This window comes from Myotis myotis, unplaced genomic scaffold (assembly GCF_014108235.1).
Source record: "Myotis myotis isolate mMyoMyo1 unplaced genomic scaffold, mMyoMyo1.p scaffold_m19_p_2, whole genome shotgun sequence".
Lineage (NCBI taxonomy): Eukaryota > Metazoa > Chordata > Mammalia > Chiroptera > Vespertilionidae > Myotis > Myotis myotis.
The window spans coordinates 4,224,880-4,343,436 of NW_023416324.1; the positions used below are offsets into that span (position 1 = coordinate 4,224,880).

Genomic DNA, 118,557 nt, shown 5'->3' on the forward strand with positions numbered 1-118,557 from the left:
AGCAGCTTCAGAGACTTTGATTCTGTCTGGGTCTCTGACGCTTTGGTTCCAAAGCGCACTGATCAAAGGTCTTTCCACGAAATCGCTACCAGATGTTGGCTCTTCACACAACCAGGTGGAAAGGCTCGTCCTTGGCAAAGGAAGACCTTCTAGAACAGTGGTTCTCAACCTCGGCTGCACATTAGAATCACCTGGGAATCTTTTTAAAATCCTGATTCCTGGGCCTCATTCTCCGGAAATTCTATTTCTTTGTTATGGGGCGGGGCCACAACATTAGTAACAAAGAAACAGAAGTTCTGGAGGATGAGGCCCAGAAATCAGCATTTTAAAAAGATTCCCAGGTGATTCTAATGTGCAGCCAAGGTTGAGAACCACTGCTCTAGAAGGCATCTCTGTTAGCTACATGCTCTGGATGCACTTAAAGGGGAAAAAAAGGAAGAAAAAGAGGATGGGGAGGAGGAAGAGAAACAGCATTTTGATGTGCTTATAATAAAAGTGTAGTTTATTGGAATATGACTCGTTAGTGTATTTTTCTTAATGTTAACAGGTTTGTTGAATTACAATTTGTGTGCCGTAAAGTCCACCCATTATAAGTGTACAGTTCCATGTTTTTCGGTAAAGGTATGCAGTTGCGCAACCCTCCCCACAAATCAGTTTCAGAGCGCATCCATCGCTCCAGAAAGTTCCCTTGAGCCCATTTGCCGACTATTATTTCATAACGTCTTTGGAATTTCAGACAGTGAACTCAGTGAATGTACTTACAATGAATAATTATTATTTTTGCTCTCATTCTTGCCCAGGGCAAGAATCTCTACTTTATTTCCCAAGATCTTTTTTGTTGTTGTTGCTGTTAATCCTCACTCAAGGATATTTTTCCATTGATTTTTAGAGAGAGTGTGAGGGAGGGGAGAGACACAGAGAGAGAAACATTGATGTGAAAGAGACCCATCCATTGGTTGCCTCCCACAGGTGCCCCGATCAGGGCCAGGAGTGGAGCCTGTAACCAAGGTACATGCCCGAATCCGGAATCCAACCCAGGACCCTTCAGTCCAAGGGCCAGTGCTCTATCCACTGGGCCAGTCCGGCGAGGGCTCCCAAGATCTTCTGTAGGAAACTATTTCCCCTAATTTTCTTGCTCTCCCTTCATTTGAAAGGTCTTCAGTCCTGCACAGATGACAGATTTGCGTTTGATATTTACTCCGAGTTCTCATTAGCATCTAATTATATCTTCTGGGTACAATATTTTAGGCCCTTTGAAAAACAGTCTTTTAATCAGTGACAATAACAAGCTTTTGGTTTAGGTTGAAAATAACAGTACATTCCCAGTCCTGTTCTCTCAGTGAAAATATTTTCTGCAAATATAAAAATCACCGGTCATAAGATTACAGAGTAACTTTTTTTTTAATGAGGAGATGTAGATTTATCTTATCACTTTGAAAAATGCTTATTTTAGTATTAAGAATGACAGACAGGGCAGAGTATGGTGCTGGCAGCCCCTGAAACAATTAGAACGGCCAGAGGGTCAGTCAATAGGCTGAGCCCAGTACTCTTGTTATTCAGGTGGAGTGGACACTGGTTCCCTCCCTGACATCCAGTTAATCCTCTTCCCATTTTTTTCCAGCCAGATGCTTAGAATGGACATACCCAGACTTCTGTGAGTGGGCCCAGATTGGTTTAATTGTGGTTTGAGAGCACTGTTGGCCCAATCAGAGTGAAGGATCTTAATTCGTTGATGGTAGTAAGAAATTTTGTTCTCCCTCTCTGCCCTCCACCTCCCACTTTCTCCGGTCAGGTGCGTCATTAAGGACTTTAGTATCTAAGACAGTTTGAGTTGGATTTTGTTATTTGCATTGTAAGGCGTCCTCATGGACCTGCTTTAGAATAACACTGTGAGGTAAGTGGTATTATCCAAGCTTTATACAATAAAAAACTGAAGATTGGAGAAACTAAACAATTTGCTTAAAATCTACACGATTCTAGCCCCGGCCGACTAGCTAAGTTAGTTAGAGCGTCACTGCGATACGCCACGGTTGAGGGTTTGATCTCCGGTCAGGGCACATACAAGAAACAACCAGTGAGTGCACAAATACGTGGAACAACAAATATGCTTCTTTCTCTCTCTTTCTCTCCCTTCCTCTCTCTCTTTCTAAAATCAATAAATAAAAATGCAAAAATCTACATGATTCTAGAGCCCATGTTACTTGCCATTGTGCTGATGGTTCTCCCATCCTGTGTAAGTGTTCCTATTCCCCTGTGCATTGAAGGATGCTGGATGGCATCGCTAGATTGAAAAACAGAACATATATTCCAGGAAAAAAAATAATAAACAGACAAAACAAAACATATAGTCCAAATATTAAATAGACAACTTGAGCTTTCTATTCAAACACACGAATGTAAGTAAACCAAGCAAAATATTGAAAATTTCCAGGAAAAAAAAAAGCAATAATTCCATTATAAGAAACAGACTATGTTATTTTCAAGTCAAAAGAAAAAAAGAGATGCATATGCTTAGGGATGCCAAGATACAGAAACAAAAATATTCATACCAGCATTGTTTACAACTGCCCAAATCTGGTGGAAAGGTAGATTCATCAAGAATGGAAGGGCTCTTTTCCTCCCTGGCTGCCTAAGAATAGACCACCATGATGAGCAGCACAGCCCCTAGCCGGACCAGGAAGTTCACGACCGAAGGACTACTTCAGCAAGTGGTCATCATGTCCTTCACCCTGGGAAGCAGCAGAACTTAAGACAGAAATACTGGAAAAGCTGGCCAAGATGTACAAGACCAGACCGGTTGTCATGTTCGTATGTATAGTCAGAACCCATTGTGGTGGGTGGCTTTGGCTCAATGATGTACGAGTTCTTGGATTATTCAAATAAAAACGGACCTGACCTTAAATACAAGACATGGCCTGATTAAGGTGACTATGCAGTTTTTTCCTTGAGAGGATTAAAAAACTGGGGGAAAGAAAGAGTAAAATAGATGAATAAATTGTGGTGTGTTCATAACAATGGAACATTTGTATAGTGATGAATATGAATAGACTACTTAGCTAAATACAATAACATGGGTGAATTGTAATGTTGAATCAAAAAGGCAGATACAAAAAAATACTATAGTATCATTGCATTTACATACAATTCAAAGGTAGGCAAAATATAAACATTGTTTTGGGATGCCCACATCAATGGTAAAATTATGAAGAAAAGCAAGGAAACGATCAATGATGGAAGTCAGGATAGTGACCCCGCCAGGGTTAAGGGACAGGGCTGTGCTCAGGAAGGTCTGGGGGGCAGAGCCGAGGTGACTAAGGTCTGCGATTGCCCGATTCCTTGACCAAGGTGGTGAACACACAGGTTTCAGTTACTGAATGACCACTTTTCTGCACCTTTCTATAGGTGGGTTATATTTCACAATGAAACGGTATTTTGAAAGAGAGAAAAAGCTAACCCTGGAGAAATGGATAAGAGTTAAAAATACTCCTTTGATTGTTTGCTCTGCTATTTTACTGTTGGTGCGATTTTTCGGAAAACAAAGGCACAATCCCTGTGATTAAATCCGGGTGCAGAGGCGTGCACTAAGACATCATTTAGAAACTTGTTTCTCAGAATTATGCAGACGACAACTGCTTTCTGGGACCTCATTTTAAATGTATGTCAGCTAGAGATACAATAAAGCAGGAGCTCCATATACCAATGGAAGTAAAATAGCTTTATTTGTAAGTACTTTTATATCTCAATACACAGCTATAACATTGATGGAAGCTGGTGATTTTTATGTGGTTGCATAAAAATAGAAACGTGCCTTGTGTTTTACAGTTTGCATGGTTGACTTACCTCCCTTTCAACAGTTCTATTGCGGCTCCCTTGGTTCTTGCACACACCCCGCTGGCAAGCTGGGGGAGGCGGGAATATGCTTTTTATCGTTCCCTCACGTCAGCCTCATAACCTAAGGCAGTGGTCGGCAAACTGCGGCTCGCGAGCCACATGCGGCTCTTTGGCCCCTTGAGTGTGGCTCTTCCACAAAATACCACGCGCGAGTGTGCACATACAGTGCAATTGAAACTTCGTGGCCCATGCACAGGAGTCGGCATTTTGTGGAAGAGCCACACTCAAGGGGCCAAAGAGCCGCATGTGACTCGCGAGCCGCGGTTTGCCCACCACGGACCTAAGGAAACAAAACAAATTGTGTACTCCAAATGCTTTTCTAAATCCAGTATACTTCTTCCTCCCTCTCTCGGGTCTGCTGTGATGTCGGCCAAGTCTCATTTGAAGATACTGGAAATATTAAGAGAGAAGCAGGAGGGGGCAGGGGCACAATCAGTATTTTGTTTGTTGGTGAGTCTATGTACCTCGCCTTTCTCCCCAAACCCATTGAATCTGATGTGACTGATTTACTGCCCTGTAGGGTGGTTCCTTTCCGCCAGGTCCCCTTCTAGTGGACACATTTATCAATTCTTTTCTAAGAGTAAAGAGAGGGGGAGACAGTGACTTATGATGAAAATAGAGCCAGGAGGTGGAGTCTCCTCCAGATAATAATTTTCTTTTTACTTGAGAAAATATACATATTGAGTTGGTGAGTGATTCACCTAACTAAAAACATATTAAATCTCTTGATTAAAATAAAAACATTCATTAGCTTTTAAAAATTAAAAAAAAACTCTTCCAATGTTAACTTTTTAAAAGTATGAGTGTTTTTTATTTTTTTGATTGATTTTAGAGAGAGGAGAAGGAAGAGGGAGAGGGAGAGAAACATCCATCAGTTGTCTCCTGCATTCACCCCAACCAGGGACTGAAACCACAACCTGAGCATGTGTCCTGACTGGGAATGGAACCCGCAGCCTTTCGGTGCATGGTACAAGACTCAATCAACTGAGCCAGATAGGCCAGAGCAATGTTAAATTTTAAGTATAATATTGATGGAAACTTTTTTAATCAAAAAGATATGGAGTCACTCTATCTGGCTGTAAAATGAAAGCTGGGGCCAAAATGTTCCTGCTTTTCAGGAGATCATAAAAATGAATTATCATGTTTTAAAATGTGTGGGAGCCAGGCTGGTGTGGCTCAGTGGTTGAGCTTCAACCCATGAACCAGGAGATCACAGTTCGATTCCCAGTAAGGGGCGTGCAGGAGGCAGTCTCTGTCATCCATTGATGTTTCTAACTCCCTCTCCCTTCCTCTCTCTGAAATCAATAAAAACATATTAAATAATATAGACATTGTCCTTTTAAAAAAATGTGGGGGAATAATGGCTTAAGTTGAGATCATGGTAAGGCCGTTGATATATTTCCTTCAGAATACCTTTCTGCTTCAGCGAGTCAGAGCTCTGTCCTCCAAACCAGGAGCAATCACCTTTTTCCTCTGGCTCCCTCCAGTACTACTTCCCAAGAGTTTCTGTTACAGCACTTAGCACTTTCTACCCTGTATCGTAGTTCTGTATGTATTCGTCTGTCTCCTTGACTGTAAGTACCTTCTGGGTAGGGCCATAACCTTGTGTCCCGATTCACCAGTCTGTCTTTGTAGCTAGCACAATGCCTTCCCACTATAGACTATCAATGCAAGAATACGTGAGAGACTGAGTCAGCGGCACTGGTTTCCTTCCTGGCGCTGGCAACCACGTCTGCTGAGCACAGCAGACACCGCGGACATGAGGCATGCCTGTGTAGCCCTACGGAAATCAAATCCCACTTCAAGTAGGAGGCATTATTTTTTAATATATTTTTATTGATTTCAGAGAGGAAGAGAGAGAAACATCAATGATGAGAGAGAATCAATGATCAGCTGCCTCCTGCACGCCCCCTATTGGGGATCAAGCCCATCACCTGGGTACATGCCCTTGACCAGAATCGAACCCAGGACCCTTCAGTCCACAGGCCGATGCTCTATCCACTGAGCCAAACCGGGTAGGGCTACACTTTACTTTTTTATTGTTTAAAAATGTTTGATTTTGAGAGAGAGGAAGGGAGAGGGAGAAACATCAATTGGCTGCCTACTGCATACCCCCTACTGGGGATCAAGCCCCTAACCCCGGTACGTGCCCTGACCTGGAATCTAACCCAGTGGGATGATGCTCAACCAACTGAGCCACACTGGCCAGGGCTACCATTGTACACTTAAAAAAAATTATACATTTATTAGATCATCTGGAAACCAGAAGGGCTGAGCTCTAAAATGAATAGCCCAGAGCGGGGGTAGTGGGATATACTGGTATATATCTCCTGCGAAGGTCAGAGTAACTGGTGGGTAGGAGGCTGGGTGCAGGCAGCCCACTGAAAACTGGGTGAGGCGGTTTACTGTAAACTGAAAGCCTTTCATCATGTCTTGAGGAAACCTGTAAGAAGAATAGGAAAACTGCTGGAGGGTGAGAGCCTTAGGCAGGGTATAATGGAGCACAGGGGAAAGGGAGAGAATGTGCCTAACATTCCAGCCTTCCCCCCCCACCCCCACCCCCTTAAAGCTGGGGGTCTAACATTTTCCTCCTGAAGGATTTTGGCACTGAATTCTTTCAGAGAAAAAGGCGCCTTGGGCCTCTTCCATAGCTGCTTCCTGCTGAAAGGGGGTGACATTTTTCTTCACGGCCAAAAGCCCTTGCTCTCTGTCAGAGGGCACAAAAGGAGGTTGCGATGGTGTCTAGGGGTGGTATTTCCTGAGTACAAGTAGGGCTTGTAATCTGGTGGAGACAAACTGTTATAAATTTTAGTATTATTGGGGCAAAAGCTAGAACAACAAGAATTATGACAAATGGTCTGGTGGAAGGAAAGAGACATTAGCCTGAAGAATTGTAGCCACATCTACCCATATGAACATCAGTGTCACCAGGAGTCCAAGTTCTGGCTTACAGAGAATTCCTCTCTCGGACAGCAGACAATTGCAAAGTCAGCAGCCGTCTAATTTCATTCACTAATTCCTTACACATCTAGCTGTCAGGTTACTGTTTTAAGCAAATACCAAAAAAGAACCTCTTTTTATTCTAGAATCCAATCTTTAAGATTGTGGTTTAGTAACCATCCAATACAGTATATTCTTCATCTGTGGCAAAATCAGGAATTACATGATACTGTTGACAATTCAGATTTGTATAAGTTAAATGTACAAACTTCCAGTTGTAAGATACGTCCTGGGATGTGATGTGCAGCATGGGGACTATAGTTAACAAAGCTTTATATCTGAAAGTTGCTAAGAGAATAATTCTTAAAAGCTCTTATCACAAGAAAATATATAAGTACGTGTGGTGATGGATGTTAACTATATTTATTGTGGTAATCATTTCACAACATATACATAGATCAAATCATACTAAAACTAATATGATGTTCTATGTCAATTATGTCCCAATTAAAAAATTGTGTTCTTGTCTAGCTGAGGATGGTTTCTTTGCATTGACTCCAGAGGTCTCCCTTGTATATGTATATTCACTTCAAAGTTTCCTGGGAATCACCTGTTACCGGGAAGACGAGGCAACTAGGACACCTTGGTTCTTGTCTTCTTGAGGCAAAGATTTCAATGAAGAGACAACGTGTAGAAAAGCAAGCAATTTATTGGCCACAGCAGCAACATACCTACGACAATGAACAAGGACCGGTATAGAAGCAACAGGAGAGCCTGGGCTGGGCTGCCTTGGCTCACTGGGAAGTCAGAGAAAAGGGGGCTTATCTTGGGAGGAGCTGCCGCTGCCCATTGCTCCCCTGGTTGCACGTCTATGGGTCCCTTAGAGGTTAGGGATGGGTGCATGAGGGGGAGGGAACAGCACCGGCGTGCTGCCTGGAGGGAGAGCGCCCTGGGACCTTCATTTTCAGGGGTTTTAAAGGTTGGGTGTTTGGGGGAGATCTTAGGGGAGGGTCAGCTGATGTACCAAAATGAGATTTACTCTCTTAATGTGTCTGTCCTTGGGTGTGGTTGGCAAATGCCACCTTGTTGGATTCTGTTATCTGTGCCTCTGAGTAGGGTGATTTAAGCTATTCACCCCCTGGCTGGGGAGAAGCGCAGTGCCCTTGATTCAGGGAAGACAGGATTTACTAGGTGGCTGCAGACGGCTCTTAGTTTCCCTGTTCCGCTGCATCACGCATTTATACTACCGTCACTTTGGAAGACACTTTGCAAGAACCCAAACCAGAAACTCTCTCTACGGTAATACAAACGGAAGTTTTCGTGTCCGAGCCCCCCTCCAAATGGGCTTCCCTTGCAGACCTGGAAGGGCAGAAATGCGTTTTTGATCGAGCGCAGTCCGTGCGGTGGAGAGCGCTCGCCCCACAAAGGGCGCTGCTGCCGTTTCCTTTACCTGCTTTTCGGAGGCACCGTGGGGACCGGAGGCATCTGCGAGCCGCCGAAAGGCAGGCGCCGGGGAACAACGGAGGCGCTGGGAGGCCGGGCCGCGGGCGGGAGTCCCTTTCGGGCCCATCTTCCCCGCGTCGGTGTGGACGCCACGCCTCGTGGCCTCGGCCCCCGCCCGCCCGCGGCCCTCGCGGGAGCCTACCTGCACCCAGCGCGCCGCGCCGGCACCCCCGGCGTCGCCATGGCACCGCGCCGCCCCGCGCCCCGCCCGCCCCCCGCCCCCGCCCCGTCCCCGCCCGCGGTCCTGCGGGGGAGGGGTGTGCAGGGCGGGAGCAGGCGCCGGCGAGAGGAAATCGGCGGCGCGACGCCCGCGCCTCATTGGCTGCCTGGTCGTGGGGCCAGAAGCCCCGCCTCCCTAGCGGGGTCACGTGATCCCTCTCAAAGATGGCCGCCCTGTTGTTTTGATGAATAATACTTGGTGGGGCGAGGGGGTAAGAGCAGGGGTGGAGGGGTAGGGGGATTTCCTCTTTCAGCCGGAGCCTCGCGCGTCCCGGCCTCCTCCCCCGGCCCGGCCCCGGCGTGGAGGCGGGGCGTGGCCGGCCTGCTCGGGGCGGGGAGGGGCTTCCCCGTCACCGCTGGCTCTGCCGGGGCGGCTCTGGGGTCGCCCACCCTCGGGGTGTCCACTCTGCAGTCGCCCAGTTTCCCACCGAGGATCAAGGGGGGGAAGGGCAGCAGGATCCGGAGGAGGCCCCGCGGCCACGCTGCCACCGCCACGAAGACACGCCGGGCTCGGGGCACGCGGCGAGCTGGAGACCGAGCTCCCCGGCAGGGGCCACCCGGGCGGCAGCGGGTAGTCCGTGGCGCCTCCGGGTAACCCGTGGCGCCTCCGGGTAACCCGGTGGCCGCAGCAGTGGCGGCCCGAGCAGGCTGCGCGGGGTTCCAGCCGCTGGAGGAGGCTCCGGGGCGATCGGGGTGACCGGCGCCCAGGCGGTCCAGTGCCTCGTGTGTTCTTATTTGTTCACCTCTGACTATGCAATTCTGAAGCCTCCCCCATTCGGGGGACCCGGCAGCCCGACCGACACCTTCCACCCGCCTCGCGCCCTGGTCTCACAGCACAGAAGGATCGCTCCCTAACGCCTTTCACCATTAAGAGGAAAGCGATGGAGGAGCTGAGCGCTGATGAGGTGAGGAGGTTGGGGGACGCCTGGGGAGAGGAGTTGGCAACTCTTTGGCGCTTTGGAAAGGGGTGATCTTGGGCCAGAGGCGAGGGGACGGAGATGACATTTTCCAAGGAGGAGGCGAGTCCCCCCTGAGAGGGTCCCCGGTTGTACTCTCCCGTACCCCTCGCCTTCTGCCTTCATCCCTGACTCCATTTGCTTCTTTTCGAATCTTCTCTTCGGGCCTGAAGAGAAGAGCCTATCGCGGCGTTTCTTCTTTTCTTCGGGGTATTGAAGCAACAAGGGCTGGATTCACAGCAAGTTCAATGTGTGCGCGCGTGCGCTCGCGCCTCGCTGCTGCAGAGATTCAGAGAATTAATTTTGGGGTGAAGTCGGAATGTGGGTATGCATTCTTAAGGGAAGTATTTGAAAACCCCAGTGTGTATGGCTACTTCATTGTGTAAGTTGATTAAGCACACGTTTGTGTTTGGGGGCGGCCTGCAGACAGATTATTTGATATTAAAAAAAAAACCCCATGTATATTCTCCATAGCTTAGTGAACTCCAGTTAAATTCTAGTGATTTAACAGGCCACTTATGACTCCTGGCCCACTTCTCTTTAATTCAGCCTTTTTTCCCCCTGGTTTTTGTCCCTTTCAAACTTGGTTTTGCTGTAGCAGACAGGGAACGACAAGCAACTGGAAGCGAATGGCTTTGTAAAACTGCCCCTGTTACGATTCTAAAGGGAGTCTTACAGATTCCTTTCTTGATGCTTTAAACTTTAAATAATCCTAGGTTATTTAACACGATTGTCATAAAAACAGTGGCAGTTAGGGTACAAGGAATTTTCATGTGATTCTATTGACTTCTCCCTTTTCACAAATTGGACCCCTCCCAGGACCCCTGCTGGCCTCCCTCTCTTCAGTCTCTACCTCATTTCTTCCGCTGGTTCATACAGAACTTCCCTAGAGTGTTGTGAGAGGAGCCATCCATCACGTTGGTTGTACTATAAAACTTCTATGCTTCAGTTTTAGCTACAGAGTGTCAGTGTGCAGGGTGTGGAGCAAGAGTAGGCTTACAGTTGCTCATATGGAAAATAAGACAATATTTAATAATAACAATACAGAAATAAACTGTGTTTTCTGTACCCAAAACTGTAAACCTTTTGCTCCACCCTGTATTTACTTTGTGACAAAAGTTCTCTAGGGATGGGGCACGCAAGTGGTGGGTTAAGGGTCAGGTCGGAAAGGAAGCAAATAATTTTGTTGATTGTGCTACTTGGCTGTTTGCCCATTCTGGGTTACCGTCTCTGTTGTCTCAACTACATCAGGAGCGGAATCTTACATTAGGAGACTATTGAACAGTTTCTTTTATTCAGGCAGGAACTATGCGTTACCCTTAGGGGCACTTTGTTTTATGTAGTTTTTAAGTGTCCTCCTCCCTTTTTTCTTTACTATTAATTCTAATAGGAGTTTCTCTTAAGACAAAGAATCTGTGTTTTTTAATGGTCCTTTACTTTTTTTTCCCCCTTGACATTCTCTAAATTGTCCCTGGTTTAGAAGTTTTTACATACTTGACTTTTCACCAAGCAATTGTTATCAAACCAATAAAGCATACAGACCAGTTAGAGATTCTGTATATTTGAACTGTGGCTCTTCACTCTGTCTATCCAGTCCTTGAGGAAGGTCTAACTTTTTTTGTGACCATATAAGGACAAATGTAATGGTCGTGGAGGAGATAGAAAAACATCTATCAAGATCAACAGAATATTAAAATCATGCGAGCATCTTAATTCACGAATATAAGATCAATCTAAAATTATGTTCAACAAATTAGTTGGCCTGAACACAAAGGGGTAGTTAAATACCTGGTAATTTTACTCTCAGCAGAACCTAGAACAGTTTTTGGTTTGTTTTTTTTTTTTTTTTAAATCTTAAGGTGTGTTTTTTCCCCCCTCCTTAAATCCATTTCCTTTAATTCTGCGATTAGGTGAGCAGTTGTCAACAGAGATATTTCCAAAGCTTTTGTCTTTGCATTGTTACTCTATTGGTGGGAACTTCTGTCGCCGACAGGGTAGGTGACATTCATTTAGTTAGAAAATAATACACTTACGTTACTAAAAATTCAAACATTCATCTCAGGGTGAAATCAGGCAAGACAGTGAGTAATCTTTCCATCTAAAATAGGGAGTTAGGCCAGGCAGAGTTTCATCTTTTTAACAAAATGAAAATATATGAGGATATCGTCCATGATAAATAGAGGCTGCCGTAACCAGGCTGGTAGCTCTTGAAGATTTTACATTTAGACGCTTTGTGGTCTCTCGTGGATCACCTTGAGTTCTTGTACATTTCTTCTCTTGTGCTTTCAAAGTAGAGTAGTTGGTTAACCTCACTGCTGCTCTTTCTATGTATAGCGCATGGCAGGCAATTCATTGCTCTGCAGAGCAGATCCATGACTCAGTTCATCCTCGTCATGAGCCCACATTCCAAAGGGTCATTATTTACATTATATTCATTCTGCGCCCCGCTCACGTGTTGTTTTTCATATACCAAACTGGTGCTGTGAGTAGGGCAGGTATTTTAAACTGTTTTCAACTGTAGTGATGAGATTGCATTGAAATGACTCGCCTTTTTTTTTTTTTCTTTTGTTAAATCTTTATGACCTGGTTCATCTTCAAGATGGCTGGCTGGGGTTTAGGGTGTGGTCAAGGTTTTAGAAGAGTGGTAAGTCTTCCCTCTCAAATGTAGAATGTGGGACTGTTAATGTAAAAACATTTAAACCTGTAAAGAATTTTTGTGAGTTTATTTGAGCCAAACTGTCTAAAATTGCTGGGAAGCAGAATCTCAACAGATTGGGATAATGCTCCAGAGAATGGCTTTTTTTTTTAAATTTTTATTTTTTACCCAAGTTTATACTTTTCAATCAAAGGAGGAGACATAGGTGGGTTATAGGAAATCTACTGGTGGTACATTAGGGAGGTGGGAGAAAGCGAAGCATGTAAACCTCTGGGATGGATAAAAAGTAAAATGATAGACACATTACTTAGGTGGGTACAGGACAGTTAACAGTCAACAATTAACATGATAACAATAACAAGGAAGGGATTTATGGTTTCTGTCCTGGCACCAAGATCATTTGGTTGTACCCTGAGGGGTCCAGAAAAAAGGAAAATTACAAGTTACCCTGACATTTCAATGATATGTTATTGTAGATGCAAAAAGACAATAAGCTCAGTCAAGGTAAAAATTGACCTTATCAGGGACCATACCCGCCTAGGAGTTGACTACCCACCATAACTGCCCTTAGTTAAAGTTTAATTTCAGACCATCCTTTGTGGTCACCCTAGGTCAGGGGTGGGCAACCTTTTGTGAGTGCATGCCAAAACCAGCAAAATCTCTGACTCAAAATTCTTCTGCGTGCCAGCGCTAATTTTTTGAGAACATGTTACGCCTACTTGATATCTCTTAAGGTGTACATATGTGAAGAACCTTGAAGAAATAATAAAATTCATTCGAGCGACAAAAACACAGTATATGATGATGAAAAATGCATTTATTTTTTAATGTATACATGTACACTGATAGTCCGACAGAAAACTTTATGACTCCGTTTGATATTATCAGTGGGACTTTTGCTGCTGCATCACTGATGACAGATTTTACATCAGGTTTATATTTCGTGACCCTCAGAGATATGCACGAGCTACTACTTTCATCCGTCAGGCTACTCCTATTACGAGACTTAACAAAATTCATCACTGAGAACAAAGATTCACAAGTGTATGTGGATGAAACCAAAACACTGGTCGGATCTAGGGAGGCAGGGAGAGTTAAGGCAGAGGCATAGAAGTTGCTCTTCCCCTCTCGCGTCAATCCATGTGTATGGTCTTTAAGATAACTTGTTATGTAAAATTATTTGTTTATCTAAGATGCACCTACACTAGATTTATCTGAAAAATAAAAAAGTCGATATTAAGAAAAAAATTGTAAATGGAAGATTATAAGAGAGGGTTTTGCGTGCCAGCAAAAGTTAATGGCGTGCCGTGTTTGGCACGCATGCCAGGGGTTGCCCACCCCTGCCCTAGGTCCTTGAGTTTGCAAGACCGCCATGCAGGCCTTCCCTGAGCTGGTCAGGGTAGCATGTGGCCCCTTTCGTCCACAGGACCTTGAACTTTTAGTTGCACTCTCTTAGTGGAAAGGGACTGACATTTAAAAAAACATGTTTTTGTTGATTTCAGAGAGGAAGGGAGAGGGTAGAGAGAGAAACTGATGTGAGAGAATCATTGATCAACTGCCTCTTGCACTCCCCCTGCTAAGGGTGGAGTCCACAACCCAGGCATGTGCCCTTGACTGAAATTGAACCGGGGACCCTTCAGTCCGCAGGTCGACGCTCTATCCACTGAGCCAAACCAGCTAGGACTGATATTTAAAAAATAAAATCTCTATTGTTGAAAGTATTACATTGACCCCCTTCTAGCCTGCCCTAGGCCTTCACCACCCTATTGTTTGTGTCCATGGGTTATGCATATACACATACAAGTTATTTGGTTGATCTCTTCGCATGCCTTCCACTGAGATTCGACAGTCAGGAACCAACATTTATTAACAGCTTAGAAGCCTGGTCTGTGCCAGGCTCCTTGCAACCATTGTCTCATTTGATAAAGACTACAATCAAAGAGGTCCTTCACTTTCCCTTATTTTATAGGTGCGGCAACGGAGGTTTAGATTAAGTAATTTGTCCATAGTGACCTGGCTTAGAAGTGATGGAGTTGGAGTTCAAACTCAGCTTTCCTAATCTGAAAGCTTTTTTTTTATTACACTTTACTGCTTAACAACTGGCAATAAATACATCATAACTTCTATATAAACTAGAGGCCCTGTGCACGAAATTAGTGCACGGGTAGGGTCCCTAGGCCTGGCCAGCGATCAGGTCCTATCTGTGGGGCACCTGGTGGGTCCCCCGCTGGCACCCACCTTGGCTGGCCTGGTGCCACCTGCTCGCTGGTTGCCTCCCTCTGCAAGGCGATGGTTGCCTCCCTCTGGGGGCAGCTCCTGCGTTGAGCGTTTGTCCCCTGGTGGTCAGTGTATGTCATAGCCACCGGTTATTCTGCCGTTTAGTTGATTTGCATATTAGGCTTTTATTATATAGGGTATCCTAACATGCATGATCTGCATAGTTTTTCTATAGAATGCATGATACAATCCAATTTATAGTCTTTCTTGGTACTGACTTTCATCACGCCCCTCCAGAATGTTCATTCAGCAAACATTTTTTAAAAAGATGCTGTGCCCTGGCCAGCATAGCTCAGTAGTTGAACGTCACCCTATGAGCTAGGAGATCATGGTTTGATTCCCGGTCAGGGCACATGCCCAGGTTGTGGGCTTGATCCCCAGTGTAGGCATGCAGGAGGCAGCCGATCAGAGATTCTCTTTTATCATTGATGTTTTTATACAATGATGTTTTATACATTGATGTTTTATCTCTCCCTTCCTCTCTGAAATCAATAAAAATACATTTTTTTTTTTTTTTTTAAAAAAATGATGCTGTGTATTCCCAGCAATGTGTTACGCAGGTAAGGAGAAAGACAGTCCTTCTTCTTCTTCTTCTTCTTCTTCTTTTTTTTAATATATTTTATTGATTTTTTACAGAGAGGAAGGGAGAGGGATAGAGAGTTAGAAACATCGATCAGCTGCCTCCTGCACACCCCCTACTGGGGATGTGCCCGCAACCAAGGTACATGCCCTTGACCAGAATCGAACCTGGGACCCTTCAGTCCCCAGGCCGATGCTCTGTCCACTGAGCCAAACCGATCAGGGCGACAGTCCTTTTTCTTAAATTATAATTTAACAAGTGGATGGGGAAGAGATGGAGATAGATAGATAGATAGGAATCCCACAATAGCAGTATCGGGTGCTTACTATTGTGGTGGTGGTAGGGACAAGACATTAAGGGACCCTGGTGGGGCAGTGTGTTGGTGGAGACTTACAAGAAAAAACTGATATTTATGCTGAGCAGTAGTTGCCGGGGAAGGGCCCTTGGAACTGGCTGTGACACAGGATCAGGAAAGAGCGAGCAGTAGTGGGACTGGAGACGGGATTTTGCCGGGGGAGCCAGATCTTGGAGGGTTTGCAGACATGCCTAGGAGTTTCAACTTTGTCAGTAGGACTGTAGGAAGCCTTTGAGGGATCTTAGACTTGGCAAAGGTGTAGAAGGTGGGTTGTTGGAAGGTGGCTGCAGGGCGGGAGGCTCTGTTGCTCTCGAGGAGTGAGGCGGTGGGGTCCAAAGTCAGGCGCTGGCCGTGGGTAGGAGGGCAGACATCAGAAATATTTAGGATCTAAGTTAACCCACCTCGAATGATCAGTTTGTTATGAAGGGGGTAGGGGTGGAAGGAGTAAAGAGGAATCGAGTCCTTGGTTTCTAGCTTGGAGAAGGGTGGGTGGGCGGGAGGAACCAGGAAATCCAGACAAGGAACAGATTTTGGAGATGCAGGTGGGTTCGTTTAAACCTTTCAAAGATGAGCCAACATGGAGATTCCCTCTCCTGGCCTTTCTTCTCTGACATCTCCATCTTTATTATTATTATTATTATTTAATATGTTTTTACTGATTTTAGAAAGAGGAAGGGAGAGGGATAGAGGATAGAGAGATAGAGACATCTATCAGCCGCCTCCTGCATGCCCCCTACTGGGGATCAAGCCCGCACCTGGGGCATGTGCCTTGACTGGTAATCAAACCCGATGACCTCTTGGTTCATGGGTCAACACTCAACCACTGAGCTACACTGGCCTGGCAAACATCTCCATCTTTTTTTAAAAAATCTTACCTGAGGATATGTTTAGAGAGAGAGAGAAAGAGAGAGAGAGAGAGAGACCAATGTGAGAGAGAAACATCCATCGGTTGCTTCCAGTACGCAACCCAACTGGGGATAGAACCCGAAACCTAGGTATGTGCCCTGATTGGGAATTGAACCAGCAACCTTTTGGTGTGTGGGACGACACTCCAGCTGAGCCACCTGGCCAGAGCAGACATCTCCATCTTTAAGACCTTTTCTTTCTTTGTGACAGACCTCAGAACTTAAGCTCACTTTCCCAGGTAGATGGTTGCTGCCACCACTATACCCAGGATTCCTCTTCAGTCCTGGTAGGAGTGTGGGATGCAGCTTCCCAGGCCCCTTCTCCACCCCTTTTGTTCATTTTAACCAAGAGACGGAGAATGATAATGCTATCAGCCGACATTTATTGAGCTCTTAATATGTGCTAAGCACTTAACTTGCTCAGCAAGGCTGGTGTTATTATCCCCATTTTAAAGATAAGAAAACTGAGGCTAATAAAATTAATAATTCATTGAAAGGCACACAACTAATATGCAGTAGAACCTGGATACTAATCCAAGAGTTCTTAATCCCTTTACTAAACTACCTGCAAAACAGAAATAATTGAGCAAGTTTTCCTGTTTATAGCCATTTGTGTTGTTGCTGTTAATCCTCACACAAGGATATTTTCCCATTGATTTTTAGAGAGAGTGGAAGGGAGGGGTAGAGACAGAGAGCGAGAAACATCGGTGTGAGAAAGACACATCGATTGGTTGCCTCCCGCATACACCCCAACCAGGGCCAGGGATTGAGCTGCAACTTAGGTATGTGCCTAAGTTCACTGGAATCAAACCTGGGACCCCTCATCTGAGGGCTGATGCTGTATCCACTGAGCCAAACCGGCTAGGGAAGCATTTTTATTGTTCCTTTTTAAAAAAAAGATATATATATATTTTTATTGATTTCTTATAGAGAGGAAGGGAGAAGGATAGAGAGCTAGAAACATTGAGAGAGAGAAACATCAATCAGCTGCCTCCTGCACACCCCTGCTGGGGATGTGCCCACAACCTAGGTACATGCCCTTGACCGGAATCGAACCTGGGACCCTTCAGTCCGCAGGCCGACGCTCTACTCACTGAACCAAACCGGTCAGGGCTTAGTGTTCCTTTTGAGATGGGCAGTGGAAGCCCTGGTTATTGCTAAGGGTGGAGCTCATCAAATACCCTCTACTCCTGTGGGGGAAGAAGAGAGAAAGACTCTGACCGGGGCCCGTGGCCTTCAGGTCTTTGCTCTGTAGAGTGTGTTTTCTCTCAAGGTTCTTACAGTGAGTCTAGGTGGAGACGTCTCCCTGCGCATTCCGGGGCATTCACTGCTGACTCGCTGCGTGTCAGACATCACCCGAGCCCTGTACACCGCGCTGTCATTGGCGATAAGTACTGTCAAGAAGGGTAAAGGAGGCTAAAGAGGGGGAGGGCAGCGGGGCGTGGGGAGTGTTTGCAGTTTTGGGAGGTGGCTTTTGAGTAGAAACTTAAAGACGACAGAGAGCCATCCGGGGGGAAGAGTGTTCCCAGGTGCCGGGGACAGCAGCCAGAGGGGTGCATCCTTGATCTGCTCCAAGAACAGCAAGTGTGGTTGGAGCCTACTTAGCAAGGGCACAGGCAGGGGAGGAAGTTATTCATTATTTTGTAGCAGAAATTTACTGAGTTCTCGTAACTGGGCTTCAGGCCTTTCTGAAGCCCTCCCTCCCTTTTTTCACATCCCAGCATCTCTGAAATGGGGATGCTCCTAGGGATGGTGTACTCACCATTGGCCAGGTGGCAGTTGTGACACAGTGTCATTTCCTGTTTATGTGCCACCCTGGTGATACCTGTTCATGTTATTGCCCCTGCAGCTGAGTGCTACCTGTGTTGCATTTAGTTGCCTCTTTAAATGCATTCAAGCAAATTACACTTTGATCAGCAATGAAAGGAAGTGTTACTTTGTATGAGGAAAGGAATGGAAACTAATAGGGAGTCAATCTGATGTTAGCAAAGAACTACTACTGTTTGTTATTGGAGGAATGACTGCAATTTCATATTTTATTGCAAAGCAACAACCAAGTGCATGAGGGAGCTTTAGACAGGCAGAAACCCACAAGTCTGTGAAGCTGTGTCACATTTTGCAACTGAACATACAATTAGAAGGATTGCCTTTCATACCCAGACAATCAGCTGAAGGTCAAAGACACTCCATATTCCTCAGAAAGAAATTTCAGCCCTGGCCGGATTGGCTCAGTGGATCAAGCATCGGCCTGCGGACTAAAAGGTCTCGGGTTCGATTCCAGTCAAGGGCATGTACCTTGGTTGCAGGCTCGATCCCCAGTCAGGGCTAGTGAGTGCTGGAATCAACCAATCAATGTCTCTTCACATTGATGTTTCTCTCTTTCTGTCTCTCCCCTCCCTTCCACTCTCTGTAAAAATCAATGGAAAACATACTCTCCGGTGAGGATTACCAGCAACAAAAAAAATAAAACAAAAAAAGAAAGAAATTTCAGAGCAGTGAGAGGCTGGTGAAATGATTACTGCTCTGTGTGGGTATGTTGTTAGGCATTTTGTGTGGTTTCATGGGCAGTATTTTTTTCTTGGTGGTGCAAAACTAATGGGGCAGCTCACAATCAGTGGCATCTTATATTTGATGAAACACAGTATACGCACAGCATTGTTCAGGACCACATTTCCACATTTCAGCACCTTTGAAATGGGGATGCTTCTTACGATGGTGTAATCACCGCTGGCCAGGTGGCAGTTGTGACACGGGCAGTCCTACTTGTATGTTCAGTTGCAAAATGGGACACAGCTTCACAGACTTGTGGGTTTCTGCCTGCCTGTGAACAGTACAGGCAGAAGTCCCTGCTTTCATGGGGCTTACATTCTGATTTGTGTTTTAAGAGAACCCCTCTGGCGGCTGTGAAGAGAATAAATAAAGGGGAAAGAGTGAAAGCAGAGAGAAGGCTAAGGAGCCATTATAGGACCAGGATCAGTGGTGGAGAAGGGGGGCGGGGAAGGGTCAGATAGCGGATGGCCAGGTATTTTGTGGGGAGAGCAATAGGATTGGGTGATGGGGTGGGTATGGGCTGTGGAGGAGTCGAGAATGGCCACGTGGTGGGCCATTGCAGCAGAGTCATGAAGTGGCAGCTGCCTAAAGGAAATAGACGTTGATTTCTCTCTAAGTAGAAGTCTGGGCAGGAGGCAGGGGCTGCTGTGACAGCTCCGTGCTCAGCAGGGGCCCAGGCGCCTTCGGTCTTGTACCAACTCTTCTAACATATGACTTCCATCTCTTGGGCCATGTCTGTCTGCGTTCTGCCTGGCGGGGAGGGGAAGGAGAAGTCGTGCTCCTTCTCTTTAGTGGCACAGCTTGCAAGTGGCTCCGATCACCTCTGCCCACCTCCCACCGGCCAGAACCTGAGTCACATGGCCACGGCTACTGCCAGGAAGCAGAGAAATGCACTTTTACTGGGTAACCATATGTTCAGCGTTCGGCTAAAAGTTCCCTTATGCTAGAAGGGGACAACAGTCTAGCCCTTTTCTTTCTAAACCCTTCTTCCCAGATGTTGACCACACTCTGCACCTTCCCAAAGGAGACAGCCCTCAGTCACCTTCAGAGCCCAGAATCTCTGGGAGGTACACAGGGGGGGCAAAAATAGGTTTACAGTAATACAAATAAATAATGCAATAATTAATAAAGAATACAGGAATAAACTGTGTTTTGTGTACTTGCAACTGTAAACCTACTTTGTTCTACTCCTTACAGCCTAGGAACCTTTAGATTAAAATACAAGTTATCTGCCTGGCCGGTGTGGCACAGTGGTTGAGCGTCGACCTATGAACCAGGAGGTCACAGTTCAATTCCTGGTTGGGGCATATGCCCGGGTTGCGGGCTCCATCCCCAGTGTGGGGCGTGCAGGAGACAGCAGATCAATGATTCTCTCTCATCATTGATGTTTCTCCCCCCCCCCCCCTTTCCTCTCTGAAATCAATAAAAATACATTAAAAAATAAAATATACGTTATCTGCTGTCCCCCTCCCCAGCATGTAGTGTGGTGGAATAGGTTAGGAGGCTGGAAATAAAAACTCGCAGTTGGAAAAGGAAAGAGTGGGTATGCAGACCCCTAACTGTCCATAGCGTTGTCAGCTTCTGCCAGGCTGCGTGTGGGCTCCCTGCCTGGCAGTGTGGGAGACCCTGACAGCCTGGTCAGCACCCTGTCTGCTCTCTCGCAGGAATTCCCTTGCCCCTGGCGCTCTGGAAGGTCTTCAGGGTCTGTTCTCTGGAGCCAGGTCATTGGAGACTCCCCCCTGCGGGTTCTGCAGCTCGTTTCCTCCTGGACACTGAAGGAGTTGGCCTTTCAACCCTCCTCAGCCCCGAATTACTAGGCTCTGAGTAAACTTAGACTGGAGACCATGGACATGCCTCAGGCACATCTGTGTTTCCTCTTATCCCTGCATGCAAATCAGCAAGCTGTAGCTTGAGTCTGTCTCATTCTTGTGGGACTTCTTGCTTAAGGTGGCAAGAAGCCAGTAAGCACCCAAATTCTAAACTGTTCAACCAGTTTCCCTAGAATTACAGGCGTGTTGGCATGCAGGCTGTTTTCCAGGGTGTCACAGGTTTTACCAAATGTTTTATTATGGCTTAACAAGGCTCACCAGCCTTCCTCCTGCAACATCTGTCCCTGTGCTGATCCCTAAGCCATTGCCACATAAATTCTGTTAAGATTGGGAGCTCCAACATAATAATGGCTTAAACAAGATAGAGGCTTGCTTTTTTTAAAAATATATTTTATTGATTTTTTACAGAGAGGAAGGGAGAGGGATAGAGAGTTATAAACACTGATGAGAGAGAAACATCAATTCACCTGCCTCCTGCACACTCCCTACTGGGGATGTGGCCGTAACCAAGTTACATGCCATTGAGCGGAATTGAACCTGGGACCCTTAAGTCCGGAGGCTGACGCTCTGTCCACTGAGCCAAACCAGTTAGGGCTAGAGGCATACTTTTTAACCCTTTATTTAAATCATTTAAAAAGGATTTTTCAATGACAGTTGACATACAATATTCGTTTCAGTGATGAGACATTATATAATTTACTAAGTGATCATCTCGATAAATCTCACATTCACTGACACCATACATAGTTATTAGAATACTAGAGGCCCGATGCACAAAAATCGTGCATAAGTAGGCCTTCCTTCCCCCAGCTGCCGGCACCGGCTTCCCTCTGGCACCCAGGACTGGGGCTGGCTTTGCTCCGGCCACCTGCAGGCACCCAAGACCTGGGCTTCCCTCCGGCCCCAGCTTCATCTGGAAGGACATCCAGAATGACGTCCAGAAGGATGTCTGGTCTAATTAGCATATTAACCTTTTATAATTATAGATTATTGACTATATTTCTTATACTGTACTTTATATCCCCATGACTATTCTGTAATAACCAATTTGTACTTTTTTAAAAAATCCTCAGGGGCGGGGGTGGGCTGGAGGGGGTCAATGGGGAAAAAGAGGAGACATAACGTAATAATTTTAACAATAAAGAATTATTAAAAAAAAAATCCTTGCCCAAGAATATGTTTAGTGAAAGGGAGGGAGAGAGAGAGAGAAACATTGATGTGGGAGAGAAACATCAATCAGTTGCCTCCCAAATGTGCCCTGATAGGGGTTGGATCTGCAGTCTGATGGTTTACCAGATGACACTCCAGCCAACTGAGCCACCCAGCCAGGGCACAGGTATTCTTTTGAAATTGATTGTAAAAGTATTAGAACCCGTGAGAGAAAACGGAAGATGGTGAAAAACTTCTGATACTGGTGTGTACTTGCTGGCCTGAAAGGTTTTGCAATTATCAGGGTTAGCCAATTGTGTGACCCCAGACTCTCCTAAACATTTTAAGAGTCAGCAGAAGCTGAAGGAGGAGAAGGTGGGAGGAGTAGGAAGAGCAGAAAAGGTGACTGATTAAAATTACTTCTCCTGGTACTAATCACACTGCACTGGGATTGTCTATTTGCTCACATATTTCCTCTTGCAGTATATGTTCCTGACTAGTTTTCACTGTTTCTTTTTAAAACAATATATTTTACTGATTTTTTACAGAGAGGAAGGGAGAGGGATAGAGAGTTAAAACATCGATGAGAGAGAAACATCGATCAGCTGCCTCCTGCACACCTCCTACTGGGAATGTGCCCTCAACCAAGGTACATGCCCTTGACCAGAATCGAACCTGGGACCTTTCAGTCCGCAGGCCGACGCTCTATCCACTGAGCCAAACCGGTTAGGGCTTCAGTGTTTCTTTTTATCCAGCTCTTAGCACAGGGTTTGGCACAGAATGACCCACAAAAGATACTTGTTAAATGGCCTGACTTGAATACAGTGTGTCTTCATGCGACTCTTAATTTTTATGTTGCAATAGTTCTTTTGTTGTTGTTACCGCTACATTTAAGTTGCATTAGTTAAGTTAAAGTAGGCACTTGAAAGAAACATGAAGTCAGAGTTGTAATTCATAGTCAGGTATAGCTGGGTTTTATTCCCACCAACCAGGTGAATGACCCTGGGCAAAATATTTAACCTTCCTGAGCCTCGGTTTCCTTACTTGTAAAATGGGGTTTCGGATACTTGCCTCAGGGCTTTGATCTACAGATTAATTACCGAATGGCAGTGAACCCTAAGACGCCAGAGTGGATTCCCCGGACAGATCAGCTCTTTCCAGAGTAAGAGCGAACTGTTCAGTTAGAATTTCAGTTGGTGCCCATGTAACATTTAAGAAACCCTTTGCAGGTCATCATGCGAAGAGCTTCAAGGCAGTGTCTGCCTGGCTAAGGCCTCAGGGAAGCCCTGGCTTGTGTGGAAGGTGTTGGAATCCTCTCTCTCTCCCCTTGACTTCCTAAAGTCTCTTCTCACCCAGGGGCCACCTTCCGGCGGAAGCCACACTGTCACCTCTTGTCAGGTCTCCCTTTTTCTAAAACCTGAGTGATCAGGGGCTAGAATCTGGGGGTTTGAAGGAAAGGGAATTGGACAGGCGGGACCTGAGGAGCCCCAGGAAAAACAAGCTGCATATCTGAACGAAACTCAAGGTGACTCATCTACTCCAATCCAATCACTTATTTTGCCTTCTAAAGGGATTGTTCTCCTGCAGGGCTGGGACAGGGTGCCTGGTGGGGGGTGGAGACGTTCTGAATTGGATGTCTTGTGTTAATTGCTTCCCAACTGCCATAGCTTTAGCTTCTTGTCCATTTCTTTGAAGACAGTAGTCAGGCAGGGGAAAGAGGGATCTTTGGGGTCCTAGTATTGAGAAGTGCTCAGCCTTGACTTAATTAGCTTCCTAATTAAACATTACGAGATAATTCAGTGCACATTGTTTCTTTGCTTCCTGTCAGTGTTTGGTATAGATTCCAGATGTGTAATAGTGTCGTGGTAATTTAATTGGTTGAATTTTCTGGCAAGATGAGGTAGCACTTTGCTCATGGACCTTTTTGGGAACTGAATTCCTAGGATTTCCAAGCAAGTCATACTGAGCACCTGTCATCTGCCAGGCACTCACCTGGAACCACGTCCGGTCAGGGGCTTTCTCTTTGTCAGACCCTGTGTCTGTACTTGTCATTGGGACCAGCTTCTGGGCATGTGGCCTGGCCTCACAAGTGCCCACACTTGCTGTCATGCTCTGCTGTTGCTGCCTTACAAGTCTGAACACATTTTGAGCAAGAGGCCCTGCATTTTCATTTGGCTCCAGGCCCTGGAAATGCTGTAGCTGGTCCTGCTTGCCACTGACTTTCTCTGTGCAAGTGGATGTGACTGGGTAGAGTTCTACTAGATCCCAAGATTATAGGAAACCACACGAAGCTCACCAGAGAGGGATTCTTCCTGTTTTTATGGAGAAAATATTAGTGTGTGTCTGATTGTAATGCCATGTCATTAATAGAACTTCTTGAAAATTTTAACAGGTTTCTTTGCATATGTGATATCAAATCTTTGGTTAATTTATTTAACTTGATCAAATAGATTCACTTTTTTTAAGATCAGTAGTTTTTGGGTTTTTCCCCCTTTTTTCTTTTTTCTTAAAATCAAGAGTTTTGACATACAGGCATTTACTTCCATATTATCTTTTTCATTTTGTACATCTTATTTCTCCAATCTCAGTAAAATTTCTTTTGTGTTTTATCAAGGATAATATATTTTGGTAATATTCTTACAGTGTAAACACTTGCTTTCATGAAGTATGAATTGTGTTTAAAACTATAGCTCATGTTGGTTTTAGAATTTAAAAATGTTATCCAGCCCTGCCAGTGTGGCTCAGTGGTTGAGCGTTGACCTGTGAACCAGGAAGTCAACGGTCAGGGCACATGCCCGGGTTGCGGGCTTGATCCCCAATAGGGGGCATGCAGGAGGCAGCTGATCAGTGATTCTCTCTCATCATTGATGTTTCTATTCCTCTCACCCTTTTCCTTCCTCTCTGAAATCAATAAAAATATACATATTTTAAAAATGTTATCCAATGACTAGTTTTCTATAGTATTCGTATTTATTTGTAAATACTTATCTGTGATGGCCAGTCAGGAATTATGATTGACCAAAAATAATCCTGTGCCGATTACTAATTTTAAAAAATAATAAAGTACATTTAATCTTAGAGATGGAAACGTTCTGTATATATGGATGTCCTGGTGAGGAAATTTCTGAGAAGGAAATGAAAAGTAATGCAAAATTTTAAAATATCTAGCAACCTTTTTAATCCAGCAGAAGATAAAAAGTTTGGTGTGATTTGATTTATATTATACTCTTCCTAGTGGCCCGGTGTATGGATTCGTGCACATTGAAAGGAAATTAATTAGAAATATTTTAATATTACTGTTTGCCATTTCTCTTTAGTAGAAGTGTCAGATGAAAGAAAATTAGTAAAATGTATATGAAAATAATATATCAATTGATTAATAAACAATAACATGATATAACAATAACAAAGACATGATATGAAAACAACATTGATAAAAGCAATAACTGATAAATTGATTAAACTTATTCTAATATCTCCCTGTACACCACATTAAGAGTAAAACCACTTTCAGAGTGCTTGACTAATTTCCCTTGTGATGAAGTATTTACAACTTTAATGTCATATGCTCTTCGAACTCGAGAGAAAGCAACATATAACTGACCATGTCCGAAAACGGGTTTAGGTAGGAATATTCCTACTCTGTCTAGAGTTTGTCCTTGTGATTTATTAATAATCGTCACAAATGCTGGCATCATGGGAAACTGTCTTCGAATTAATTTAAATGGGAGGCAGACGGGGACAAATCAATTCTTGGAATCAGAACAACCTCTCCTCCTGCAGATCCTGTTAATACTTCAGCTTCGATTATGTTAGGTTGCACTCTTTTGTGCCAATAGTTCGTCTTCAAACATATTCTGTCGATGACTCCGCTTTCTTTTAGCTTCAGAATGTCAAAAACAACCAAATTTACAATCACAATGACAGATCAAAACACATGCGTGCTATTGGCGCCAGCGAGAGCTTTATAGGTATCGCACATGTGGGAATCCACGTTTATTTTTAAATTGCCAGTGCGCGTCATATGTACCGGCAGGTTGGTCAGACGGTCGGTTGGTCACCTAGCCTTTTAAAAAATAGATAATTGTCATGCTTAGGATATTGAGAGATAAGAACATTCAGAACAAAGCAGGCAAATATTTTTTAAGGCAAGATGAAGGAAAAAGTTAAAAATGCTAAAAAGTTGTTTTTCTAAAAAGCTCTTTTCTTACTGTATACAGATCCATTAGAGGAATTGATACTTTGCTTTCAGCAGTAATTTTTAAAAATGTTAACACTTAGGCTGCACAGGGAAACAATGGATAGCCCCTTTGAACTTTGAATGTCAGTTGTGCAGAGCAGAGCAGTAGTGTCACTTCAGGCTTTTTTGTTTTAGGTTTGTGCTTGGTGACCATTAATTGATTCATTAACCTTTTACATAACGAATCTTTTACCTGTGATACAGAACAGGCATCATTTCCCTGGAGTCTCATCAAAACAAGTGCCACTTTTCCCCCTGAAGGACGCCGTGGGGCCCTCAGGTGGTCATCAGTAAGGGCTTTTGTTTGCTCGTTCACTTTTACTTTGTACAGATGGCCTCACACTCAAAAAGTTTGGTGATTTCTGATCTAGGGAATTGTGAATAAAGTAGTCTTTTGCCTTGAGATGTTGTGATTAGAATGACAATTATGTAATTGTTTCATATGCATTAGAAATTATGTGAAGGGACTCGAAAGATGGGGGAAAATAGAAGTTTCTTAAGTATCATCTCCATTTTCATTTATGCATGATTTGCACTAATAATAATATCCATTGTGATTTAATTTGTAAATTAAAATTCCCAATGGGAATTACTACATGTGCCCTTTTTCACACTGCTTTTTATTTTTTATTTTTTTAAATATATTTTATTTTTTACAGAGAGGAAGGGAGAAGGATAGAGAGTTAGAAACATCGATGAGAGAGAAACATTGATCAGCTGCCTCCTGAACACCCCCCCACTGGGGATGTGCCTGCAACCAAGGTATATGCCCTTGACCAGAATCGAATCTGGGACCCTTCAGTCCGCAGGCTGATGCTCTATCCACTGAGCCAAACTGGTTAGGGCTCACACTGTTTTTTAAATTTGGTTTTAAAAAATTGTGATAAAATATATATAATATAATATAAATATATACCTCCTTTAAAGAGCAGGAGATATTGAAGTGAATAGAAAATAGATTGTTTTCTTTTAAAGATACAACATTACTGAGCTCTATATAGGTGGATGGATGGGTGGATGGATGAATGAATGATGGGGTGGGGTGGGTAGAAGGAAGGAATGAGAGGTGGATGGATAGATGAATGGATGGGTGGATATGAATGGGGAATGAATGGATATGGATGGAATATAACCTCCCCATGAAACAATAACAGATGCCCCCGAGTGCCTCCTTGGTGTCTTTTCTGTTCCACTGTATCTTGTGCAGACCTCATCGTGCTGTATTTTAATTGTTGTTTTTCTTCTATGTCTTTTCCCATTGGATCTGGAACTGCTTGAGGGTGGGGATTATGACTCAACGTGTTGTCTTATCCTTAGTGCCTGCTATGGTGCCTGGTGCAAAGTAGACACTTGATAAACCAAGAAAGGACTGCATTTGGGGGGCAAGAATATGTGCATGAAGTGTCTTTTTTTTTCCCTTTTATTTACTGGTACTTTATACATATATCTTGAACCAGAAAATGGAAACGTTCTTTATTTTAATATACACACTTATCAAAGAGGGAGTTTACCACTGTTTGAATGTTGTTAGAGTCTGACTATAATATCTGCAATACTAACATGCTATACATACATTCATTTATTCATAACTAATAATGGACAAACGCTGTGCCATCAGGGGAGTAAGGTTGCTTCTATTTGCAAGTCGCTGCACCTCAGAAGGGATTTTCTGCTGTAAGATTACTGGGGTATGGTTAAGATTGTGCACTCCCCAGTGAGACTGACTAAATTCCCATCTATTTCTAGCTGAGTTCAGTTTTCTCCTGTATAAAATGGGAAAATAAATGTATACATCTCTTTGGATTATTAGCTGCGTTTACCTATGTGAACCCCTTAGAACAGCAGCTGGCACCTGATAAGGCTAGGTCATGCTACTCATTGTCTTCTTCTGTCTTAGGCTCTCCAGCAGCCGAAGTAGTTGTCAGTGACCAACCAGGGCAGCTGTATTATCAAAATGCTGAGTTCGCTTCCTCTTTGCAGGCGAGTTGGTGATGGGATTGTACTGAGAAGTAAGGAGACATTTACTTGTGTTTAGGTCAAGCCTTTGAAGGAGAATGTAAGTCATTCTTGCGATGGCAGGATCGAAGGAAAAAGCCTTCTTCCACATTTTGGGCCTCATTTATCTAGGATGGCAGTGGTATACTGAGGTTAACATATTTTCAAAATGTGAAGCAGTTTAAGCAGCAGGACTTTTGGAGCTTTTAAATGAAAATTAATTTAAAATTACAGATTTTTAAAAGATAGCTGCGGGTGGATTTTAGATCGCAGAGCTGTGGTGTTCAGATTTGAATGCGTTTGTTTTGGGATGTATTTTGGGCTTACATACAGGCATATTGTGAAATTGTCATAGCATTTTGTAAGTTTTAGATATGGCCAGTTATTAAAAAAATGAAACCACAATAATAATTAAAACAGGAGCTCCCTCTAGAACAGTGGTTCTCAACCTTCCTAATGCCATGCCTTTAATACAGTTCCTCATGTGGTGACCCCCAACCATAACATTATTTTCATTGCTACTTCATAACTGTAATTTTGCTACTGTTATGAATCATCATGTAAATATCTGATATGCAGGATGTATTTAGGCGACCCCTGTGAAAGGGTCGTTCGACCCCCAAAGGGGTTGTGACTCATAGGTTGAGAACCGCTGGTCTAGAAGAAGACCATTCTAGAAAGCTTTTTTCTTTATGTGGGGATTTAATGTTTTAGTAGAAAAGTAAGATGCTTTGGTAGAATGACTGTTTACTAACTTGAAAACAATGCTTTTTGGATTTATTTCCCCCCACCAAGTGCTAGAAATAAGAGGATCAGCTTGGCCCATCCTGTCTTAGGTTCTGCCTCGCACCACCTCAGTGTCCCTTGCTGTTTTGAGCAGTAGCTCTGTCTTGGATCTGTTTTTAGTTCGTCAGGAACGTGAGGGTAGGACAGGCGACATTAAGATAGAGCAGCTCTGGGGAAAGCCCTGTTTTAATGTCATTTGTGAAGTAAGAACGGAAATAGTTAAGACAAGAAAACTTTAGGAATGAGATTTCATTATTAGTATATTTGGGTTGGCTTGTGGTTTAGGACCTAAGTTGAGGAATTAAAGTTCCTTCTTTTACGCTTTTGGTGTTTTCTCTCTGTGACACTGAGGAAACGAACTTTTTTTAAAAAAGTACTTTTGCTTAAAAGTCTTACGCTTAGTGTAAACAAGTAGAGTAAGCGCAGAGAAAAATGTTTAATAATATTTTGGTATGTTGGGGCTTTTCTTAGTTTGTGTCCCATGTGTTCTGTTCGTGATAAAGTTGGACGATTAAAGTCTCTTAATAGTCCAGTTGATTGGATAGGCCTTTATACCTGCAGTTGCTCAGAACCATTCCTTGGGAGGCTCCTGTCCAGATGTTCCCAGGGCCCTCAGGTTGCTGAACCAGTTCGAAGTCACCACCATTGTAGAAAGTGGTCAGTCCACTGAAGGGCGTCGCTGCTGCGGGCAGCCCCGAGCACTGCCCAGTCATGGCTGTTCTTCTCTTAACAGCAGGTCTTTAAGATGGGGAGTCAGGACCGGTCCTACCAGTTCATGTTTTGCATGGACCTGCCTCTGTCCCTGACTGCACTCCTCCATCTCCCTTAACAGTCTACAGGATATTTCACACAGTTTGATTCTTCATTCTTTTTTAAAACCTGTGCTTGTAGAGTGGTGGGGGTAGGGGTTGGGAAATACCAGCACCGTGGAGATCTTTCTTCTTGGAAAATTTCCTTTTCTTCCTTCAAGCCCACATTGCAGTGAGCCAGGACATTTATTCTACGTTTATGTCACCGGGAACATCTGAAGCTAACATGTCAGGCTGAACTTGGCACCCAGCGTTAAAGTGACTTCATGTTTTACCAAAAGATGATAGTGTTATTCAGTAAACTTTATGTGCAATGCATTTTCTAGAAGTTTTCGTTTCTTCTTTCATTCACACAGCAGATATTTAAAGAGCACCTACTGTGTGCACGCACTCTTCTCGGCACTGATGGGACATCAGAACAAAACTGAGAAAAGTCCTTGTCTTAAACTTACTGTGGGGGGTGGTGAGTAAGTAGCATGCAAAGAACATCACAGGTGTAGTAGAGCCACGAAGGCAGGAGCCGTGAGGTAGAGAACAGGCGAGGGTGGTGGTTTTCTCACAGCTCTAGGAGGAAGGCACTGTTTTCATCCCCAGGGACAGATGCGGAACTGAAGCACAGAGGTTAAGCGACTTATCTTGAAACTACTTTGGTAGTTGGTAGTAAAGGTTGAATTTGACTTTGAAGTCAAGCATGAGCTAAATTTAACCGCCTCTAAGGTACTGAAACTTAATTCTTAGCAAATTTCCAAATGCTGGTTTCCATGAAAATTTAGTCTCTCTTCACCAGACCTTCTGTTGTATTGGTGTGTATACATGGACACATTTTAAGATATTAAAATACTGCCAGAATGTATCCCAAATTGACCACGCACCACGATCTTCACAGCTACCCACCCTAGTCCAACCCACACCCATCCTCTCCTAGACTACGGCAGTAGCCGCCTCAGTATCTCTGCCTGCGCCCGTGCTCCCCCAGTTTATTCTCCATCGCAGCCAAAACAGAAATGTAAAAATGTAAGTTAGATCACGTTCTGTTCAAAGCCCTTTGGTGGCTTCCAGAGCCAGAGCTCTCCCAGGCCTCGCAGGCCCCTTTCATCTCTGAGCTTGCCTTCTGCTCTCTCTCGCCTGCTCCTTTTGCTCCAACCACACTGGTCTTCCTGACCTTGAACATGTCAAGCACAGTCCCACCGCACCCCCCAGATACCATCTCTTCCTACAGGGGTGTCCAGACGCCCCTTTACCAGAGAGGCCTTCAGTGTGCTTTCCATAGAGATTGTGGCTCTTCCTCCCTGCTTTATTCTTTGCTAATGGTGCTCCTAACCACCTGGCATCATTTCGCTTCATTCGGCTCTTGTCCTTGGGCCTCTAGAACCTGAGCTCCGTGGGAGCGGAACTGCTTAGGTTACTGTGGTGCTCATGATGTTTGCTGAATGTGTAGCTGAAGAGGAGTCCGAACTAGAAGATGACGCACCACCTGGGTTTTGAATATTCAGTTAAACACTCTCGTGTGTGGTTTTGGTCCTTGGCCTCCCTCAATTCTGTGTATTAATTTCTCCCGTTGGTCAGTATGTACAGAGCTGTATGTGCCTGGCACTGTGCCCAAAGCTGGGGATACAGCATGAGCAAGGCAGACATGGTTTTCTCATGGAGCTTCCATTCCACTAGGGCAGTGGTTGGCAAACTGTGGCTCGGTAAACTGCGGCTCACGAGCCACATGCGGCTCTTTGGCCCCTTGAGTGTGGCTCTTCCACAAAATACCGACTTCTGTGCATGGGCCACGAAGTTTCAATCACACTGTACGTGCATGCCCGCACATGGTATTTTGTGGTATTTTGTGGAAGAGCCACACTCAAGGGGCCAAAGAGCCGCATGTGGCTCGTGAGCTGCAGTTTGCCGACCACGGCACTAGGGAAACAGAGTAAGACAGTGAGTAAGAAAGGTAAGTATTAGCGGTCCATGAGGAGTGCGCGAAGGATGTGAACAGAGACCCGTGACATCAAGTGAGGGTGGCACGGAGGGCTGTGCTAGATGCCAGGGCGGGGGAATCCTGCAGGTGACATTCAAGCTGAGAATGGGAGGAGGAGAAAGAACCAGCCATGCCAAGAATGAGAGAAAGTGCTCAGAGGCCAAAGGACTAGCAAGCGGCCAGAGATAAGATGGAGTTTACGATGTTCTAGTAAATGTCAGAGGGCCCGCGTGGCTGCATGGGATGCTATGCGCCCGGGGCAGCCGTTGGCGCGGTGAGGACAGTCCAGGCGCAGCACAGAGCTGCTGTGGGTGTACGCGGGAGAGCGGCCGGTGATTCTAAAGAATTCCTGTGCGTGCGGTGCGGAGAGAGGGTGGGAGGAGGGACTATGACAGCATGCTACCCTTTCTTGTCACTTAGGATTTTTTAAAAAATTTTTTATGGATTGATTTTTTTTTATTGCTTAAAATATTACAAAGAGTAGTACATTTGTAATTAGAAAGACTCTCCTAGCATACATACCCTTGACCAGAATCGAACCTGGGACCCTTCAGTCCGCAGGCCGACGCCCTATCCACTGAGCCAAACCACTCAGGGCGTCACTTAGGATTTTATTCTATACTTAGATTTTTAAAATCTCCCTGGCCCTTGGCAATCTCCATTTTGCTTTCTGTCTCTGTGACTTCACCTAGTCTGGGCACCTCATGTGGAAGCGCACAGCATTTGTCTCTCTGTGACTGGCTTCTGTCACGTAACAGAATGTCCTCAGAGTTCACCATGTGGTGTGTATGTCAGAATCTCCCTCCTCTTTAAGGCTGAATAAGATCCCATTGTGCGGACACACCACATTCTATTTATCCATTTATCTGCGGATGAACACTCGGGCTGCTTCCACTTCGTGGCTATTGGGAATAGTGCTGCTGTGAACACCGATGAACAAATACTGCTTTCATTTTTCGTAGAAGTTCATGGTTAGCTGTATTGCTGCAGGGACACACGGGGGGCTTCTGAGCGTGGGGTCCAGAATCAGGATGCCGTGGTCGTCTGCACAGTAAAGGAGCAGATTTCCTACAATGTTACAATGACAGCGAGCCTCTCAGTTCAGATGAGGTCCCTCCCTGATAACGTTTGTCATGTGTAATGTGTCCCCTTCCTTATTCCTAATGGAAAGAGTGAGCAGCCTGGTTGCTTTGCTTCTCTGAGGCCTGCTTAGAGCGGAAGCCTTGTTGTCACTCGTCCTCGGGGCCTGGGACAGCAGGTGGTCATTGAGAGTATTGACTGGTTAGGAATTTAATGACTCTCAACACGGGGGAAGTGGTTCTTTGATCCACTGGGATTTCGTGGACATAATTGTAATATCTTCATTACTCTGGGATATTGGTATAAGGAAGAAGTTGTAGATTACATTTTTATTGAAATTAAAAACTAATCATTGTGCTCTGGAATGTGATAAGTAAAATTTGTCTTAGTAAAATTTTTGTTACTTTGTCATTGTTTGAGTGATTAAAATGGCCATGTTACATAGTTTATTAAAATAACAACAAGCTTTAGTGTGTTTAAAAGTGTGGTGTGCTAATTGTAAATTCACAAAATCAGTCAAGGAAGTGTGATAAACAGATAAGATGAGTAAGGCGAGTAAGATGCAGTTTTATTTATTTGTGTGTGTGAGTGTGTGAAAATGTATTTATTCTACCTTCATATCTAATTTAACATTTGGTTTGGGGTAGAATTTAGGAATTAAAATAAAATTTTTAAAAATATTTTTATTGATTTCAGAGAAAGGGAAAGATAGAAACATCAATGATGAGGCAGAAGCGTACATCTGCTGCCTCCTGCATGCCCCACACTGGGGATGGAGCCCGAAACCCGGGCATGTGCCCTGACCAAGAATCGAACTGTGTGACCTTCTGGTTCATAGGTCGATGCTCAACCACTGAGCCATGCCGGCCGGGTGGAATTAAAATAATTATGTGCTGCAGTTTTTAAAAAGTGAGGTGGTGGCTTGCAGAAATACTGGTACACGGAGTTAATACTTTCCTCAAGTGGATACTTTATTCTCAAGGCACATTTAGTCGTTCGGCTCTAGTGCGGTTACTGATAACGCTAATGTTCCTCTCTGGCAGTGTTCCTGCTGTTTACTTACATGTGCCCTTTCCCCGCACAGATCCGGCGGAGGCGCCTGGCTCGACTTGCTGGTGGACAGACCTCCCAGCCGACCACCCCGCTCACCTCTCCCCAGAGGGAGAACCCTCCGGGGCCCCCTATAGCGGCATCAGCCCCCGGCCCCTCCCAGAGTCTTGGTCTCAATGTCCACAACATGACCCCAGCTACCTCCCCAATAGGTGCATCAGGTAAGCCTCTCTTCATACCTGGGTGTGCTTATCATTCTAATCGTAGCCTTTTATTCGCTTATAGTTTTGACATTTCCACAACAGGGTACAATCAATTGGACAGCAACTTTTTAAAATCCTCAAGCCATAGTTTAACATTTGAGATTACAGCATGCTTTGTTGATGTCTACTCATTTTGATAGTGATCTGTTAAAACTAACTGTTTTCCTTTCCATAACTTACCATTTTTTCCAAACAGGGTCATTTTTTCCAGACAAGTCTTTGATGGCAAAGTGATTAAGACTATATTTGGTTATGCTGATTTGATGAGTTTGGTTGATGCTTTTAAGATAAAGTCATCTGAAAATACGAGATTGAAATAATGGTCAAAGTAACAAGCCTCTAATTACAGATTTCCTTGTTTACATTGGCACAGAATGCTTTCTCTGAATTTTCAGGGCATAAAAGTTTGCCTGGTGTGATGTTTTAGGACTATTTTATTGACAATTACTTAGCTAACAAAAGGTTTATTTATTTATTTATTTTTGTAATATATTTTTATTGATTTCAGAGAGGAAGGGAGAGGGAGAGAGAGATAGAAACATCAATGATGAGAATCATTGATCGGCTGCCTCCTGCATGCCCCCTACTGGGAATCGAGCCTGCAGCTTGGGCATATGCCATTGACTGGAATTGAATCTGGGACCCTTCAGTCCTCAGGCTGATGCTCTATCCAGAGACAAACCAGCTAGGGCAAGGTTTATTTCTTTATAATTAATGAGTTCAGGTTGATATCTAGGAGTATCTTTGTTGGGAAAATGATGATAGTGACTCATACTGAATATTTGAAAATACCTGTCCTTTCTCTAAATGAACATTTCTATCAAACATAATTATTACCAGTGTAGTAATTACTATAATTATTTAAGATCCTAATTATGAGAAAGTAGGTGCTCAGAGATCTGTATTGATTATCATATCATCTAATAATTGAACATGGAGTTTTTAGTTCTGTAGTCATTTATTTTTTTTTAATTAAATCTTTATTGTTCAGATTATTAGAGTTGCTCCTCTTCTTTCCCCCCATAGCTCCCCTCCACCCGGTTCCCACCCCACCCTCTGCCCTCACCCCCCCCCCCCACTGTCCTCATCCATAGGTGCACGATTTTTGTCCAGTCTCTTCCTGCACCCCCCATACCCCTTTCCCCCCCAAGAATAGTCAGTCCACTCCCTTTCTATGCACTGATTCTATTATAATCACCAGTTCATTCTGTTCATCAGATTATTTATTCACTTGATTTTTAGATTCACTTGTTGATAGATGCGTATTTGTTGTTCATAATTTGTATCTTTACCTTTTTCTTCTTCTTCCTCTTCTTGAAGGATACCTTTCAGCATTTCATATAATACTGGTTGGTGGTGATGAACTCCTTTAGCTTTTTCTTATCTGTGAAGCTCTTTATCTGACCTTCAATTCTGAATGATAGCTTTGCTGGATAAAGTAATCTAGGTTGTAGGTTCTTGCTATTCATCACTTTAAATATTTCTTGCCACTCCCTTCTGGCCTGCAAAGTTCCTGTTGAGAAATCAGCTGACAGTGGTATGGGTACTCCCTTGTAGGTAACTGAGTTTCTTTCTCTTGCTGCTTTTAAGAGTCTCTCTTTGTCTTTTGCTCTTCGCATTTTAATTATGATGTATCTTGGTGTGGTCCTCTTTGGATTTCTTTTGTTTGGGGTTCTCTGCGCTTCCTGGACTTGAACGTCTATTTCTTTCACCAGGTAGGGGAAGTTTTCTGTCATTATTTCTTCAAATAGGTTTTCAATATCTTGCTCTCTTTCTTCTTCTGGCACCCCTATAATTCGGATGTTGGTACGCTTGAAGCTATCCCAGAGGCCCCTTACACTATCTTGGTATTTTTGGATTCTTTTTTCATTTTGCTTTTCCAGTTGGGTGTTTTTTGCTTCTTCGTATTTCAAATCTTTGACTTGATTCTTGCGATCCTCTAGTCTGCTGTTGGAACTCTGCATAATATCCTTTATTTCAGTCAGTGTATGCTTAATTTCTAGTTGGTCCTTTATCATAACCTCGAGGGTCTCACTAGATTTCTTGAGGGTCTCACTACATTTATTGGCGGTTTCTAGAAAGTTCTTGAAAAACCTTAAAAGTGTGGTTTTGAACTCTATATCCAGTAGTTTGCTTTCCTCCATTTCTGTCATTTGTGTCCTGTTTCTTTGTCTCCACATTTTTTATGTTTCCCTGTGTTGGTAGAGTGGCTTTGTGTGCTAGGTGTCCTATAGGGCCCAGTGGCTCAGCCTCCCCAATTACCTGAGGTGGACACTCTTGGTGCACCCCCTTTGTGAGCTTTGTGCACAGTCTTGTTGTAGTTAAGTCTTGATTGTTGTAGGTATCACTGAGAGGAATTGACCTCCAGGCCTATTGGCTGTGAGAATCAGCTGTGTCTACAGTGGGAAAACTTCTGTGCTGAAGACACCCTTATGGGGCAAGACTTGCTTCAGTGGGGCTTTGATGCTCTGAGTCTGCCCCCTGAGTGTGTCCTTTATGGATCTGAGGACTTGTAATCTGGATGGTCCCACTCTGACCACTGGGTACACTGGCTCTTGGACCTAAGGAGGTGCTAATTTAGCCTCTGCCTGAGGCTACGCAGCAGGAGCTACGAAGAGATCTGCAGATTCCCCTTCCTTGTTTGGGGTTTGGAGGTGCCCAAATGAGGCCCAGCTGTGAAGCAATGCAAGCTGCTGTGTGGCCTTGGGCCTTCTCTTGGAAGTTCTGGGTCTGTCTGGCCCAGCTTCAGTTTGTTAGGTAATTTTCAGATTGCAAAGGGCCAGGGCATTCATATGCAAAAGGCTCTGCCACAGCCTGGGTGGGGCGGGGTCTCAGGGGAACAACAGGGCAGAGCAAGCAGCTATGGCTGATCCTCAGCCCTGCCCTAAGGGGCCCCGTGTCTCAGTGTCCCGGTAATCGCTGCAAGCACCTTTGAGAGAAAGCCGCCCTCGAGTTCAGAGTTCTGCCCGCTGCCAGACAGTCCAGTTTCTCCCCATATGAGTCTAGGTCCCCGGAGACTCACCCGGAACCAGAGTTCAGAGCAGTCAGGGGCTTGTGGCTCCCTCCCGATTCTAAAAGACAGCCGCGTCCTCAGTCGCCAGCCCTTGCCGTGTGCGCTCGAGCCTCCGTACCTCTGCACTCCACCTCCGCACCTCCTCTGAGTCTCAGTGTGCTTTTCTCTTTCCTTCTAGTTGTAGAATTTCCAGCCAGCCTTCCTGTGGTTCTAGATGATGTCCGTTTTGTCTTTTAGTTGTATTTTTGAATTTGTTGTGGGAGGCAACAATTTCCGGTGTTTACCTATGCCGCCATCTTGGTTTCTCTAGTTCTGTAGTCATTTAATGCACTCTGCCTTAGTTCCCTCTGAATAACCTGTCTTGTTTTAGGTTGACTAGTCAATTAAAAGTGTCTTTCCGCCCTGAGCTGGTTTGGCTCAGTGGATAGAGCATTGGCCTGCAGACTGAATAGTTCGGGTTCAATTCCAGTCAAGGGCACATGCCCAGGTTGCGGGCTCAGTCGCCAGTAGGGGGCATGCAGGAGGCAGCTGATCAATAATTCTCTCTCATCATTGATGTTTCTGTCTCTCTCCCTCTCCTTTCCTCTCTGAAATCAATAAAAACATGTTTTAAAATAAACGTGTTTTACAGAGTTTCTGTTGTAGACATCATTGTAGCCTCCTCCTTATGTAAAAATAAATTCTTATACATCATTAGAAAAGTGAGAGCAGTTCAGGCCAAATCATCAGTTAGTAATGAACAGTGCCTTTGCCTGCAGTGTCTCCTCTGTACACTCCGACAAGCTGTGCTGGGCCTCTGGTAGGGGAAGGGTTCGAGATTCTGGTTGTGTTTTATCTTTTCCTTGGAGACAGCGCTCCTTTTCTCCCCCTGGTTGCCATCCCCCCTCCCCCAGTCCTGTTTCCTCCCCGCGCCCCTCCACCCAGGAATGCTAGAAACTGTCCAGGGAGAACTGGTTTGATGGGGAGTCTCACTGCATCAGGAAAGGTCAGGCAGGCGACCCAGAACTCTGTGCTCCTGGCAGGCCCCTCAGCACTCCTGGGCGCAGCACGCTGTCTGTTTGGGACCCGCAGTACTCACCCCAGCATGCCCCTGTGCAGTGAACAAAGCTAGAGAAAAGCCCAGACCGTGCTGCCGGTCTCATTTCAGATTCATGACCACAAACTAAGTGGACCCTTAACAGTGCAGGCAGTTGTACCATATTTCCTAATGTTCTCCTAAGGACATTATTGGTGCTCTATTATCTAGTCCTTCAGTAAATATTTGCTGAAAACCTACTTTGCATTACCCTTCTTGAATTAATGAATTTAAAGTTTTGCTGTCTTCCACAAGCTTCTCAGAATTCTCACTACATTAGATGTTTTCCATATTTCCCTTGAGTCTACTTAGGAACACTGACAATTTCGTTTCTCTTTTCCTTCATGAGTCCTGCGGAAGTTTTAATAAACAGGTATATGTTAATACCTGCTATCAGGAGTGGGTAAATGTTTTGTAACATTCTTCAGCGAAGAGACATTAAAGGGTGGCAACTTTACTTTCTTGGAATGCTGGGATGGTTAAAATGTTATCCACTTGGTAGTTGTTTCAGCTACAACTGGTAATTCAAGTTGTTTTTGAAAAAACGTAAGTCTCATTTTCCTTTCACCACAATAGGTATATGCAGGGTGTCCCAAAAATGTATATACACATTGAATACCACTATTAATCCCAGTGGGTCACATCTGAAAAGAAAGAAACATCAGTTGAGGTGTCAGCTGTTAAACTGTGTATATATTTTTTGGAACACCCTGTATTTTGTATTTTTATGCCCTCTATTTTTAAAAGTACTTGCAGATGTCTGGATATTCATAGAGTTAAAGTACTTTTTAAAATTCTATGAAAACCTGCCTTTAAAGACATCGATGAGAAATCTGTCCCTGTGCTCATGCTGCGTCTCACGCCTCTGGAAGCTCTGTGAGGGCAGGGCAGTGTCAGTTATTCCTTTACCCCGGCTGCCACGGAGAAGATGTTCACTCAGTTAATGCACTGATCTGTATTTAGCAATAGCTCAGATGGGTCTGTTGCGTGCTTTCAACATTTTATTATGACAAGTTTATGCCTACAGCAGATTTGAAAGAATCTTGCAATGAACACCTATATACCCACCATCTAGATCCTTTCATTAACATTTTAGTATATTTGCTTGATCACACCTCTCCCTCTACATGTCTCTATAGCCCTTCATTAATGTACCTTATTCTTGGTACATTTCAAGGGTTTTCCTGGCCTGTGATGGAGGCTAATTTGTATTCCAGGATCATCGTTTAAATTGGTGAAAAAGAAGGTGATGAGGAATCAGTTTTAGATATTAGATACAGCTCTGTTACTGACCTCATACGATGTATATTGATAAGTTATGACTAATTGTTAATGTTCCTATGATTTAATATTACTTTTGCATTCAGTGTAATCTTTTATTAGAAACTAGAGGCCCGATGCACAAAATACGTGCAAGGGGCTCAGCCCTCGCAGCCCCGGCGGCTGCCCCGGCTTCATCCAGAAGGTCATCCAGATGGTCGCTGGGCCGTTTGGTCGATTTGCATATTACCCTTTTATTATTATAGATTCTTCGATTGCTGACTGTCACAATGGTATGAATACCAATTGTGTATATTTACTGTTGTCATTACAAATGGTTTTACTGTTGCTTCATGTGGGACTTAATCTTTCATGTCTTTTTCTGCCTAGGAGTAGCCCATCGAAGCCAGAGCAGTGAAGGAGTCAGTTCTCTCAGCAGCTCGCCCTCCAATAGCCTTGAAACACAATCGCAGTCTCTCTCACGTTCCCAGAGCATGGATATAGATGGTGTCTCTTGTGAGAAAAGGTAAAGTAAGCTAATTTCCCAATAGAGTGTATTGATGGAAAGAGAAAGATCCATTCAATTTAGTCTCTAGTCATTAGTCTCAGATGCCAGCCCAGAGATCCGTGCCAGTCCATAGCAAATTAGAGCTAAATTTATTAAACTTAAAGGTCTTTGTATTATTCTGAAGTGTTCTTTATACCTTTTTATGTTTTTGGTGTTGAAATGTCTTTTGTGAAATAATGGTGTAGGACGGTAAGAAATGTTTTTAGTTTTTTAATGTCTTTGTAAACACAAAGTTGGCATCATCTGTCTGTCCCTAAATATTTCTTCGAAATTTTACTGATCAGTGAACATTTAAAAGGTGGAGGAGCTCAATAAGTGGACTGATCTAGCTGAGCCAAGCAGTCTACGAGCTCTGTAAGGATCAGGGTGTCCTGGAGCAGAGCCTTCCTGTTCTGCAAGTGCACCATGAGCAGGTGACAGAGTGGCGGAGGTGTTGATTTCTTTATTCCATGGGCCAGCCAGACACCCACCCCAACTCGAAGACCCAGTTCCACTGCTCTAAGCTGCCCCCTCTGTTTATGTCAGCAGGCCAGACAAATATTATCTTCTCTGTGTGTTATGATATGAAAAAGGTTGAGAAGTACTAGAATAGAGCTTCGGTAGTTGGGTGGGTTGGGGGTGAGGAACCAGATCAGAGACCACACACATTAGGCAAGAGTTCCGGAAGGTCGGCACTCTCAGGGAAAAGATCAAGTTAACCCCATAGAGTAAAAACAATTTTGTTCTTATTATCTTTGCTATGAATACATGTATTTTCTTTTTTTAAACATATTTTTATTGATTTTAGAGAGGAAGGGAGAGGGAGAGAGACAGAAACATCAGTGATGAAAGAGAACCATTGATCGGCTGCCTCCTGCATGCCCTCCCCTGGAAACTGAGCCTACAACCTGGCCATGTGCCCTGACAGAGAATGATAGGCCGATGCTCAACCACTGAGCCACACCGACTGGGCAATACATGTATTTTTTTTTTTTTAATCAAGTCAGCTCTGTGATTTCATGGCTAATAGGTAACTTTCATCTGGGTTTAGCACCTAGATCAGCTGTGGGCAAACTACGGCCCGCGGGCCGGATCCGGCCCGTTTGATATGAATAAAACTAAAAAAAAAAAAAAGACCGTACCCTTTTATGTAATGATGTTTACTTTGAATTTATATTAGTTCACACAAACACTCCATCCATGCTTTTGTTCCGGCCCTCCGGTCCAGTTTAAGAATCCATTGTGGCCCTCGAGTCAAAAAGTTTGCCCACCCCTGACCTAGATTCACACTATTGGTATAGTCTAAAAAACCTCAAGCTAAGAATCGTCATATACAGTGAACCAAGGCATCTAACAGAAGAAAACACAAAGCATCATGTCTTCAGAGAATTTCCTTAGAAAAATTTCCAAGTAATATTAGCTCATGGTCAAAAATCACAAAGCACAGCAGAAAACAGCCAACATGACTAACAGCCAACAGATTAGTAACAACAGTTATTTCACTTAGAGATTTTAGGGTTTTGGAATTTCAGGAACAGAATATAAAATATGTATATTTAAATAAATTAAAAAAGGAATTGAAAACATAAGGGGCAGGTGACTATAAAAACAACCAAGCACATTTGTAAAGAACCAAATACAATTTTTAGAAAGGAAAAGATAATTCACATTGAAACGAGTTAAACAAAGGATTAGACATAGCTAAAGAGAGAATTAACAGATGGAATGATAGAGCTGAAGAAATTACCCAGAGTACACCACAAAGAAAGTGATGAAGAATATGAAAGATGGAGATGTAGAATACACAGATTCAATATATATTTAATAGAAACATTAAAAGGAGAGGAGAGAGACTTGGAGAGATTCACCACTTTTCTCCCTATTAGACATTTTTTCCTCTACTGGTTTGGAAGCCATTATCAAAAAATAAATGGCTGAAATATAAAATAATATTGAATGTCAATTATAATTTTAAAAAAAAAAGATAAATGGTTGAGAATTTCTCTAGAGTTGATAAATGATATGAATCTTCAGATTCAGGAAGCCCAGCAGCTCACAAACAGATTAAACAAAAAGCAATTTCTATCTAGACATCTCTTAATAAAATTGCAGAATACCAAAGACCTATAAGTAGTCAGAAAAGAGATTCTCTACAAAAGAACAACTATTACATGTCTCAAAGATAGAAGCCAGAGGATGTTGGAGTAATAGCATTGAATGCTGACAGGAAGTCTACTGGAAATTGTGTACCTTTGTGGAACGATCTTTTAAGAGCAAGGGTGAAATAAAGACATTAATAGATTAAAAACCTGATAACCTGCCACTAAAAGACCCCCAACTTATTTTTTTTAATATATTTTTATTGATTTCAGAGAGGAAGGGAGAGGGAGAGAGAGATAGAAACATCACTAATGAGAGAGAACCATTGATCGGCCGCCTCCTGCACGCCCCCTACTGAGGATTGAGCCCGCAACCGCAACCGGGGCATATGCCCTTGACTGGAATCCAACACAGGACTCTTCAGTCCACAGGCCGATGCTCTATCCACTAAGCCAAACCAGCTAGGGCCCCCTGACTTTTTTTAACAGATGTAGTTAAGAAAGAAAATGATCTCAGGAATAATGTGTGACATGCAAGAAGGAAGGGTGAGTGAAGAAAATAATAAACACTGATGGTATAAAGCAATAACAACAGTGTAGAAAAATCAGATAGGTCTAACATTTAGCTGGCCAGCAGTAGCAGGTTAGCCGTAAGGGGCGTTTTGGGGGTTCGTTGACCCAAGCAAGATCTAAAGTCCTTGTATACTTGAGAAAGGGGTAAAGGTACTGGCCAACTTTTTTTTTTTTTAAGATACTGGCCAACTTTTAGATTTTGAGTTAAGAATACTGGTTAAATTTCAAGGGTAGCCACTAATAGAATGGAAATAGAGTATGTATTTCAAACCAGTAAAAGGGAAGTATGGAACCATAGTGAGGAGGTGGGAGGGTGGAGTTAAGTCAATTCAAAGAAAGGGAAGGAAGAAACAAATTTCTAAAAAGAGACAAATAGCACAAAATAAGCTGGTCAAAAGAAATGAAAATATGTTAGCAATTACAGTAAATCACAGTGAAAAGGAATAGGTTGTGTTGAAAACAAAACAGAACCCAGCTTTATCCTTGTTTATAAAAGGAATATCTGAAAGATTAGGTTAGAGAAGTAAGGTTAAGAGTAAAAAAAAACCATAAAAGGTATACCAGGTAAACGAAACAAAGTAAACAAAAGAAGCTTGGGGTAAGCATATGAGTGAAGTCGACTTTAAGGCACAGAATATTACTAGACGTAAGCACTATATAACGACAAATGTTTTGTTTACCGTAGGATTTAACAGTTCTGAAAGTCTGTGCACTTAGTAATAGAACAGCAGTATGCAATAAAGCCAATGTTGACAGAACTAGAAGAAATTGACACAGTCATAGAGGGAGTGTTTTAACAATAGATCGTTTATCAATAGATTAAAGAGAATAAATATGAATAAGCATATGGGCAAATTAAACAACACAGCTGGCAAGCTTGGTCCAGTGGAAAGATACAGAACTTTCTCCTGTACAGTTGGAGAATACACATTGCTTTCCTAATACTCACTGACCAAAAAGTTTCAACAGTCAGAATCGTACATGTTTTCTCACTAGTATTAGGTTTGATAATTAATACGGGGGGAAAAACTTATTTATTTTATAAATATATTTTTATTGATTTCAGAGAGGACGGGAGAGAGAGAGAAACATCAATGATGAAATAGACTCATTGATCAGCCACCTCCTGCATGCCCCCTACTGGGGATCAAGCCCGCAACCTGGGCATGTGCCCTTGACTAGAATTGAATCCAGGACCCTTACATCCGCAGGCCAACCCTCTATTCACTGAGCCAAACCAGCTAGGGCAAAAACCTTTTTAAAAAAAACTTTAAGGCACTTGTACATTTTAGAAATGGAGTATGCTTCTATATACAGGTTAAAGAAAATATCATAATGGAAGTTTGAAAGTATGTGGGACTGAACAGTAACAAATATTATGAATCATGATCTGCGTGTTGCAGCTAGAGTGGTCCTTAGAAGAAAACCTAAAGCTATAATATATTAAAAAGGAAAAAAGAATACAAGGAAATATTGGGACTAAGAACCCGTTGGTTGGAATGCTCTTCCCCTGGGCATGAATGGGTAACCGCCTTCATGTTGTTGCTCATCTGGCATTTCCCAGTGAGGCTCACCCCATTTCAAGCAGAAAGCCCTGCACTCTCAGTTGCCTTTTCCCTGCTCTTCTTTCTTTAAATTTTCCATAGCACTCACTATACTATGTGCTTTGCTTATTTATGTTTATTGTTTATTCTCTCTTTTTTTTAATGTTCTGGTTTTTTTTATTGATTTCAGAGAGGAAGGGAGAGGGTGAGGGAGAGAGATAGAATCATCAGTGATGAGAGAGAATCATTGATCAGCTGCTTCCTGCACGCCCTACTGGGGCGCGAGCCCATAAACCCAGGCAGGCATATGTCCTGACCAGGAAATGAACTGTGACCTCCTGGTTCATAAGTCGACGCTCAACCACTGAGCCACCAAGAGGCCAGGCTGTTTATTCTCTTTCTGTCTCTAGATGGAATGTATGCTCCATGACGCAGTGATTTATTTATTTATTTATTTATTTTTGTCTTTTTTGTTCACTGACATTTTAGACACCTAGCACAAGCCCTACATAGAATGGGCGCTCAGTAATATTTGTTATTGAAAGGGGGAATTCCATGAAAAGTGTAAATATGCAAATGCAAATAAATTTGAAAAGTTGGATGAAAATGAAATTCCTAGAAAAACATATTTCTCCCAAAATTGAATCAAGAAGACCTGAATAATTAAAAAAAAACACATGAAATAAATTGAATCAATATTTTAAAAATTTTCAACAAAAGAACCTTGCTCATGTAGTTTTATAGGTTAATGTGATATGATATAGTACAATATAATATGATCAACTTAAGTTTATGTCAGAAATCCAAGGGTGCTTTAACATTAGAAAATTTATAAATATTATTCACCATATTATAAAAGAGAAAAGGCATTGCAAATTTTGCTAAACTTCAACAGTTGTTGATAAAAATTTTAACAAACAGGGTACAGAAAGGTGCGTCCTTAAACCGACAACAGCAGAGATAGAGTTAACAAAATAATCATACCTTCCCCTGCATTTCCAGGCTCCGTTGCAGCTAGATTGGGGTCAGGTGACTAGTTCTGTCCCATAGACTGTGAGTGGAAGTGACATGTGTCACTTGTAGGAAAGGCAGTTGAGCCGATGTTCCTCCTCGTCCCTCTCTTCTCTTGCTCCAGTGACCTGGGAGGCTGAGTATTGCAGATGGCATAGATTAAAGATGAAGTCAGGATGCTTCACTCTCACCAGACTTTGCGTAAGCAAGAAATAAACCCTTATAGTGTTAAGCCTCTAAGATTTCAGAGTATATGTGTTACCACAGCAGAGCCTATCTTATTCTGACTAATACAAAGAACAGCTACCAGAAAACTGCAGCACTCTCATTTTCAATGGTGAGGTGTTAGAAACTCTCTTTAGAATCAGTAATAAGAACAAGAATGGCTGTTATTTCTGCTTCTCTTCACCATGGGGATCCTACCCCGTGCAGGGAACAAGTAGGGACTGGAGTGGAAGAAACAAAACATTTATTGTTCAAAGATAAAATGATTACCTAGTGAGCCCTGTGTATAAGTAAAGTTCCTTAAAATAGATCTGTGTCCAAAATCAGTTACATTACTGTGTACTAGCAGCAACCAAAAATTAGAAAACTTAATTTTTAAAAAGGTACCATTCATAATTTCATTTAAAAATATATGGTACATAGGTATAAATTGAGCGAAAGAAGTGAAAGACTTGTGGAGAAAATATAAGTTTATCAAAAGACCTTGATGAAAGCCTAAGTACTTGGAGAGAGATACCATGGGTAGACTCAGTAACATAACGATGCCATTTCTCCTCACTTTGATCTCTGGAGTCAGTGAAATTCTAGTCAAAATCCCAGCATATTTAAGGAACCTGGCAAGCTAATTCTTAGTTCTGTATGCAAAAGCAAAGGGTCAGGAATGGCCAAGACTCTCCTAAAGTAGAAGAACCAGGTGGAGGCATTGACCCAGCAGGTATCAAGACTTAGTGTGAAGTTTTAGTAAGACAGCGTGGTGTTGGCTCAGGGACAAACAGCTTGTCTAATGGAACAGAAACCAGTGTCCAGAAGGAACCACACATATACTATATAATAGGACATATGAATAGGTGGCTTCATATTAGTGTAAAAATGATGGTCTTTTCACTTACTTATTTAATGTGGGGGAAAATACTGTATGTACTCAACTAGATTTTATAATCAGGCTCTGAATGATTGCATATAGCTTACCGTAATATGTATAGAAAATATGCTCTATTTTTTTGAAAGTGAGCCTTTGGGAAAAATATTAAAATTATGATAGAATGTTTCTATCTTAATATATGAAAAGAGCTCTTTAAAGAATTAATAGAAAAAAAGGATGAACCTTTATTATTTCGCTTTCCTGACTGATTTTGATTAATATTTAAAAACTTCCTCAGCCAGAGGCTGGGACATTTGGGTGGATTTATGAAAGGTAAAAGACTTATTTGTCTTTTGTACTTAAAGCATGTCCCAGGTGGATGTGGATTCAGGAATTGAAAATATGGAAGTTGATGAAAATGATCGAAGAGAAAAAAGGAGCCTCAGCGACAAGGTTGGTAAGAGGAAGCCTTGCTTCTGTTTTAGTACAGGTGACATGACACAGGGAAACAGCGCTCACGTCTCGTATCTACGGAGCCTGTTAAGAGTGGGCCACCCAATTAGCAGGTCCTGGTCAGGTGATTGGTTTTTTATTTTGAGGAAAAATGGGTAGCCCAGCCTGCCCTTACTAATGGAAGTATAACTCGGTCTTTTAGAGAAGAAGGGAGAGGGAGAGAGAGAAGCATCAGTGATGAGAGAAAATCATTGATTGGCTGCCTCCTGCACTCCGCCATTGGGGATCAAGCCTGCAGCCCAGGCATGGGCCCTGACCAGAATCGACCTTGACCTCCTAGTTCATAGGTCAGCACTCAACCACCGAGCCACGCCAGCTGGCTTAACTCAGTCCTTTTAACTGATAAAATTCTTCCCTTATCTTTGTTTCAGGCACATGTTTCCAACAGGAAATTTGGTTTGTAATAGGAATTCATTCAGAGCTAATTTGAATGTTTTTTGTTGGTGTTTGGCTTAAGCAAGTAGATCAGTCATGTCTTTGGGACTATTCCAAGGAAAATGACTGGAAATTGAGACAGTATGTGGGACCCAGTAGCAAGAACAAACTTCTTGAAAACATGAAGTCTTCATATTTTGTTATCATCTGAGTTCAGTTTCTATATTTAGAAACAGGGTGTTGTGGGTTTTTGCTATTTCTGGTGTGGTGCAGAACTGGTGTAGGCAATTGGGCCACTTTCTGTTCAGTAAGTTATTAGTGTTCAGCAATACGTGCTGATTGTTAGAAGTTGCAGTGGAAGCAGTGTGATGCTTCATTTTGTGTAGTTCTTTAGTGTTATGCAAAGTGTAGCTCTCACGTCACAGTAACAAGTTTCTCTTTCTCTAAGTCAGTAGGTGAATAGTTCTATGCACTTCTGAAATGAATTAAGTCAGGATTAAGTATTTCTATGGAAGTCTAACTCGGACCTCCCACCACTTGAAATTAACCCCCAAATCTTCTTCCTCACAAGGAGCCGTCGTCGGGTTCTGAAGTATCTGAAGAGCAGGCCTTGCAGCTGGTCTGTAAGATCTTTCGTGTCTCCTGGAAGGATCGGGACAGAGATGTCATCTTTCTTTCTTCTCTTTCTGCACAATTTAAGCAGAACCCAAAAGAAGGTAGGACTGTAGCTCAGCTGTCCTATTTCAGAGTCCTGTCCTTAAGGGAAAAAGAGAATGTAAGATCTTGCCCTTCCCTGCTGTCCCGTCACTCTGTCCTGCTCTGGGTGCGGGTTTTGAGTACATTGGTACCTCTTGGTCAGGGCTCTGATATATGGCCACTTTCCACTGATCTTATCAATACATTTCTTTTTTACTTTTACCATATCTAAAAGAAAATTATATAAATAAGTTAATAGTGTCCATTGTCTCAGGGTTGACATTTTTTCCTTTGTAAAAAGAACATGCTTAGAGCATTAGCACCTCTTACAAAGCAGGAGCATTCTGGGTAGTCTGCAGGGACCCTGAAAGAGGCGCTCCGTGTGGCCTGTACCTGCCTGAAGTGCCTCCCAGGTCCTTTGTAGACAGTGGAGTAAATCTGCTGAATTCAATTGCTTAGCAAGATTGGACATAGTGATATTTTGCTGTGTTCCCAGTATTCTATTTTAAGAAGCTGCACTAAACCACACTTACAACAAAGTAATAAAACTCAGCATGGCACCCTTTGGAATACAGAAGAGGTAGGGGAGGTGGGCAAGGGTGTTCTCTTGCACATCACAGCAATGCTGCTGGCAGGGATTTGTGTCTGGTTTGATCACTGATGCCTTCCCAGTGCCACGAAGGGTGCCTTGCACTTAATCCCTCATTAGGTGCATTTTATTTTATTTTCATTGATTTCAGAGAGGAAGAGAGAGGGATAGAAACATCAGTGATGAGAGAGAATCATTGATTGGCTGCTTCCTGTAAGTCCCACACTGGGAATCGAGCCCACAACCTGCGCATGTGCCCTGACCAGGAATCGAACCCATGGCCTCTTGGTTCCTGGGTTGACGCTCAACTGCTGAGCCACACCAGCTGGGCTATAAGTTATAATTTTTAATAACCAAATCAGATAAGACTTGCCTGCATCGGAGCTGTTATTTATGTAGTGATGTTTAAAATGTATTAAAGACCTACATACAGTAAAGCAGTTGGGAGCTGCAGAGAGTGAGAAGGAAGCTTAGCAGTGGGAATCTGCTCCAAAAAGCCAGACGGTGCCTAGAAGTCAGACCTTTCATAAAATACTTTGAACTTTGTACTTGATAGTTTTACTGTGTATAAAACATATACAGGAGAAGAAATATTAACCCAGTTGATTTCTAGTGTGATAAACTAACCTCTAGTTGGGAGTAACTTTTTTACAGCTAATACGTATCAGCAGTAACTCATTGACTGCACTCTAATAATTTTTTTTAATGAGGTTTGTATTTTGGAATAATTCTAGATTTCTAAAACAGTATTAGAGGGTACAGGGAGCTTCTGCATACACTTCACCCAGTCCCCTAACGTTACCATCTTACATAGCCCAGCAGACCTGTCCAAACTAAGACATTCCTGTTAACTGCACTCAGGCCTGGTTTGGGTTTCTCCAGTTCTCCACTAACATCTCTTTCCTGTTCCAGGGTCCAGTCCAGGCCGGGGCACCACCCTGCACCTCTCTGGTTCCCTTTGGCTTTTTCAAAGACTATGTATTTAAAGAACCACGTGTAACCTCCCTTTTATTCTGCCTTTCCAACAGTGTTCTCTGATTTTAAGGACTTGATTGGCCAGATTTTAATGGAAGTGCTAATGATGTCCACTCAGACTAGAGATGAAAACCCGTTCGCCAGTCTGACAGCCACGTCACAGCCAATTGCCGCGGCAGCTCGGTCACCTGACAGAAATCTCACGCTAAATACTGGCTCGGTCCCCGGAACGAGTCCCATGTTCTGCGGTGTGGGTTCCTTCGGCGCCAGCTCTTTGTCTAGGTCAGTGCGGTTCTTTTTGCACAGTTAAGTGGTAGTAAAACGGCCACGAGCATGTAAGAGAAGGGAGCGTTCTTTCGGGGGCCTGTGCAGATTGTAGCAGGTGTCATATTTGGGGGCTTGGATTTGGTCACTGCGGGAGGTGTTGTCCTTTTCAGGTTGGTCTCTTTGGCTTTCCATGGTTTGGCTTTTGGTAAACTAAAATATAGAAATAAAACTGTACATTAATCTTTGGCGAGAGGGTTTAAAATATAAGTATAACTTCTAGACCTTTCCAGCAATTAGGTGATTCTTATTTAGGTATCTCAAAGATTCGTATACTTGAATGCTTAGAGATGGGAAGTATGACTATACTGTTCTTTAAAAGCGTGATATTTTTTATTTTAATTCTTTATCTCAGGTTTTTCTTCCATTTTCTCTTCTTTCCTCCTCTTCTCACCTAATTCAGCCTCTATGAAACTAGCCCCGCTCCCAGCGTGAGCTTCTGGAGCTCTGTGCCGGCCATGAGCCTGCCCTTTGCCTCCCCCTCCGGGGCAGCCGGCCACGCGGCTGTGCCTTCCATTTCCCTCAGTGCTCATGGCTCGGCCCCCGGGACTGCGGGAAGCCAGCCGCCATCGCCATCGCCATCGCTGCGGTATCGCCCCTACACTGTCACCCACCCCGGGGGGCCTTCCGCCTCTCCTACCCCGAGGTCCCCAGGCCTCTCCCTTCCGTCTAGCTCACCGAGCCTCCCCGCCCTCGCTAGTAGCCCTCAAGCCGTGCCGGCCAGCTCTTCCCGACAGAGGGCCGCCAGCACGGGGCCAGCCTTCCTGCCCGCCTCACCCAGTGCCCTGAGCAGACGCCCCTCCTCCCTCAGGACTTCTCCTAGGTATTTATTCAGCAGGAGAGCGGGCGGCGTGCGTGCAGTGCAGGAAACAGGTTAACACGTTTGGAAGGACTGTTGTGTGGCACTGACTCCAGCTACATGGGTTTTCTGTTGGGGTTATTAACCGTGTGTCTAACTAGTTGGTAGGCTCTTGCCCTGACTCCGTGCTTCTGCCCCGCTTTGGTAACACCAGAAAGCATGGGTGGCTCTGTTGTGGGCACCTTTGTTCCCTACCTTCCCCTCACCCTTTCTCTGTCCTGTAAAAAAAAAAAAAAAAAAAAAAGTAAGGAAGAAAAAGTAACTTAGTTTTTAAAATTGAATTCACATGTCATTCCTCATTACAAGAATTTCAGAGACTGTAGGCAGTTGGTATTTGAGAGTTGGGGATCACAGAACCACTTTTTGACTTTCATACTGTTGACACTTGTAGTTGAAATATAGTCAGACCAAGCGGTGGTGGGGGCAGAGCTGGGCCTGGTGTCCCTTAGCTCTGGTCACTGGACAGGGCCAGCGTTCATGCCTTGACTCTGATTCCAGCTCCTAGACAGAGGTGGCCCCAGAGTTCCATTCACCCACTGCCCCTCTCACAGGCCCCTGTGTATCTCTGTGGCTCAGGTGAATCACTTTCCTGCATGTCAGTAGAGAAAACTTCCAGCATAAGCTTTAATTAACCGGACAGCAGAAGCTTTCTCCCTCGCCCTAACCGGTTTGGCTCAGTGGATAGAGTGTCGGCCTGCGGACTAAAGGGTCCCAGGTTCGATTCCGGTCAAGGGCATGTACTTTGGTTGTTGCACATCCCCAGTAGGAGGTGTGCAGGAGGCAGCTGGTCGATGTGTCTCTCTCATCGATGTTTCTAACTCTCTATCCCTCTCCCTTCCTCTCTGTAAAAAATCAATAAAATATATTAAAAAAAAAAAAAAGCTTTCTCCCTCTTGTTTTTCCTCTGTTCCCTGATCACCTTTTTTGCTTTTGTTGTGGTAGTATGTACGGCAGTCCTTTCTCCTTCCTCTTCCTCGCGCTTTCTGGGGACAGTAGTGATGATGATGAAGAAGAAGAAGATGATGGTGATGATGAAGGTGTTGGTGGTGGTGATGAGTTTTCTTGTGTCCAGTTTGGGTCCAGGTATCAGGAATGGAGTCTTACCCCTGCATGTGCATAGGTGCTTAGGAACTAACTCCCGTAAGCCCTGGTTAGGGGGCTGCTTTGCACCCCAACAGCATAGGGTCAGGCGAGCCCCCTGGAGAGTGAAGAGGTGAGCGGTTGCATGTCCTGAAATGCTAGGACCCCCTTGTGGGGCACAGGGCACATAGGGAAATTTTCTTAGTTGTTTCCTGGTAAGTTTAGAGAAAACTTACATATAATCTTTTGTCAAAAACATGAATAACAGAGTAGAGATCAGTCACCATTAACTTCAGCCGCCCTAAGCTCTACAAATGAAGAACCCTGCACTTACCTATTGCGAGGATATTCTTGTGAGGGAGCAGATGTAGCAACATGTGCTCTGAGAGGCATGTTTCCCTGCGCACAGCTGCATGGATGACTGCTCTTTAGGAATGGCAGAGGTGCTGGCGTGTGTGCGTGTGCGCGCTTGCGCGGGTCCTGCCCCGGCTAAGTCTGGGCAATCGGTTGATGGGCGTACGGGGTCATCCTTCCACTGTAATTGTGAGTCTGCTTTCATGTCTAACCTCGATTTCACTGATCGCCTCCCTGACCTCAGTGAAGCTAGACTCTGCTTGTTTATTTATTAAAAAACTAGAGGCCTGGTGCACGAAATTCGTGCACAGGTATGGTCCCTAGGCCTGGCTGGCCATCAGGGCCCATCTGTGGGGCGACCGGCGGGGCGATTGGGGGCCCCTGCTGGCACCTGCCTTGGTTGGCCTGGCGCTGCCCACTCACCAGCTCTGTCCCCCATCCCACTTGCTGGCCGGCCCTGTCCCCTGCCACCGCTGCCGGTCTCCTTCCTCTATGGGGTTACCGGCAGGGTGATTGGGGTCCCCTGCTGGCACCAGCCTTGGCTGGCCCGGGGCCTGTGGGCTGGGGGCAGCTCCTGCGTTAAGTGTCTGCCCCCTGGTGGTCAGTATGCATCATAGCGACTGGTCATTCCACTGGTCGTTCCACCATTCCATTGATTTTCATATTAGGCTTTTATTATATAGGATATGTTTTTATTGATATTTAGAGAGAGAGGAAGGGAGAAGGATAGAGAGAGAGAAACATCGATGAGAGGAACATTATTGAACAGCTGCCTCCTGCAAGGCCCGTATTGGGGATCAAGCCCATAATCGAGGCATGTGCCCTGACCATGACCTCTTGGTTCTTGAGTCGACCCTCAACCCCTGAGCCAAACCAGCCGGGCTAGCCCCTGCTTGTTTAGACGGCCTTTGGAATGGCAGCAGAGGCCTAAACAGTTCATTAATATTGCTGAGTGTTCCCTCCTGAAAAAGGCTACTTAGGTTGTCCAGGTGACTTTGAAAAAGAAAATACAATAATACCATCTTTCTAACACTCTGACTCATTGTCTTACAATTTTGCTCTTAAATTGAAGTTTCCTCTGGGCTGAGTTGGTATTTGTGCCCAACAGTGTTTAAAAATAACTCCAGGCTATAAATAGAGCCGGCAGTGGGAGTAGGTACACCTCATTACCTCCGACAGTGGGCAGAGGCCTGAGTGTGTAAAGGGGGAGGAACGGGGCGCACGGTTGGCTGCTGGCTCGGGAAGGTTGGTGTTTGTATTAGCTTGAACATTGTGCCGCCCTTTCTCGAGTGCGCTTCCCAGCCGGAAAGGTGCCTTTTTCTTGTAGGAAAATGCTGTTGCGTGATCATAGTTATGCGGCAGGTGTCCTCGTTAGGAATCCGTTTCCATGCATGATAAGTGCTTTGTTAGCTGTTTGTGAGTTATCTGCGCGAGAATCTCTCCCTGGCCCATTTAATCCCAGCTTTCTCTAACAAAGGTATCAGATGGTGTGCTGCTGTCACTAACACCTGTCTTTCTGGACTTACAACATCCCAGCTTTGTCTCAGATCTAGATCCTACGCCTGCCAGGAGAAGTAAAACTCCGGGGTTGTGTAATAATAGCTGAGCACACTCACCGAGCATCACGTGCCAGCCGCTGTCAGTGCTGCATTCATTGCCGCCGTAATCCGCCCAGCAGCCCTCCTCCTTACTGTGAGAACTGGGCCACTGGGAGGGAGGCGAGTCACGTGACTAGGCCATGCAGAGCCTGGGTCAGAGCCCCCGGGCTGCCTCTGGCGTGTCCATCTTCGTCCAATAGGACTGTGTTGTTCTCGTTCCTTACTGGTTCTTTTGCTGCCAAGAGCATCTTCTCTGTTCTGCGCGAGAACATTTGACTCCGTAATTACAGAATCGCATCCCAGGCAGCAGGCACGCCCTTTGCTGGCTGTCAAAATGGAATCTGATCTATCCAGATTTTGGCAACTTAGAGGTTCCGAATAGATATAAAAAAGAATATAAAAGGATGGGTAAAAAGACATAACTGATTAAACAGATAGAGAGGACCTTGAGAATGCTGGTCGGGCCAGAACCAGGAAGAGCCAGACCTTGTTAATGAAGCGCTCAGCAAATGGTCTTTCCTTTCCCCTCTCTGATTGACCATCTCAGAGTCTTATTTCCTTTGAAGGAAGATTTCAACACCCACTTCTTACGTTCAAGATTAAGGTGAGGAAGGGATCGGCAGGGCTTGTATCTGGCCCCCTCTGTGTGTCCCGTGGAGTTGATGTCATGCAAATCTTTTTGGAAGTAGTCTGGACATTTGCTCCTATGTTCATACCTTCATTTCTTATAGTGGCCATGCTAAGGGTTAATTTAAGGGAGGTAGGACCATTCCTTCTGCAATGTTGTGTGGAGAGAGTTGTGTGAATTATAAGGAACCACTTCTCCCAGGAGTGGAAATGAGTGAGGTGAGAATTGTCTTGTGATAAAGAACATAGGAGTTATTCTGAGGAAAGTTTTTCTCATTGTTTCCTAGGAAGTGGGTGACTAGAAAGAAATATTCCGGTTTTTGTTTTTTCACTGCTTAGATATTGCAATGAAGCTGGTCAAATCTTGAAAGGCATGAGCCTCTGAACAGGAAGAGAAAAATGACAAGGTAGTGAAAAAGTGACGTTTATTCTGATTTGTGCTGGCCGTCACTACTTGGAGATAAGACATGGAAATAGTCTAAAAGAGATCATTCTTCCCTGTCAGTCCCAAGACCTTCCAGTGACTTCCCTCCTCCCTCAGAGTAAAACCCAAAGCCTCTCACCCTGGCCTACAAGCCTGCGCAGCTCACGTACACACACATGCACAAATGCACACATACAACACACACACGCCTCCTTTCTCACTGCATCTGCCTCCACCTGCCTCCCTGCTCCAGCTCCTCCTCTCCATCCTGCTCTTGAACTCACTCGGCATAGCTCCTCCTGCCTTCGGCCTTTGCACTTGGCTGGCTGCCCGACTCCCTCAGGTCTGTGTGTAAATGCCATCTTATCAGACTGTGCCTCCGACCCTGCTGTATGAGACGTGGTATAAAACACGCACACGTCCCGCCCCGCTCTGTCCCCCATCCTCTGCTTTTCTTTCCCCCAGAGCTCTGCTCTGTTCAGTCGTTTTTGAGCATCTCTCCTGGAACGTAGGTGCCTAGGAACAGGTCTGCAGCTGTTTGACTCAGCGTGTTACCCCAGGGCCCGGGGCAGGGCCTGGAAGCAGCAGGCACACTGCTTCCCTTGTTACTGAGTGCATCGCTTTGAGAAGATATAAAATTGCAGGACCTGCGTGCAAGAAAAAAAAAAAAAAAAAGAAAATAGGAGGGTGATTGTTCCCCTTGGAGAAGAAAAGACACTGCAATGGAATCTTTTTAAGAAACAAGTTTTTAAAATGGGATTTAGTTTGCACAGATCTGAGGCATGTGTAATATCCCCAGGAATATTTTCATTGTGTTTCCAGAAGGATTCAGGTATTATGTGATTCCACCATGTGAAGTAGTTTACATTATTAACTAGGACGGATGTAGTCTCAGAAAATGGCTCATATGTTTTCCCAGAGATACTCTTAGGACTTACATATGACACATTCCCGATGTCATATTTCATATGTCAGCAGTTATAAAACCATCATGAAATATAACAGCATTTTTAGGAAAAAACCCAAATACTTAAAACATTTAAAGGTTTATCAAGAGCATGAATTTATGCATATAAACTATCCACCACTTTCTCCTTTACTATCTGTCATTCAGAATTTGAGTCCAATTCTTTGACTGTGAATCTGCAGCTCCTTGTAAGTGACTTTTGACCTTTGACGCATATGCATAGCAAGTGTTGGCTGGACTGGCTGGTTTTCATGTGATCATGGTCTACTTTAGCACCTTTAGGATTAAACCTACGCTTTTGAACTATATTGACCAACACTGGTCAGTATACTCTACATATCCTATTTGGCTAAACCTTTTTTTTGTTCATTTGTTTCTTTTCTTCTTTTTTCTTTCTCTTCTCTTGAAATCAACTGGAAGTGTTGCTTGGTGCCTGACAGATGGTCACCAACAGGCACCAACCTCCTAGCTTTGAAAACTCTACTATCTTCCCTTGCATTGCCTGGCACCTGACAGGCGGTCTCTGCCTGCATTGTCACTCCTCATGCCTTAGTGCGACATTTGTGAAGCTATTTCAGTTGGCTTGAGGTGTTCAGATTTAGTCACCGTGGGATGGGCGTGTTGGCTGAGAGTGGAATCTAGTGTCCGTGCATGCCCTGCCACCATCTGAGCATGCCGGTGTCGCACAGCGTCTCACAGGCGGGCCCACGCAGTGCGGGCACTGCCTCGACGGACTCCTTGCTGCTGGCAAGGACCCACCAACACCCAAGAAATATAAGGTGCTTTCCGCTTCAGAAATGTAAAAATTGAGAAATATGGGCTTAGGGCCAAGGCAATGTATAGTTTTAAATTTCCTTTTTAAACATGAGGAGTCTCTGTTTTCATTGTCATTTTCAAGAGCTGCTCAAAGGAAAGGTAACCTTAATGGTGCGTAGGCACAGCCTGTGTTCGTACAGTTCACCTTGGGGACCTGTTGCCCTACCGTAGCCCCTGAGTGACTGACGTCAGAGGAGGAGGCAGGGATAGCAGGTGGGGGGAAGCTAAGGTGAACACAAACATCTCTTTTCCCCTTTCTACTTTCAGGGACTCAGCACACTTCTTATATTTGTGGGTGGGTTTTTCTGTTTTGTTCTTGTGGGTTTTTTCCTGTGCTTTGTTACAGTACTCATCCTTCTGTTGTCAGGCCAGTGAACAGATATCAGATCCTGCCCTTAATTCATGAAGAGTGCCCCCAAATTAACAGATAAGAAGACACAAAAGTTAATTGTGTGTTGTTTTTTTTAGGGTTCCCATGCTGGCCTGCCTGCCTTTGTCCTGGCTTTGTCCGGGTGCTCTGTGGGTACTAGTTACCTGTCAGGAGGGCGTTGGCTGCCTGGTGCCTTTGCCTGCCTCTCCCCCTTGACTCCTCCCTCCCTTCTCTGTCACACTTATAGTAAGGCCTATACTGTAGGAATTCAAATTTACTGGAAGCTTTGGATAGAAAACTGGCATTGTTTTCATATTTTTGATTGAAATACTTTAATGTCATTTGAAGGTCAGTTATATTTTTCTAAAATCTAAGATTGGTTATGTATATGTTCCAAAATTAGTTTTGTGTATCTACCCGTCTGTGTACGTAACATACTGTTAATGTGTCAGTTCCTTTTGCTTTTTAATTTCTAGCCTTTGTTGGCCCCACGTTGAAGTAGGAATGGGTCTCTCAGGTTCCTGATATTCTTCCCATCCTTTATCATCTTTCACATGTAACTTTTTGGGTAAGCTTATGTTTTCTCATTTCATCTTCATTTCAAAATTCCCGGCCTCTTCCTATGCCATGATTAATCTGTCTCCTCTGTGCAAATCAAATCAATCGGTGAGTTAACATCAGATTGGGCCTATGACCTAATGCTCTAAACTGGAGTTCCGCACATCTAACCCTGTGGTGATGTTTGGCTTTGGCCTAGAGAACAGTGATACTGATGATAACAATGCCTCACACAGTCTCCTGCTTTCGTCTACAAAGCACTTCGCGTGATTTTGTTTAACCCTCGCTGCACATAAGATGAGGTTTGGGTTCAGGTGACAGGTAAGCTGTAGGCTGGGAAGAGACCCCAGGTTGGGACTCCCCTCGAGCAAGGGTTTGGTTTTGTTCTTACTGTGCTGCTTTGCCTTTTTCACTGAAAGCTTCGGGAAATTTGTGTTGATAACCAACATTTTCATGTCTCCTAACTGGACAGTTTCCTAAGCTCTGGCCCTGTTGCCAAATGCTAGCTGAAGGCTTTGAGATCCACGCTAGGAGTTAGGAAGAGGAGGGGTGTTTTGCTATCCTGTCAGCAATAGCTTAGTGTGCTCTAACCCCCATGTCTGCCCGAGCGATGCTGCCCGCTTGGCTTAGGTACGTGTGGCCTCCTTTCTGATGCCTCGCCGTGCTTAGGCCTCCTGGTTTTGCAAGTTGCCATTCCCAACAAGATAAGATGTTGGGTTTCTGGTCAGACTTCTTAGTCACAATAAAATGTTTATTAGAAATGACTGTGGGTGGCCTTGGAGCAGGGGGATGAGCAGTCAGCTCCAGCCTTGGCAGCATGGGGCCTGCGCTCTGGCCCGGGGCAGGGGTCCCAACAGGCTTTCTGCTGCAGAAGTGCAAACTGTCTAAAACAATGTGCTGAGGAGAGGTGCGAACCATCACTTTCTCTTCTCTTCTCCAAAGTTTTGGAGCCTGTGGTGGGGCAAGTTCTTGGGATTCCTACAGTGACCATTTCGCCATTGAGACCTGCAAGGAGACAGATATGCTGAACTACCTCATCGAGTGTTTTGACCGAGTTGGAATAGAAGAAAAAAAAGCACCAAAGGTAATAAGAAATAGATTCATCTAAAAGAACCCACAGAGCCTGGTCATTTGTTTGATAAATAATAGTTTCCACCCCCTACTTAGCATTCATTTATTTATTCATGAAGTGTTATTGAGCATGTACTACATGCCCGGCACTATACCAGGAACTTGGGATATGAACAAAACAGACAAAGATCCCTGCCCTCGTAGAACTCACATCCTAGCAGAGGGAAGAAGTGACAGGGCCAAGGGCCATTGCTACCAACAGCTTACATGGCCCTAGTAATTTCTGATAGTCTCTCATAATTATAATCATAATAAACAACATTTATGTAGCCCGTAGACTGGCAGGTGCTGTGCTGGGCCTACATTAGTTCAGATTCCCAGTTGTTCAGTTAGCCCGGTGTAATCCAGTGTCAGATGCTTACTATTTTTTTTTTTAAATATATTTTATTGACTTTTTACAGAGAGGAAGGAAGAGGGATAGAGAGTTAGAAACATAGATGAGAGAGTAACATGGATCAGTTGCCTCCTGCACACCCCCTTCTGGGGATGTGCCCGCAACCAAGGTACATGCCCTTGACTGGAATCGAACCTGGGACCCTTGAGTCCGCAGGCCGACGCTCTATCCACTGAGCCAAACCGGTTAGGGCAAGATGCGTACTATTTTTAATGTTGTATGAATAAGCAAATGAACCTTGGAGAAATTAATTAATTGTCCAGAATCACTTACATAATAAGTTGCAAAACTGCATTTAAACTTAGGAAGCTATACTTTTTCTCTTTTGTGCTGACTTCATTATTATTTCATTTTATTCCGACTTCATTTTCTAGTTCTAGTTTTCCATTAGAAACTAATCTGGTTGTCCACCTGTTAGTTTCCTATGTCTGCAGGGCCTCTGGGGTTTGTTGCTCTTAACCTTCGCAAAGCAGAGCGAGCGGGCACATGTCTGAGATTCCTGAGTGGTCGCCTCCAGCCTCCACTTCTTTCTTCTCTAACTGTAGATTTCAGCAGAAGCAGTGACCGGGGTGATACAGTTACTCTGGCTTGTTCAGTGTCAATTAAGGAAGAGTAAAGCATGCCATTTCCTGGAGTTCCGTCTCTTCTGAATATTGTCAGTTTTCAACAGTCTGGAGTTATTTTGTTTGTCTTTTCTTTTCAGATGTGCAGCCAGCCAGCGGTCAGCCAGCTTCTGAGCAACATCCGCTCACAGTGCATATCCCACACTGCGTTAGTACTGCAAGGCTCCCTCACCCAGCCCAGGTAGGAGAAACCGAGATGTGCTTGATGTTAGGGGGAAGTCTAGCCACTGCTTATCTTTCATTGGTTAAAGCATAAACCAATTAAGTAAAAGAGGTCAATTTTTTAAAATATATTTTTTATTGATTTCAGAGAGGAAGGGAGAGAGATAGAAACATCAATGATGAGAGAGAATTATTGATTGGCTGCCTCCTGCAGGCCCCTCCATGGGGGATCAAGCCTGCAACCCGGGCATGTGCTCTGACCAGGAATCGAACCCTGACCTCCTGATTCATAGGTCTATGCTCAACTGCTGAGCCACACTGGCCAGGGCTCATCTCTCAGTTTTTAGACAGAAAGGAATTTATTTATGACTAGAGGCCCAGTGCATAAAATTCGTGCACGGGGCGGGGGGTGTCCCTCAGCCAGGCCTGCACCCTCATGCAATCCGGACCCCTTGGGTAGGGTACCTAGGCCTGGCCGGCAATCAGGGCCTATCGGGGCTTTCCTTCCCCCGGCTGCCGGCAGCTGGCCCTGCCTCCACCACTGCCACTGCTTGCCATCTGTGTGGCGCTGCTCCTCCCTCCCCCACCACCAGTCGCCTCCCTCTGTGGGCGACAGGTGTGCAGTGCAATCACTTGGCTGGCCTGTGCCTCCCTCTGCAGGGCAATTGTGGGGCGATGGCGGACCCGCCTTGGCTTGCCTGGCGTCAGTGCGTGTCATAGCGTGGTTGTCCGGACGGTCATTCTGCTGTTCGGTCATTTGGTTGATTTGCATATTACGCCTTTATTATAATAGATAAGAAGAGTGATCTTTTACCTAAACTACCTATGTCCTGTAGAATATTTGGGAGATTTCAAGTTTGACATTTGGCTGGCAGTTGCTGCTGACATGGCCTCCCATGTGTTCTGTGTTATGTGGCAATTGGTTGACTCATCGCAGTTATTGACTCTCCCGGTCCGCAGGTCCATGCAGCAGCCATCCCTCCTGGTGCCGTACATGCTGTGTAGGAACCTCCCATACGGCTTCATTCAAGAGCTGGTGAGAACCACTCACCAGGATGAAGAAGTGTTCAAGCAGGTAAGTTTTCGGGAATTTGCTACCAAAACTTTTAGCTTAGGAGTTTCTATGACGAGGCTGGTTTTTAAATGCACCATATATTGAAACTCTGTTCCTGAATTTTATTATGCACGTGTTACCTGCTCAGAAAAGAGACCGACCTGAGATCCCTTTGTTAGGGAAATCAGATTAACAGCTGCATTGTTCAAATCAGGTGTCTTTTCAACTAATCAATGAGGCAGGAATATTCTAAATAGGATTCTTGCTAAGTGCTTTGGGAAATAAGAAGAAATATAAGGGTGTGCCCCTGATTTATAAGGAGCTTTTAACATAGGAATACCAAGAGATAGCATCAGGCTCACTGTGCATTTGATGAGTAGTGTTGAAAATTAGCTCTCCGTGTTTACAAAAAGGTGATTAATAAATTAATGACCAAATTAGGGCAGTGGCAGTTTGCACACCACATAAAATCTTTGTCTTCCTACCAGTAATCTGGGGGTGATATCTCATATCTTACTGATTACTTCATTCATTAACTATTCATTCATTTTTGATACCTCATTGTGTAAAGTCAAGTGAAAATGCAGATATGCAATATTTAATAATAAAGCTTAATAATAACTAATAAGCTCAGGCTTGCAGGGTGTTTTTAGCATTGCCTTTTGGTTGCTGCTTTATAGCTTATCTTACAAAGTTCACTCTTTGGTCCGAACCAGTTTTGCTCAGTGGATAGAGCATCAGCCTGCAGACTGAAGGGTCCCAGGTTCGATTCCAGTCAAAGGGCACATGCCTGGGTTGCCGGCTGGATTCCCGGGGGGTGGGGGGGTGGGAGGCAGCCAATCAGTGATTCTCATCATTAATGTTTCTATCTCTCCCTCTCCCTTCCTCTCTGAAATCAATTTTTAAAAATTAAAAAAAAAATATACGCACTTTGCCACAGCCACTTTCACACAAGCTGCTTCCTTCCCTCCGCGAAAGGATTTTTATGACATTTTCTCTCAATTTGTTGTATGATCATTTCTTTTTCGTGTGACTAGAAAGAATAACAGAGGCAAGCTATACTTGATATGATTCCTGTTAATCTGTTTTTATACTTAATACTAGAGACCCAGTGCACAAATTCGTGCATGGGTGGGTCCGGCAGGCTGCCCTGATTGGGGTGTAGGGGGGTGGGGGTGGCAGCCAGCCCCACCCCCTGGACAAACTTCCAATAGAGGAGACAATTTGCATATTGGCCTTTTATTATATAGGAGGATTACTTATAGCTATTAATTTTTTAAAATATATTTTTAATGATTTCAGAGGCAGGGAGAGGGAGAGAGTTAGAAACATCAATTATAATTACAAGAGATTATCATTGGTTGGCTGCCTCCTGCCTACCCCACACTGGGGACAGAGCCCTCAAACCGGGCATGTGTCCTGACAGGGAATTGAACTGTGACCTGGTTTATAGGTTGATGCCCAACCACTGAGCAACACCAGCCAGGCTATAGCTATTCATTTTAATGTCTTTGAATTCTCAGAAATTGTGTCTTTAAAATTCAGGAGTGAAACTCCCAGTTAGCGTTGCATACTCTGTCTGGATCCATCTGCTGCTTCTCTTACCTGATGGTCTCCTTGACACAGGGGAATAGTTAAGGCATCAGAGTGAGCTTTCCTTCTCCAGAAGGATGAGTGAACGCTGATGAAAATAAGTAACTGTCTTGAAAGGTGATACATTGTGTTATATGTGTAACTGCTTTAACTAGAACACTTGCATTAAAAAAGACATCATTTGAGGGACCCAGAGTAGCTTCAACTAAAAAATCATCCCAATGATCAGCTGAAAGGAGTATGTTGTGCCTGTTTTATTGTACAGAGGCTATGAAATGACCTCTTTGTTGTTATACAATTGAGGTGAAATTCACGTAGCAAGGGTACTCATTTTGAAGTGTACAGTTCAGTGGCATCTAGTATATTCACAATGTGTCAACCACCGCAGGCCTGCTTATTTTTTAAAAAAAAATATTTTTATTGATTTTTTTTTATAGAGAGGAAGGGAGAGGGATAGAGAGTTAGAAACATCGATGAGAGGGAAACATCGATCAGCTGCCTCTTGCATACCTCCCACTGAGGATGTGCCCGCAACCAAGGTACATGCCCTTGACTGGAATCGAACCTGGGACCTTTCAGTTCGCAGGCCGACGCTCTATCCACTGAGCCAAACCAGTCAGGGCTGGCCTGCTTATTTTTAATCACAGGATTCTGATGCCTTTTCTGACACTTAGTCTTAAACAAGGCTTGTTTCTCCTTAGGTATCACCACGTGTCTTTTCTAGAAAGGATGAGTAAAACGGAGTTGTTGAACTAAAAAACAAGTTACCTTCCTGTCTTCTTTAAATTATTAAATCTTTTGACTGAAATGTAAATATTTGTGATGTTCACAGATAAATAAAGATATCAGAAATAAATTGTTGCTAGAATTTAAGGTTGGAGATGAACACCTGTAGCATTTTTTATTGCTGGGAGCTATTTATATGAATAGAAGAGAATTATTAAAATATGTAAGTCACACAGATAGTATAACACTTGCCTATTTGAAAAATAAGCTTAGCAATATTGCCTGTTTGTTTTTTTTTGTTTTTTTTTTAATATATTTTTTATTGATTAAGATATTACATATGTGTCCTTGTCCCCACGTTACCCTCTACCCCCCACCCCCCCATCCCCGCTCATGCCCTCACCCCCCCATTGTCCATGTCCATTGATTAGGCCTATATGCTTGCATATAAGTCCTTTGGTTGATCTTTCCCCCTTACCCCCACCCTCCCCTACCTTCCCTCCAAGTCCCGACAGTCCAATCAATGCCTCTCCGTCTCTGGATCAGTCCTTGTTCATCAGCTTATGTTGTTCATTATATTCCACAAATGAGTGAGATCATGTGGTATTTATCCGCTCTCCAGTTCCATCCATGCTGTGGCAAATGGTAAGAGTTCCTTTTTCTTCTTCCTCTTCTTAAAGAATACCTTTCAGCATTTCATATAATGCTGGTTTGGTGGTGATGAACTCCTTTAGCTTTTTCTTATCCGTGAAGCTCTTTATCTGACCTTCTATTCTGAATGATAGCTTTGCTGGATAAAGTAATCTTGGTTGCAGGTTCTTGCTATTCATCACTTTGAATATTTCTTGCCACTCTCTTCTGGCCTGCATGGTTTCTGTTGAGAAATCAGCTGACAGTCGTATGGGTACTCCCTTGTAGGTAACTGACTGTCTTTCTCTTGCTGCTTTTAAGATTCTCTCTTTATCTTTTGCTCTTGGCATTTTAATTATGATGTGTCTTGGTGTGGTCCTCCTTGGATTCCTTTTGTTTGGGGTTCTCTGCGCTTCCTGGACTTGTAAGTCCATTTCTTTCACCAGGTAGGGGAAGTTTTCTGTCATTATTTCTTCAAAAAGGTTTTCAATATCTTGCCCTCTCTCTCCTTCTGGTACCCCTATAATTCTGATGTTGGTACGCTTGAAGTTGTCCCAGAGGTTCCTTACACTATCTTCATATTTTTGGAATCTCTTTTCTTTTTTCTTTTTCGGTTGGGTATTTTTTGTTTCTTTGTATTTCAAATCTTTGACTTGATTCTTGGGATCCTCTTGTCTGCTGCTGGATCTCTGTAAATTATTCTTTATTTCAGTCAGTGTATGCTTAATTTCTAGTTGGTCCTTTTTCATGTCCTCCATGGTCTCACTATACTTATTGAGGGATTCATTAAATTTATCGGCGGTTTCCATAAAATTCTTGAAAAACCTTATAAACGTGGCCTTGAACTCTATATCCAATCGTTTGCTTTCCTCCATTTCTGCCATTTGTGACCTGTTTCTTTGTCTCTGCATTTTGGCAGCTTCCCTGTGTTGATAGAGTGGCCCTGTGCGCCAGGTGTCCTGTAGGGCCCAGTAGCTCAGCCTCCCCAGTTACCTGGGGTGGACACTCTTGGTGCACTCTTGGTGCCTTGGTTGTTGTAGAATCACTGGGAGGAATTGACCTCCAGGCCAATTGGCTGTGAGAATCAGCTGTGTCTAAAGTGGGAGAACTTCTGTGCTGAAGACACCCTTCTGGGGCAAGACTTGCTTCAGTGGGGCTTTGGTGCTCACTGAGTCTGCTCCCTGAGTGTGTCCCTTATGGATCTGAGGAGTTGCAGTCTGGATGGAACCCCTCTGACCACTGGGTACAGTGGCTCCTGGATCTAAGGAGGTGCTAATTCAGCCTCTGCCTGAGGCCACACAGCAGGAGCCACGAAGAGGCTCAGCTGTGAAGCAATGCAAGCCGCTGCGGGGCCTTGGGCCTTCTCTTGGAAGTTCAGGGTCTGCCTGGTTCGGCTGCAGTTAGGTACATTCACATGCAAAAGCCTCTGCCGCAGCCTGGGTGGGGCGGGGTCTCAGGGAGTCAAAGGGCGGAGAAAGCAGCTATGGCCGATTCTCCGCCCGGAGTCGCGCGTCTCAGTGTCCCGGTAACGGCTGCAAGCACCTCTAAGGGAAAGCCGCCCTCAAGTTCGCCCGCTGCCGGACAGACCAGCCTCTCCCCGTATGAGTCCTGGGTCCCCAGAGACTTCCCGGAACCGGAGTTCAGAGCAGTCAGGAGCTTGTGACTTGTCAAAAAGACAGCCGCGTCCTCAGGTGCTACCCCCTTTCCTCGTGCGCGCGCGAGCCGCCGTACCTCTGCACTTCACCTCCGCAGCGCCTCTGGCTCTCAGCGTGCTTTTCTTTCCTTCTAGTTGTAGAATTTACACTCAGCCAGCCTTCCTGTTGTTCTGGATGATGTTTGCTCAGTCCTTTGCGGTAATTTTCAATTGTTGTGTGAGGCGACAATTTCCCGGTGTTTACCTATGCCGCCATCTTAGTTGCTTAAAAGTTGCCTGTTTGTTATAACGCAAACTCTACTTACAAAAGAGGAAAGCTCTATTAGAGAAAGTAATGATGCTTTGCTTTATAGCATTCCTGAAAACGGTGCTCAGAGATTACTTTAGATGACCAGTTAAGAAATTTATTTTTGGTGATTGTGGAACTTCTGTTTGTTTGTTTTCTTGCTTGCAGTTTTGGCGTTCCCCGTCTAAGCACTCCCTCTCCATTTTTAGCTCTTACGCAAGCACATTACTTCCACCCCGATTGCTCATTTGCAAAACTAGACTGATTTCTTCCAGAGCTGTGTTGATACCTCCGGATGCCGTAAGGCCCGGGTAGTCCAGGGCACCTTTCTATAATACTGTGCTTCCTAAACGATGAAGGTGCTCAGTACAATGGAACGAGGTTAGTAGGAAAGGGAGTTTCTCAGGTTTCCCAGTGGCTTCATAGAACTCCCTTTTCCAACATGTTGGCATTCAGATTGTTAGCCGTTGGTTACAACTTTTTCTACTTTAATGGAATTGGAAGTCTCGAATCCCTACCAAATCCCTGGATGTGTTGATGAGTGAGTGCGTTGTGACATTCGAAGTCATGTGTGCTGTGCTCATCTGGCAGCGTTTGTGTGCCCTGGCATTAGTAGTAAACTTGTAAAAGTACATGGGAGTGCCCTGCAGGTCTGCCAGCAGGCTATTGTGTATGTGGAGGGAAGACATTCTGATAAAGTTGTCTTTTTCAATTTTAGCGTTTACCAGCTATCTCTTTGTTCTACATATTTAAGGTTAATCCTATATAATAAAAGGCTAATATGCAAATTGTTCCCTCGGGAGTTTGACCGACCAGAGTTCAACTGCTCGCTATGACGTGCACTGACCACCAGGGGACAGCACGGAATGTAGGAAGGCCCTGGCCGGCAGCCGAAAGGCCCTGATTGGCCCTGATCACCCCTGATCGCCCATCAGGCCTAGGGACCCTACCCGTGCATGAATTTCACACACCGGGCCTCTAGTGTAATAATATTCATTACCGGTCTATTTTTCTTGTTCTCTTCAAAATACAGGGAAAGATGGAAGGAATTAGATGGAGGTGGGAGGGTGGAAGCAAAGAATTTCTTAACACCATTGATAGAGGTGAGAAGGTATTAGAACATGTAGTCCAGTTTCTTTATAGATTATGGGTGCTTGATGATCAGAAACATGTGTTCTGAGTTGTGTAGAATTGAGCTGATTAAAGCAGGGACCCCTGGAGGGTCCATATCAGGCTCCAGATTCCTGAGTTTCTGTGGAACACCGGGGAGTCCTGCCAGGGTGTTAGGGTTCTCCGTGTCCTCTTGCTTCTGGAGAATTCAGCTGCATTACTTGGTGGCTGGGCGTGAAGGACAGCAGCACCCTGGCTGGGTCTGGACTCCCTTATATGCAAACAGCTTTTCCTCGGGCATGCAGGAGACACCTGTGCATTCATATCCTCACTTTATTTACGATGCCTCCTGTTCTTAAATTTCCTTAAACTTATATTTCTCATTTTGTTTTGTTTTGTTTTCTTACAGATCTTTATCCCCATTTTGCAAGGCCTGGCGCTTGCTGCCAAAGAGTGCTCCCTTGAGAGTGACTACTTTAAATACCCCCTCATGGTAAAGCTGCTTCTTTCTTATAGCCCGTTCATTAGCTGTTTTCTCCCAGGCTGTGTTAACATACACTTTTCTTTCAGGTTCACGATCAACCTTGTTTTCAAATTTAAAACATGAAGTCATTGTGTGGCCATGCAGAGTGTGTGGCGTGCGGTGGGAGATGGGTCAGCGAAGACAGTTAGCAGCCCGGTACCCATCCCACCCACGAGGCCTAGGCAGTCAGTGATCAGTCATTAAAGTGCCCCCCGCTCATTGGATAGCTTATGAGAACGATCATTATTGTTAGTATCCTTCTGAATCTGCCAGCAGTGAGCATGCCATACTATTTGGGATGAAATTTAGCTTAAAAAAAGAAATTACAAATGCAAATTAAAGGTTAGGCTATTCTAAGAAAAGTATACAGCTTTATCATTTATGTAGTGACTTTGTACAGAAGGTCTAAGAGTAATTTTCTTGTTCACCTTCCATTTCCTGGGGCTGTACACTTCAAGCTTTACTTGAACATGGAAAACACAGATCTACTTAGCTCAGCAGAAATTGTGGACGAACGTTTCAGCTAGATTCTCATCGAGGACCTTGACTGTGATAAAAATATTGGAACCAGAAACAAAATAGCAGGCTCTTTTCTTCTCTGAATTTACTTCTTTGAAATTTTAGGAGAAAAATACTTTGAAGTACCACTGAATATTTTTTATTCTAGAATTATGAAGGGAAACATCAAAATAATTAATTAACTCTGTGTATGAATACAGCCTTCCATAAATTGAGGACTTGGTTAAATAGGTATTTTTTACCGCATTTGTTCCATTTAATCATTATACAGACTTAATGTTTATAGCTCACAATTAACTTGTTAGTTACTGGGGACCGGGTCTGTGCCAGGCCCTGGGGATGCAGGAGCCCACTAGACAGGGACCAGCTCTCTGCAGGGTGCTCGCAGCCTGCTGCAAAAGCCAGCAGCACAGTCCGCGAAGCGCACGGGATAAACGTTAGCGCAGAGGCGTGCACAACGGGTACACTTACCTCCGACAAACCCCAAACCGAGCTCACAGGCAGGTTAAAGGCCCTGCTGGGAGCCGGAACTCTTGTTTTAAAGATCATTTTTGCCTGGATTTGTACAGGGCTCTTCGTCGCACGTCCTCCTCAGGCCCTGACAAAAGTCATTCATCCTTATGCTCCGCTCTGTGTGAGGCAGATAAAAGGAAGCGGAATAAACTGATGGTTTGAGCTCAGTGGTGAAGTATTCCGGTGCACGTGACTTACCACCATATTCTGTAAATATTCCTTCCTGGAATCGCTGACTTTCCGATGGTGGTTTGATTCAGCAAGGAGCTTTTAGTGTCAGATATCAACAAAAGACAGAGGCCTTCATTATGATAGACAATCAGTTTATTTTGTACCATTATTGGTGCTTGTACAGCAATGAGTGTGCATTTTGGGAAAGGACAGTAGTGAGAGGCAGGCAGAGGAAGTCTCCTGGAGCCAAAATCAGAAACTGATTATTCTCTAGGTCAGTGGATCCCAACTCTGCCCTACCTTCGACTCCCCTGGGGACCTTTACAAAATCCGGATGCCCAGCTCCCAGGCACTGTAATTGAATTCATCTCGTGTGTGGTGAGGCTGTGGCCTGGCATTGGGATTTCTGACACTTCCCAGGAGATCCCAAAGTGCAGCAAAGTTGGGGAACCCTGAACTGAGCAGCAAGAATACTCCCTTCTCAGTCGTGCACTGAGCCTGGGCTTCTCAAAGACGTGTCGGTGCACCGTGTCCACATTGCAGAGAGAAGTAAGCCCACTGTTCACATGGCATTTGATTGGCTTACAGTGGCTGTGTTAGTGCTGCTTGTCCCTAAAAAAACACTTTTCATGATTCTCTCATATGAGAATGATTGACACTCAGAAGGAAAATGTTGGAGTTCTCAAAAATACCAGAGATCATGAAACCAAGGAATACTTTTAAATATGGTCCAGATTTGATAGCTTATTAAATTATAATTCTTTATAGCTCTGTTTAGCACTGGCAAGATTACCCATCTACAGTTTATGAAGCATATCTTTTTGACATGGAAAAAAAGTTATTTAAAAAATATATATATACACATTTATCTCTGTGTATATGCACAAAAATATGTCTGGAAAGCTGTTAACTAAAATATCAATAGAGGTTGTCCCTTGGTGTAAGGTTTGAGTGACTTTTAGCTTCATTTTGTATTTCTGTTTTATGTTAAGTGTTTTACAGGGCGATGTATTGCTGAATCAGGGAAGCAGTGAAGCTGTTAGGGTTGGGAGGGATACATGCGCATTACAGCAGCAGTTAGAGCTATTCTTCCGTGTTGACTTTGCGGTCTGGTGAAATATGTTTAAACGACTCTCTGATCTGATTTCCAGGCTTTGGGTGAGCTCTGCGAAACCAAGTTTGGGAAGACACACCCCGTGTGCAATTTGGTAAGTGCCTCCCTGGTGGGCTTGCACACTTGGAGTGAGCATATAACTCAGAAGGCGTTCGTCAGTGCATCATCTGGGCGCCGTCTGTCGTAGGGCATTTAGATCGAGACATAGGTAGCATGTGTGGGTGGCTCTGGATTCTTAAATTGATGTCATATACCATTTCCTGGGATGAAGCTGTTGACCTTCTGTAGTGACTTTTTAAATTTTGGGTTAGTATTATACATCTAGAATAGCGAGTCCTAGGGAAGAATTGACTTGAATCCTTTTGCAGTATAAGAAGAGTTGATGTGCACTCCGTCGCAGAGTTTCTGAAACATCAAACTTAGAAGTATGTCCATAAAAACTTAGAAGTATATCTGATAAAAGTATGGAGGAGCTGGAGGCTTTCCTCCTTCCGAGACGAGAAAACACCCGCAGGGGGAAGCGAGCACACGTGGGAGCCTGTGTTTTGGGATGTTAATGTCCAAATTGTGCTGGTGGCTCAGGACCCGCTGCGGAGGTCGGCTGTTGGGAACTCTGTCCATGACTTTTTTACCTCCCTTGCCGAGACAGCAGCTTCATCTGCCTCTTTCATTTCTGCACAGGTCGCTTCCTTGCCGTTGTGGTTGCCTAAGTCCCTCAGCCCTGGGTCTGGGCGGGAGCTGCAGAGACTCTCCTACTTGGGGTCTTTTTTTAGCTTCTCAGTCTTCGCAGAAGATGATGTAAGTATAGTGGCCATTTGCACCTTTGCTCTTGTGTTCAGATTCCTTCCCAAATGTATAATATATGTCGAATGAATTTGTTTCTTTTCTTTCCAGGCTAAAGTGGTTGAAAAATATTTCTCAGGGCCTGCTATTACCCTGGAAAATACTCGCGTGGTTAGCCAATCATTGCAGCATTACTTGGAGCTGGGAAGGGTAGGTGCTCAGAAAATGAGTTCGGGGGATGAATAAAGGCAGTAGACGAGTAACCGGTGCCTTGAACGGTAACTTCAGCTAGAATGCTACGTGCCCTCGGTAGGAGGCATCGCCGGGCACGGGTCCTGAGTTTGGTGGCCAGGTTTTCTGCAACTTGCTCTTAGGCATTTAAAACATGGGGTGAGTGAGCGCTGTTAGTTTAACTCGCTGGTCCCAAATGTAGTTTATATGGCTTCAGTTCTCAAAAAAAGCAGCAAAATTATAGGCTAATTATAACGTCATTAAGGTAACTGTGATCCTCTCCTGGAAAGGAAATGGCAAAGGCTATTTTATTAAAACTGTAACTACATCCTTCTCCACTCCACGTCCCCTTCCATGCTAATGCTGTCGACACAGTTGAGTGTGGGCTTGTCGTCTGCTCTTCCTGTCATCAGCTTCTCGCAGTCAGAGGAAGTGGGGAGGAGAGAAAGCGGGGAGGGAGCTAGCTATCCTTAAGTCCAAAGGAATAGTTTTTAAAGTAAAGCTTTAATTTTTTTCTTTGTTTTTAAAATAAATTTCAGCAAGAGCTTTTCAAGATTCTGCATAGTATTCTGTTAAATGGTGAAACCCGGGAGGCTGCCCTTGGTTACATGGCGGCTGTCGTCAATGCCAATATGAAAAAAGCACAGATGCAGGTAGGACCCCTAAAGGCTCCTTTTATTGCTTCGTTAATTCATTCCTCTAACTCCTCTGTTCATTCAGCGCTGAGCCGACACTGTCCTGGGAGATGGAGATGCGTGTTGAACAAGATGGAGACACTTCCTGCTTGTGTGCAGCGGGTGTCCTGTAGGGTAAAGCAGTGAGCGCACAGACACGGTTTCAGCAGACATAGCTCCTAGGAAGCAAAGACCGCAAGGTACCGCCCTGGAGAGTGACGGTGGAGGTTCCAAAAAGAAGCTGTGGGTGAATTTTGTCTGAGTGGCAGAAAGGCCCCTCTAAGGAGGTGGCATTTGATCAGAGACCTGACTGATAGAAAGAAGCAGCCATTGCAAGGCCGGGGAAAGGGCTCTCTAGGCAGGCGTAAGGCACTAAGGCAGGAATGGACTAGCTTTGGAGCAAGCCCACATGCCGGCCTTTGTAGCTGGAGGACCGTGAACAGGAAGTGAAGGGTGGGTGGTGCGTTAGGAGAGGGGTCAGAGGCTCCATCAGTTTGCTCAGCGAGGAGCCCTCCGAATCGGTGCAGAGAAGGGACTAAAGTGGGCGGGAGCCGGAGCAGACCTGAGACCAGCCCTCTATGGAGGCTACTGGCGTGGACTGTTTTGCCAGAGCAGAAAAGCTACAAGGCCGTCCACCCTGTATTAGTAATGAATGATGAGATGTTTCTACTCAAGATGGAAAAAGTATAGGTCAAAGCATGGACCTTGTACGAGACTGCCTGGATCTGCCATGGTGGTTCCGGCGTTTGCTGACAGTGGGACCTTAGGCAGTTACTTCTGTTTCTCCGTTTCCTCATTGCTGAATGGGGATGGTAAACACTGAACGTGTGTATTTCCTCTCCGTAAAGTTGGTGGAATAGTGAGCACTGCATAGCGAGCACTCCGCGTTGTAACTGTCGCTGTTACGATTGTTCTGCTATGAGTGAGGACCATGCCAGTGCTGTCGGCTGGAGAGACTGTCAGGTGGGACCAGGACACTAGTTGTTCCCATGCTCTTGCCGGGAACGAAGAGGAAGGCAGCAGTGTGTAGTGTGTTGCTTGCTGATTGTGAGGGTCTTAGCCAATCACTTAATTCTCTGAATATTAGTTTTCCTCTCTGGAAAATGGGAATAATAGTATAACTGCCTTCTACGGGCTATTGTGAAGATTCGGTGAGAGAACATATGAAATGCTTCACAATGATGAGCACTCGAGTGCTGGAGGGTGACTGGTGACGTGATATGTGTGTCCTGTCGCTGACCGTTTGGTGCTCTAGCTCAGCGGTCGCCAACCTTTCGGACTTCACGGACCATCAGTGGTCCGCGGACCACCGGTTGGCGACCACTGCTCTAGCTGGTTTGGCCAGTGGTTAGAGCATCTGCCTGTGGATGGAAGGGTCTCAGGTTCAATTCCCAGTCAAGGGCATGTACCTGGGTTGCAGGCTCGATCCCTAGCCCGGGTTGGGGCATGTGCGGGAGGCAACCAATCAGTGTGTCTCTCTCACATCGATGTTTCTCTCTCTCCCCCTCCTCTCTCCCTTCCACTCTCTCTGAAAATCAATGGAAACATATCCTCTGGTGAGGATTTAAAAATATATATTTTTTCTTAATAAAAAAAAGAAGAAAAAGATGCATGTTTGGTCAGCATTTCTATTCAGTCATTATTCTAAGTACTTCCTTTCATGTTTCACAGACAGATGACAGATTGGTTTCTACAGATGGATTTATGCTGAATTTTCTCTGGGTGCTGCAGCAGCTAAGTACAAAGATCAAGTTAGAGACGGTTGACCCCACGTATATATTCCACCCGAGGTGTCGGATCACTCTGCCCACCGATGAGACCAGAGTGAACGCCACGATGGAGGATGTGAAGGACTGGCTGGCGGAACTCTGTGAGTGTGTGTTCATTGTCAGGTCGTTGAAAAGCTGCCCTTCAATTTTTTTAATTAAAAAACAATAGGTATGCGTCTGTCAGCAGGATGCAGTGGCACCCAGAGCGTCACCCCACAGCTTGGATTTGACACCAGTACGGCGCCCCTGTCCGTCGCCTCCTGCCCCCCCCCTTGCTCCCGCCGGCCCTTGCTCCTGCCCTCCAGGGACAGTTTTCACTGACTCCTCACCCCTACAGCGGCGACATCAGACCCCGGATTCACTCAGCTGGGGGCAGAGCAGGGAGCATGTCTGAGGACTCGATTGTGGTCTTGCCCAATCAGGCAACATTACTGATATTTACCACTAATGACACTTTTTTAGGGCCAGGTTTTATTGGCCAGTACAGAGCTGTTTCAGAGTCATGGGAGATTTTAACCAAAACAAAGAGATTCAGTGTGCCTTCCCTTTGACCATCCCATATATTCTATAGGAAATTCTCTATGTGTAGGCTTATGGGCTGATCAGGAAAAGAACTTTAATATCTTAATAGTAACTCTGTTGTTTTCTAGTTAAATATGAGGAGACTGAGCTTCCAAAAGGTGCCATGCTCGCCTCGCCCGTTCAGCACGTGGCGCTGCTGCTCGGTTCTGTGCGCGAGTCCAGGGCTCGCTCTGCTCTGCCACGCAGCCTGGTCTGTGTTCATCCTTCCTGGTGGTTAGTTGGGTTGCAGTTTCTCATGTTTGTCAGTAGTGAAGGAGGCAGTGTAATTCTTTACGAAATTTCTGTTTCACTCAGGAGACCTGATTTCAGATAAGCCAGGCAGACTTCAGAATTAAGATGTGGGCTCTGGCCCTAGCCAGTTTGGCTCAGTGGATAGAGCATCAGCCTGCAGACTAGAGTCCCAGATTCGATTCCGGCCAAGGGCACATGCCTGGGCTGTGGGCTTGATCCCCACCCCAAGTAGCGGGCGTGCAGGAGGCAGCCAATCAGTGATTCTCTCTCATTATTAATGTTTATATCTCTCCCTCTCCCTTCCTCTCGGAAATCAATAAAAAAATATATATATTAAAAACAAAAGAAAAAAAGAATATTCCTTAAATTTTAAAAATAAAATAAATAAAAAGGAAAATTACTTAAAAAAAAAAAAGTTGTGGGCTCTTGGGGTCAGGGCCGGAGCCGGGGGAGTCACAGGCTGTGGAGGAGGTGGTCACGGGGTGTCTAGGGGCTCTGCCCGATGGAAGGCTGCAGCTCAGGAAGGTCCTCCGAGGAGGCCCTTCAGAGGGAGGGAGGAGGGGGAGGAAGGAGAGGGAGGGAGGAGGGGGAGGGAGGAGGAAGAGGAGCCTAGGCCGCCTGGCCTCAGCCCTTTCCCTGGCCAGCAGCAGTCGCGCCCCAGAGAGGCCCAGGCAGGCAGAGGGAGAGCTTGCGAAGGCGGAAAGACAGAGAAAGAAAGGACAGGCAGAGGGAAGGTATGGAGGCCTGTGACAGACAGAATGTGTCTGGGAGACAGGGGAGCAGGAAAACAGAAAAGTGGAAATGCAAGAGCAATGGGCAGAAACGCAACAGTAATGACACTGGGTTTGAAAGTGGATCCTAAGGGTGGGGGGAGGGACGGGGAGGGGATGACTTTCTGCCTCTCCACTTTTTGGTTTAGGTCCAATCCCAAAGGATCTCAATACCCAGCATGCCCCTGAGTGGCCGCATCCTGCTACGTGGGTGGTGTTCCAGCTGCCCCAGTTAAAAAGTTAGAGTTTATAGAGTCTAGAAAGAAGATAATTTTGTTTGGATGCTAGGGATTCCTCCCACATTGTTGCCTCTCCAAAAAATGAATTTACGAGCTAGGGATATAATATGCAATAAAAATTAGTACAGTAAAAAGAGTTCTTTGGATTGGCCAAAATCAAATATATACATAGAAGAAACGGAAGGAAATAGACTGTTCTCTGAGTTTAAATAAATAAATATTTAATAAAGCTGACAGCAGCAACTTAGCTACATATATGCTTTATATGTGCCAATTAAAATTCTCATGAAATATCTCACAGATCTTGGCGAATTGATGGTATGATTAATATATGAATATCTTGAAACCATTATGGTTATTGACCTTTTTCTCCACACTTAGAACATTAGTTGCTTAATGACAGCCACCAGAGCCCTGCAGCACTGTCTATGAGGGAGGGTGGCGGGTGCCTGCTCGCTGCAGCGACAGCATCGTGCCCAGTCATGCACATTCCAGAAAAGCATTTAAACTGTCATAAGAGCCAGGTACCTGCGAACAGTAACGTCAGTGTGTGATTAGTGCCATTCAATGGGTAGCTTTTGTTAAGTCTTGGAATACCTCATAGACTAAGAAATTCAGAAGAATCAAAGGTTACGCATTTTTCTAAAAATCTAATAAAACATGAAAAGCCAAACAGGATTTAACCTAGATGTAAGAGAGAAATTTAAAGTAATTTTAGAAATGAAGCGCATTTTCAGAGACATTGTGTGTGTGTGTATCTTAATTTATAAACATACCATGTATAGAGTGAGACAAAACGAATATGTAAAATAAAAGAAAGGAGGAAAACTAGTGTCCTATAAGTCAGAAAGTCATGCCATTCAAAATCCAGAACTGTTACAAATATGTAAGGTGAGAACTGTATTTTATCAAGAGATGGGGTTTTTTGCTTGAAACAAAATGTAAAGCAGTAAGTGTCATAGAAAATAAAATATACTTGTAGGGAAAATAAGATACAAATGGAAAGAAATTCAAGATATCAGATAGCTATAAATTATCAAAAACAAAGTGATAAGAGAAGAATGTGAGCTTGTGAAGAACTAGGTGGCACTTAATCAGTTTATTTGGTCTACCTAATGTGGATTGTGGGGGTTCACAACAAAGGCTGGCATTCCATCATCCTCAGTAACTCCACTTTCCAGCATGTGCTCCCAAAGCTGGGCTGAGGGAGTAATTTATGGTACATAGATTCTCCCAGTACCACTTCTAATAGAGAAAATTAAGAAACACCGTTTTGAAGAATACAGGTCATAGATAAAACACATTGGGAAGACACGTTACAAAAGACTGTTGCCGTACATATATGTAGACATTTCATCAGACGGGGAAAGAATACCTGCTCTTTACATGGAGCAGGCCCACAGGAATTCCATTTTACTTATAACATTAGTCAAGTCTGTATGTTTTTTTAGGGATTGTTTCCCCCCAGATTTTAGTTTTTATTGTCCATAATTTTTTAAGTCATTAAACTATTGGGAAATTCAAGTGTCATTTTGCGTTATTGGTTGTGCGTTTTCTTTGATTTAGTCCTGCAACCACTTTTATTTAGGGGATAATGTGGTTTTTTTCCTAGATGGAGATCAGCCTCCCTTTTCTGAGCCGAAATTCCCTACGGAATGCTTCTTTCTTACGCTGCACGCCCACCACCTCTCTATCCTGCCAAGTTGCCGTCGCTATATCCGCAGACTCCGGGCCATCCGGGAGCTCAATAGGTATGTGTGCGATGTCCTGAGGTTGCCTGAGTCGCCACGTGTTCCAAGCTTCAGGTAGCGGGGCACACAGTTAGAACCCTCCCAGCCACTCAGGATGGCGCTGCGTCCAGAGTCTCTGGTGGGTGTAACCATGTCATTGAAGCTGCCCTACACGCTCCTCTCTTGCTGATGAAGCCCTTTAAGATCCATTCCCACACATACTCCCACATTTCTGTCACCTCGTGTGCGGTAGGGAGAGTAACGATGTCAAAGATGTTCACGTGCTAGACCCCAGAACCTGTGAACACATTACTTTACATGGTAAAAGGGACTTTGCAGATGTGATTAAGTTTAGGATCTTGAGATGGGAGCTTTTCCTGGACTATCTGGGTGGACCCAGTATTATAAGGGTCCTTATAAGAGGGAGGCAGGAGGCACAGAGTGAGAAAAGGAGATGTAATGGCGGAAGCAGGTGTCAGCGTGATGTGGTTGGTCCAAGAGCCAAGGAATATAGGTGACCTCTAGGAGCTGCCAAGGGCAAGGACGCATTCTTCCCTAGTGCCTCGGGAGGAACGCTGACCACGTAAGAGTTCTGACCTCCAGAGCTCTGGCCCGATAATTCTGTTGTTCAAGCCACCAAGTTTGTGCAAGCTTGTTACACTAGCCATGGGAAATGAATATGACAAACTAGCAAATCTTGCCCTTCTTTTTCTTCCAGTATGAACTCCCTGCATATGACTTTGTAATTAGCCCGTAAGGGCAGAAATTGGTCTCACTCTGGTTATGGTTCTGGGGCAATGAAAGGGAATTTGGCATTCTCCGGTAATATGACCACCTTGAAGTCATCAAAGTCTCCCAGGCTCCTTTTGAATTCTTGGAGTGCCAGCCTTTGCTCTCACTAACAGCTAAGAGACCCAGTAAGGTTATCGATTCAGTTTATATGTTAATGTGATGCTTGGTGGGACCAGACGCTACTTTATGGTCATCTTAGAACTACCTGGCTCATTGACGTTCCTGGAGGTGAGGTTGAGTATCCTGGCCTGTCCTTGTATTCTGTAAGCTCTCCACATAAGGCAGCCCTCGTGTCTTCCTTCCCGGAGATCGCTGGTGGCCATTCTTGCAGCTGTTTTTCCACGGAGAGCCTTGGGCTGCCAGTGTTCTGTCCTGAGGTGCCTGAATCGTCACTGCCCCGTCAGAGAACTAATCCCAGAGGCCCGTTTCTCTTGAGGGCCTGTTACCTGTGTGTCCTCTTCTGGTGCCAGTAATATAGGTCATCGTATTAGTTTCCAGTTGTTGCTGCAATAGATTAACACACTTTCATGACTTAAAACAACATCAGTGATTATCTTACAGTTCTGGGGGGCACAGTCCTAAAGTCGAGGCTGCATTCTTCCTGGAGGCTCTAGGGAGGAAGCTCTTCCTTTGCCTTTTCCAGCTTCTGATGGCCGCCTGCATCCCGTGGCTCGTGGCCCCTTCCCCCACCTCGAAATCAGCAGCAGAGCATATTGAGCTCGCTCTCCCTCCTCTGCTTTCACATCTCCTCCTCTTACTCTGACTCCCTGTGGTGACACTGGGCCCACCCAGACAGGATAATCTCCCATCTTGAGGTCCATACCCTTAATCACATCAGCAGAGTCCCTGTTGCATGTAAGGTAACGAACTCGTTCACAGGTTCTGGGGATTGGGATGTGACATTAGGGGGGAGCATTGTTCTATCACATGCATAGTTGCACACAAAGTACTCTAGTTTATCAGAGGATTGTTAAAGGTTACCATTTGGTTTATTGAATCCTTGAAATGGCTGGAAAAATGGTTCTCCTTTGAGCCTGGCCTGGCAGGAAGCTGCTTCAGGGGTCAGCCGGACAGTAGAGCCTCCACCAAGTGCTCCCAGAACCATGTGGCTGCCACTTGGCAACGTTCACTTCTGCTTTCAGTGAGGGTTCGCCTCTTGGTGGACTAGGTCATGTGCAGAAATGCTGGCAGCAAGGGAGTCTGGGAATGGTAGTGTTTTTTTGTTTTGTTTTGTTTTTAAAGATCAACCTCTAGTTCCTTACAGTGCCTTGATAGAAAGGGGTTGAAATAATGTTAAGTGAACAATCTTTAAAATGTGCAGCATTATTACCGATCGGGGACACTACCTCACTGACAGGTGATACTTGGACAGACACTTGAAGGGAGTGAAGGAGTAGGTGGCAAAGGTGATCACAGAGAGGGGTCTTCCAAGCAGAGGCGACGATTGTAAAAGAAGAGGAGGAAATGCCATCAGTGAAGTCGCCTTTTCGCCTTTTTTTAAAAAAAATATATTTTATTGATGTTTTTACAGAGAGGAAGAGAGAGGGATAGAGAGTTAGAAACATTGATGAGAGAGAAACATCGATCAGCTGCTTCCTGCACACCTCCTACTGGGGATGTGCGCGCAACCAAGGTGCATGCCCTTGACCGGAATCGAACCTGGGACCCTTCAGTCCTCAGGCCAACGCTCTATCCACTGAGCCAAACCAGTTAGGGCCGCCTTTTCGCCTTTTGTTTTGGGTAATCGAACAGGCATAGTTACCTTGAATTTTCTTGAGACCTCTTTTTCTCCCTCCAAGAAAAACAAGGGAACAATAATGTATTTCCTTCTAAAAGAGGTTACTATATTTCATCACATCTAAAGTGTCATCAGGAGCCCGGCTGGTGTGGCTCTGTGGTTGAGTGTCAACCCAGGAACCAAGAGGTTGCTGGTTAGATTCCCAGTCATGGGCGTGCAGGAGGCAATTGACCAATGATTCTCTCTCATCATTGATGTTTCTATCACTCTCTCCCTCTCTGTTCCTCTCTGAAATCAATAAAATATGTTAAATAAGTAAATGAATAAATAAAGTGTCATCACTTTTACAACATCATTTTAGGAATCAATAAGAAATAAAAATGCTGCCAATTAAACCATAACGGGCATTGATTGTAAGACAGTCTCTGGTTTTCGAAATGCTAAAATTGGGGGGAAATATGTGTCTGAGAGTCAATGAAATGGTCAGAATGAATAGATAAGATGGATAGTGGGTGTGTGAGTTTTCTTTTCATTTGACCATTCGTCTTTGATTTCAGAACCGTAGAAGATCTGAAAAATAACGAAAGCCAATGGAAAGATTCCCCCCTGGCAACTAGACACCGTGAAATGCTGAAGCGCTGCAAAACGCAGCTTAAGGTCCGTATAGGTAATTGGGATAAGTATCGACCAGCCTCACGATAGTGTATTTCCCGCAGGATGTGTGCCCTGAGTAAGCAGTTTCGTGTCCTTATTTTTCTTCATTATTCTCCCCCCCCCCCCCCCCCCCCCCGCCCCCGAGATAAAACGGTGCACCTGAAACTTGCTGATAGCTCACATGTATCTATAACATTTAAGCCTCAGGACAAACTATCAAGTGCTATGCCAACGACATCATGAATTCTTAGTCGATGTTATCATCCTCAGTTTAGCATCTCCTCCCTTTCCCTACCTTGTGCAGTGCCCTCCCCTCCTACTACCCCCAACCCTGCCACCCTGCCCCCAAAGCACACACCATTCCTTCCAGCCATGCGTGTTCATGGTGTGTGGCAAAGTAGATTTGTGGTCGTGGAAAGATTTCTTTCTTTTGCACCTCCTCATTCTTCATTTTTAATTGAAAATGGTCCATCACACAGAACTAACTGTGGATGGGAAGATTTCCGCTCGTGAAGCATAGATGAAAAGGTTGTACGAGGGAAGCACAGATAGCAAATTGAGGCATTTTTCTTAGGTTTATATTCAAATTAGAAAGCTAGTGTCAGCTGGTTGTGCTTTCTGCTGATTAGTCTGGCTTGGATTTCTGTCACACGTTAAGGTCATATTTAGTTTTGCTTAGACATTAGACCCCTTTGAGATGCAGAATAAGGCAGGGGCTCTTGTCTGGGGTCTGCAGAACCCTTAAACACACTGTTTAAATTAATGTCAGTGTGTGCGCATGTGCGTGTGTCTTATTCCCGCAGTGATCCTCTGAGGTAGGGGACAAGCGTTTTCCCCAAAGGCAGCTCGTGCGTGGTGCCCTGTCTGGCTTCTTCCCACTAATCATCCCTGGCCCCCGAAGAGCTCCCCAAGTTACTCAGATGTGACAGCAGTGACCTGCCTCTGAGCTGAGTGCTGGGCTGTGTGTCCAGCGTCCGTGTGGCATAGCGTTTGATTTTCTTAGAACACGACCCAAAGCTAGTTAGCGGGGAAGCTCTGGATGCCCCGCTCCCCTCTCCCGGCCCACCCCGCCCAGCACGCTGCCGGGGCTCAGCGCCAACTAACCATGGCCGGGCCACACCTGCTTCCACAGAAACTGGTACGATGCAAGGCCTGCGCTGACGCTGGTTTACTTGACGAGAGCTTCCTGCGAAGATGTCTGAATTTTTATGGCCTTCTCATTCAGCTGCTGCTCCGCATCCTGGACCCTGCCTACCCCGAGTGAGTGCACTCTTCCTCTTTGTCGGGGCTGTGTGGAGCGTATTGCTCTTCACAGCCCACAAGTGGAACCCAAACCCTCCCCTCACCAAGAACTCATTTTTGCCCTGGCCGGTTTGGCTCAGTGGATAGGACGTCAGCCTGTGGACCGAAGTGTCCTGGGTTCCATTCCGGTCAATGGCACATACCTCGGTTGCAGGCTCCTGTCCGGCCCAGGCCCTGGTTAGGGCTCGTGCAGGAGGCAACCAATCGATGTCTTTCTCTTACATTGATGTTTCTCTCTGTCTTTCCCTTTCTCTCCACTCTCTCTAAAATCAATGGAAAAATATCCTCAGGTGAGGATTTAAAAAAAAGCTAAACAAATAAAGAATTCATTTTTTCAATTTCCAGGTTGTGCTTATGTAGAGTATGTAATATTAATATTTTCCCTGTAATTAGTTACAGTAATAAGGGAATGTCAACACCTGCAATTTTAATTTTGACATAGTGCTTTGTAAAAATTGGCTTTATTTTTATCAATCTTTGATCGATAGAAAATGGAATCTATAAGTTGGCAGCTAAAAGCTGGAGATACGCTTGGCTGGCTTGGCTTAGTGGTTTAGCATTGACCTATGAACCAGGAGGTCACGGTTTGATTTCTGGTCAGGGCACCTGCCGGATTTTCGGGCTTGGTCCCCAGGGTGGGGCGTGCAGGAAACAGCTGATCAATGATTCTCTCTCATCATTGATGTTTCTCTCTCTCCCTTTCCCTTTCCCTTCCTCTCTGAAATCATTTTTTTTTAAAAAGCTAGTGAGAACATTTTATTGTTGGCTGAGAGCGTTGTTGACCTGGTATCCTCACCTGTACAGCTTACTGTCCTCATGTTATTGTTGCGAAGCCTGTGCGTCCTGCTGTGGGAGCCCTCTGCAGGCGTGGAAAGTGTTACTGAAAGTGCGGCCGGAACTGTCTTCTCAACTGTGACCTGTGCTTTTTTCTCGTTGACAGTGTAACACTGCCTTTAAGTTCAGACGTCCCCAAGGCGTTTGCAGCATTGCCTGAGTTTTATGTAGAAGATATTGCTGAATTTTTATTTTTTATTGTACAGTAAGTTTCTTTACCATATTACATAGAACTTATATGTTTTTAAATGTTTTGTGCATATTCTATGATTAATTATATTACAGACCTCCATTTTATGCCGGAAGTTTTGTGTCTCTGCTTTAACTGCTGCCTGGAGATTGGAAAAATAAATCCAAACTGTGGCACCAGGCCAATTCCAATAATATCTCAGAGGCAAAGAGGATTAACGATGCTGGCAATAATGTCTTCTGTGAAAATGGAGTTGAACTTCTAATGATGGAGAATGTGTTTCTGAGAAACAGGAGCAGTTTATAAATATCTGAGTGAACATTCAAAAGCCAGAAATAACCACATCTATATTTTGTACCAAAATTTTTCTCAATGGTAGAATTGGAGAAAGGTAGCAAAGTAATGGGTTGCGTTTATAACTGGCTTTTTTAAAAATGAAAATAACTCTATTAAAATATTTTTTAAGTGTTTGGGTAGTGAAGATCTTTGAAATCCATGTGATGATTTAATCACAGCTTTGGTTTATTTTCTAAAACATAATAAGTTAGTCTACAATGTTGTGGCCAGTAGACATGAGGGATTTTAAATGTGTCTAGTTATGACATAAACAGTCACCATCAACTCAGCAAATTAAAGGGGACTCAGCATCCCGGCTCCGGGACCCGCTGGCCGCCTCCCCTCCTGAGGACACCAGCACCCACCCAGGTTGCGACTCGGGGCTTCATCTCGAGCTCTTCTCCCCCTTCAGATACTCGCCTCAGGTGCTGTACGAGCCCTGCACTCAGGATATTGTGATGTTCCTCGTTGTGATGTTGTGCAACCAGAACTACATCCGCAACCCGTACCTGGTGGCCAAGCTGGTAGAAGTCATGTTTATGACCAACCCTGCTGTTCAGCCACGAACGCAGAAGTTCTTTGAAATGATTGAGAACCATCCTCTCTCCACCAAACTGTTGGTCCCTTCCCTGATGAAGTTTTATACAGGTAGGTTCCTGGGTAGACAGGCCGACAAGGCCGTCTGAAGCCAGTGGTGAAGTTACTCTAAACCTGTTACCGAAGGTGCTGACATCCACTAACAGGGGTGGCTCGGTAGCCCACTGGGAGCAGAGCACGTGCTACTGGTTCCCTGACAATTATGAGTAGTTCATTTCTTTTGTTTGTTTGTTTTGTTACCTGAACTTTTAAATTTTTCTTCAGTAAACATGCATTGCTAGTGTTAAAACTAAAAAAGTTAAATGTATTTTGTACCCCGTTCCTGCAGCTGTCACTGGCTTCTGATAAGGGATAGGGTGTAGGTGTGTGGGATGGAGCTGGGCCTCCCCGACGAGACCAGTGCTGTTCAGGTCCCAGAAGCTGGCGGGCAGGTGCTCTTCTCCCTCCCCTCCCACCAGGCAGTGTGCCCTCTGGCCCTGGACACCTCTGTGGTCATGGACAGATGATACCCTTGCTAAGAATAGCCACCGCTTTCTGAATCCTCACTGATCCTTGCACTTAATCCCAACCACAGGCCTCAAGATGGGCGCTATAAATATCTCCATTTTACAAGTGAGGAAACCGGAGCTTAGAAAGGTCAAGAAGCTTGCTGAAGGTCAGCAGCTAGCGAGGCAGCAACCTCAGCAGCTGGGCTGTAGCACAGGTGCTCCTGGCTTCTGTGCTGTGCCTCCCACGGTTACCAAGGCACTGGCGCCGGAGGGCCTGCAGTGGGGCATCACACACACTCCTTGCATGCCCATCACACCCTGCTGAGGCCTGCGGATGCAGGTCCTCACCCCTAAACACGCCTGCCCCTCAGGAATGTGAGAGACTGAGATACAGAACAAGCACCTTTTTGCACCCCAGGGAGAATAGCAGCAGTTCTCAACCTGTGGGTCGCGACCCCTTTGGCAGTCAAACGACCCTTTCACAGGGGTCGCATAAGACCATCCTGCATATCAGATATTTACATGACGATTCATAACAGTAGCAACATTATAGTTATGAAGTAGCAACAAAAATAATTTTATGGTTGGGTCACAACATGAGGAACTGTATTTAAAGGGCCAGAAGGTTGAGAACCACTGGAGAATAGACTCGCTTAGGAAATTCTTAAGATCAAATTTTTGTTTCAAAAGAAAAGTTCAGTTTCCAAATAAGAGTATTTATTTGTAAGGACCAGCTTTCAAAAGTCTGCTACTCAGAACGTAGAGGGACACTGATGACTTATTTCAAGACTCCTCTTCCCAGGCCGATCTAGTCAGCAAGGCCAGCCTTAGCCCAAGTAGGCCAGGCACTGATGCAGCACGTGCTTTTGAAGCTCCTGTGTGTCGGGCTGGTTCTGATGCTAGGGCCTATCGGTGAGGATGGCACAATCCCTGCCACCCTGGGTCAGACGTTCTAGGTGGGAGACAGATTCTGAACCATAAATAATATACTCTCATAGTGGGGGAGGGGGCGTGGTGCTACTTTGAGAAGCTAGGCCGGGAGGGTCGCTGAGAAGACGACTTGGAGTAACCTTGAAAATGAGACAAAAGAGTGAGTCTTAGGAGATCTCAGCCACAGTGGTAGGCGAAGGAGGCAGCAGGTGTAAAGGCCTGAGGCCGGGCAGCTTAATGACTCAGGTAAGAAAACAGCCAGAGTGCAAGGGGGGATTGCAGCCAGCAAGCAGGCAGGGTGAGGTCAGCAGGTGTCTGGTTGTTTTAGTCACAAAAAATGTATTGGAAAATACAGAAAATACCAAGAAGAAAATAAAAGTCATTGATAATCCCTGCACTCAATAGAGAACCTATGAACATTTTTCCCTGTATCCTTCTAGTCAGTTTATATGTGACACGTGTGTCTTTCTTTATTAGATGTCGAGCATACCGGAGCGACCAGCGAGTTCTATGACAAGTTCACCATTCGCTACCACATTAGCACCATCTTTAAAAGCCTTTGGCAGAACATAGCTCACCACGGCACCTTCATGGAGGAGTTCAAGTGAGTACTGCGCCCCCAGTGTCACTGCTTGGCCCCTTGCAAAGCACAGGGAGAGTGGCTGCTCCAAAGCCTTCGCAGCCGGCTCTTGGCTCTGTGCTTGGTCTCAGCCTCCTTTAAGTTTCCAGAAGGTACTGCCGAACGTGAGCAGGTCATCTAAATATTTGTGCCTACGAGACATTGCTGAACTCTAGGTTGGTCACGGTACCTTGGGGATGGTGCACATAAGGAAAGAATCACAGTTATTCTGAGATGATGTGTTAAGTGTTTCGTGATTACTGTGTTAAAGGAGGTTGTTGGAATGACTGCAGCGAGATCTTACTGTGTTCTTGAACATGATACCAAGCTGCACAGCTGGGAATGTTCGGAGGTGTTGAGATTCAGAAGCAGTTAGATTAGGGTTGTCGTGTTCTGTATTTGTAGTAAGGCTCTAAGCACTGAGTAAGGAGTAAGGACTTTTCATTCGCCCCCTGAAATTTTAGCACCTACCTGAACCTTACATTAGTAAGTCCATCTAAATTACTTTGAAAAGAAAGGTAGGCAGAAAGGTTGAACTCTCGCCTTACTCTCCAGGAGAAGTTTTATCCCATCTACTTGGACCTTTTTTTGCAGCCCCCCTTAGATCTTTGATCAGATCTGGCGGTCCTTCGTTCACTGATTACGAGTCAATAATGTCCGTATTTCCAGTGGAGTCACCAGCTGCTAAATGGCTTGCTGCAAAGGAAACTGTGAGGTAGTTCTTTGTTTCCATGAACTGCTCTTCTGGTCAGAATTATGTTCCAGCGGAAGCCTGGCACCGGCGTAGGAAACCAGGCAGGCCCACAGCTGGTTCTGCGTGGGGCTCGGGAACTTTCCACATTCCTGGAGTCCAGGCTCTGACCTTGTCAAGGGAGCTTCTGTGCCCCAGGCTGGGCTGGCCGGCCCTGATGCTCGGTCTGAAGTGTAGTCCTCCTCTCTCTACTAACCTTCCAGACCTAACAGGTAGGCCAGGCCGTCTCCATCACCAGTGAGTCCCTGCATTAGAACAGGTGAAGGACAGTGCTATGGGCTGGGAGCTTCGAGCTCTCTGTAGCAAGTTAATGGCCCACTCTATCAGTGTTACAGCTTCCAGTTTTTCTTTTCTTACTGATTTTTGAGAGAGAGGGAGAGAGAAACATTATTGATCGTCTGCCTCCTATACGTCCCCTACTGGGGATTGAGCTCGCAACCTGGGCATGTGCCCTGACCTGGAATCGAGCTGTGACCTCCTGGTTCCTGGGCCAGTGCTCAACTGCTGAGCCACACTGGCTAGGCTCCAGTGTTCCTTCAGTGGTCTTCTTTATAATGGGAATAGCTGTCAGTCGTTCTCTTGTCTCTTAAAGGTGGGTAATTATTTGTGCTTTCTTTATCCTGGCAAATTTAAGCATGTTTTTTCCTAGTCTGGAAGAGTGTTTTCTCTGCTTAAAATCCTTGAGGGATGAGCCAGGGGTGTGCTGGTAAGCCTCCTCTCTGAAGGGAAAAGGTCTCAGTATGTCCTGGTTTTCTGGGGTATAAATACGTGCACTGTTGCCAAATGTGAGCTGCCACGGAGTCTGCTCAGAATAGAATTCGAAAATATTAGCAGTTGGCTCTCGGGAGTCGTGCAAGGTGTCTCCAGCACGTTACTGGGGTGAGCGCATCACAATTCATTCCAAAGGGCAACACAGTCTAAGGAGAGACTTGTAGTCCTTGACCTTCATGGTATTCAAGTTGTGCCAAGGTCTTGTAGGGCAACATCCGTGGCCCTTTCTCTGGGTTCTGCTGCGGCGTTTCGGTGGAGGGAGATGTGTGACCGTGTCCCATGTAATTGCCTTTTCAGCTCTGGGAAGCAGTTTGTTCGCTATATAAACATGCTGATCAATGACACAACGTTTTTGCTCGATGAAAGTCTGGAGTCCCTGAAGCGGATCCACGAGGTGCAAGAGGAGATGAAGAACAAAGAGCAGTGGGAGCAGCTGCCCCGGGTGAGCACAGGGGCCGGCACAGCCTGGCGGGAAGCTGCCTCGGCCCCTGCGGGGCTGCGTGTGGGGGCCCGTGACGTAACTCTGACTTCTCGTCAGTGCGTCCTACCTCCCACCTGTGGGCTTCCATGCAGTTACATCCCACGTTTGGGGCAGGAGAAAACTTAAACACTTGCTCTGAAGCTAAGAAGCGAGTTACCAAGTCTGTCTGGTGTCTAGAACTTGTGCCTTTTCATTTTAAAGGGCCTTTTGGAGAAGAGTTTTTATTGTCTGAATATGTTATTAAGATTTATGAAAGTAACTAGGAGTAAATCTCAAATTCTGTCCGAGAGACAAGAACGTCATGTGATCTTTAGGCATCTGGGTGATCACTCAGGGTTCTAGTGGGGTTTTTCTTTCCATTGATCTTCGTTTTTCTATTCAGTTACTAGTGGAAAAGAGGCTGTTTTGCCAGGTTCCTTGAGGAAATCATGTCTTTCCTCCGACGGCCCACTGCCCCGCCCCGACATGCACTGCAACCATGTGGATGGTCCCTGCTCAGTTGCCAGGCCCTTGCCAGCTACTGCTGACGTCATGTTTGACGTCTGGTTGTCCTCCCCCATCAGTGTCGCTGCAAAGTCTCAGCTTTGTCTACGCTAGTGTGTCATCCATTTATGAGGCTTCTCCTGGACCAGCGTGTATTGTAGATGTTGGGATACGGGTCTTTGCACGTCATCTTCTTCACAGTCAGTGCTTCATAGCACTTGTTTGAGATGACTGAACAGATAGCATTGATTTTGTCTGTGTTAATGGGTGGAAAAGGGTCATAAATAATCCCTAACAAGTGCAATTTCAGAAATCATTTCCGTTTGACTTTGAAGTCACTTTCCGCCTTCCACTTCCCTGCCTGCTCCTCGCCTCCCCACCTCCTGCGCTCCGGTGCCCAGCCCCCTGGCTGCTCCTCTCTCCACACTTACTCCCTAGGTCGGCGTTTTCTCAGGGTGCTGGTTGGTATTTTGAATGTAGTAGAATTTTGATACAATAATAACTCTATTATGAACGACTGTCCCATACACTGCAGGACATTTAGCATCTCTGGCTCACGCCCATTTAATGTCAGTGATGGGCCCTCCTCCCCGAGTCTGCAGGCAGCGAGAAACGGCTGCGTGTGGCCTGGTGCCCCCGTTGAAATCACTGCTGGGTGATTGCCTCTGTCCCAAGCCTTTAAATGTCTGTATTCTGAGGATTCCAGAATGTGCCTTCCCGGCTCAGGTCTCTCCTGACTCTGTAACCGCTGTTGACCTGCCTCTCTGCCCGGTGGTCCTATAGGGAACTCAGACTTAACTTGTCTCAAGTGAACGCTGTGTAGCCCTCCAGGCCTCGCCAGGTCTGCCCACTCTCAGCAGACGACAGCTGCACCCTGCAGTTGCTCTGGCTCAGCACCCCCGTGTCATCCTTCATTCCTCTCCCTCCCAGCACAACTTCTAGGCTCCATCTTTTTGTTGTTAATCTTCACCCCAGCGTGTGTGTGTGTGTGTGTGTGTATTTTTTTTAAGAAAAAATTTTTACTGATTTCAGAGAGAAAGGGAAAGGGAGAGTGAGATAGAAACATCAATGATGAGAGCGATTCATCAGTTGGCAGCCTCCTGTAGGCCCCCTACTGGTGATCGAGGCTGCAACCCGGGCATGTGCCTTTGACCAGAATCAAACCCAAGACCCTTCAGTCTGCAGGCTGATGTTCTATCCACTGAGCAAACCAGCTAGGGCCACCTGAGGATATTGATTTTTAAAGAAAGTGGAAGAGGGGGAAGAAGGGAGAGAGAAAGAAAGAAAAACATTGATGTGAGAGAGACATATCAATTGGTTGCCTCCTGCACGTACAAAACCCACAGGTCTCAGTATCATATCACATGTTTTTAAAGTAATGCTAAGTAAAAGTCTTTATTAAGGGAAATGAACATGTATCAGACATGACATAAGATTCATTCATTTCATCCTGCGAAGAAGTTGATGGCGATTTCTTTTATCACAAAGGAAACTGAGTCTGTGTAAGTTAAATGATGTGCCAAGGTCGCCTTACTCAAAGCCCTAAAGAGTTTGATGCGGACAGGACAAGCTTCAGTGATCTGGAGGGTTCCCTGGGGTGGGCTGTCCTGTCATTCCCTAGGGGCGTTGGCTTCGCGATGGCTTTTCCACTTATGAGCTGACTATTTATCCTGTCTCACTTGGCGTGTCGGTGAGCTGATGACTAGTCCTGAGATTTCTTTGGCCTCTGCTCACTTTCCCCAGGACCAGCAGCAGGCCCGGCAGTCCCAGCTGGCTCAGGACGAGCGGGTGTCACGCTCCTATCTTGCCCTGGCAACGGAAACCGTGGACATGTTCCACATCCTCACGAAGCAGGTCCAGAAGCCCTTCCTCAGGCCAGTGAGTAGAGACTTTGGGGGCTTTGTTGTGTCTGTTGGATTCCACGTTCAGATTCGGTCACTTGTAACTAAATGGAGTCTGGAAGGTTCAGTGTCACAGTCACTGACGAGTGAAATTGTTACTGATTTTCCCCACTTACGCTCATTGATACACACAGCGCCGTTGATAGACTAAAGTCCACAAGTGGTCGCTTCCAAGTTAACTTAGGAACTCACTTTCTGCTTAGACAGCACTTTGGGTTGTTAATGTTGAAGCTATGACGTATTTTTATCATTATTGATTCCTGTATTTTATTTATAGGAAAAGTAAGGTAGCATCAATTGGAAATTAGAGACTATTAAGTAGAAGTAGTTGATAATGATCTTTGATTCTCTTAGGTGTAGCTTTGTGACAGTCAAGAAGCCAAAGGTTAATGAGAGCCATCATTAGGTTTATGATAGATCCAAGGTTGTCAAACTGTTTGGCCTTGACATGAAGCATAAGACCTCGTCCTGTTTCTGAAATTGAAGCTGAGCGACATCACTGAAGATCTCTGCTTTGCTGCACTTGACTCCCCTCCCCCCCCCCAACACGGTTTAGGAACTTCATGGTGTGGCCAGGACAAAGGGTAGTGGGAAGGCAAAAAAGAGGCTTAAACTTTACCTGTAAATGCAGACAGTAAACAGTTAGGCATGTGGACCACATGGTCTCTGCCGCAGCTACTCAGCTTTGCCCTTGCCCTGCAAAAGCAGTCGCAGCCAGTGCACTTCAGAAACTACAGAAACAGGCACCGGGCCGGCTTTGGCCACGGCTGGTAGTTTGCCAGTCCCTGCTGTGACCATGTTTGCTTTCATGTTCAGTGACCCCAAGGGCAGTGTCACTGATAGTGAAAAGGTAGGAAACATAAAAACGGTTGAAGACTAAATTAACATGAAGCCATATTTAGTTCCATAGTCTTCACTTTTCAAAGGAAATTATCGAAAGCCTAGCCTAGTCTGTTCATGTCCATTGAAATGAACTTGATTCAGGGCCTGCACATAGACCGGGGCTGTCCGCACGCCTGGGCTGGTCTGCCCGGTCTGTGCCTGTGCCTGCTTTGCTGTGTTCTTTTCCTTCCCGACACAAAACTCCCGCTTCCAGAGGAAAACAGATTTCCAGCTCTCTCCTAGGCTTCTCCCTCCGTATCCCACAGGTTCCTGATTAAATACCAGACTATTTTACTTTCTGCAAAAGCCAGTTCCTGAAAAGCAGGTTCCTGCGCTAAGTTGAATTTGTGTAAATCCAGTCATTGCATTTAATGAAAGCCTTGCACCCGAAGGGGAGCTTTCAGAGCGCCTTGTTCAGGGCCGGCGTTTGCTCCTACCCTCTCGCAGCCAGATTCCCCTATTTCAGGTTTGCTTGCAGCAGAGCGTGCCCAACAGTAGTAGGTGCTGTGTCCTCTCGTGGGGTTATTGCATGATTGCATATTCCAGCTGTTTCGCTTATGTTTGCTCTGTCTTTCTGGCTAAACTTAAAACTGTTCAGACGTAAGTTTTATCTTCTGCTTCTGTGCATTTCTCTCCTCTTTGCGCCCGATAGGTGAAGAATTGGTGCACTGCCGGAACTGCCAGGGACTTTTGAAATTTATACAAAAGTAAAACATAAAACGATGGCCTACAGAGCATATTCAAAAACTTATGACTTGTGTTACGATGATGGAATTATGAATAATTTTCCCTCTTTTACCTGTTTCTTACAAATTTAGAATGATCCTTGTTTTTATAAGTAAAAGAATGACTTCATAGAAAAGGTTGCCTTTTGTTGGTATTTATAAATAGTCCCTAACATACAACATTCTGTTACGTATTAGAATGATGGGATTGGAAATGGAGAGTAAAAAATTTTTGAGTATAGTGTTTTCCTTCAGCTAATGATTCACAGCACTTACCAGGGATTCTTTGAAGATGAATCCAGCCAATTCCTGTCACTCCACTAAAATGAGGGTTTTTGGTCCTTCTCACTGGTCTCAACAGCATGAATTGTCCTTTTATCCTGTGATTTCCTAGGAACTTGGACCCCGATTGGCTGCAATGCTGAACTTTAATCTTCAGCAACTCTGTGGTCCCAAGTGCCGTGACCTGAAAGTCGAAAACCCCGAGAAATATGGCTTTGAACCAAAGAAGCTGTTGGACCAACTGACAGATATTTACTTGCAGCTGGATTGTGCGCGGTTCGCTAAAGCCATCGCTGACGACCAGGTCAGTGCCAGGGGTCCCTGCCGTTCCAGAGGGAGTCTGGGGTCAGGCTGCTGCCTGGCAGCTTGAGTTTGCTGTCCTGGATTTCCTGGCAGATCCGTGCAATTACATAGCCATCTGTTCCTGAATTCCCCACTTGAAATAAAGGAAGGTGATACTTTTCAAAATATGGTTTGAGACATTTTTAGTGCGCAAGTGGAAATCATGAGCTCGGCACCCAGGGGACTTGTCTGCTGTACATGGAGATGAAGTGGCCGCTTTCCTTCGGGCGTAAAAGGCAATATTAGGCTCCCAGGTCCACCTCCAATTGCGGTCCGGATGCAGATCTAGCTCGGGGCTCATTCCACAAGTCCGTGACCTTCCCAGAAAGAGCCCCGTTTTCTCGGGGAGTCACGTTGTCATCCCAAAGCCTCAGCTTTAGTGCTGCCTTTACTTTGGTCTTCCAGGCTTCAAACCTCGATGGTTATTTTCACTTTCTTCCCTCCCCTTCTCCCTGTGTCCCTGTGACCACATCCGGCTTGTGTTTCTCGTTTCCATGGCTCCCGACGTAGCCAGTCCCAGCTGTACCCTGGACTTCCAAGTAATTTCCTCCCTCCTCTTCTCGCTCCTGCACCATTTGAACATAAAATAACTAATTCTTATTAACTGACAACACCAGGTTTACCCACTTTCCATGTTTTCACTTCTTTGATCCTCACAAAATCCTATGGTACGGGTTTAGTTAGATTCCTCCTTTTGAAATGAGGCACCGAGAGATCGTGTAGCTTGTGTGAAGTTAGTGGGGGCAGAGCAGGATCCAGAGCCTCCCTGAGCCCCTGATCTCAACCGCTCTGCTCTCCACTTATAATGCCCCAAAGTTCCCTGCTCGTTTCTGTCTTCCCATCTCTGTTCACACTTTTATCCAATTACAACTCACATCTCAGTTTAACCATCGGTAAGCATTCTAGAAGGTTCCTCACTCTTACCTCATCCAAAGGTTAAAATGGGGGAAATGTAAGTACTTTTAAAATATAACAGCTTTATTGAGATATTACTCACGTATGTAAGTACTTTGTTTTCACCACATTTACCTTTAGGAAAAAGAGCTAAAATTTCTACCGTCTCTCATGCTGCTAGAGCACAGTACAGTGCCTTGCAAGGGCTGAAATAGACTTGATTTTTCTCTTTAATATTTAAATTTAAAAAGAAATGCAAGCTTGCTGTAAAAGTAATTCAGATATTTCCAAATTCCCCTCGTTTGCCTTAATCCTGAAGCCCTCCCAGGAGGTGATGACCTTGTACAGTTCGGTGTGAACTGTCCCATCTTTATGTATTTACTACAGGCCAAATGCATGAATCCCTGCAGGGGTGAGGTCCAGCCAGCCCGGCCCCTTTGGGGTGGATTGGGGCCAGGCCTTTCGGGAGGAGACAGCCGGAGGTTGGCCAGCTGGCCCTCCCCAATCGGGGTCCCATCAAGGCCGAGCCAGCTGGAGGAAGGGGTCGAGGGTGATTGGTCGGTTGGCCCCGCCCAAGATTTAGGGGGGCGATTGGGGACGGGGAGGGGCTGTGAGCAGTGGCTGGCCAGCCCCACCCCTGATTGGTGTAGGGGGACGATCGGGGGGAGGAGCTGGCTGGGGGGAGGGGCCACAGGCTGATCAGAGGTGGGGCCAGCCATGGGGAGGGGCTGTGGGAGGTGGGCTGGCTGCCCTGCCCCTGAATGGGACGGAAGGCACCAATCGGGGGCCAGTGGCCCTGGGGAGAGGCCATGGGTCGTTGGCTGGCCAGCCCTGCCCCTGATTGGAGTGTGGGGGCTGATGGGGGTGAAGCTGACTGGGGAGAGAGGCCACAGGCCGATCAGGGTGGTCAGAGCCCATTGGGGAGGGGCCGGTCAGGGGGAAGGGCCCCAGGCAGTTGGCCTGCAGCCCTGCCCCTGATCAGGGTGGGGAAGCCTATCTGGGGTGGGGCTGGGCAGGAGGAGGGACTGCAGGAGGTTGGCCAGCCACCTTGCCCCCTGTTGGGGTGCGAGAGGCTGATCAGGGGTGGGGCCGGTTGCGGGGAGGGGCCGGGGGAGGTTGGCTGGCTGGCCCCACCCTCTGAGCAGGCTGGTTCGCTGGCTGCAGTGGGCGTCATGGGGACTGGTCATTCTGGTCGTTACAGTGTTCCGGTCACTGGCTTTTTATATATATAGATAGTCGTGTAAAAGTATTTGTATATACACGTTATAATTTTAGGACTTTTTTAGAAAATAGGCACACAAATAGATCATACTTTTTCTGCAGCTTGCTTTTTCCCACTTACACTGTATTTACATTTTACATTGCTTTCCTCATCCACAGAGATCCTACAGCAAAGAGTTGTTTGAAGAAGTTATTTCGAAGATGCGGAAGGCGGGGATCAAATCCACTATTGCGATAGAGAAGTTTAAACTCCTCGCCGAGAAGGTGGAGGAGATAGTGGCCAAGAACGCACGCGCCGAGATCGACTACAGCGACGCTCCGGACGAGTTCCGAGGCAAGTGGCCGCTTTTCTCAGGCCCAGTGCTTTGACTTGAGTTCACTGGAAACAGTAATGGTAAAAGGACGGACGTTCTGTGCTTCCAACTTGTTCCTGGTGTGCTGTGGTTGCTTTTTGAGACACTGTCTGAAATTGCATCCGCCTGCTTTTAGCTCATATTGTAAATTAAAAGAGGAGAAAAGGTCCTTAGCCTGATTTCAAACCAGGTAAAACCCTGAAGATTCTAAGGCCCGCCTCGCCTTTACAAGTGGGGATTGGCGTTTCCAAAGAATCCCGAGAAGTCCAAACGAAAGCTCTCTGGCCCATCTTTTTCTCTCTTCTTTCCTCCCAGCAGTAGCTGGTAAAAGGTCACTTTCCCTCGAAACCTGGGGCCCATTTGGTTGCTATTCTTATGGACATCTGTTTTATTTTTCCCTGTTGGCCGGAGGGGCTTCGTTTTGTTTCCGGTTGTAGGTCCTATCGGGTTAGAAGTTGCTCTGCTCTGTCCCTGTAGACCCTCTGATGGACACCCTGATGACTGACCCCGTGCGGCTGCCCTCCGGCACCATCATGGACCGCTCCATCATTCTGCGGCATCTGCTCAACTCCCCCACGGACCCCTTCAACCGGCAGACGCTGACCGAGAGCATGCTGGAGCCAGGTACAGGGTGCACGGCTGGGGGGCGGTGTGCCTACAGCACAACAAGTGTGGCGGCCAAAGTCCACAGTGTTGGAGATTAATCAAAGGTGGAACTTATCAAATCCAGAAACTCTCCCTCGTCTGTGACACTTAGTGGAAAAGCCACGAAGCATTCCTTGTTCTTTCTCACTGTAGAAGTCTAGTCCTTCTCACGTCCTACTGCTTTCTTCTTCAGTCTTCATTGCACTGAGCAAATGAACGGCCTTTCTTCCCATTTATACCAACAACGAGCGTCATCTCTCTGAAAAGCCCTTCCAGCAAGGCATTAATCCTTCCCTTTTCTTTTCTCAGTGCCAGAACTGAAAGAACAGATTCACGCCTGGATGAGAGAGAAGCAGAACAGTGATCATTAAACGTCCCTCGCCCACCCTTTGCTCGCAGCAGCCACGGCCAGCGAGGCAAGCAGAAGCAGCATCGGCGGTGAAATGCTCTTCAAATGTGGAGGCCAGACGCGGCGAAGACACCGAGAGCCCACCCAACGCGACCACGCGGTGGCCTTCTGAAGGACATGAACGAGGAGCCCAATTCCTGTATATATATTTAAGTGACAAAACTGGTCAAAAGCGTGAGGGACACACTGATTGATTGCTGGTGTAATGAAGCACGTCCTTCGTATGTCACAATTTGGGGCTTTTGCAGCGGAAGTTTTTTAGTGATTGATAATGAATGGGTTTGGGCAGCATCCCCTCCATCTTTTTTTTTTTTTTTTTTTTTCTAAATCCAATATCCATTGATTTAATTGTGATTAGAGAACCTTGGACATTTTGCTGCTAAAGAATCTTTCCCCTTCCCTTCCTCTCCTGCCCCTACATGCACTGCTGTGGATTTTTTTAAGAGAAACAAAAACAAAAATAAATTCCTTTCCCTGGCTCTCCAAACATATATTCTGTGAGATAACTGTGCCTGCAACAAAGTGTTAATCCTGGGATCGTATTTTTATATCATATTCACATATTTGTTTTTTTAATTGGTGTTAGATGACATGATTAATAAAAAAGGCAAGATATTTTCAGAATTTGAATTTCAGTTTTTATTTTTATTTTGAAGTGGCCCTTAATTTTTTTTTTTTTTTTTAATTCTAAGCAAAATGAAGAGAATTCTGTTGCTCTGGTCCTTGTCATAAACCCTCTCTAGGAACGTAAGGAGCAGCTGAAGCAAAGGGAATGCTTAAGTCTATCAGGATTAAATGACTTAGGGTTTGGGGGGAAGGGAGGTTGGTGTTTTTAATGCTTCGTGACAGTTCGAAACCTTTACAGTTATCCTATGAGGAGGGTCCATAAATTCCTCAACTCTTGGGTCTGTGAGTTCAAGGCAGGGGTCATGTACATGATGTGTCCTTTGGGGCTTGGCCTTACCAAAGCAAAAAAGGGGTGCCAGAAATGTGGAGAGATGCCTGCTTGTAAAAACACACACAGGCAAACACCCACACACACGCACAAAAACGTAAGACTTTTTGTATTACCGCTCCCTACTTAACATACTTGAATTCTCGAATTTCCTTTGGGGTAAAAAAGGATTTGAAACCATAAAGTGTTTTTGAAGAAATTAAGTCTACAAAAACTTTCTTTTTCTTTTCCTTTTTTCCCCCCCTCCACAGACAATGTCCTCTGTTCATTTCCTAATGCAAACTACAATAAATGGTGATACACATTTAGAAGGCATCCTCTTTGAGTCTCTTCTTTTTGTGGAAAATAAAGGGGTGGATAAACAACAGGAGCTAAATGAGTGTGCCTGTGGTGCGTTATCCTCCCGGGAGCCGTTAGGAGTGGCTGTGTTTGAAAGAAAACATGGGGATTTGTGTGAGTTGATGCTCCATTTGGTTCTCATTCCACTGTCTGCTTGTCTGAGGGGGTTGAGCTTTAACATCATGTCTCTGCCGTTCTCAAGTTGCTCCCTTATCTAAAATATCTCTCCCCTGACCTTTAAAGTTCTTACTCAAGTTCAACCCATTTCATAAGCATTTTCTCAGGCACTGCAGTTTATAAAGCCGTATCTCCCAGCTCATGTGACAATATAGGGAGCACTTATATAGCATTGACCGTGTGCCAGGCACTATCCAAAGGCCTTTATATTGATGATTTCATCCTCAAGAAGACGGTACTATTATCTTTGTTTTGTTTTTAAACAGGTCAGGTGTGGTCGTGGAGAGGTTAGATAGCTTGTCCAAGGTTACCTGGCTGGTCAGTGGAAGAGCAGGTGTCCATGCCTTTAGCCACCATGTCCCCTTCTCTTTAGCATGTTTGGACTAAATCACGTTTCTCCCCACCCCCACCCACCCCCAAAAATATGATGTATTTCTTATAGCAAAAATTTTAGAGAACATAAACGAAAACTACAAACAGCCATAATCCCTCACGCAGATAATTCTGTTTACCTTTTATGAAACATTATATGCCTATAAAATGACGGTGTTTGCTGGCTTCTATGCCTAATGTTTCTTTAATCCATCTCAGGAATGTGTGTTGTCTCCTCTCCATCCAGATTGTAAATCTTCAGAGGCATAGATTCTGTCATGTCATTTGCATGCCCCACTGGTCCGTGAGTGTAACAGGATGCTGCTTTATTCTCCACATGCATGCATGGCTGTGAATATTCTGCCGGGTACTATCTAGGGGGAAGATGTTCGGGATTTTTGTTTTTAGAGTCTCAGGGTTGCTGTTTTAGAGCCACTTGTGGTTGCCTTCAATCTGTTAATTATGGATATTAACATAAATTACAAATACTTTTAAAGTAGATCTTGACTGCAAGGAAGATGGTCCCGTAGGAAGGCGGAGGAGAGAAATGGTCCTTGAGAAAGATGATCAAACCAACCTTTCACGCATTTTATGACTCACTCTTGTGTGGGTTTTAAACAGGAGTTGGTAAACTATCTTTTGAAAAGATAGCTGAGCACATTATTTTGTTCACATATTGTAACTTTTGGGTTTGGTTCATAAAATAATGAATTTCACAGTGTGTTTTGGGGGTGCTAAGATGAGAAAAGTAAGCCCCACTGATAGGAAAGTGATTGAAGGAACTATCCGTAGCGGGTTATGAGCTTGACCTTGGTGTCAGCTAGTATTGGGCTAAAGGAAGCCACCTTTTGTTGATAAGGTGCATTTCTTGAGCATATTCTATGTGGGAACCACTCTTGCGTATTTATTTATTTCATCTTCAACAGCTGGATGCAGGAGGCAGTGTAGTGGCACGTGAACCAGGCCAGCTGGGCTTCAGAAGCTGGTCACCCCTGCTGGATGGCAGTGTTCCAGAATGATCCAAGTTCAGAATGCCCGAGGAGGTGTGGAGAAGCAACATAGCATTCTGGAAGGAGCTTTGACCTTGGGGTCAAGATCCAGACCCAATCCTCATTGTAAATGGTTAGAGAATTTAATCTCACAGCTTCATTACCAGCCACTCATTGATGACCCCTGAATTTATCTCTAGCCCAGCCCTCTCTCTTCTGCACAGCAGACCCTCAGAACGAACATATCCAAGCCAGTTCCTTACACTTTACCCCAAGCCAGCTCCTCTTAGTCTCCCCATCACAATGAATAGCAACTCCATCCTTCCAAGTCGCACAGGCCAAAAACCTTGGAGCCATCCTTGATTCCTGTTGTGCTCTCTTCCGATCCAGTCTGTCCACAAGTTTATCAGCTCTACCTACAGGTTCAACCAGACCCACTGCTGTTACTGGTCTGAGTCAGTGTAAGCAGTTTCTTGGATCATTGCAATAGCCTCATAGCTCATCTCCCTGTCTCTCCCCTTGTCCTCAAACTAAAACCAGGTCACTTCTGTACTCAGAACCTGCCAATGGCTTCCTAATCCTCTCAGAATAAAAGAAGCCCTTACAATCGCCTAGAAGGCAATATACTCCCACCTCATCATCTCTCTGACCTCATATCCTTCATCTTCCCCATTCTCCAACCACCAAGCAATCCTGGCCTCTTTACCCTCCTTAAGCTTGCTCTCCATCCCTGCAAGGGCCCTTCAACCTGTTATTCCCTCTACAAAGAATTCTCTTCCCACAGATATCCACATGGATCACTCCCTTACTCACCTCCCTGAGTCCTTTCTTGTCCACTCCACTTAAAATTGCAACTCATTCACCACTTTGTTGTTCATTTCTCCTTTTCTTTATTTTCTCCTTAGCATTTATCATTCTCTAACGTATCATATATGTTCATAGTCTATTTCCCCCACTAGAATGTATGTCCCATGAGAGCAGAGATTTTAGTTTGTTCTGTAGCCACAGTACCTAGAAGAGTACCTGGCACAGTGTAAGTGCTCAGTGCATTGAATGAATTATCTTTATATATTTGTCATTCCAGTTGTATCAGCCACTCATTGTTGACCCCAAAATTCAGTGGCTTGATACAAAACAGTGATTGTACCTCCCATGAATCTAGAGCAGCAGTTCTCAACCTGTGGGTCGCGACCCCTTTGGAGGTCGAATGACCCTTTCACAGGGGTCGCCTAAGACCATCGGAAAACATATATAATTACATACTGTTTTTGTGATTAAACACTATGCTTTAATTATGTTCAATTTGTAACAATGAAATTGGGGGTCACCACAACATGAGGAACTGTATTAAAGGGTCGCGGCGTTAGGAAGGTTGAGAACCACTGATCTAGAGGTTCCAAGAGCAAGCATCCAAGAGGACCAGACAGAGCTGTGTCGCCTTCTATAACCTAGGCTTGGAAGTCACATAGTGTCGCTTCTGCCTTAGTCACAGACCCACCTAGATTTAAGCAGAAGGAATGTGGAACCCACCTCATAATGGGAAGGATATTAGGGTCACACTGTAGGAAGGGCATTTGAGATGGGAGATGATTGTTTTGGTCATCTTGCAAAGTAAAATCTGCCACATTCCTCTCTGGCAACAGTTTATAACCTTCCTATATGCAAAATACATTCATCATTCCTTGCCCCCCCCCCCCCCCCCCCCAAAGACCTCTAAATTTATGACATCAGCTTGAAGTCCAGCATTTCATCATCCAAGTCGAGTTTAGGTGCAGATGAGGCACCTCAGATGTTATCCTTTGGGTATAGTCCCTTCAGTGCCATTCCTCTGGATCTAAGATTTATGAACTAAAGCTATAAATTATCTACAAACACACACTATACAATTACTGTACAATGATGGGACAGGCATAGAAAAACCAATATAGATGATTTTGTTCAAAAAGTTGGAAAAAGGAACACACAGGGGTCACTGGTCCATAGTAATTCTGAAATCTAGACAGGCATGAGTTGTTTGTTCCTTGTTCAGGGATCAATCCTACAGCTTGTAACTTTTTCACCATGGCGCTCAGCCCCCCCCCCCCCCCCGCCCCCCACCCCAGCCCTCTGGGCTCTTGGTTTTTGCCTCTGAATCTTTACGTTTTTTTCCATAAGTAAATTCAATTGCAAAATAAGCATTCTTCCCAGCTTGTTTCCTGCTCATAAAAAGAGGTTGAGTTCAAAAGTCTCTTTTCATGTTGTACTTCATTTGTCCCTTTTCATTTAAACTGGAGGCACTTTTGTCAGAACAATTCTCTTAAAATTTTGTGGGTTTTCTATGAATCTTTTGAGGTTTACTCTATTGGACAAAAAATACAACCACAAATCTCTTCAAGATAAACTCTTCTATTTTGGGTTTCCTCTGAAACCCTCAAATCTTTCTGAGATCTTAACCAAGGGTTGTTAAAGTCATATTCTTGGCCCAGAAGCTATTTTTCCAGAGGCAAAGAGAAGAAGCCAAGTGACATGTTCATCAACACATTGCGTACCGCATAGAAATCTCTAAGACATATGCCAGGGACCGCACGTTTTTGGGCAAACTGCACGTTATTTAAATCATCATAATGCACTTTAGGTGTTGTTTTTCAATAATTATAACATTTTTACTTACAAAAACAATTAAACAAAGTTCCTAGTACTTTTTTAACGTATGGTACTGCGTAAAACATTTTCTTCTGTGAAGAGGGACCAAACAAAATTTACTTAAGTATCTAGATTCGCTCCTTTTTCCATGGGAGTGAAAAATGAGAACACTTGTGAGCGGTCCTTAACAGATGGCGCGCGAAACACGAGAAAACTCCTGAGCGGTACAAAATGGTTTAACCTGCCTTGAGACCTCTTGACCTAGATCCGTGGTCGGCAAACTGTGGCTCATGAGCCACATGCGGCTCTTTGGCCCCTTGAGTGTGGCTCTTCCTAAGCCTTAGGAGTACCCTAATCCTATCTAATAATAGGCAAACATGGTAATTGACCATACCTCCGCTACGCTTCCCATCGGCTAATCAGCAGGATATGCAAATTAACTGCCAACAAAGATGGTGGCCGGCAGCCACACAGCTGAAGCGAGCAGGAGGCTTGCTTGCTCCAGTGATGGAGGAAGCCAAGATTCCCTGCCTGCCATGGCCCGGCTCTGAGCTCTGAAAGCAACAGCTCAGAAAGCAACTATGTTTCAATTATAGAAGCCAAACAAACCCCAGATACCTGCTTTCAGCCAGCCGGGCTTCAGCGAGCAGGACCGCAACAGTGTTTCAATTATAGAAGCTAAACAAACCCAGATACCTGCTTTCAGCCAACCGCAGCCTCAGAGCTGAAGCCGGCTCTCAGCTCCAGTGACAGCTATAGAAGGTAAATAAATCCCAGAAAGAAAAAAGAAAGGCTGGGAGCTTCAGTCGCCCACCAGCCTGAAAACGGCCCTCAGCCCCTCACCCAGACTGGCCAGGCATCCCAGTGGGGACCCCCACCCTGAAGGGGGTGTGACCAGCTGCAAACAGCCATCAGCCCGTCATCCAGGCTGGCCAGGCACCCAAGCAGGACCCCCACCCTGATCCGGATCACCCTTCAGGGCAAACCAGCCGGCCCCCACCCGTGCACCAGGCCTCTATCCTATATAGTAAAAGGGTAATATGCTAACTGACCCTAACAACAGAAAGACTGGGAATGACTGGTCACTATGACACACACTGACCACCAGGGGGCAGACACTCAATGCAGGAGCTGCCCTCTGGTGGTCAGTGCACTCTCACAGCGGGGAGCTCTGCTCAGCCACAAGCCAGACTGATGGCTGCCAGTACAGCAGTGGTGGTGGGAGCCTCTCCTGCCTCCTCAGCAGTGCTAAGGATGTCTGACTGCAGCTGAGGTCTGCTCCCTGCTGGCAAATGGACATCCCCCGAGGGCTGCCGGGCTGCCAGAGGGATGTCTGATTGCCATCTTAGGCCCAATCCCACGGGGAACAGGCCTAAGCCAGCAAGTGGTCACCCCCGAGGGGTCCCAGACTGCGAGAGGGCATAGGCCGGGCTGAGGGACCCCCTTCCCCTGAGTGCACAAATTTTTGTGCACCGAGCCTCTAGTTAAGTTAATAACAATGTACCTACCTATATAGTTTAAGTTTAAAAAAATTGGCTCTCAAAAGAAATTTCAATCGTTGTACTGTTGATATTTGGCCCTGTTGACTAATGAGTTTGCCGACCACTGACCTAGATCATGGAGTTCACTCAGGATATTTCCTCTTTTCCACATTCCCACAGATAGCAGTGTTGCCAAAGTTTCCACCCCTATACAGCAAGGGTTCCCTTTCCTCCAGCTTCCAATAACTTTTGCTCATTTCCCTTTAAAGCTTCTTCTTTTTTTAAAAAATATATTTTATTGATTTTTTACAGAGAGGAAGGGAGAGAGATAGAGAGTTAGAAACATCGATGAGAGAGAAACATCGATCAGCTGCCTCCTGCACATCTCCCACTGGGGATATGCCCGCAACCCAGGTACATGCCCTTGACCGGAATCGAACCTGGGACCTTTCAGTCCGCAGGCCAACGCTCTATCCACTGAGCCAAACCGGTTTCAGCAAAATTTTTTTTTTTTTTTTAAATATAAAGCTTCTTTGATTCCCTTTCAGCCCCACTGTCTCTTCAATGCACTTCTGCCCACCATTCAGTTCCAATGCCAATGCCACCTGTTTTAGGCTTTGTTACAACCACACCCCCTTCCAGGAACTAAAACTTGCTCCTAAAGGGAGCACCCAAATGTAATGGCTTAAAACAGCAGCTATTATTTTACTCTCATCTACCAGGCTTCTGGGGTGACCTGAACTCCACCAGGAAATCTATGCAGCACTTCAGAATAGAGCGCTGGAAGCTTAGACCAGGGCAGTTTGTGCTAACAGAGCTGGTAAGTGTGGACATTCCAGAAGGTAGAGTCCAAAGGATTTGCTGATTGATTGGATGCGGAGAATGACAGAAAGGGATGAAATTTGGCTCTGAAGTTTTTGGCTTGAACAATTGGAGAGGTAGACTTGCCTTTGACTGACTTGGGAAGACTGAAAGAAGAGTAATTTGGTGTTGGGGGAATTCAGTTGCTTCATTTTGTTCATTTTTAATTGAAAATGACTTTAGTTATCCAACGGGCCTTCTCAAGTAGGTAATTGGATAGTTGAGCCTGGAGTTTATGGCAGAGGATCATATTAGAGAGATCAATTTGAGAACCATCCCTATACTTCACAATTGCTAAATTGTCTTATCTATGAACATAGTAACTTTTAAAATTTTGTTTTAGAGGCAGCGCCTCCTTCCCTCCCTCCTCCCCAGCGGCGCTCCTCCTGCTTCCCTCGCCTCTGGGGAGGAGGAAAAAGATCTCCCTCTCTCCCTCTCTCCCTCTCCCCCTCTCTCCCTCTCTGCATTCTTCTCCTCCCTATTTTTTTAGGGCCTAAAGTAGAGTGTTTCAATCACCTTCTTTTTTCTGGTAGATTCAACTAAGACCACTTGTTGAGGTGAGAGAGCTGGGGCACTCACATTTGCCTCTTGTTGATCACTGAGAGAGAAAGAATTCGACAGGGCCCCTGTAGTTCAATTGTGAAATCCCTACATGAGGAGAGAGAAAAGGAGACTATGTCATTTTTTTTCCATGTCTCTAATATTCAGAAATATTCCTCCGAGAAAAATGGGGAGAACAGACAGGGAATAAGGTTATGTGTGCCTAGCTGCTGAGAAGCCTTCTCAAACTCTGAAAGAATCACAGGATAACTCCTTGTGCACTAAAAGGCATCTCTGGTCAGCCTCGGTCTGGAAGAAAGTCTTGGCTTAACAGTCCTTTTCCAGTGAGCGGGTTGCCTAACTTAGTGAAGAAGTTGCACCATGTGTATGTTTTCCATCCCATTCCTCTGACCTCATCCTCTTAGATTTCTTCTCTGCAAAGCCAATTGACCAGTTGTATCTCAGCCTCAGGCTCAAAAACCTCTCGGATGAGTTGTCACACCTGTATCCTACTCTCACCTCACCCTAGCATAACCACGTGTACATGTTTATGTACATTAAAAGATGGTGAAAACATCAAGAGAGAATATTGGGAGAGAGATGGGTATATTGACTACTTATTATCTCATCCTAATCTCTAATTTATTATTGCAGTTCTTCCAGAACACTAGTATTTTGCTGTGCTTTTCTCTGAAGTTTTCCCTGCTCCTAAAAAAAAATAAATAAAAGATTAAAAAAATTTGTTTTTAATATTCTACTATAAAGGTTTAAATTCTTCTTTGTAATGAGTTTGTGTATGTGTTAGGTTATTTCCCGATTACTTTACAGTGTGTATAGCTATTAGAAAAGATAACTTTTCTAATATATGTTCTAGTTAGATATAATTGCTGTACAGGTGTTTTTTGAAGTTTATGTTGTAGCCAGCAATTTTTCAGAAATATTATTTCTATTAATCTGGGGGCTCGAATGGATTTTCTATGTAGATAAATGTATTCTCTGTGAATAAAGACAGTTTTGCCTCTTCCTTTTCAATTTTTATACCACTTATTTTTCTCTCTTGTTACATTGGCAAGTAGTTATTACATTTTTCAGTATTCTGTTTAACAGAAAAAAGTCATACTAGGTATCTTTGCCTTGTTCCAGAACTAAACGGGAATACATATAAAGCTTTTCTAAAGCATGGGACAGTTGTAGGTTTTTGGGAGACAGTCTTTATCAAGTTATGCAGTTCCCTTCTAATTTTTATTTTAAATAAAATGTATATGTTAAATTACCAAGGTTTTTTTCTTAAACTTATGTCATTTTCACCCTTAGACTATTATTGTTGAGAATTACACTCTTAAACTTTTTAATCTTCAATCATTCTTGCATTCCTACATTATTAGTTTCAGCTAGTTAATATTTTATTTAGGATTTTTACTCTCATGAGCAAAGGTAAAATGAATTCATGCTTTCCTTTTCTACATTTCATTCTTATCCAGTTTTGGAATTAAAGATTTTATTAGTTTTACCAAATTAGTTGAGAATATTTAATCCATTGAATAAATATTCCAAATATATTAATGGAGAACCACTATGTGCTAAACATGGTTCTAGGGGCCGGGATACAAAAATCCTATCATCATGGAATTTTATTCTAATGAGAGAAGACAGAAAATAAACAATCAATTAAAATATCAATTAAAATAACAGTATGATGAATGGTGGTAAACGGTAAAGAGAAAAATTAAAAAGGAAGAGGAAGTGAGTGGGATTCAGTTTTACTTTGGGTGGACAGGCAAGACCCATAGAGAAGATGGCAGCTGATCTTTCCCCTTTTTCTGAAACCACTTACAGATGATGGGGGGAATCACGGATACTTAGAAAGGTTGATAGACCTCTCAGAAAACAATCTACCACTGTGACTTTCTGTTGTGGAACACAGTTAGGGGCAACAGGGACATTTCGCTTTCTCTAATGGTTATTGCAGACAAAGAACTTGAACATAATATTCCTTTTTGTTATATTTACCTCTGTAGTTGTTTTCCCTTTTTCATTATGAATTATGTTTACTTACATCTTTTTTGTTCTTGTCAGATGTTTCTAGATTATTAATTTTTTTCAAAGAACCAGCTATTGTATGTCTTACTGAAGCATATGATACATTCAGACAAGTGCACACATCCTGAGTGTACAGCTCGGCCTTTCATAGACCTCTCATGTCATTAGCACCTGATCAAGAAACATTAACCAGCTCCCAGAGTCCTCTCCTGCTCTCTTCCAGTTACCATTGCCCCCCAAGACCCGAGAGTTACCACTATCCTGACGAAAATGCACTTAAGATTTGCTTAGTTTTGTTTTTTGTATTCTTTGTTCTTAACCTTTTTATTTCTTCTCCTTTTGTTCCTTGGGTTTACTTTTGTTCTTTTTCTAGCCTCTTGAGTTGAACAGTATCTTACATATTTTCTGGTAAGAGTTACTTAAAGTTGTAAATTCTCCCACAGTACTGTTTTAACTATAGGCCACCCATTTTGACGCGGTGTTTATATTGTTATTCATTTCTATGTCTTTCATGATCCCCTTTATGATTTCAAATGTCAATAGGATTTTTTAAAACTTCTGTACACACATCTAGAGTTATATTTAAATCAATTTGAAATTTCTTTCTCATTTTATTGCATTGTGCTCTGAGAATAGTTGCCAAAATGATGCTAATTCTTGGGAATTGATCAAGGCTTCCCTGTGGCCTTGAACATGATTAAGCTTTGTAACTGTTCCATGCATCTCATTGTGCAGTCTTGGTTTATCAGGTGTAAAATTCTACAAGTATTTATTAACTACCAGCGAGCTTGTTGATTGTGTTATCGAAATCTCTATTTTCGCTCACTATTTTGTCTGATTTCTAGTTGATCTATTTATTTAAAGCCTACATGATAAAATCTCTAGTCCAATTGTTGCTTATCTATTTCTGTGGTTTTATCAGTAATTGCTTCATATCTTTTGAGGCTTTGTTATAAGGAAGATATACTCACAATTATATTTTCTTGGTTATCTTTCCTTTTGCTGTCTCATTGTCTCTTATGAAGTTTGTTGTACTAATTCCACTTTAATATTACATTGTTACTCTGGCATTGTTTGGGTTGATATTTGGCTAGTATATATTTTTCCTTGTTTTCCTCCTACCTTTTTATTATGAAATGTCACACATTCATAAAAATGCATAAAACTTATGCATCTATTGATATTGTTTAATTTTTTTATTGATTGATTCGAGAGAGAGAAAAATATCAACTTATTGTTCCACTTACTTATGCATTCATTGGTTGATTCTTGCATGTGCCCTGACTGAGGATCAAACCTGCAACCTTGACATACCACGATGACAATCTAACCAACTGAGCTACCCTGCTAGGGCATCTATTGAGATCTTAATATAGTTTTTTACTGTAGGCTGTAAATATGGTGAATTACACTGATTAAATTTTGAATTTTAAACAACCCTTACAATCCTGGGAGAAATCCCATTAGGACATCACGTATTATCCTCTTTATATATGGTTTGAGTCAATTTGTTAAAATTTTGTTAAGAATATTTGCATCTATTTCTATCTAACATTTGCATTTTAAGGGACATTGGTTTCTGGTTTTCATTTCTTGTAATACTTTTTTCTGGTTTTAGTAACCTTTTTACTTTTACTCTACATTTGAGATGCCAAATTTCAAAATCACTACATTGCATAATTCAGTGATTCAGCATTATAACCTATGATGCCGTTTCTCTCTCTCTCTCTCTCTCTCTCTCTACACACACACACACACACACACACACACACACACACACGTACATATATATATATAATATTTCTTTTTAAAAAATGTTTACCCTCATTGTCTCCCCTTGGTGTCTCTGGTGGAGTTTCTCAATCTGGTCCTCTAGCTCACTAATTCCTTCTTTGTATGCATTTTCCTATTCAACCCTGTATCCCCAATTAGTTTTTCTAAATAACTGTTGAACCTATGCTTGTTCCCAACAGTGTCTCTTTGAAGATGTTTATTATGCTTATTTGAAATGTTTGTTGTGTCTAGTCCATTCCTTCTGCTTCCTCTAGGGTGTTTACTTGATCGTTTCTGATTTACAGCTATTTTTGTTCCTTAGCAGTGTGAGAGGGCAGAGCTGCTGGCACTAAATCACAGGTCTCCTAAGGCCCCGTTTGCCCCCTCACAGGTCATCCTGCCCTTCAAGAACCCTCTGCTCGCCTTCCCGCACTGCTCTTCCCCAAGAGCCCTTCCCCTTGGTTGTAATCGCCGGCCCTTAGGGAATGGGGAAGAGAAGGGAACACATGGGGTGAGGCTGCCTGCTCCTCCCCGCAGCCAGGCCTCTGTGCCTCCCCAAACTGCTCCTGTGCCCCATGTTGCAGGGGCAGGTAGTGATCAACGTGGGAGAGGGAACGGGAGGGGGGGGGGGGAGGCTAACCCCAGAGCTCTTCCCCGGGCCTCCCTCCCACTTACAGCTCACCCTGTCTGCTCCAAGTTGCCATAGCTCCTCCCCAGACACCAAGCACCTTCTCTCCCCTCACAGATTTCTCAGCTTCTACAGAGGTTCTGAGTCTCATCTGCCTCCCTCTCTATTCTGCCCTCTCCAAGGCTGGATTCAGTGGTGTAGATTACAGCCTCATCTAATTCTCCCAAGAACTCGTGTGGTAGATTAAATTATCCATCTCATTCTACAGATCAAGAAACTGAAATTCAGAGGGGTTCTGTTACTTGCTTGCAACCACACAGAGCTATTTTATTTGTTGATTGATGAGCTATTATTTTTATTTATTGGTGGGAGAGAGACACCATTGGTTGTTCCACTTATTTATACATTCATTGGGTGATTCTTCTATGAGCCCCGACTGACCAGGGATTGAACCCACAACCTTGGCATATCAGGATGATGCTCTAAATAAGCTACCTGGTCAGGGCTGTGCAGCTGCTAATTAAAATTCCTCCCTGCCCAGAGTCTGTAAGTACTCTTTGGAGAATGTTGACTCAGGATAAAGAGATTGGCCCGTATGCTCAGTGGTTGAGCGTTGACCCGTGAACCAGGTCACGGTTCAATTCCTGGTCAGGGCACATGCCGGGGTTGCAGGCTCGATCCCCAGTGTGGGGCATGCAGAAGGCAGCCAATCAATGATTCCCTCTCATCATTGATGTCTCTGTCTCTCTCTCCCTTCCCCTCCTCTCTGAAATCCATACAAATATATATATCTAAAAAAAGAAAAGAAATGTGGGCCAGAGCTTCGCTTCAGTTATTTCCAAGTCCCGTGGTGGTGGTGCTGATTTCCAGAAGACAGACGCTGTCCTTTTGTATTATGTATTGCTTTTTATGGTGGTTTAAATTATTTATACTGTTTTGTTGAAAGCTAAGCATGTTGGATACATTGCCACCGATTGAAAGGTAGAAAGTTAACAGGCAGACTGGATTGTGCTAAGAAAAAAAAAGGGGCATCTCCAGAATTTCCACACTGTAAGTAACACCGTGAAGTTCTTTTCATGTAGGGTGTGTGTGTGTGTGTGTGTGTGTGAGAGAGAGAGAGAGAGAGAGAGAGATGGTTGTCAGACCCTGTCTGGTCACCAGGCCTCCGCTCACATCCCTGGAGATTATTTCTGTACCTTTGGTCATTTGTAAAAGGAGCATGCATGTTACCTGCCAACATTACATGGGTGGATGGATGGAAATTGCTGATGTATTGGCTTTTTTGGAAAAAACAACATTGAGCTCTGATGCAGAAAAGCACATTAAAAATAAATGGGCTTAATTTTCAGCTGCAAACACAGTCAGCTATTTATAGAAATATTATCGACCCACAAACTGCGCTTCGTCCTGACGCCTGCCTTAGGCGGCTGTACTTGATCGTCCTTTCAAACCACGGCCGCCTGGGGCCGCAGCCCCAACGCGTTCTTTTCCAGTGGACTTCAGGGTGATCGCGAAACACGGTGGCAGCCACGGGCCTCATGCCCGCTTCTCTCCTTGCTTCCTGCTTTCTGCTCCTCAGTCGGGACGAGGACATTTAGTTTAGAGCACTGCAGACCATTCTGTTATTAAGACCACTCATCTCAAAATTTTGTGCTCATCCATTTAAACGGTCTGAAAAGAGTGAGCAGAGATAAGATGAGTCGTCAGTGGATTGGGGGACAGGTACTGATGGCTGTGGAGGCTCAGACCGCATGAGAGGTAAGAGTTTGAACTGAAGCCCTAACCGGTTTGGCTCAGTGGATAGAGCATCGGCCTGCGGTCTGGAGGGTCCCAGGTTCGATCCCGTTATAGGGCATGTGCCTGGGTTGTGGGCGCGATCCCCAGTAGAGGGCATGCAGGAGGCAGCTGATAGATGTTTCTAACTCTCTATCCCTCTCCCTTCCTCTCTGTAAAAAATCAATAAAAATGTATTTTTTTTTAAAAAAGAATTTGAATGGAAGGTCCCGTTTCTACAGAGACAAATGTGGGCTCATTTGTAGATTAGGATTCAGTGCAAGCCCCAAGTCCCAGATTTCTTATTAGTCGACTTGCCTGGGAACTCCGTCAGGAAGCTAGCGAGTGAGGGGAATAAAAATCAAGTTCTTAGTCCTCCCTCATTTTCCTTTTGAGAAAATTGAAGACAGAGTCTCATTTGAAAGGAAAAAAAAAAAAAGGAAAGCAAACCTTTTTAAAAGATAAGCAGCTTCTATTTCTCTGATTGCCAAGCGTGGACTAAGAGCCTGGAATGCTGCCAAGTAACCTCTTTAGCTATAAAGTAAATAGATCGTCTCTTTTTTTTTTTTTTTTTTTTTTTTTTTTTTTTACCAATTGTATCTTCTCGTGGAAGTGCACACATTGTTGGCCGTGATGCAGGTAGGACCTAATACTGAGGTAGAGTGTGTGGGAGAATGAGCTTTCAAAGCCATGTCTCAGGCTGAGATGTGACAGTAGGGAGAATGAATTCGGTTGAGTCAACCACTTATGATGCTACCTTGCCATTGGTGACATTTCAAATGCTTCTCCCCGCTTCCTTCTTTTTCGTTGGTTAATATTCGACCCATTTCTGTGTGTTTTGTGTATTATAAGGGGCATATGGTGCGGTGCTGGGACCGTGGGGTTTGAAGCCAGTTATTCGTGGGTCTGAATCCTGGCCCCACCACCACTTACTGACTGTGGCCATCACTAAATTACTTGGCCTCGGCGTGACTCTCCTGTGGCCGCCGTAACAAATTACCACAAACTGGGTGATGTAGAACAACAGAATTTTATTATCTCACATTTTATGGAGACCAGAATTCTAAGACTAGATATCATAAAAAATAATAAACAAGAAAAAAAATAAATATCCTTGGACTGAAAAATCAAAGTGTTGACCAGGCTGTGCTCCTTCCTTCGGAAGCTCTAGGGGAGAAATCGTTCCTGGCCTCTTCCAGCCCCTGGATGCTGCCTGCATTCCTTGGCTTGTGGCTGCATCACTCCAGCCTCTACCTCACTCCAGCCTCTGCCTCCGTGGTCACACTGCCTTCTCTGCTTCTGCCCGCGCAGTCAAATCTCCCCCTGCCTCCTGATTAGGGATACATGTGATTGCATGCAGGGCCCATCTTGATATTTCAAGATAAACTTCCCATCTCAAAATCCTTCATTTATATCTACAGAGACCCTGTTCCCATATCAGGTACTATTTACAGTTTCCAAGGATTAGGACCCATACTATTGAGAGGCCATTTTTCAGTCTCCACAATCTGTCTGAGGATGAATTTACGACAATAAGAGTGCCTACTTTATAGTATTGTTGTGAGGATCAAATGAGATCATTAATGTGAAGTGCTCACTATAGCATTTACTTGGTGTAAAGTCAGTGCTCAGGAAATACCAGCTGCTGTCATCACCATCACCATCATCAACACCATCATCTACTTAAACCCCTCTTCTCTCTGGAGAAGAAGAACAAAATCTACTAAGTGCAGGATACTACGATATTAGAACTTGAACATGTTCTAGAACTCGTCTATTCTAATTGTCTTGTTTTATCGTTCAAAAACTGAAGCCTAGAGACAGGAATAAGCGGATTTATTTCATCATAGCGTTTTAGATACCGTGACTCTAGATTGAGAAACCAAGGGAAGGAGTAATAAGGAATCACTTAGAGAGAGGGAGAGGGAGTCCAAAGATTCAAAAAGCTTGTTTTTTTACTTGAATGAGATGGTGGCTTTATTATTGTTCATATGATGGTGCACCAGACATTGTACTTTATCCCCACATCCTCATTTGATTCTCACAATGTGAAGGTTGAATTAGATATTGTCTCCATTTTAGAGATGAGGAAACCGAGGGTCATGTGCTCAAGGGCACAGAACAAGTGACAGAATTAGAATCCAAACAGTCCGATCGTAAAGGCCAAGTGCTCTCAACCCCTCTCGCTTCCCTCTTCCCTGTAGGTGCTTTCTCTGAGCATGAATTATATATTCATCTCAAGAGGTTGTGCTCTGAGCAAGAGTCACGAAGCGCAGTTGCCATTAGACACTTGGGGCTGGGGCTCTGGGTCGAGCTCTGACTTCAGGGCAGTCTCCTCGGCCTGGGGGCTCGGGATGCTGGAAACCATGGAGTCATCTGAGATGTGACTCCGCAGAGCACTGTTCAGCTGTGGCCCTGTGCTCCCAGCTCTCTGTTTTGCCTAGAATGTCCCCATCCTCTGTCCCAGGAACCCCTCTGGGCAGCTCTGAGAAACCCATTCTAGGTAGCATCTTCTGCCCATGTGTCCGGAGCCACCTGTCAACTGGCACAGCAACTCCCAGACGTGACAATTTGGTTTCTTTAATCATGGCTTGAAGACTAACGTTAATTGCTACACGGATGTTCCTAATTAGCCAAAATGCCTGTTATAGAAAACTGCTGTGTAAACTGCCATTCGGAAGTGGAAGATCTACACAGAGTGTTCTTATCTGGCCGAAATGGTAGATCCCCAACTCGACCGAGGAAACAGCCAGGCACGCTGATGACGGCTGACCTGCTTTGGGAAGAGCCAGCGACTGATTAAAACAAACTCTTGCTCCAGTCACGGGGACCTCAGAGAACACAGCAAGTGAGCATTTCCCATTCGTTCAGTCTTTACAGACATATCAGTGTGTGGTTCTTGATTGGTTACTTCTGCACGGGTCGTGTGGTACGTACTGTGGTCCTCAGACCTAGGGTGATCTCCACCATTGTGCTAACGTACAGGGTGGTACCTACAGTACTTGTTAAACTGATATTTATTTACATATTCTTGAGCACTGGAGGAAAAAGAAAATGACGCCAATTGACTCAGCTACTGCCTTTAGTTTAGGGCAGTGGTTGTCAACCTTCTGGCCCTTTAAATACAGTTCCTCACGTTGTGACCCAACCATAAAATTATTTTCGTTGCTACTTCATAACTGTCATGTTGCTACTGTTATGAATCGTCATGTAAATATCTGATATGCAGGATGGTCTCAGGCGACCCCTGTGAAAGGGTCGTTCGACCGCCAAAGGGGTTGCGACCCACAGGTTGAGAACCGCTGGTTTAGGGGCTTTAGAAAATGCAGCCCAGGCAGAGACTTTTCTTTCCCAGGCTGTTTAGAAGACTAGAAACGTGTTTTCAAAGGTGTCACCTTTGCCCTTGGCTCAACATGTTTTGGGAATTACTCTCCTAAAATTGTGTTTATATCCTGCAGCCTGATTTTGACTATTCTGGCCGTATCGGGATTCACTTCATGTATTAACTTGGTTTTTAAAAAATAGCCCAAAGCCATTTGGATCCAAATGTTTCTTGAAATTGTATGTCTGCTTTTAAAAATTTTAATCCTTGGCCCCAGCCCGTTGGCTCAATTGGCTGGAGCATCCTCCTGTACACCAAAAAGGTTTCAGGCTCAATTCCCTATCATGTGACATACCTAAGTTGCAGGTTTGAGCCCCTGTCAGGTGCCTATGGGAGGCAACTGATAGATGTTTCTCTTTCACATTGATGTTTCTTTCCCTCTTCTCTCTTCTCTCTCTCGCTCTGTCTCCCCCTCATCCCCAGTCAATAAGCATATCCTTGGGTGAGGATTAAAAATTTTTTTTTTTAATTTTTTAATCTTTGTTGGAACAAGCCTCACTTCTTCTAGCTTTGCAATGCCCCCATTTCCAATTTGTTCTTGTTAGCTAAGAATTCGGGCAATTGAGCTTGCTAGAATTAGTGGTGAAATGTAAGTCAAGAGACATTGAATGCAGATTTGAGGAACTTTCCAGTGAGTAAGAGGCATGAGTTTTGTAACATCTATTTGGGCTGATTTTCTTTTCCTTCCTTCTGGATTCTGAGTAGCTGCAGCCACCAAATAAAAACGAGTTCTCAGCAAACTAGAAGCTTGCTGTGCTCATCGCTTTTCTGATGGGGAGGAGTAACCAGTTCTAAAGTGTCTCCCAGCTTTGATTCTCTGATTCCAAGCAACCTCAGAGTAAGTGGTGTCCCCCAATATTAACATGAATGAGTGAGGCCCAATTGCATCCTGTTTAAGTATTCACTGAGAAACCAGGGCATTTACTGATTGGTCCCAAGCCCTGTATTGTTTTTATTTAATACGGTGTTTAACCTGTGCACACAAAGTTATATCAAATAGACATTAATTAATTCAGATTTACAAGGACTTTGTATAAAAAACACACACAGATCCTTTCGAGCTTCAACATGGTAGCCTCCTCCTCATCCAGAAGCATAAGCAGTTCCTATTTTTAAATGTGCAACACTATCTAGGACTAAAGTACACGTGTTACCTGGCCGTGGTGAAAAGAACTGGAAAATCAAATTCTCTTTAGGCAGACTTAATTCTCCTGGAAATAAAAATGGGCTTTCCCTACATTTTTATTGGTCAGTGCCAGTGGCGACAGGTGGCAGTTTTGAATGAATATGGGCCCTGAGTCAGGAAGGCCACCTGTTTGGCCAACACTGGGCGGCCTTTTCCAGTGCAGGCTGAGGCCAGTGTATCTTAAAACTAGGTCAGAGGGAGGATTTTGACGGTGATCTCCCGCCCACTCAATCCTTCATGCTCGGCCCAGCCCCTCTGATCCAGCTGCTGACCCAGCCTGCAGAGGGTTATTCCTGGTCGGATCCCAACCGGCATGCCTACACACAAATATCATTTAAAAATGATGAGATATTTAGCCCTAAGCTGGTTTGGCTCAGTGGATAGAGCGTTGGCCTGCGGACTGAAGGGTCTTGGGTTCGATTCCGGTCAAGGGCACATACCTTGGTTGCAGGCTCCTTCCCTGGCCTGGGCCCTGGTTGGGGTTTGTGCAGGAGGCAACCAATCAATGTGTCTCTCTCACATTGATGTTTCTCTCTCTCTCTCCCCCTTCCACTTTCTCTAAAAATCAATGGAAAAATATCTTTGGGTGAGGATTAAAAAAAAAAAGTTGAAATATTTTTTAACAAGTCTCTGAGCTTCAGTGATACCCCATCCTCATTTTTTCCTCCCAGTGCTAGGGTGTAGCACCTACCTGTAGTTCCTAGTCTCTGAGTCATCATCCCCCGATTTTTTTTCTCTTTGGGCTTTGCCACATCTGGATAAACAATTCCTCTATTAAATCTCCTGTGTTTGGAGATAACTACCATGGTTTCTATGTTCTAACTGGACCCTGATTGCTGTAGATGTGTTGCTAAATGTAGCTCTGGGTCACCCATTTTTAATGGCTGCGTAGTATTCCGTCATATGACTATATCACAATTTACTCATCCATCCTCTTGTTCATGGGCATTTCAATTATTTCTGATTGCAAACAATGCTGGAAAGATCATTCTTGTACTATTGCCTGACTTACCTATGTAAGCGTTTCCCTGGGGTGTGTACTGGAGGAGGACCTGCTGGGTTACAGGGCAGTGCTCATCTTCCATTAGCCTGCTTTCTTACACATTTTCCAAAATAGTTGCACCATTTCACTCCCTTACATCACTTGGTATTGTTACACTTTTTATGGTATCTTATTCCCAGTGAGTTAAGTATCTTTCCATACCTTCCTCTGTGAACTACCTACTTACAGTCTTTTGCACACTTGAAATGAGATTTTTTTGTATTTTTCATATTATTTGTATTATTGTAAGTTGATCAGATTTCTTTATATATTCTGAATAAGTTTCTGGTTATATGCATTGCAAATATATTTGTCCAATCTATGACGTGTTGTTTGTTTTGCTTTATCATGTTTTTGTAGTGTAGAGGTGGGCTTTTATTAAGTGAAAAAACTATATAGAAAAATTCATCAGCCTTTTGTGGTTAGTAGTGGTTTTTTTTCCCTCTTAAGGTATTTTTCTTTATCTCCAGGTCATAAAAATATTTTATATTTTCTACTAAAATACTTAAAGCTTTGCTTTCCTGATTTAGGTTTTCAGTTCACCTGAAATGTATTTTTTGTATGGTGTGGTGTAAGGATCACATTTTTTTTTTTTTTTTTTTTACCAGTTAAGCAATTATTCCAGCCTCATTTATCGTTTATCATAGTTTATCACTTCCCCACTGATTTGTAATGCCATTGCTATCATATGTTACATTTCCATATGCATGTGGTCTGTTCTGGACTCTGTTCTGTTCCATTTCTGATTTGTATATTCTTGTGCCAATTCAACAGTGTTCTAATTAGTATCATGTTACAGAGAATTTGCTAACTTATGGGCAAGTTCCACACCTCATTTTGCAAAATAGCCATGGATATTCTTGGCTTTGTTCTAGCACGTGAATTTTTTAAATGGACATGGAATAGGCTTATCATTTCAATTTTACCATCCCCTTGTCAAATTCCATGCAAAATCAATCGTATTGAAATATTAATTGAACTTACACTAAATTTACAGATTAACTTGAAAAGAATTGACATGTTTGTAATATTTCTTTTTGCCTCAAAATAAAGAAAACCTCTCCATGTATTTAGGTCTTCTTTAATGTGTTTCATCAATACGGTTGTATAATTTTTCCCCCCTATTGGTCTTGCTCATCTCTTGACAATTTATCCTTAAATATTTAATCGTTTTATTTCTATTTTTAATGGGATCTTTTAAAATCACTTTTTCTAATTGGCTATTCCTAAGGAACACTTTGGGTTTTTGTATATTGATCTTGTGTCCGGAAACATTATTAGTTATAGTAATGTGGCTGTGTACATCACATTAATAGACCTCCGCATGTGGTTCTTTCCTTGTATTCCAGGGATAAGTCTCCAGGCCATGGCTAAATTCAATTTTCCAGGACTTTACGTCTTTTGAGGGGTGCCTTTGTACAAAATCTGTAATCTGAGAAACTGTAATGGCTCTGCCATGTGACTTCATCTGTCGGAGGGGCAAGGGGCTTATGTGGAGCAGGCTGTTTCGGCCTTGAAACCTAGAACAGCCTTAGCTGCTTGTACTGACCCCTCTCTGTGTGCTCTTGTGCTGACTCCCTTCGCTATTTTAGATTCTTTTTAGTTTGAGCTTCATTGAGAGCTCAGACAACATTAACCACCGTGCAGGTTTGTGTCACTCTCCACGGTGCTTATCATAGTACTTATGCAAAGAGCTTCAAGTTAGGAAAAGGTTGGTATCTACTGATGAATTGATGAGCTTCTGCTTATTAACCCATTGTAGTTTCATTTTTGTCTTGGCCTTCGGAAAGCTAAAAACCTAGTTTTGTTGTCACTGGTAGCACATTCCCTTGACTCTTTTTTTAAATTATAATTTTTATTGGCCTTAGAGAGAGAAAGGGGGCAGGGGGAGACATCAATATGAGAAAGAAACATCCAACAGTTGCCTCCTTCCCAGGCCTCAACCGGGGATTAAACCTGCATCCTGGGTTTGTGCCCTAACCAGGAATTAAACCCGAAACATTTCTGTGTATGGGATGACGTTCCAACCAATTGAACCACACTGGCCAGGGCTTGACTACTCCCCTTATTATTCATACAGGCTTCCCACATACAGTCTTTTATTACATTACTAGAGGCCTGGTGCATGAAATCCAAGCATGGGTAAGGATCCCTAGGCCTGGCCAATGATCAGGGCCGATCTGCGGGGTGACCGTGGGGTGATCGGGAGGCCCCCACTCGCACCCACCTTGGCTGGCCTAGGGCCTGCAGGGTGGGGGCAGCTCCTGCATTGAGCATCTGCCCCCTGGTGGTCAGTGCGCATCATAGCGACCAGTCGTTCCGCCAGTTGTTGCGCCATTTGGTTGATTTGCACATTAGGCTTTTATTATATAGGATTAGAGGCCTGGTGCACAGATTTGTGTACATTGAAAGGAAATTAATTTGAAGATGGCCAGTGGGGCTGGACTGGGTGAGATGGGCTGGACACACCCTGGAACCAACCACCCGAGGTCCCTCTCCTGCCAGGCACACCTGGGGTGGCACCGCGGCCTGAAGGGCGTCTGCGGAGTGAGTGGGGTCCCTCCAGCAGGTGGGGTCCCTCGGCCTGGCCTGCAGGGATTGGGCTGAAACTAGCTCTCTAACATCCCTGGAGGGGCCCTGGAGTGGGAGGGAGCACTCTGCAAAGTTGCTGTTGTACAGGGTGTGGAATGCAAATGCAAGTGTGCAATAAACCAGATTCGGGGCCGACAGTGCCCCAGCAACAACGTAACCCATGGCTGAAGGTGGAATTGTGCAGCCCTGCGAGGAATCGGGCTCCCTCCTCTCTGGTTCCGGGGTGCGTCACCCAAGAACCGCCGCTGCCAAGTCACTGCAGCTCAGCAGCTCCTGCGTTGAGCATCTGCTCCCTGGTGGTCAGTGTGCATCATACCTACTGGCCGGTTGGACGGTCGGATGGTCGCTTAGCTTTTTATATATATAAATTGCTCCTATTTTAATGCTGTACAGTTTTATTGTTTGTATTCTGCAGCGTAAGCTATGTCAAATCTGCATAGATGGAGTTTCAAGTCTAAATAAAATGATAAATGTTCAATAAATATTGACTGGATGAGAACTTCAAGTCTGAATGGCGATTTTCCAAAATCATTAGCGTAGAAAATTATTTTTGATGTTTTAGTTTCTATGCCAGCAATTTCCAACCTTTTTCATCTCATGGCACACATAAACTACTTACTAACATTCTGCGACACACAAA

General features: G+C 44.5%; 1 protein-coding gene and 1 long non-coding RNA gene across 6 annotated transcripts; one reads left to right on the forward strand and one right to left on the reverse strand.

Annotated features, from left to right (window-relative positions):
- Positions 1-7,235: 7,235 nt before the first annotated feature.
- LOC118676848 lies at positions 7,236-8,519 on the reverse strand. The gene is made up of 2 exons (XR_004974231.1): positions 8,282-8,519; positions 7,236-7,562 (listed from the first exon to the last, which is right to left on the reverse strand). It is a non-coding gene; the product is annotated as an uncharacterized LOC118676848 (long non-coding RNA).
- Positions 8,520-8,781: 262 nt separating this feature from the next.
- UBE4B (ubiquitination factor E4B) lies at positions 8,782-96,435 on the forward strand. 5 transcript variants are annotated; one of them, XM_036347707.1, is made up of 30 exons: positions 8,782-9,458; positions 12,109-12,153; positions 33,771-33,957; positions 39,738-39,873; positions 46,574-46,661; positions 47,668-47,812; positions 49,410-49,638; positions 50,084-50,503; positions 51,482-51,622; positions 58,276-58,417; positions 59,562-59,662; positions 60,604-60,718; positions 67,106-67,189; positions 69,574-69,630; positions 70,218-70,334; positions 70,431-70,529; positions 71,090-71,203; positions 72,896-73,094; positions 76,428-76,566; positions 79,633-79,732; positions 80,862-80,989; positions 81,972-82,070; positions 82,804-83,039; positions 84,884-85,010; positions 86,845-86,989; positions 89,255-89,389; positions 91,414-91,605; positions 93,918-94,092; positions 94,589-94,735; positions 95,066-96,435. In XM_036347707.1, exons 1-30 carry the CDS (start codon positions 9,435-9,437, stop codon positions 95,125-95,127), a joined length of 4,128 nt encoding a protein of 1,375 aa, XP_036203600.1. In that variant the 5' UTR covers positions 8,782-9,434; the 3' UTR covers positions 95,128-96,435. The 5 variants fall into 5 exon arrangements, with proteins under 5 accessions (XP_036203600.1, XP_036203602.1, XP_036203601.1 ...); XM_036347709.1 differs by lacking the exon at positions 51,482-51,622 and having other exon boundaries at positions 8,783-9,458; XM_036347708.1 differs by lacking the exon at positions 12,109-12,153 and having other exon boundaries at positions 8,783-9,458.
- The last annotated feature ends 22,122 nt before the right edge of the window (positions 96,436-118,557 follow it).

Coding starts and splice junctions, on each gene's coding strand:
- UBE4B (XM_036347707.1), top strand. CDS start 9,435: ATGGAGGAGCTGAGCGCTGATGAG. Junction 9,459..12,108: donor AGGAGCTGAGCGCTGATGAG/GTGAGGAGGTTG, acceptor TTCATCTTCAAG/ATGGCTGGCTGGGGTTTAGG. Junction 85,011..86,844: donor ACCTTCATGGAGGAGTTCAA/GTGAGTACTGCG, acceptor TTGCCTTTTCAG/CTCTGGGAAGCAGTTTGTTC.